We start from the raw sequence: 144,179 nt of genomic DNA on the forward strand, positions 1-144,179 counted from the left end.
ATTATAATATATATTTTATGATTCAACATATAATCTCTTAAAATTTAGGGTGTAATATTTATGTTTAAGTAGCTACGAAATTATGTAACAGTTAAAAAATTGTAGCTATTATAATTGCATGATAGCTCAGATATAGTAGTTATAATTTCATAGCTAGTACGATGTGAATGTTAAATTTTAAACTTTGAGTAACCATAATTTTTAACTCAAATTGAATCATATAACACACAATATATCAAGTCAAAGTTTGTTCAAAGATCTACAACTAATTACTAGATGGAACTCGTACGGGCTCGTTTTTAGATTAAAAAATGTCGTTTAAATCCTTATCGCTCATTAAGATCTATCGGCTACTAGGATAACTTGGGAAGTACTCACAGTGAACGATCCATCGACCCAATGTTCTTAGGTCAGTCGCTCATTAAGAGAAATTTATCTGTTAATTTGTCAAAGTTAAGACTCGATCCTTAGATATATCAGAAGCTAAGAAGGTGTCCTGTTGTTGCACCATTGTCCTAGGGCCAAGTTTTAATTGTTGGAGCAAAATGTGATATCGTTCACCCTAAGCGGCTTAGTATCACTGACCCCACGGTAAGATATAGACAAGTAAATCTCGAGGGCATTTTGCCCTAACACAGCGAGCCTTTGCATGCGAAAGGTCAAACACCTAACGAGGTATTTTATATCCATTTGAAATTGACCCCGAGACTTGAGTAAACTTCTTGTTAGAGCAAAATGTGATATCAGTCACTCCAAGTCGCTTTGTATCGCCGGTTCAAGATAAGATATATGCAAGTAAATCATGGGGGCATTTTGCACTCCCACAGTAACCTTTTGTATGCACCATCTAACGATGTATTTTGCATCTATTTGAAATTGACTCTAAGACTTGAGCAACATCTATGCCAGGCCCAGAAGCCCAAGACTTGAGCAACATCTATGCAAGGCCCAGAAGCTTAGTATCCTATGGTTGTGCTCCTCATTTGGAAGAAAAATCTCTACAAATGAGCCGTAGTTGGAGATCGAATTATGGATACGTAGGTGATAACTTAGCACCTTTCCACTGCACCATAGTCCTGGGACAATAATTCATTAATCAAGCTAGCAAAAAGCGACTACGGTTCGTCCCTGCGTGTCCGCCATCCCGTGATAATACATTAATCAAGGTGGCAAAAGGCGAATACGCTCGCCCCCAGCACTCCCGCCAATCCGTCCGCCAACACGGAAGAGGTAAATCACGGGCGACTACTAGTCTTTGGAATAGTGACTAACACATAAGGGATGCATTTACCTCGGTTTTGTCAAGATTCGAACCCCATATCTCATAGTGACAACACCTCATACGTTATCCATTAGACCCATCCGAGGGGACGATAATGTAAAAATGGGCTAAAAGAATTATCACTTGAAAATTCATTTAAAATCAGTCAAATTTTAGAAAACATGATAAAGATCTTGTTTATACGTGTCCTTAAGGAAAATAATTTGCAATTTTTATACACCAACCACTAAACTTTATCCCATAAAGTTTATCCCACTATATTCTGTTGTCCCCGGGTAGCTTCTGGAGTATGCAAACTGATCGTCGAGGCTAGTGTTCGACACTATCTCCGTAAACGATATTGCTCCGCTACGGTGCTTAACGGATTGTTACAATTCGTTCCCAAGATACAACGACGACGAACGTCTCGGAATCGTAGCACTCCGACTTCCGAGACCAGCGAACCTTTTAGTAGACTTCTTGGACTCTTGAATGCACAAGATGAGATGAATGCTTGAGGAAGAGAAGAGAGGATTGAGTGAGTATTCCATCATCTGGAGGGTTCTATTTATACTGAAAGAAGAGGTTGAGTGTCCTTTGGGTGAGTGGATGTGTTCCTTGAGCTGGATCGATTTAGATCATCTATTCTGAAGGGTTGTAAACCTTCACCAAGCCCACTTCAATCTCATCTATCAGATCTGAGGAGTTGTGACCCTCAGATCCCGCCTATTGTCATCAGCCATCGGATCTGGATCCATTGATTCGATGCTTCAGATCAAGTCTCATCCCAGGCCGTCAGATCGTTATTCTTTGCGATCCAACGCTCTAGATCGCATCACACCTATTTGATCAACGTTGATCAACGGTAGCCATCCATTCCCTAAGTCAACTGTCCAGTCATCTCCCTTTGCACACGAGGATGCCGCATAGGTACTGCCACGTCAGGTACGAGCCTGACACGTCACCCGAGTGCCACGTAGGCACTGCAATGTCACCTGGAGCATAAATTTAAGCTCCTCAATGCTCCTCGCGACGATGCGTACGTGCAAAGTGCGCCTACAAAGCGCCCATTGCGCACGTGGCAGGCTCACAGGTGCGAGCACCTGCTCGCCCTGGGCTAAGGGGTCACCTGTCCTTTTATTTTTGTGTTAACTCCATTAACACATCTTCATTAATAAGTAGAGAATACACATCGAAAATTTTCGATGTGGAACTATTCTCCCATGCACTTTATTAATGAATAATAAATGTTATTTTGGGCTGACTTTAAACATTAATTTCTCATTCACCCTTAATCGGTTTTGAGCAAATTAATAATGTAAATCTATCTACGCGAATCGTAGATTTCAATTTTGAAGTCAATTACGACTTTCAACAATTGATGGCTTCCTTCCTCTAAATCGTTTTGGTCCATTTAAGACCCCAATATCCAACATATTTTTATACAACTTATTATTCTATTTCGTTGAGTAAAAATCAGATGATAGGCAAAGTTCTTTATTGTAATTTTTAAAAGTTTTCAAATTTAAATTCCATCGATTTTGATTGTATTTTTAAATTTAATTTTAGGATGGTATGATGTTTTTGGTAATAGTTGGAATTGAATTTTAATAAAATCGATCTAAAATAATCACTGGGGGCGGCGTCTGGGTAAGAGAGAGTAAACTGTAATCTAGGAGAGACGAACATAAATAGATGTATTTCTTAATTATTTTTTTTATGGATAAATAGATTTAAGCCATTTACAAATGGGTGCCGCTGTGTAAAAGTTGGCCTCCCTGAACTGCCTTCGATGACAACAGTGACACGATATTACGATTCAGAACAGTGAATCCATCCTAAATCGTGTAAGAATAATTTTTTAATGGAATCGAAGTAGGATTATTTAGATAGGTCGAACTGTAGCAGGAACAAAATCAGATAGGATCTATTGATAACTTTTAATTTAAGTTGAACTATAAAATTTATAATATATTAAATCGAACTATAAAATTTATAACATATTAAATTGAAGTTTATTTAAAAATCTATAGTTTATTAAATAAAACTTATAACAATCTAATTTCAGACTCATGAAATATGTTTGAATTTTATTCGAAAGCTCAGAAAATTTTTAATCTTTTTTATATTATATTTTAGAGTATTTTATAATTTAAGTTTTTTTTTAATCTTTTACCGAGTTAGATTAAGATTCTGAAACTAATTAAATATCTATTTAATTATTTTTAATATGATATTAATATATTAAATTGAAATCGGTTTAAAGATCTACAATTAATTATTAAATATTAATTATTGAATGAAACTTGTAAGTGTCCAATTTCATATTAAAAAATATTGTTTAAAATTTTTCTAGAGATTTGGAAAATTTTTAATCTTTATTTTATGTTTTTTTTAAATTATTTTTCAATTTAAGTTATTTTTTGTCAACTAAATCTGATTCCTTATAGAATCAAGGGCAGTATCGTAAACTCAGAGCGAGATCGGCTAAGGAATCATCCAACACTGTCCTGCCCTAGTTCTGGTTATAGTGGAGACCGACGAGGAAATCATTAACTCACTCGCGTCTAGACATGGCGACTTCGGAGAAGGAGGCCGCTCTGGCTGCTGTTCCGACCGATGCTCCCACGATGTGAGTCTCTCTTCTCTTCTCTTCTCTCAACTCCTTCTGCAAATCTTTTTAGCGATTATTTATTTTCGTTTACATGTTATTCATAAGCATCTTGTTTGTAGATAATAGATATTTTGTCCGTATTTGACAGATTTGAGACCTGATTCTCCTTCCTTGAATGATTCTTCCGTCCCCTTGGGAGAATGTATTTTTGGACATTCTTTCCGCTATTTGTGATAGTTCTGTCTTTTAGTGTAATTAATCGTGCCTTTTTTACCTGGATCAGAACAGGGATTCTGGCTGTTTTATAAAAAATTGACAGTCTTTTCTGTTATCGTGCTGGCGATTCGCTTGAAGAATAGGACGGACCTGGCTTACTACTCTGATAATGTCCCTTTTCCTCTTTATCTGAGAGTCATCTATAGTATGATACGTAGAGATTTGTCTTTAAATGTTCTTTCCCTGAAAGCCAAGTATGACTAGTTGCTGGAGAGCATGACTAATGGGTAGATACTAAAGGCTTTGACTTATATCATCAAAGGAGTTACAAAAATCATTTTTCATTCCCCATATTCTTTGTTTTCTGTCTAGTTCAATTTCTCTTGGAAGAGCGAAAATAAACTTGAATTAGAGTTTTCTCATTTTGTTTATGTTGATGCATCTTCCCCTAGGTGATTGGGATTGATCATAGATGTTGATGCTTGGACAAAGAGTTTAAATTAGGATTATCTTTGTATTTGGTGTGTGTACTTGAGTCACGTAAGACTCGGAGAAATACACTTGGAGATAACTTGGTGCAGCCAAAGTTGGTCGATCATAGGTTTTGATGCTTGGACAAAGTGTTTAAGTTAGGATTATCTTTGAATTTTATATGAGTATTTGAGTCACGTAGGTCTTGGAGAAATACACATGGAGGCGACCTGGTGCGGCCAAGGTCGATGGATACCTGATGGCTCAAAGTTTGTGGAGATTGAAGAAGGATGGTGTAGGACATTCAAGGAACCACAAGATAGGTGCATTAGAGTGCAATTGTGTTTGTGAGGCGAACTACATAGGCAGAGTATGAAGGATGACACATAGAGAGAGTCAAGGGCTTGGGGGTGCATATGAGGGACTAGAAGTCTAACAAGGGATGGCGTTGTGGTGAAGAAATTGCATATCCGAACTTTTGTGAGTTGAGTGTGGAAAGACTTGTACTCAAAGGGAGAGAAAGGGAGTGGGTAGTTCTCAATCTAGGAGGACTCAACCATCATTAGGATGATCATAGTCGATGATACAATCGATTGAATGAGTTCTTTAGTCGGCTGAAGTGTTTTTTCAGTTGAATGAGAAAACGTTAAAGGCTTAAAGCCCAAAAGGCAGATCAGGGCAAACTAAAAAAGTTTCGCTGATGAATACATCTCAAATTTTATTATCTTCTTTTCAAACATCAAAATATGCTAATCTTGCTTATTTTTATTTTATTATTGTTATTATTTTTTGTAGCGGACAAGCATTAATGAGCTTTTTTATCAAGCTAATTTTCTAGCATTGTTCATAAAAGCTATCTTTTATGCTTAGCTCCTTTCACTCATATTGAAGACCTTTATGAAGTGGAATGCTTTTGAGGACCTTCTCGAGGAGCAATACGATGGTCTAAATCAGATGCAAGATGTGCACAAGGGTTGGTCCACTATGGAACCATAGGATAGTGAGACTGGGGTAGAAGTCTATTACAGTATACATGCACACATTAGACAGTGGAAGGGAAGAACCTTTCATAGTTTCAATTTTTATTGGCTCTAACTTTGGGCAAAAAATGCTGAGGAATATGATTGTGAATTAGTCAAAGCAATTTTGCATGATCCTAACATCTGATTTTAAAAAATGTCTTTGAGATCGGCTGGAAAAGCCTAAAACTGACAAATGTCTGGCCATCTCAATCTTTAACTACCATAGTTGAAAGAGATTACAAATTAATCATTGGCCTGAAAGATGTGACCATAGTTGAAAGAGCTCCCTAGCCTATTAGCCAAGTCTCAAGTAGAAGAATAAACAGCTAAAAATCCTCATATGGCTTCGATCAATAGAACTGCTAAGGGTTTGGTCCGTAACAATGCTAAATCAGTTTCTCCTTTGAAAATTCTCAACTCTTCTATATATGAGATCCTCACATCCTTTTTGTGATTTAGAGAGGTATCGTGCTCCCTTTTCCCCTATATTGTGATTGAGAAGACAATGAGGATTTTCATTTCCTATGAATGATTCGTTACTCTTAGCATTAATTATAATCAGATTAATATTTATCATTAATTATATAACAGCAAAGTAACAGTTATCTTATTATTTATGACTTTATATGAATTGTAGGATTATTACTGATATATCATAATATTACATAGTATGACTAATAATTTTTATCATTATGAATTCCATAATTAATTAAAATTTTTATGTATGCTTTTTTGTATCACTTATCTGTCCAATTTATCAACCAAATTTATTTTATTTTATTTTTTTTTCAAAATAATTTGCTGTTACCAATGTTTTTTAAATGCCCAATGTCCATTATAATACCTACTTTGACAACTATGGTCAACGGTCCAACAATATCTGAGGAATGCTACATGATGAAAATTTATCAATCTAAGACTGTAACTTTGGTACGTCTTTGAAATCAGACACACTGAGTTTCATGCCAGTATAACTTAAAAAGGTTGACTGCATTTGGTCCTTGAGACTGGACACACCAGTATAGTGTAAAAGGTTGACTACATTGTGCGCTTTCATACATCTATGCCAACTATGTCGTAATACAGGTGTCTTTTGGGATTTTTTTTGCTTGTGGAATGTAAATTTTGTTCTCTTTATGTGTTCTTACACAAAAAGATAGTCTGCGTTGATTGAAGCGCTGAATGAAATTATGGACACCACTTTACAGTAGGGAAAATTACACTGGGAAAATTTGAGTCTATATCATCAGTCTGTTAAAAAACAAGTAGTAGGGTTGGACCCATTAGAATCTTCCTGTCCCTCAATTTATATTCCATTTCACTATAGGCTTAATGTAGGGTCCTGAAAGCACACTTTATGATGTCAAAATTTTGGTACAACGAACTATCTGCAAACACGTGGATAAGAAAAAGCAGATCTTGAGCTTTAACTACCACTAAAGAACTTAAGGCTTAATTGCTACTGGTTAATCATAATCTTTGTCTTTACTATTATTATTTTTTATATTGAGTGAAAGTTCCATACTTAGAACTACCCCAGATTCTTTAGTCTTCCAGCCTCATCCCATTCTTTAGGCCATCATATTTGCTAATATGGTACAGATAAGTATGCTTTAATGTAATAGTGATCCTGTCTCAAGCTGGTTACAAATCTTGTTTCATCTGGATCACTGTGTAAAGGAGAAATAGTTTTGTTTCCAAACATGGTTGATTTCTGTCTCGGTTTTGAAGTATTTGTATGACCCATTTGGATGACAAATGTTAATGAACAATTATGAGTTTCAATGCCATTCTGATCATGGGGATTTAAGACAATCATTCATATTGTGGTAGTTGATTGATTTTTAATCAAATTCAATGTTGAATTTGTTATTTCAGATTTGACAAAATCATAAAGAGAGAGATTCCTTCAACTGTGGTTTATGAGGATGACAAGGTAAAATATATTTCAACCTGCACTTTGTGTGTGTATGTATGCCAATGTTTGTGTTCTTAAATGTGTCAACAGTTCGATAGTTTCTTTGCTTTTGATTTTCATCTTGTGCTGGACCAAACAGAATAGTGCTTGGTTCATTTATCTCTGGAAGTTAATTTCTTAAACTATATCTCTAATTCCACCAAAATCATCTTTCTATATGCATGGAATTTTTGCTGATGAACCCATGCACTTGGTTGGTTGGTTCTATCCAAACTAATTCTGCAGTCTTATTATTTGGTATTGGTTTTTGTCTGATTCCATTCTAGTACTGAGAATATGTACTGGCGGTGATACCTATTGCTGGAACTAGTTGATATTTGGCAATGACTAATTTTAACTTGCAATTGTATTAGGAGACTCATTAACGACTACTATGACTACTAATGAACATTTATCTGTAGTTGGTAGGCATGCTATTGATGGTTTGTGGTTTGAATCTTAGGCACTTGCATTCAGAGACATCACTCCACAAGCTCCCACTCATATCTTGATCATTCCAAAAGTTAAAGATGGGTTGACTGGGCTATCAAAGGTACAAAATGCCTTCCTTTGTATTTGTCTTTTTGGATTAAAAGAACAATCATTTGTCACTTCATTTGGGAATATTTCTTACTGATAATGAATAGCTACTCAAAGCAACACGTCAACAATGTGTGGTTGTAAATACTTGTAACATTTTGGTCATCAAACATATATATCTAGCATGTTAATTAAACGGTTTAACACCCATCTATGACCATACAAGTTGATTTGTTCGGCACCATGAGATCTATCTTGTTATTTCTTTATCGATGTTAACAAAATAAAAGAGCAAAATTTGCCACCTATGTTTGTTTGAGTCTAAATTCAATGAGAACATATTACTCATCCAAAGTTTATAGAGCTGGTGGATGAATTGGAGAAACTTTTGGGTCTTATGTGATCAGCTTCTGCCCCTTCATATAAGTGTAAAAGATTATAACATTAGGATGCAATTCATCATACTTTGTTATGAATTAGAGTTGAGAAACTAAGAAACAGCACATATAACATTAATGTACTATATAGGCGAGATGGTTGAGATGGATGTGTAAGATCACTTAAAAAATGGAAATGAAGTTGTTGTAATTCCAACTAATGAAGAAAAAAAATATATTAAGATGATATGAAATATTTGAAGATTAATAAATTTAAAGTTGTGGTTAAGATCCATTGATTATGAGGTTTCGGATAATGAAGATGTAACGAAATTAAATGTAATGTAAGGGATCTGTATGTATTAGTGATTTAGTCTTGAGTAAAAGTTGGATAAGATACATGTACTCATCTTGTCACTCACGCTTTTGCAATTATCAGTCTAATCTCTTTAATAAGTGTGTTTTATTTTATGATGACTAAACATTAATTATGCTCCAAAATAATGTCAAAAAAGGCTGAGGAGAGGCACATAGAGATACTTGGCCACCTCCTATACATTGCCAAAGTTGTTGCAAAACAGGAAGGACTTGAAGAGGGCTTTAGGATTGTCATCAACGATGGTCCCAATGGATGTATGCATCATTTCCAGAATCACGTTTGACTGAGATTCTTGTTTTTGCACTCATCGTAGCTGACTCCGTTTTGGTATTCTCTTTTAGGTCAATCGGTGTATCATTTGCACATTCATCTTCTTGGTGGAAGACAGATGAACTGGCCTCCTGGCTAAAGGACGTTCACCTTCATTTGTTTTGTATTGGAACACAAGTCTTTGCGCATATTTTCATAAATTGCACTGTAGGCAAGCCCTCCAGAGACTTGCTTTGCTGCTTCTGCAGAAGTAAAAACTTGGACCAACTTTTTCCATGTGACTGATTGGATTTAAACTTTATGTTGTATTCGGTTTCTTTTCGAGTGGTAAGTTATGACCGAATCTTTAAACCTGAACGTAGTTCAGGATTGGTTTATATTCTCTTGTGCGGTTTCTAGTCATTTTCACAATTGTTGTTTGGGAGAATAGTTAGTGCCAATGGAAGATGCAAGAAATCTTGTGGTTGGTTTGCATTCATCAACAATGGATTAAACTGGCAGGTCTGCTCTCGTAAATGAATTGGATGCACATATGAATAGGTAAAAATTGACTCGATCGGTAGAATGTTTAGTTAGTCTTTTGCTAAGTCTATCTTTAGTTATTTTTTAACAGGGTCTTTTTGTCGACATATCCTCTTGAACTATAGTAAATATGGAAGATGTAACATGATGAACAACTGAGAATGTTGATTCTTAGGATGAGTTTTCATATGTATTTTTTCGATTTGTTTTGGTAGTCGGTAAAAAATTTTCATGGGACTGAATCGGTCATTCTAAGTTCGATGTTATTTAATTTGGTTAATTATTTTTATAACATGATGAACAAAATGTGTCAATTAGGCATAATAATTGAAAATAAATCTAATAGCATTGTCTTATATATATTTTTTAATCATTAGGGTTTTTAAAATTATACTAAATTAAGAAGTGCAAACATATTTAATATATCACATTGTATTGTTTTCATGCTTTACTACACCAAGTATTTTAAAAACAAGCATTCAATTTTTCTACCAAGTCATTAAAAAATTAACACATGGCATATTTATTTCATACAATTTCAAAAATAATTCAAGATAGTCACTTAGCATGAAATTAACCTAATGTGCATATCAATTAGAGGTTAACAACTCTTCCTCAATGATTGACATCCCTAATCAATCTTAGAAGGATAAAACTGATCTGTTTAGATCCAGATTATTTAGGATTTTTTATTAGATGGTGAATCCATCTATTGCCTTTTTTTTTTTATTATCCATTTGTTTTCTCAAATTTACATTTTCCATCTCTAATCCTTTCATGCTCTGGTTACTCTACAGGGCGCATGAGGAAGGAATATATGATGAAAAATTATTTAGGAGGAAGAGACGAGAAGAAATATTTTCCTTTACATATTTATTTTGATAAAGTAAGTGGATATATGCAATATAATTTTATAAATAAAAAAGGTATATGTATTATTTTTTGAGTATATGCATCATTTTTTTTTTATACATCATTTTGTGAATGAAAATGATACACGTGCCATTTTTTTTCATTTGTAGTTTTCTGTCAGATTTTGAGATGATCAATTTTAGCTCTAAAACTATCTATTAATGAATTATGTTTCTCTTCCATCTGAAAATTTTAATGAAGTAAACGACGAAAACTTTTTCACTGCGAAAACTTTTCCTTACTTTTGCTTTCCGCTCTCCCAAGTAAACTGACCCTCAAGGAAAATTTTGAGAAGACACCCTACCACTGTACCATAATCTAGAGGCTAGACCAAAATCAATTTTTTTTGCAAAATATCATACGCTAACCCCTAGCTCCCCCATATGATTGACCCTACAATTATCTATAGAGAGGTAAATCAGAAAATTGAATAAGCCATTACGTGGAAAGGCATTTTCCGTCAGCCTCATCTGAAATCAATCTTTATCCATTTGATCATTTCTACAAGTCTACCATCCAGTTTAGCTATACCATACTCTGGGGCTATATTAAAATCAAACTTGCCCTTAGAGGTGGAGGTGGATGTTGATAGTGTTGGTGCAGCGGGGCCGACAAGAGGGGGGTGAATTACTTGCAAAACAAGGTATACCCTCAAGACTTTCAACTTAAAAAAATAGCAATAATAATAAAAGAAATAACAAGAAATAAAAGGGAGACTAGAATTTAACTTGGTTACAACCCAGGGAGTTGTTAATCCAAAGCGATGGGAAAACGCACTAGAAAAGTCTCCTTCTCTGAAGGCGGAGAAGTCTTTTACACAATGAGAGAGCACAGAAGTTGCTAGGATGTTGTTACAGAGTTGAATCTTTATTTCCTAGCTCCAGAGCCTTTATATAGCTCCTGAAAAGTCTATATCGAGTGTTGAAGGCGCCTCCAAAGGGGTTCAAGGCGCCTCCAATGGTTTAACCGGATAAAACTCTATCCGATTGCAAACAACCACTTTGGCTGGGTCTGAGGTGCCTCCAATGCACTTAAAGGCGCCTCAGACTGGGTCTGAGGCGCCTTCAATGTGATGGAGGCGCCTCCAACCCTGCAGGCAGCATAGGCGCCTTCAGCACTTAGTTGAAGGCGCCTCCAGCTAACTTTCCAGCTCCTTTTGACTTTATTTTAGCTTCCGATGCTTCGATAGCTTGGGTGATTACGACCAACCGGAATATGGCTCACCCGAACCAATTCCCGGCTTTTTCCTTGAGCATGCTTCCGTCCTGGCTTCTCGTCCCCGAACGTCGCGCATGTTCTTCTCATCCACCGGCGTATTCTTCCGCAGCTCTTTCGTCCTTCGGACGCACCGAGCTTGTCAGCTCCCTTCCCGTGTCGTCCTTCTCGCTTGCTGCGTCTTCCGCTCGACTTCCTGCGCTCCTAAGCTCCTGCACACTTAGACACAGGGATCAAATAATAAACAGGACATAACATGACTTGGTTGATCACATCAAAACAACCACGGGTTCAACAATCTCCCCTTTTTTGATGTGCATCAACCCAAGTTCAAGTTAGGGTAAAACAGACAAGTCGTAATTTTGAAGAAATTACTAAACTAACATTTATAAGCATAAATTTGCAATTAAAAAAATTACAACATAAAGTTTAGCTTATAATACCAATTTTTGAAACGATATCATTTTACAAAAATGAGAATATCATTTTTCAAAACTTTAAAATAGAATTTGAAAATATTTCTAACTCCCCTGAAACTTGTTTTTATCTCTTCCCCTTTGATCACAGTAAAAATTAGGCTAAAACATGTTTAAAATTCTAAGTCTTTTGAAACAGTTTCTAGGTTGATTGAAAACATATTTTAAAAGATTTCTTTAAAAAGAAATTCTAACTTTAGGCACCCTTTTTTTTTTGTTAAGTTTTCTAAGTAAAAAGTATTAAAATATAACCCATTTTCATAATAATTTGTAAAAAAATATTTTTAAGTCAAAATTATCTTTAAGAATTTTTTAAGAAAAGAAATTTTAAGGATTTTCTAAGTGCGGCATTTTCAAAATGATTTCTCAGCAAAAAATATTTTAAAAAAAAATTTAGACTTTGATTCATGTTCAAAATAATTTCTGAGTAAAAATAATTTAAAGTAGAAAATTTCTAAGTTTAACAAAGAAACTCTTTTAAGAATTTTCTAAGTTTAAAAAATATAATATATTTTTTTAATGAATGTCCAAAAAGAACTTCTTGGTTATTGGACCAACAACCACTTCCTTAGACAAAGCCTCATAAAGAAATTTTAATGTTTAATTTGTAGGATCGAAAAGAATTTAGATATCCCCATAATTGCATGATATTATCCACTTTGAGCCTAAGCCCTCATGGTTTTGCTCTTGGACTCTACCCAAAAAGCCTCATGCTAATGGAGATGTCTTTTCTCTTATAAACTCATGATCTTTTCCATGTGTTTTCAATGTGGTACTATGTTTGCAACCTTGCAATGTGTTTTCAATGTGGGACTGGACTATGTTTGCAACCTTGCAATGTGTTTTCAATGTGGGACTATGTTTGCAACCTTGCAACCCCAACAATCCCCCCCTCAAACAAAGGACCACAGGCTTCCCACGTCTGATCCTCGACCCACCAAGTGCTCAATCAGATCATAGCTCTTGTGCACAGTCGGCGGTTAAACCTTCTGCTAGTCCAGGCTTTGATACCAATTGTAGGATCGAAAATAATTTAGATATCTCCACAATTGCATGATATTGTCAATTTTGGGCCTAAGCCTTCATGATTCTGCTCTAGGGCTCTACCCAAAAGGCCTCATGCTAATAGAAATGTCTTTTCTATTATAAACCCATGATCTTTTCCATCTGTTTTCAATGTGGGATTATGTTTGCAACCTTGCAACCCTAACATAATTTTCTCGCTGAAAGCTTTTAAAATTTTTATTTAAAAATTTAGTCTAGAAAAGATTTTAGAACCCAGTAAAGGTTTCTTCATACTGGATTAATTAAGAGCTTAGGGGGTACATAGTTTCTAGGAACTTTTCTAAGTTGTCCCTGATGCTTTCTAATATATCAATTTAATTTTACATAAACTCTAAGTTTTGATTTTGGAAATTTAATTAAGCATGAATGATTATTTTTTAATTTCTCATTTTCTAATTTTAAAATATCATACATTTCTAGTGGACATGCTTTTGCTAATTTTAATTTTAATTCAACATTTTCTTTTTCTAATTTCGCTAGATCTTTTGTAAGCACTTTGATAAATTCAAAAAACTGAGTAGGGGGTGAGATTATGTACCTTACTTACCTCACTTGATGATGCTCCCCCTTTGTCATAACTTTCTTCTTCTAATGATCCTCCCCCTTCTTCTATGCTAATCTCCGAGCTGGTTTCTTCAAAAAGGTGGTTGACCATCAGTACTACTCTCGAGAAGGCTTCGACTTCAGATTTCAAGGATGAAGATTCATCCCATGTAGCATTCAAACTCTTACGTTTAGAGGGCGTCAGTCTTCGAGACTTTTTCTTGTCCTTTTTCTTTAATTCGGGGCAGTCATCCTTGATGTGACCTTCCTCGTTGCAGTTGTAGTATCGGACCGTCCTTTTGTTGCGTTGATTCTTCCTTGACTGCGATCGAAATTTATTAGTTTTAAGAAATTTATTGAAACGTCTTACCAGTAGCGCCGCTTCGGTTTCGTCGATCGATGCTTCAGAATCGGGATCGTCCTTTTCGGCTTATTGGGTAATGTTGAGGTTCGACTTCTCTACTTGTTTAGGCTCTGCGGGTCGAAACTTGTGAAGTTCGAAAGTAAAAAATAAACTTTCTAAACTACTTACCTCAAAGTCCTTAGAGATGTAGTAAGCATCTACTAAGGACACCCACTCTGGAGTTCTAGGGAAGACGTTGAGTGCATACCGGATAGAGTCTCGGTTCGTTACCGATTCACCGAGATTTGTCAGTTGCGTTATCAGCTCCTTAATTCTTGCTTGGAGTTGCGCTACCTTCTCGCCGGTGTTCATCCGGAGGTTCGACAGCTGAGTCCGGAGGATGTCCCGCCTTGCTAACTTCACTTCTGAGGTGCCTTCATGAAGCTCTAAGAATTTGTCCCAGAGATCTTTAGTGGGGTCGTAGCTTCCGATCCTACTTACCTCCTGGGTGGCAGAACGCTGAGCAAGTGAGGCCTTTCCGTTGGCCACGAAATCATCTTGCTCTTTCTTCGTCCAGTTGTATTCTTTTTTGTCTTTTGTCGCTGCATATACATATTTCATTATTAAAAGTATATCAAATTCAGTTTTAAAGAATACCTCCATTCGGCGTTTCCACGTAGCGAAATCTCCATCAAACTTTGGAGGATGAATGTTCGCTCCGGCCATCGTCTTGATATTTATGCTTCAGTTGGCGGTTAGTCCTTCTGAGGCGGTCGGGCTCTGATACCACTTGTTGGTGCAGCGGAGCCGGCAAGAGGGGTGAATTGCCTGCAAAACAAGGTATACCCTCCTCAAGACTTTCAACTCAAAAAGATAGCAACAATAATAAAAGAAATAACAAGAAATAAAAGGGAGACTAGAATTTAACTTGGTTACAACCCAGGGGGTTGTTAATCCAAGGCGATGAGAAAGTGCACTAGAAAAGTCTTCTTCTCTGAAGGCGGAGAAACCTTTTACACAATGAGAGAGCACAGAAGTTGATAGGAAGTTGTTACAGAGTTGAATCTTTATTTCCTAGCTATAGGGGCTTTTATATAGCTCTTGGAAAGTCTATCTCGAGTGTTGAAGGCACCTCCAAAGGGGTTCAAGGCGCCTCCAATGGTTTGACCGGATAAAACTCTATCCGATTGCAAACGACCACTTTAGCTGGGTCTGAGGTGCCTCCAATGCACTTAAAAGCCCCTCAGACTGGGTCTGAGGTGCCTTCAATGTGATGGAGGCGCCTCCAACCCTGCAGGCAGCATAGGCGCCTTCAGCTAACTTTCCAGCTCCTTTTGACTTCATTTTAGCTTCCGATGTTTCGATAGCTTGGGTGATTGTGGCCATCCGGAATAAGGCTCACCTGAACTCAATTCCCGACTTTTTCTTCGAGCAGACTTCTGTCCCGGCTTCTCGTCCCTCGAACGCCGCGCATGTTCTTCTCGTCCACCGGTGTACTCTTCCGCATCTCTTTCGTCCTTCGGACGCACCGAACCCGTCAGCTCCCTTCTCGTGCCGTCCTTCTCGCTAGCTGCGTCTTCCGCTCAGCTTCTTGCGTTCCTAAGTTCCTTCACACTTAGATACAGGGATCAAATAACAAACAAGACCTAACCTAACTTGGTTGATTACATCAAAACAACCACGGGGTTCAACAGATAGAACTTCATTATAGGTTGAGTGCTAAATGAGTTCCCTATCCGTTGTTCTTGTTCTTTCACGGATGCTTAAGAGTATCTCATGACACCTTCGATCTCTCGTATCCTTCTTCATTACAATGACGACACTGAATCATTCTCCTCTTGCCATGATTTCTTCATAAATCTAGACTTAGGGCCCCAGGGTGTAGTGCAGATGGTGGGCGTATGGTATATCTGACGTAATGGTCAGGGGTCGATTCTCAAGAACTGACGACATGGAGTTTACCTTGCCATGCGCTTATGGCCTGTGTACCTACATAAATCTCCCTCCATATCCGTAAGGTCAGCACTAGAGAGCCACTAAGGTAGCGAATCTACCTTTCATAAATCTAGACTTAGATTCAGTATATTATTGAGATTTTTTTTTTAATGGATAGTTGATCTGACAATATTAGTTATCAAGATGAATTCCTATATGTATTTTCTTAATTTATTCTGACAGACCATAAAAAAATTTTCAGATCGAATCAATCAATCTTCCCTTACATGACTAATAATTTTTTTTAATCTTTCTTTTATAAAAACTACATTGACCTTTCTGTAGGTTCGATATAGATGTGGACTCTGCTGACGAAGATGAGGATGCAGATTGTGCAGGGATCCTTTCTTCCTTTTTCCCTTATTTGCTACAAAAGTGAGTGTCTGTGAAATTGCATTCAATGCGATATGGAGCATATATTTATTTGAGATTAAATCTCTGATGGATGTTAGTTCATTAATGAGCTTTCCAGATATCGAGGGTATCCAGACCTCTGTTCTTTCACTTCCTATATTTTAAATATATTTAGCTGTTATGATCCCATTAATCCGGGATGTCATCATTCGGACTCATGAAAATTTTCCGCTGACTATTAATTAGGGTAAATTGGAAAATGTAGATAGCCATGATTGACAATCCCGCGTCATAAATTTTTAAAACTCCATAAGTATATTGTTCTCTCGGTGCAATTTGAATCTTTGTTGATTAGGAAACCCGACCCATCTATTCTGATCATACTGTAGCTTCGTGGGCAACCCATTTCCCTATTGTTGTTTAGTGCATAAGTAGCTTTCAATTTTATTGATTTCTTATGTTGGAAGAACATTCAATAGAAGATTTTCCTAATGTTGAATCCTTGTAAGTCAGTATTACAGATGGAATGAGTGGGTTGGTCGAACAAGCGAATTGATCAATTTGGGTGGGTCTAACATGCTTAGTGATTTTGTCTAAAATCGGTGAAGACGGTGAGCTGAGGACGTAACTCTACTATTGACTTGGTGAAGACTCCACTCTAGCATTGGTCCTTCGACATTCAAGTCAATGGTCAATTCAGGAGAAGAAAATAGTAGCAGTCAATTATAGCAAAGAGCATGTGCAAATAATAAACATTGCATACCTTTGTTTGTAGATGGAGACCCCTTTTATAGTGTCATTATTGTGTTATATACGCATCTCAAAGCATTAATACGTTTTCCAAAACTTTCCTAAGAAAGGACATGTCATTAAATGCTCCTGACACCTTTCTTTAAACAAGTGCGCAAATTTCTATAATTGGACATGTAGGAAGCTTCTAAAGGATGATTTATCGACGGGATATTTTTATCTTTTTCAACACAAACTTCCAAAAGAGTACGATATGATAGGTATCTAAGTCCCACTGTAGGCTGATCGACCTTAAAAATGCAGTTGACAACTCATTCTTCACTCGGCCCTTCATTTTGTCAAGGAGGCACAATGTGTCCAATCGACCCTTAAGTTCGATCGACTAGGATGATGGGCCGGATAAATTAGTACTTAGTTTTAAATCTCATCTGCAATTTGTGAAGGACGATCGTTCTGGAGGTTTAGTCGACACTTCACGCCCGACCAGTGATACGAGGTCCGCTCAGCCGACATAGTCTGGTCAACGATTCTAGGTCCGTATGATCCTGTGACGTTGACCACTTGACTTTGACTTCCACGTCAACTGATTCTTTCCACTTTGATCCATTTTTTGGGGACCAATTTTATCACGGTATCGCCTAGCATACCGGGCAAATTACAAATGTGCTAGTCGGGCCAAGAGAGCTAAGTAGGCTAATTGGATAGGTTACATTGATTTGGCTAATTGTATGGGTTGGGTTGGTTATTGAGTTGAGCAAGTTGGGCGTCTCGATCAAACTAATCAACTCAAAATGCATCAAGCAAACTTGTTAGATTAGGTGTGCTAGCTTGAAGAAAGTTGCTGTCCGTTTTGCACGGACAAAAAAAAAATGATCTACAAATAAATTCTTAAATTTCTCTATCCATTATTAGGTAAATAAAAGGAAAAAAATCATCTTTTTTTTTAATGAAATAAATAAAGGAAACATTTTCAATGTGAAGATCATTTTTACGGTTTCTATTTCCGCCCTCCAAAATAAACAGGGAAGTATTTTGTCATTTAAAGCTAAGGATCACCATTGCATTAAGTCTTGTCATTTGAATTGAATGAGAAGCTTCTTTATTTACAATCGCCATTGTATTTACCAACAAACTAAGTGTTCATACGAAACATATATGATACTTAACAAGATTCAGCAAGTTTATAGATCTACTAGATCTTTAAGGCTTTAAGCTATATATATATATATATATATATAAGCCATGAACAATATATAATTAAGTCGTAATTTCCTTTCTTCTCTTAAGGATTTACAGGCTCAAAATTTAGTTCATGGAATTGTCCTCCTTGTCCCATTTACAGGACGAGAAGGAAGAGAAGGAGAAGGAGGAGAAAGAGGAGGACCTCGGGCTGGAACTGTCCGACGACGAAGAAGCGGGCCGCCGGAACCTCCTCAAGATGAGCAGCACCAACGCGTGCACGAGGCGGGCAGACCTGGAGGAGTACTCGGCCGCGGTCTCTCTCTTCCCCAAGGCAGCGCCGTAGTAGGATGGCGGCGGCGTCAGCGGAGGGACGGGGCTGCTGGCGGCGGCCCGGTCGTTTTTGGGCGTCCCCGGCCGTAACTCCCACTCGAAAGGCACAGCGCCGGCGACAGTCCCGTAGTACAACTCCCTGAAAGAAGCGCTCGAGTAGAGCAGCTCCGATTTCAAATTACTCTCCTCGTCCATTAATTTCCCCAAGAGCTAGCTAGCAGGATAAAAAAAAGAAAAGAAAAGAAAAGGAAGAAGCCCGACGGACGGGATGAAGCGACGGCACACGACAGCCGGAATATATAACGACAATACGGCAGAACGAATGATTGAGAGAGATGGCTTTCGAGGGAAGATTGGGATATTATATGTATATAAAACTTGTCGTGAAACACACTGCGATTCTTAATTGCTGCAGCGCTTAGGTAGCTGCTCGATAGATTCGTTCAGGTTTCAAGTATGGTCAATAGTTTAGGCAGAAAGGTGGTCGTTGCATAAATATAGATGGCGACGCGTGAGTGTTTTATTAATTGTTTTTTCTGCTCGTGGAGTGGAGGGAAGTGATGGAGCTAAAACACTCGAGAAGAACATTTCGGCGTGCGATTGACATAACGGAAAATGTCGTTCGATGCGTGTCTTGTTGCCGCGACTCATACGGCACTACACCAACGCATGGTGCTAACAGCACCTCCTATGTTATTGATAGTTTCGGTTTTCTAATTTATTTATTTTTAATTGTACGAGACAGTCGTGGGATTTCACATTTATTTTTTTATTTTTGGATTTTACCCAACTTCTTAATTTGTGATGACAGAAACATAAAAGTAAAGGAGCTCATAAAAATCTCCGTGATGCCCTAAGTGTGATGACAAGTGTGCACTATTGAGGTATGATTCAAATTTTGATGGGTGTAAATATTATTTTGGATTATTTCATGCTTCTTATCTAATAAGATCGTTCAGTTAAGGCTGAATAAGTTCTCATTATTTCGAGGTCATCTTGGAGAAGCCGTAAGATAACGACTTCATCTTTTTACCGCCGGTAAGTGTGATGACAAGCCTCGTAAAAAAAAAAGTAAATGTGATGACAAGTCTCGAGCTATGATTATAGTGCAACGTTAAAGTGCTTTCACAATTAATTAAACATCCACGAGTCAATTTCTAACTATGGCACATTGAGATATCTTCTTCATTTGATTTTCCTGCTCCTAAAAATCTTAAAACTTCATCTAGAAGTTGTTTCCAGATTAAAATTTAGGGTTTTTGTTTGTTTCGAGCTGGTTCTGATTCATTTCTTGCTGATAGAAGTTTGAAATGCAATGATTTCAACTTATCAATGGGATTGGAGTTGTTCTTGTTATATATACGATGGTTTAGGCCGGTCTCCATGATGGTGTCTTGAACGTGATATCCGGATTTGGCCCAACTGCTGGGGCAGCCATTGCTAGTCACATGGATGTTGATAAGGTAACATAGATTCATTGTTTTTTCTTGGATTTGTGGGATTTAAGAACCAATGGATTCTGTATCTTATGATGACAGTTATTGTATGCCGATTCTGAGTCTTATGTTTCTGATAACTTCCTAAATCGAATAGCTTGCTTTCACTGGATCTACTGATACCGGAAAGATTGACCTCGAATTGTCTGCAAAGAGCAATCTAAAGCCAGTGACGCTAGAGCTTGGAGGAAAATCTCCTATGATTATAATGGACGATGCTGATATTGATAGGGCTGTCGCACTGCACATGTAGTCTGAAGAACTACTGCAGGTAAAAGCACCGGGTAACTCCCAAGAACCCTGCTTGGCTGTAAATATTATTAGGAGGTTGACGACGATCTGTCCATGTATTCTGTGATCGCAGAAAAACATGAAGAACGAGTTGGTTTTTAATTAAATTTTTTTTTTTGTGCATTTGCATCTTGGGAGTTAAAAAAGGAAAAAACTCGCCCACCGTGGGGCTCGAACCCACGACCACAAGGTTAAGAGCCTTGCGCTCTACCAACTGAGCTAGACGGGCTTGTTCTTATGTTTTGTTGATTGTGTTAAAGTAGAAAAACAAGAAGAACAAGTTGATTTTTAATTTTTTTTTTTTTTTTTCATTTGGGAGTTAAAAAGTAAAAACGCTCATGCGCTCTACCAACTGAGCTAGACGGGCTTGTTGTTATACTTTGTTGATATCCTTAAACAAAACATAAATTCTGTCCATGTATTCTGGGATCGCAGAAAAACATGAAGAACGAGTTGGTTTTTAATTTATTTTTTTTTTGCATTTGGGAGTAAAAAAGTAAAAACGCCCACCGTGGGGCTCGAACCCACGACCACAAGGTTAAGAGCCTTGCGCTCTACCAACTGAGCTAGACGGGCTTATTATTATATTTTGTTGATTTCCTTAAACAAAACATAAATTCTGTCCATGTATTCTAGGATCGCAGAAAAACATGAAGAACGAGTTGGTTTTTAATTTTTTTTTTTTTTTTTTTTTTTGTGCATTTGCATCTTGGGAGTTAAAAAAGGAAAAAATTCGCCCACCGTGGGGCTCGAACCCACGACCACAAGGTTAAGAGCCTTGCGCTCTACCAACTGAGCTAGACGGGCTTGTTGTTATGTTTTGTTGATTGTGTTAAAGTAGAAAAACAAGAAGAACGAGTTGGTTTTTTTTTTTTTTTTGCATTTGGGAGTTAAAAAAGGAAAAAATTCGCCCACCGTGGGGCTCGAACCCACGACCACAAGGTTAAGAGCCTTGCGCTCTACCAACTGAGCTAGACGGACTTGTTATTATATTTTGTTGATTGTGTTAAACTAGAAAAACAGGAAGAACGAGTTGGTTTTTAATTTTTTTTTTTTGCATTTGGGAGTTAAAAATTAAAAACGCCCACCGTGGGGCTCGAACCCGCTCTACCAACTGAGCTAGATGGGCTTATTAGTATGTTTTGTTGATTTCCTTAAACATTGTAATTTTAGGTAGATAAATATTTAAAATTCCATTTTTTTATTAAAATAATATTAAGACAAAATTAATTAATCTATAACTTGTTAATTTTGTTTGCACTACGCACATGCTTATTTGTAAACAAATTAATTTTTATAAATTATTAAAACTTATTATACTTTAAATTTCAAGGAATGGAGCATTGGAAAAAGGAGAGAAATGAGAAAAGGAGAGCGCTCAATGGTTTTCAACCTTGGTGATGGAAAAGGCAATGCAATAACTTAGAAGAGACAGAAAAATCGTTCAATGCAATTCAAGATAGAACAAGATCTTAGCGCAAGCTCTTTTGGTGTGCAAGGAAAAAGATTGATACAAGATGAGTGATATAGGGTACAAGAGTGATGGACGTGTGGCTTTAGATACAACTATAGAGAGAAAGGATGGGAGACTTAAAATATAAATATAATATGCAAAATACTAGATACTTTTCTGAAATGGATAGGAGTGCCATGGGCCTTCTGAATACAATGAACAATCAATTTGAGTAGCAGCAGTAAAGGGAAAACATGGAGTTAGGATGGTAAATAAATCAAGCATTCGTGAATAAATTTGATATTCAATTTGATAAGAATTTGTTTATGTTCATTCAATATACATAAGATTAATTAAACAAACTTGAAGAATTCGTTAAGCTAAACAAACAAGCTTGAATATATGTGTTCAGCTCGTTAATGTTCATGAACAATGTTCACGAACCATATTCATTAATAAAACTCTTTTTAATATGCTAAATAAATAATAAAATAAAATAAAATAAATTTAAATTATCAAGCTTAATAATCAATCAAACAACTAAAAATTTCAAACAATCAAACAAGCTTGAACTGAGAGCTTAATAACATCTAAACGAACCAAACTCGAACTAAGCTCAAGCCAAACTTGAATTGAGAGTTTGATAACATCTAAATGAATCAAGCTCAAGCCAAACTTCAAACAAGCTCAAGCTCATAAAAAATAAACCAAGCTGAGCTTGAACACTAATTTCAAAAGCTTGGTTCATTTTAAACTCGGCTCGATTGGGCTTGGTTTGGTTACCTTATCAAATAAGCTTGAACATCACAAAATTCGACTTAACTTGACTTGTTTACCGTCCTACATGGAGTTGCTCTTGATTGCCAAATATATTATCTTCACCCTCATCATAGACAATGAATGATCACACCAAAACATTCAGTATAATGAATGATCACACCAGAGCTCATAAAAATCCCCTTAATGCCCTAAGTGTGATGGCAAGTTTGCACTAGTGAGGTAGGGGTAAATTTCACCCTGCCTGTACAGGCACTGCCTCAACCTCTCATATTGGGATGATGGGACCCACACTTAAGTAGTGGGTCCCATCATCTTATTGTGAGAGATTGGGGCAGTACTTGTATAGGTAGGATCGAATTAACCTGAGGTAGGATTTAATTTTTGATGGGTGTAAATATTATTTTGAATTATCTCATGCTTTTTGTCTAATAAGGTCGTTCGATAAGACTGAATAAGTCCTCATTATTTCAAGGTCGCCTTGGAGGAACCGTTCAGATTATAACTTCACCTTTTTGCCACCAGTAAAGGTGATGACAAACCAAGTAAAAAAAAGTAAGTGTGATGATAACCCCGCGAGTTATGATTATGGTGCAACGCTAAAGTGCTTTCACAATTAATTAAACATCCACGAGTCAATTTCTAACCGTGACGTATTGCGGAATTAATTACCTTATGTGAAAAGGCAATCAAAGGACCTTGACTATAGAATGCTAAATTATTCATATTTCTGGATTTATTTTGATGATGAATAAATTTTTTTTATCAGACTGAATTAATTACTTTAAGAATTAATCGGCTCAAAAATAGAGACACCGACAAAATAAAAAAACAAAATGATGATGACAAAATTGAGTGTCAACTTTTTTTTTTTTAATTTATGATAGTAATAAGGGCATCTAGAATAGAAATTTTTTTTTAATTCCTTTATTTTCTCTTCCCGTCTCCTAATACTAAGTTCAAAATTTCAAACCTAGATTTTTAGGACATCTTAAATAATTAGAGTTCTATAAAAACCTTTTTTTATGATTTCAATGTGGTAATTATACCATATTAACATTCTAAAACCTTATTGAAACGTCTCTAATAATTAGATCTCTAAATAATTTTTATGCAGTTTAATTCATAACATATAATTATACGGCTACATGCATATTATATCAATTTCAAAACAAAAAAATAGTTTTAAAATTTTGCTATTGCTCTTGAACTATAAACTTTAAAGCTTACACTCACAATTATTAAAACTTTTTTATTTCACAAATCTTTTTAAAAATTTTACATTGGAGATGCTTTTTGGATAATTTAAGTGTCCGCCTTGATGTCAACTAATTTTGGAGCTCGGTGACCTTTCCCTTGATTCGCCCATCGGTTAAATTCGAAAGCAAAAGTTGATCCACAGCTAATAGTAATTTTTTTATATTTTTTATTTTATTATAGAAAAATATCTTGTAATATACTCTAGCTGAGATTCAAACGGTTACTCAATACTTTTGCTCTTGCACCAAGCACATAGTGGTGTAAATACATTTGTGGGGGCAATAGTAAAAAATTTATGATATCTTGATAAATATGTGGATGAATACATTGAGAACGACCTATGACTTACTATGTGAATCTATTTGGTACATTATCTAATATAATGTCTGTAGGGGTTTTACATTCAACTATTTTTTAGATTTGAGATTACTATTATTATATCGTGAGAGGACTATCAAACTTTGATGCCTATTGATTGGTTTTTTTAAAAAGGGTTGCATGCACATGTATAATTTATTCTATACAAATAAGGGAGTGATGAATATAAGCTTATCAATCTTGATTCGAGGGAGATTGCATCACAAGACTAATTTGATGATCTAGTCACTACTTTGATTAATCCTTTACATAGTAGAATTCAATTAACGATAGTTCTTCCGTTGATATTCCTTCTAGATCATGATTAAACTGTCGCCACGGGTGCTCAGATGGAGGAGGGTGACAGATTTATTATAATGGAGCGAGGGCAATTCTCAACAGATATATATATCCTTGGAGAAAAAATTTCTCTTAACCCTTAATCATTTGGCGGTCAGTTATAAGCTGCTCTTGGGATTTACTTTTTTTTTTCACATAATTTGAGAATGGATTGTGAGGCGGCATGAGCGTAGTCATTTTTTGTTATAATAGATCACGACTAAATCAAATAACACTTGTATGTGTCTTAATATAATATACAATATTCTACGTCTTAGGAAAATATCATGATATAAGATGATAAAAGATCGTATTTTTTAGTTGATATCAGATATTCAGTTTTTTGAACCGACTATTCTTGGGATGACTTGTCTAATTCTATAAAAGTTTTCCATCGATATCAGGGTAAATTAGAAAACACTAATTCAAAAATCGCTAATAGAGATCCATCCAGACAGCTAACATTCTTAGACTCATTTATCACTAGAGAGAAAATCTCCTATAGTGTGTCATAGCTGAGATTCAAACTTGAGACGGGATCATCTATCCCATAATCTCCCTATCCCCCTGTCCCATTAGTTCAATGACCAAAAAAAATGTTATTTTAAATTGAAAAAACAAAACCCCTATTTAGGGTTTAGAATTTAAAGTTTAAGGTTTAAGTTATACGGAGCTAGAGTGATGATAGGAAAATCGTTTAAACGCCGTAAACCCTAAACCCTAAATCCTAAATTCTAAACCCTAAATCCTAAATGAGACTTTTATTTTTTAATTCAAAGCGATATTTTTCTTCTGTCGTTGAACTAATGGGACAGGGGGACAGGAAGATTAATTATGAGACGGATGATCCCATCTCTTCAAACTTTACATCCCTTAATTATCTATTGAAGTGCCTAACTATTGTACCATTGCACCATTACCTCGGGGGCTAATAAAAAATTCTAGTGCACAATAACAATGTTGCAAGAAAGAATTTGAGGTGAAATCATCGTTGTTAGAATTGTGGGTAGGTTTGATGACTTATTAGAGGTCAACCAAGTCTTGTATATCAAAATCAATGTGAAAAAAAAAACAAAAGAGTTTAATCACAAAGGTACACTACTAATATATCAGGATGTATATATAGTAGCAAAATAGTGTCAATGGGACTTTTGAAGACCGCAAGACAAGGAGCACGTCTGAGATGGCCATGTAGCAGCTTTGGAGCAATGATCTGACACGACTAAATTGAGAGCTTAATGACTTAAAAGTTTGTAGAGATTAATTGAAGAATATTGAATGGGATAGATCGAGAGATTGTAAGACATGGAGCATGCATCGAAGTAGCAAGGACAATAACGGATGAAGGTGTACTCCAAAGGTAGAGAGGTGAAGCATGTGGAGGGTTGCCAGTTGATTGGTGATTGGAAAATCCAATACGTACACTAAATGGATTCAGGTTATACAGGTTAACTAGTCGACTAATGTAGAATCTAGCTAGTTGATTGATGGTTGAGTTGACTAATGAAATATGTATAAATTAATTGATAAAACCCAATTATGAAGTTGTGATAAACGTGGTTTACTAATGTGAAATCAAGTCTATTGGTAGTTTGTGTTACTTAAATATATGACAACAATAACTAAATTTTATCTCACTAAATGAGATAGACTATATAGATTCTTTTACGTTATTGAATTCTATCCTCAACTATATCATCATGATCTATATTTCAATAATAGGTCTTTGGGTCAATTCCCCGTAGGTATAAAATGTCTCGTTATATGTCTGACCTTCCCTAGGCAAAGGGTTGTTGTGATAGGGCAAAATACCTCCTACTATGTACTTGCCTCTATCTTGCCTTGAGACTGACAATAGTAGATTGTTTGGGGTGAATGATATCACCTTTTGCTCTAATATATAGTTAAATGAATTTTATCTTATTTTATCGTTACTAATCAAGTATTTTTTTTGTTTTTCTCATCCTCATTTGATATGCGTATTTGTCATAGTTTCACATCATCCAATTGAAGCATTATTTACCGTCTAAGTATATATTTGTATCATCTTAAATGTGTATCTAATACTCTAATTTCTTATTTTGTCCATCCTTAAATGTCTACATATCCACCTTAACATCCTTATCTCTACAGCTTTCATCTTTTACTCATGTGCTCGAGTCATAACCCAATATTGAGCGACATCTAATTTAACAGGTCTAACCATCGATCATTTTATTGAACTTCCTTTTATATTTAGAGGTACTTTAAGATGACATAAAATATCTAACGTTTTTTTTTCATTTTAACCATCCTACTTATATTTTATATATGTAAATGAATCCCTTCATCATTTTAGAAAAATGATTATAAATAATTAAAACATAATTAAGTAGCAGATGGATAGTTAAGCTCGACTCCCTACTAATTTACCTGCTCATGATGTTCCTAGATGGACTTTGAGGTTGATGAAATAGTTTTATTTCCTCCTTAAAAAAGATCAGCATCCAAAAATATTTAATACAGTAGGTAGCAACAAAAACATATAATATATGCTCACATGCTCTCTGTCAAATTCATAAAATATTACTGAATTTTTCAATTTGATCATTCAAAAATCCAAATTGGAACTTCTTCTTGAGTTCATAAATCCTTTAACTGAAACTTAATGGCGTTCTGGCAATACTGAAAAGGTTGGGAAGCTATGCAATTCAAAAGGAATATATAGTTTCCTAATATTTTAGTCAAAGGCAGGCAAACAAGCCTAATGGCCATGCTCAGACGTCTCCCACCCAACCGAAGCTAACTGGAAGGCAAGGAATTGAAGTGTATGTGCATGTGATTATATATATTTACATGTCAAGCTTTAGAGGAGATCACACATACTTACTATTGCTTGAATCTTCATTCGATCGAGCCACCACCTCTTTTCTTCCTTTCATGGGGAAGTTCTTCTACGCCGGGGAAGCAAACGATGACGATGGTCGAATGGAATTGATGCAAGCTCTTGTCGTGTTTGTCTTTGTGTATTTAGCGATGTTTCTATGGATGCCTAAACATACTGACAGTGTTGTCGATAAGGCATACATTTAGTTTGGCTCGGAGGTTTTGATATTGTCAAGGGAGATATATATTGACACAATAATCTGATTATCTATGATCATTAAGAAAATTTATAGTTTTAACTAGCTTGGTCCTTGATTATATTCTATTTGTTCTTAGAATTCAGATGAGTTGACAAAATATAACCTCAGTTGGAAGACATGAGTACTTGAACCTTGATGCTCGAGTAAAAGAAGGGTTATCGCTTAAAAATCATTACTCATAGCTTAGGGTCCTAAGAGGCTCAGGAAGTCTTATATCGAGTGTCTAACTTCCAAGTTCGATCGAATTGTATTTTTGATAAGTTGATCAAAATGGCAAGTTACAAGAGACACAGCTTCAGGTATAAGGTCGGTTCACAAGACCTAGCTAAGAAAATTCCTAAAGTCAAACCTTCTTAAGGTTGATCAGTCATAGGACTAACTAATGGTTATTAAACTAGCAAAACCTTATGGTTGAGGGTGGGTCAACCTAAGATTTTTATGAGTTGAACAAAGATGGTGGTTTTTGGATAGCATGCAAGTTTGATCAACCAAAAACTTTTATAAGTCGACCATGACTTAGATGTGAGTGTACCATGATCCTATTTCCTTGAGTTGAATTAAATATCTTTTGAATATCCGCTAAATATCTTTTTTACTTTATTTTTTGGCCTTTTATCATCTGAATTTTTTTTTCTTTTATGATTTCTTCTATTAATTTCTGATTATGATTACGTTATCAATAAGATCTTACATTTAATTTTTTATAATAAAAAATTTATCCAATTCATAGATTGAATATGATAATTCAGGAATAATCTTATTATTATTATTATCTTTTTGAATCTTTTACCTTTTCATTTAGTTCATATATTTTTATATTTTTAATTCAAATAAATAAATAAATTGAATTTGTTTTTCAAATTTATTCATTATTAGAATTGATTTTTTTATAACCTTTTTGAAACTTTTTTTTAGAGGTAGAAAATAATTCTTTTTCATGAATACTTTTTTTAAAGTTATTTAAGTTAAAAAAAAATAGGGTTCGGGCAAAGATTTTTCTTGGGTAGAACGATAAATCTATGAACATTGATCATTTGGATGAGTCCTAATTTACTCTGATGGCTAGTAAAAAATATTTATAGAATCAGACTGATCACCTCTAGTATTAATCGATTTGCAGAATTATATATTTAAATTACTAAAAACATTTAAAAAAAATTAGAGGCTAGAGGGAGGATGATTAGTCAATTAATTAACTTCTACAAAAGTTTAGTGCATGATGACAAAGAAATAGCAAAACACAAATAAAAAAGGCAATGCGGACAAAGTGAGTTTATACCTGGTTCGAAATTACAAATCTTAGTTCTAAATTCAATATCATCGAGATTCAATTTTCAAATTGCTTTTTTTTACTCTTTCGAGATTGAGATGAGTTTGTTTCTATTTGAATTGAAAGCGAGAAGTTAAAAATAATTACACTTTAAGAATTGAGGGACAATAATAATAGAGAATTAGATGCAAAAACTTAAAATGAAGTAATCTATTTATAGACATTGAAAAAAAAAAATCAATTAATCATAATCATTAATTTAAACTTACATCGATTGGTCGTTAAAAAAATCTTTTATGGATTAGATCCGTCATTTCCAGAATTAACCAAGATACTTATATATATTTAAATTTAAACCATGATGTTCCACAAAATTACAAATTTGTTTGTTTTCGTCTGTTAAAAAATAATAAAACAAGGTGTGTCTCCTGCTAGATACAACTGGTTTTTGGTTTGATATTCAGTCTGGTACATCGTTGACGCCATAACAAAGACATGATCCACATCCACATGCAATCGAAGGTCTCATCCAAGCGCCTTCACAGACAAATTAGTCGAAAACACGCAGAAGAGCAGAAGAAGGGAGAGAGGTGGTCATGGAAAGCAACGTTAGGGAAGCTCTGCTGCCGGGCACTTCGCAGCCATGCCTTCTCCCTCCCTCCGCCTCACTCATCCGCCGCATGTACATGGGCCATTTTCTTGCTAGATGGGGAGCAAGGTAACATCCCCTCCCCTCCTATTCCTCTCATCTCAAAAGGTCATTGACATTCTCTTAGACTGATAATGGATTTGGCACCGACTCAAAAAGAGTTCTTTTTATGGAAAAAGATTATTGTTGTAGGAGAGACCTCTCATGGTGTGCCACCTTTCTTTAAATGATGCAGAGTTTTTGAATCATGGTTTTATCCCTTGTAATTTTTATTGCGTGTTGACCTTAGAACTTGTGACCTTAGTAGCACAAAATAGCCGCAAGTTGATTTGTGACAGAAATTTAAGATGAAATGGACTTTTTTTTATTAGGTTTCCATAAAAGTCGTAGCATGTGTTTATAACTCCAAATTGTTTAAAGTCTTAAGACGCAAGTTGATTTCTAAATCTGCTTGCATCACGGAGATCATGGAAAGATAACTAACAGGCTAAGATTTAACTGGATAGGGATATCTCAACAACAACAGATTGAAGCTATGGGGTAAAATGATGATTCAAAAACTACGGAGGCATTTCAAAAAAAGTAGTACTCTCTCTCTATATAGCTTATACATAACAAAAGTGCAGTGTCAAAATCTAGATCTTAACAGTCACCTACTTAGGAAGATTAGAGGAGATAAGATGGCAAAAAAGGTATCATTGGGATTAGTCTGTCGTTGCTTTGATGTAGCAAATATTGCTTTAGCAACTGCCCTTCTTTTACCTTCAGCCTGTTTTCTCAATTCACACGAAAATTTTGCAATCCATGGATCAAAGGGGCTTCCCAAGTATACTACTTATAAAATTAGGCATAAAGGTTTTTGTAAAAGAAAATGGGAAACAATTCCCTATTCTAGGTAACACATTTATAATAAATTTGAGATATAAAAAATTACAGAAACACTCCTATTGGACAACTAAATAGAAAATAATAACTAAGACATGTACCCTTGTCAACACTTCCCTTTAAGATAGTGCATGTACATATATAGCTGTCATACTCATCTTGTATACAAAGGAATAAAATAATCTGCTGAATATGTATAGTTGATTTTTGGGTTGTAATCATCTCTATTGTTTTCTTTGATAAAGAATTAATCAATTTCACTATGCTTGGTATGATCATTTTGGATAGGATTATGAGCGATGCTAATAGCTGTTTTATTATCACAATGTAACAACACAAACTCCTTTTGGAGAAGATGAACATCTTGCATAAACTTTTTAAGCCATAGAAGTTCATAGACTCCTTGTGCCATAGCTCTGTATTCTACTTTAGCAGTTGATGTAGCAACCACATCTTTTACTTTGCTTTTCCAAGTTACTAGAATTTTGCTAATGAAGGCACAATATCCGGAAGTAGATCTTCTATCATTAGGAGACCTTTCCCAATCAACATCAGCATATGCTTCTTTTCCCAAATGATCATTGTTTGAGAAGTGCAATAGTTTCCCAGGACTAGATTTGAGATATCATAGAATCTGAAAAACATGTGAAGACATGATTTGTAAAGTTTTTCATAATTGTTTGTTTAGCTTTTTTAGAAAAATCTATATAGAAAAGTCTTTTAAATTTTTTATGGCTTTTATTAGAAAAATCTATTATTTTATGAAAATAAATTTTGTTATTAATCTATAAAAAGGGATAAAAGAGGTTAGGATCTTGCGTATTATACAAGTTTGGAGCTAATATAATTTTCAATGGTATCCGAGTGTTAGGCTTTTTGGTTTCCTTCTTCCATCCCTTCATCCGTTTTAGGTTTCTATTTTTCTCTTTTTAAAAAAATATTAAATATTTCTCAAATATCCTTCATAACTAGATTTTTCTCTATAGTTGATTTTTTTATTCCTTTTATTCTTTGTTACTCGACCTTTATTATCGAAATTTTCCCTATTACTTGCCCTTCATTGCTGATTTTTTCTTTGCCAATTTTTTTTTTTAATTTTTTTATTCTCTGTTATTCAGCTTTTATTATCAATTTTTTCCTAATCAGTCTCATAGTTGGATTTCTTTTTCCCTATTTCTCACCAATCTTTTTTGTAACTTTTCTTACTTATAAAAAAGTCAGAAGTTGCAGAAACAATTGCTACAACACTATCATAGGAGATTGTTTGATCTTAACATTCTGGAAAATTGTAACATATGCATGCTGCTTATAAATTAATTGGGAAAAACTATCTCAAGTGGTCCCAACTTGTTTGTACTGTGTTGAAACAAATTTTGGGGGAGGTGCAGTCCAACCTGACCTAGCTCGGTCCGACTTGTACAACATGCTCCAATTTTGACTGCTTGGCTTGAATTGCACATAAGTGAGCAAATGTTAGGAAAGCCAAAGTGATCCGACAAAGCCTCTCTGATACTTAAGTTAATAAGGTGTTGAGTTATAGAGAATAGGAACAAGAGAGAGAAAACCCCTTACCAAAAATTGAGACATCCTCCCTTACCAACGTACTGTTGAATTTTATGTATTTAATTCAAACTATTTTTCATGTTTTGGTAATGCATATGTGTATGCATTTAGTCCCACATTGCTAAGCCAAGAAGGTTGAAAGAGCTTATATATGGAGTCCTTCCATCCTTGCTTAGCAATGTTAAGGGGGTCTACACGCATGCGCGGGCCGAGTCCAAATCAAGTGGTTTCGGGGGGTTCGAGCCGGAAATCCATAAATCGGGCGCGACGCACTCGATCATCGCGCGCAGGGGGGGTGCAAATCCCCAGCTCGTGGGTCTTGGAGTGCACCTACAAACGACGCGAGTAGTTGTCGGATCTTGGGAGGATTTTGCCAGAGAGTCTTGCACCGTGACCGGCAATAATTTCTCTAAAGACAGTCGGCACGCCAACGCTTCAATCGGAGATACATTTTCTCGACCTCTCTTTTATTTACCTGTTTACTGCATGCTTGCTGTTTTGGTGCAATTTATTACTGTGTTAGTGCTCTCTATATACAACAATTTTAGAGAATTTATTGCAAGCATCAGTAGACATGATAAATGATAGGGTAACGAGGTCTGATGAGGCTAGTGCTAGACCCGAAAGATTTTTCGGGCAAAACTTCAGACGTTGGCAACAACGGATGAAATTTTGGCTTACTACACTAGGACTATTCTCCGTTATAGAAACAGATCCTCCTTCACCTGATGAAGAGGAACCTGCCTATAGTGCTGCCTTACAGAGGTTTAAGCAAAGGGATTACCTCTGCCATGGGAGGATCCTGTCTGCCCTCTCAGACGCACTATTTGATGTATACTGCTCAACATCTTCGGCTAAAGAGCTGTGGAAATCTTTGGATAAAAAATACAACTCCGAAGATTCTGGTTTAGAAAAGTATACTGCGGCAAAATTCCTAAACTTCAAAATGGTAGAAGGCAAATCTGTGGTTGAGCAGACACATGAATTCCAAGTTCAAATTCATGGTCTTGCTGAAGGAGATATGCCATTACCTGAAAAATTTCAGGTCTTATCTATCATCGAAAAATTGCCTCCGAGTTGGGAAGATTTTGGCATGACTCTTAAACATAGGAGAGGTAAAATCTCTCTAGAAGATTTGATGATTGCCTTAAATATCGAAGAAGAACATCGGAAGCAACATAAAGATGATGATAAAAGAATGCCTATGGATTTTATTCCAAAGGCAAACGTAGTAGTCTCATCTGACAAGAAAAAATTCAAAAATCAGAAAATGAAGAACAAGATGAAACCCAAACCAAAGATTCAAAAGAAAAATGGAACCAAGCCGTGCTGGGCATGTGGACAAGTTGGACATTATGCCAAATTCTGCCCTAAGAAGAAAAACCAGAGCAATATGTCTAACACCAAGGCACAAGCAAATGTCGTGACTGCTAGTGACGACACCAGCAATAGGTTTGTTACCTTCAAACCCGAACTAAATTTGATCTATCAACCCAATGAATGGTTAGTTGATACAGGTGCTAATGTGCACTGTTGTGCTAATCGCTCTGCCTTCCTTACTTATTAGGTAATTGAAGGCACTTCTGTGGCCATGGGGAACCATTCTGCAACCAAGGTGTTTGAGATAGGACAAGTTGACCTGAGGTTCACCTCTGGAAAAGTCCTGTCACTGCATGAGGTGCATCATGTTCCAGCGGTCCGTCGGAATTTGATTAGCGGGTCAAAGTTAGTCCGCGCTGGTTATGAGTTGAACTTTAAATGTAATAAAGTTGTAATATTACATTTAAGAACCTTTATTGGAAAAGGTTACCTTAATGAAGGTTTATTTAAACTCAATGTAGAAAATGCTACCTTAAATAAATCTACTGATATTGGTTGTTCATAAAATATTGAGTCTTATGATATATGACATGACAGATTAGGACATGTCAATTTTAATACTGTAAAAAGAATGATGAATCTAGACATGATTCTTAAGCATGCTATAAATTATAAGAAAAAATGTGAAGTTTGTATGCAATATAAACAACCCCGTAAATCCTTCAAATCAGTTGATAGAAATTCTGATATTTTAGAATTGATTCATATTGACTGTTGTGAGTTTAACGGTGTAATAACGAGAGACCATAAACGGTATTTCATCGATGATCACTCTCGTTATTGTTATGTTTATTTGCTGAAAACTAAGGATGAAGCTTTAGATAAATTTATGATTTTTAAATCTGAAGCTGAGAATCAAACAAATAAATCTGTTAAGAGGTTAAGGTCTGATAAGGGTGGAGAGTTTACCTCGAACCTGTTTCAAAAATTTTGTCAAGATGCAGGTATAATTCACGAGGTAACTGCTCCATATAGTCCTCAATCCAACGGTATAGCAGAACGAAAAAATCGAACCCTTGAAGATATGATTAATTCCATGTTAGGCAGTTCTGGGTTACCCAACTTCATGTGGGGGGAGGCTCTATACACTGCATGCCATGTGTTAAATAGAGTTCCCATGAGGTCAAGGGATAAAAACCCATATGAGCTTTGGAAAGGCCGGAGGACAAGTTTGAAATACCTTAAAGTGTGGGGTGCCTTGCAAAGGTACTAGTACCTGAACACAGAAGGAAAAAACTTGGTCCAAAGACCGTTGATGGTATCTTCTTGGGTTATGCTCAAAATAGTATTGCATATAGGTTTCTGATTATTAAATCAGAAATTTCTGGAATAGATGCAAATACTATTGTAGAACTTCGCGATGCTACATTTTTTGAGGATATATGTTCAAAGCAAAACCTAAAATCTCGTGTTATAGGAATCCCACGAGTTAGGCCTTTATATAGAAAAGAAGATATACACCAAAAGACACAAATACCCTTTTACTTATTCTAACACTCCCCCTCAAGCTTGAGAATATAGATCATATACACCAAGCTTGTTACATATGTAGCCAATCCAGGGACCTCTAAGTGATTTAGTGAATATATCTGCTAGCTGATCATTTGAGTTGACAAAACTAGTAGATATTTCTCCAGATATGACTTTCTCTCTGAAGTGACAGTCAACTTCAATATGCTTTGTTCTCTCATGGAAGACTGGATTTGAGGCAATATGCATAGCGGCTTGGTTGTCACATATGAGTGACATTTGTGTAACCTCTCTAAACCTTAGTTCCTGAAACAACTGTTTTAACCATACAAGTTCTTGACTAGCAATAGCCATAGCTCGATATTCTGCCTCTACACTGGATCTTGCCACAACATTCTGTTTTTTGCTTTTCCAAGAAATAAGGTTACCTCCAACAAATAAACAAAATCCAGAAGTGGACCTTCTATCATAGGGAGATCCTGTCCAATCTGCATCAGAATACCCTACGACTTGAGTATGTCCTTTGTCTTCATATAAAAGACCCTTTCCTGGTGCACCCCTGATATATCGAACAATGCGAGTCACTGCATCCCAATGTTCTTTGCATGGAGAGCTAAGAAACTGACTTACTACACTCACTGCAAATGAGATATCCGGACGAGTGACAGTAAGGTAGCTTAGTTTCCCTACCAATCACCTGTACCGTTCAGGATCTGAAAGAGGCTCCCCCTGATTTGGTAGGAGCTCGACATTAGGATCCATGGGATTGTCGACTGTCTTTGAGTTTAACATTCCTGTTTCTTCCAGAATATCCATTGCATACTTCCTTTGGGATATAATGATCCCATCTTTAGACTGTGTCACTTCTATCCCTAGAAAATATTTGAGTTTGCCGAGATCCTTTGTCTGGAAATGTTTGAAAAGATGTTGTTTTACTTGTGAAATCCCAAGATGATCATTACCTGTGATGGCAATATCATCAACATAAACCACTACATAGATGCAACCAGTAGATGAGTGGTGATAAAAAACAGAATGATCAGCCTCGCTTCGAGTTATGCCAAACTGTTGAATTATGGTACTAAATCTACTGAACCATGCTCTGGGTGACTGCTTGAGACCATATAAAGATTTCCGCAAGCGACATACAAGACCGACTCCCCCTGAGCAACAAAACACGGAGGTTGCTCCATGTAGACTTCCTCGAGCAGGTCACCATGTAAGAATGCATTTTTGATGTCCAACTGATGAAGGGGCCAATGGCGAATCGCAGCAATAGACAGAAAAAGACGCACAGAAGACATCTTAGGAACAGGAGAATAGGTGTCGCCATAATCCAATCCAAATACCTGAGTATAGCCTTTAGCGACAAGACGAGCCTTAAGCCGATCAACCGTGCCGTCTACACCAACTTTCACCGTAAACACCCATCGACAACCAACCACTGACTTCCCAGGAGGTAGAGGAACGAGGTCCCAAGTTCCATTGCTCTGTAGGGCACTCATTTCATCAAGCATAGCCTGTTTCCATCCTGGATGAGCAAAGGCATCACCTGCAGTCTTTGGAACAGAAACAGACGACAAGGAAGACAGACAATAATAATAGGATGGGGAAAGACGATGATAGCTTAAAGAAACATAGTGAGGAGAAGGATTACGAGTGGAACGCATACCCTTTTGAAGTGCAATAGGAACATCAGAGTCAGGAGATGGGACCGGAGGAAACGATGAAGGACTTGGCTCCAAAGATGTGCCCACGGTAGTGTCAGTGTTGGTCGGCGGCAAAGCAGAACGAGGACGACGCTGATAAACCTGCAAAGGAGGGGACGAGACTGGAGATGATAGAGGCGCCTCTGGAGGACAAAAGATAGTTACTGGTGCAGGTGGAGAGGGAGAAACCTCGGCCAAGCGGAAGGACCAAAAAAAGAAACCGACTCAAAGAATGTGACATCAGCAGAGATGAAGTATCGACGAAGAGTAGGGGAATAACACTTGTACCCTTTCTGAGACCGTAGGTACCCAAGGAAGACACACTTATGAGACCGAGGAGATAGTTTGTCAATGCCGGGATCAAGAGCATGAGCAAAACAAATAGAACCAAAGACCCGAGGTGGTAGAGGATGAAGGGACTGATGTGTATAAAGTACCTGATGAGGTATTTTACCCTGGAGAGTGGATGAAGGCATGCGATTGATGAGATAACACGCAGTAAGTACGGCATCACCCCAAAATTGATGAGGGACATGAGAATGGAGAAGAAGAGTCCGAGTAATCTCAAGGAGATGACGATTCTTGCGTTATGCAATCCCATTCTGTTGAGGGGTATGAGGGCAAGACGTGCGATGCAACACACCATGAAAACCTAGGGCACAGGAATTCGGCGCGGGGAAGAGAAAAAGAAATTAGGGTTTTGGCTATGATACCATGTTCAAAGCAAAACCTAAAATCTCGTGTTATAGGAACCCCACGAGTTAGGCCTTTATATAGAAAAGAAGATATACACCAAAAGACACAAATACCCTTTTACTTATTCTAACAATATATTTCCTATGAAGACGAGAACACCTCAGTCTATATTTAGTATTCCTACTAGAGATAAGTCTGCTTCTGTAGAGGCTCCATTATCCGTAGAAGGTACACCTTCCTCAAGTCACTCTAGACTAGATGAATCTAGTGAGCATACAGAACTAAGAAGGAGCAAGAGGCAACGTGTGTCTACGGATTTAGGCCAAGACTTTATCACCTATAATATAGAAGGTGACCCTGTGACATATAGAGATGCTATGGCTTCTCCTGAAGCTAAGCACTGGAAAGAGGCTATTAAAAGTGAAATGGACTCTATTATCTCTAATGCCACTTGGGAGTTGGTAGATTTACCTCCTGGGTGTACCACTATAGGATGTAAATAGGTGTTTAAGAAAAAACTACACCTGATGGGTCAAGAGATAAATCAAGTCCGCTTAGTTGCTAAGGGATTCAAAAAAGAAGGGATCGACTATTTTGACACTTATTCTCTTGTTACTACAATCCGAGTGTTAATAGCATTGGCATCCATATATCATCTTGAGGTCCATCAAATGGATGTCAAAACGACATTCCTAAATGGAGATCTTGAAGAATAGATATATATGGATCAGCCTGAGGGACATGTAGTTTCTGGAAATGAGAATAAAGTCTGTACGTTAGTCAAATCTTTTTATGGTTTGAAGCAAGCCCCAAAGCAGTGACATGAAAAATTTGATAGTGCTATGCTATCGTTTGACTTTGAAATGAATGATTCTGATAAATGTGTGTATGCTAAAATGAAAGGTGATAATTGTATTATCTTATGTTTATATGTAGATGATATTCTACTTTTTTGTTCTAACCTTTCTATTATTAATGAGACTAAGGCCCTCTTAAGTGGTAAGTTTGATATGAAGGATATGGGTTGTGCTGACATGATTTTAGGGCTGAAGTTGACTCGTTCAACTGATGGAATAGTAATTTCTCAGTCACTCTATGTTGAGAGAGTATTAGAGAAATATGGCTATAGCCAAGTTAAATCTGTCGTCACATCCTATGATCTTTCAAAAACTCTCCACAAGAATAAGAGTGGTATGGCAGTGTCTCAATTAAGATACTCATAAATAATAGGTAATCTAATGTATTTAGCAAATTGTTCTAGAGCTGATATTTCTTTTGCTATAACGAAAGTGAGCAGGTTTACCAGCTGTCCGGACAGAACGCATTGGGATGCATTAGACAGAGTACTCAGATACCTAAAAGGCACTATATCCTTGGACTTGTGGTATGGGAGATTCACTGCAGTCCTGGAGGGATATAGTGATGCTAGTTGGATAGCTGACACTGCTGAGTGTAAAGGCGTTACTGGTTATGTCTTTACACTTGGAGGCGGTGCAGTTGCTTGGAGGTCTGTTAAACAGACGATTATAACCCGTTCTACATCTGAGGCAGAATTGTGTGCTTTGGATACCATAGTAACTGAAGCTGATTGGCTTAAGGGTCTTCTTTATGAAATTCCCTTGATGATGAAGCCAATATCTTCTATTTCAGTACAATAATCAAACAACAATAGCTCAGATTAGAAGCTCCAAGTATAACCAGAAACAGAAGAGACATGTACGAATAAGATTAAAGTTTATTCGTGAGTTAGTGTCTCTTGGAGTGGTGTCATTGGACTTTGTAAGTTCAAAAGACAATATTGCTGATCCACTCACTAAAGGACTTGATTCTGAAAAAATCAAGAGATCCAGTAAGGGAATGAGACTGAGGTCTATCCTGGTTTCACCTATAGCGGCAACCGAATCTATCTGATTGGAGATCCCAAGAAGTAGGTTCAATGTGGTATAAACAAGCTATAAGGGTGAACCGTAAGCATCAAATTGATTGAGATGTAATCTCATAGTCTCTTCCCTGGATAGATGCTTGACTGCTAGTAAGGATGAGCTTAGGAGCTCTTAATGAGTTCAAGGTCTTAATGACAGGATGCTCGCAATACATCCTTGGAGAACTCACCTATGTAAGTGTAACTGTGTGGCCGCAGTGTGGGGGGTCTAGGCAACTCTCCTTAGCACTTATGAAACAAGATTCGGTGGCATGACCGTAATGCACCAACCCAGAAGGATTCAATCGTCGCCCGTGATGAGTTGTTACCAATTGATTTTCACATATAAAAGGTTTAAGTTCAAGACTGAGTTCACTTCAAACCTATGTAAATAAAATTGGTGTACTTAGGTGAAAATTCAAACCGGAAGGTATTTTCACTAAAAGCTCATTGCAACCAAGCCTCAGGACAAGTCTTTGTTTTCAACCAAAATAATTTGAATTAGTGGGGGATTGTTGAATTTTATGTATTTAATTCAAACTATTTTTCATGTTTTGGTAATGCATATGTGTATGCATTTAGTCCACATTGCTAAGCCAAGAAGGTTGAAAGAGCTTATATATGGAGTCCTTCCATCCTTGCTTAGCAATGTTAAGGGGGCCTACACGCATGCGCGGGCCGAGCCCAAATCAAGTGGTTTCGGGGGGTTCGAGCCGGAAATCCATAAATCGGGCGCGACGCACGTGATCATCACGCGCAAGGGGGGTGCAAATCCCCAGCTCGTGGGCCTCGCGCTTGCAGGCGGCCTGGTTTGTTTTTGCCAGTCTCTGGTTTGGTCTGGTTCTTGGTTCTGGCTCGAGCGTGAGGAAGTGCACTTGGGTTTGGTCCGCGCGTGAGGAAGCGGCGCACCTGCCCGCGCGTAAAGAAGCAGCGCATCTATCTCGCGCGTGAGGAAGCGACGCACCCGCGCGTCAGGAAGCGGAAGCGACGCACGTTTTGCTTCGTGCACTGCTTCAGAGTGTATAAATACACTGCTTCTGTTCCTGGTTCAACACACACCGAAGCAGTCTGCTTTCTCTCCTTCCCTCTCTCTGTCTTCTTCCTTACCGAGAGTTTGTCCTGAGGCTTGGTTTTTAGCGATCTGAGGTTGAGTCCGAGTGCGCCGTTCGTCTTGGAGTGCACCTACGGACGACGCGAGTGGTTGTCGGATCTTGGGAGTATTTTTCCGGAGAGCCTTGCACCGTGGCCGGCAATAAATTCTCTAAAGACAGTCGGCACGCCGACGCTTCAACCGGAGATACATTTTCTCGACCTCTCTTTTATTTACCTGTTTACTGCATGCTTGCTGTTTTGGTACAATTTATTACTGTGTTAGTGCTCTCTATATACAACACGTACCTTGATCTTTATAGGTGTAGGTTCAAATGACATACATAGATCATGGTAACACCCTCGAAGTAGGGGTAGTTTAGCCGTTTCAACCGTTAATCTCATTAATCATAACCACCTCCATTAATGTTAATGATTGATCATTACTGGCCATTATCTCGACAAATGGTGTGAACGCAGGTGACATTTGCAGGTGGCCACTAATTGCACAGGACGAGAAGCTTAAAGTGCTCAGAGTAAGGAGCTCATGGAGCTCGGAGTACATCAGATGGGAGAGCTCAAAGAGTTCGAAGTAGGGAGGTCAGACTAGGCAACTTAGAGAGTTTAAAAAGACTTAGCTTGAGAGGTTGGCCTACAAATGCAAATGTGGTGACCCATCTCGGGAGATCAACTTATAAATGTTGATGTACCAATCCAGCTCTCGAAGTTGGCCCTTTGGGTCGAGGTCTTTGAACATATGATGCTAGCATGGAGAAGCCACATAGGCATAGCTTGCTAATTGAGGGTGAGGTTATTACTAGGGGTATCACTAGTCCCCATCAAGTCAAGTCAAGTCGGGGCAGCTTAGGTGTACGAAACTCAATTAGAGTGCTCAAGTCAGCAAGATGTCAATGTCGGTCCCTAATAGTTGAGTGGAATTGAAAACCAAGGACAAGGTGTTCAGAGACTTTAATGTAGTAGAGCTGGACTATAAAACATAACTGGCGTAGAAGCATCCTCAGGACCACGACTAAGATGGAAAGCAAGGCGGAGCTATTGGTGCATTACGAGGGCTTTAATGAGTCTCTTTCTTGAGGCCTTTGTGCTTAAGTAGATTTTGTAATGTGTAATATGTTATCTTTGAATAAGAAATTATCATTAAAATGGTTGTGCTAATTTAACATAACCTAGTTCAGAGTGGTCAATCCTAAAGCCATGGGGCTAAGGGAGGAGTTTGATCCCGAGTACAAGAGAAATATCCATAAATCAGCCCTAGAATCACTGAAGCTAAAGGGGAAAGCTTGATATCGTGACTTGGGTGGACCTTTGAGGTCTAGAGAGAATAAGAAAAGCTAATCCTATGACCTGGTGAACCTTTGAGGTTGGGGAGATAATGAAGCTTGATCCCACCACCTAGTTGAGATCGAGGAGAGAATATAGCTCGATCCCATGACTTGGCAACCTCTAAGGTTGGGGAGAGAATATAAGAAAGTTGATCCCGCAACCTGGGTGAACTTGTGATCGGAGAGTTAACAAAACTCCATCCCGAGCTTTTGAGGCTCCTCAGGATGAGTTTTCTAGTGAACATCATCTCAATGTCTTGATTCAATTTAATCTTATTTCCTCAAACGACACCAAAATGATGCAGAAATCTATTGATGTTGAAGTGGATGTTGAGACAGATGCCAATCTGACTTAGCAGTATGAATAATGCGGTGGAGGCGTGAGCCGACTTGCACGATGAGGTCTGCCGCCAAGGTAGATGCTGAGGGAAGGCATAGTTTGACCTAACCCAACTCGATCGGACTTGTACAACGTGCTCCAACTCAAGCTGCTTGACCCAACTTGTGCACAAGTGAGCAAATGCCAAGGGAGTTAGAGTGATCCATCAAAATCACTTTGATACTTAAGTTAGGTGTATTGAATGATAGAGAATAGTAACAAGAGAGGAAGGTCCCTTGGTAGAAATCCACACATCCTCCCCTAGCATACCAACATACCTTGGTATTTATAGGTGTAGGTATCATAGAAACCTACGGAGATCATGGTAACGTCATTAGGAAAGTAGGGATAGGTTAGTTGCTCCAACCATTAATTCTATTAATCATAACCGCTTTTATTAATGTTAATGGCTCGACCATTATTGGCCATTATCTCTGTAAGTAGTGAATGTGGACCACATTTGTTGGTGGCTAGTAACTAGTTGAGTGGGGGAACTGGAAGTGCTTGGAGTAGGGAGCTTGGGGGGTCAACCTATAAATGCACATGTGCCTACCCAGCTCGAGAGGTCAACCTATAGATGTTGATGTACCAACCCAACTTGAGAGGTTAGCCCCTTAGGTTAGGATTTTGGAACATGTGATACTAGCATGGAGAACCCACGTAGACATAGCTTTCCGAATAACTTGGGGTGAGGTTATTACCAATGGTATAATTGGCCATTGATCAAAATAGCAGTGTGAGTGGTTAAGCTCTTCCGTTCATATCATCCAATGAGGGAGGAAATCATGAAGCTTGAGTCATAGTAGGATGTTTTCCCAATTCACCTTATCGTTAGCATTTTTAAAGTCTAATCTAATTCTCACAACATCTTGCTTTTGTGCCATGCATACATTTAGAGCTTCATCAGCACTCATCTATGACACCTTTCTTTTGTTTAAATGCAAATTAAAACTTCCTAATAAACTTTATCATAACCTCTTGTAATCTACTTGCTAGCACCCTTATAAGTAATTTGATGAAGATATTTTCTAGTGATATTAGGCTGGATGCCCCTTCTTAGGTATCATCACTATATATGCATAATTCAATCTACTAGTGTCAAGTATCCCCTTATAGAATTGGTTAAACATAGAAAAGATCTATTGTTGTATCCCCTCATAAAATTGGTTGAACATGGCAAAAACCTCTTGTTTGATGATATCCCTGCAATTGATTATGAATCCTGTGCTCCTTCCATCTGGACCAGGTGATTTTAGTCATCCAAAGCTCGCACATTCAAACTCTATTTATGAGAAAGGGGAGGCTAGAGCTACTAATGTTGGTTTTCCGCGTTACTATGTTAGATGCCAACTTCATACTAGTGTCATGTTGCGTTTCCGATAGGTGCTTGAGAAAGGTTGTGAACTTGTTCAAAATTTTCTTCAGATTTGTGACTAATGTGTTTCCCAGTTCTATATGCTTCATCTTCAATTTGGATTTTCTGATAGTAGCAATTTTGTGAAAATAAGCAATGCTTTCATCCCCCTCCTTTATCCATTTGATTTTTTTAATCTGAATCCAGTGTGTGGCTTCATCTCTGAGAAGAACCTCCAAATTTGCTTTCATGTTCCTGAGTTCAGAAAACATTCCATCTTTCTTTATTAAAATTTTGATAGAGTAACTCTTTTATTTTTTGTCCTAATTTATGCTTTGAAAATGTATGTTGTGGCAGTTGCTTGATAAAATTGATACTTCAGGTGCCAAACTGGAGTCTTGTTTTCTTAAGTTGAATTGTTGAACACTTTCTCAATTTTTTTTTAAAACTTTTCCTGAAAATTCCTTCCTCTGTTGCCTCAGTTACATGTTTACCAAAAGATGGTATTATTAACTTGCCAAATGGTTGCAGAATGTGGGAATTCTCAGTTAGTCTGTACATGATAAACATTTGGCCAGACTCCTTGCTCTTCACTGCTCTGTATGGTGTTGTTGAATCTGCCTCCACTGCATTGTTTGGTCCCATAGTTGGTACATTAGTAGACAAATTGACTTACTTACAGGTAACTTTTTATCTAGCTCTTTAATTTTGTAGCAACATTATAGCAAGGAATCTTCTGTACTGCATACTCATTCGACAGGTTCTACGGCTTTGGTTATTGACTCAAAATTTGTCATTCATGGTTGCTGGAGTCTCAGTGACGGTGCTACTGTCCTACTATGGCTTGATGTTGACAGCATTTGTTCAATTCATTCTATTAGTTGTTCTCATCAACATTTCTGGGGCAGTTGGAAAATTGTCTACTCTTGCAGGGACAATATTAATCGAGAGGGAATGGTAAGTGTCAGTTACATTACTGACAGCCAATTTGAACTGTAAGCTTATGTAATAACTCTTGTGATGATCATTTGCATCTTGATGGCAATTATTATTTCTTGATTGTTTTCTATAAAAAAAAATGCAGTATCTTCTTCCAACTTCTTTTTGAGTCTATAATCTACAATGTTGGATATATAGTTTAGTCCTACAAAAGGTATTTCTCCTTGTTATGCTATGGAAAGTTAATTTTATGCGTCAATTGGGTTGAAACAAAAAGATAACAAAGGATGGAATTTATCATAGAAAAATGTGAAAGTACTGTCAGACTGTTAAATGCAGAGTAATATAATCCATGCTAGATTCGTAATAGCTGATATATGCACTATCTGAATTTGGGAAAAATGACGAATAGATGCTTTAAAAATAAAAGATCTATAATGACTCGTCTCAATTTTGAGGTGCATCAGTGTTCTACTAATTTGTTGCATAGCTGCCAGAGTATGTTTCACTATTCTTCTCTGTCATTTTCCTTCTAGTTTTTGCTATTTTCTTCATGAACTTCATTATTTGAGGTATCATCAATAAGATTTTAGTTATTACATATTTACATCACCATGTCAATGTTGGCACTTACAAGAAGAATAGTGGCCTAAGGAAGATGGTAGAAGGAGAATCTTTTGTTGCAAGGCCATTTTGCATACTAAGATTATATACCATGACATATATTTATTTATACACAATAATGGAAAATTATAGGACACTTAACAAATTATAACAAATTTCCTAGAAAATTATGCTAATGATTGAGATCTCTAATGTACCATAAATTGAAGAGTTGAATGCATAGTTGCATACAACTAAAGATTACAATTTAACATTTTAATTTCCAATGCATCTTTTCATTTCCAATACTCAATTTGTAATATTTAGTCCAGTCTTTAACTTTTCTATATATTCAAGAGTCACAACTTTAGTTAGAAAAATATGCAACTTGATCATCTATACTTTTGGTCTTCACTAGTATTCCCTTTTTCCCACCATATCCCAAATAAAATGATGATGAATCTATCTCAATACAGTTTGATCTTGCATGGAAATAACATTCTTGGTCAGTACAATTGTTGATGTGTTGTCACACTGAATGATTTGATTGAGCTTAAGTTTGTTGCAAATCCACCTTCTTAACCAAACTTCACATGCTGCTTTAGTATTGTAAAGTGTTATACTCCAAGAAATCACCATTGAATCGTGACAGGAAATACAATTGCTTTTTATGTTATTAACTAAACTAGCTCAATTTTTATTAGTAAAGTCATGTGAGCTTAGTGCCAATTTTTTAAAGATATTTGTCGCCATGTGTTTTTCTTCCTAGGAGATATCTTAGGATGCGTTTTGTAGCAACAAAATGAATTTGCTTGGCTTCTGCATAAATCTTAAATTAACACATACAATATGAACTACAACCGACCCCACCTAGTGGGAAAAGGCTTGGTTGTTGTTGTTGTTGTTGTTGTAACACATACAATATGAACAATGTGAGGCCTTGTGTTGGTTGTAGATCTTTACATCAGTTTTTAGAGTTCCATTATTTTCATTTATTTTCATAAAAGTTGAAACATGATTGCATTTATCCAGTTGGAACTTTTAAAACATCTCTTGGACGTGATTCGTGATACCAAGCCGTGTCGGTTGGCACAAAATTTACCATTCTGCCTACCGGTCGACATTGGCACAAGCACAGGCGGAACTGTGAGGTAGCAACGGTCTCGTGGAGGCCTTCGCGAGGTCGTGAGGCTGCCACGACCTGGCAGAGGCAATGTGCTAGCCGCAGGCAAGCTATCGATTATTTTTCCTTTCTTCTTACTTCTTCTTTCCCCTTTTAGAGTTTATTTGGTTAAGGGTTATTTTCATTAAAGATTTAGGGATTTAGGGTCGTTAATTTCTTTGTCTCTTTATTATTATTATTATTATTATTATTATTATTATTTTACAATTAATTTCTTTTCCTTTCTCTCCGATAATTTCTCTCTCTTTCTTCCATTTCTTTTTCTCCTTCCATTTTAAGGATGAAGATGGTGGGTAATTATTAGGAAAAATATCTATAACAATCAAATATTAATAAAAAAAAATTAAATACATATATTTTTATATTTTAAAAATACTCGCGACATGATATGGTACAAAAACCTTATCGTTCCGGTCATAAACCAAAACTCTTGCATGACTCGAAATTTTAAACCTTGCTCTTAGATATATTTCTCTTAATATAGTTCTCCTTTGGCCTCCTTTACTTGTATTTTGAGGAAGTATTTCATCTATCCGAAATCAATTCTTTCAGATTTCCTTGTCATGCTTTGCTTGAACTCTTAAACAACTTGAATTCTTATGCCTATGCAAATAAGGTCATCAACATAGAGACAAACAACAAGGAAGTTAGTGGCATCAAGTAGTTTCACATTAATAGATGAATTTACTTAGACTTCTTTGAAACCATATAAGCTAAAGTATCAAGTCAATCATGTTGTTTGTTCCATGTGAGACCACCTCATGGTTGCGATCTGTACTACGAACCTATTGGAAAAATTAGGCTGTCTCTCATGAGAAGGGAGGAAAGAAAGTTCCTTTTCACCTGATTTGAGCGGATGAAAAAAATATCTAAAAATGATCTGCGGATGGATTCTTAAATCCCATCTTAAATCTATCCATCCATTAGGTAAAAAGAAGAAAGAAAAATAATTCATCTTTTCTTACGAAATAAATAGAGGAAAGTTTTCTACCGCTACTATTTTCATTTCCGCCCACCCATATATATATATATATTATAAACTTAAAATTCGAAGGAGAATTTAAAGTTGTAATATAAAATTGTACTTGCATGGTATTTTTAACCTCTTAATAAGATTAAATTATGCACATTTCTAAGCAAATTTGTGTTTTCTTTCTAATTTTCCTTGCCTCCAGTTTTGTAAGCAAAGATTACCTTTTAAGATTATAGTTGATTTTAGTTATCATTTAGAGTTGCACAGAGATCTAACCTAGTGATTCCCGATTTGATTTTATTTCCTTGTACCTTTTTTTGTTTTGTTCACATGTCATCGCATTATACGTGTTCATTATATATATATATATATAGAGAGAGAGAGAGAGAGAGAGAGGGGGGGGGGGGGGGTATGCTGCACACCTTCGTATGATCAACCCCGTGCATGCCTGAGGGCAGCTACCCACGTGGCAGTATTGACCGACGCTTGTCACGAGGGCAGCTGCCCTCAGTCGTGCATGGGGGCGCGCACACGGGGTGCAGTGTAACACCCTGGTCTCTCTCTCTCTCTCTCTCTCTCTCTCTCTATATATATATATATATATATATATATATATATATATATATATATTCGGAAACAACAAAGCAGGGTAAGGCTGTGTACAATAGACTCTTCCTCGGGACCCACATTGGCGGGAGCTTTGTGCATCGGGATGCCCTTATAGTTTGTTGAACTTCTTGATTGTCTTGAGTTAGTAATAAGTTTGCATGACTTTTGGATCCCTATTTTCACATCGTCACCAAGCGGGGTACCTCTCCTAGTAAGTGGACAATGCACTATGAGGATGTGATACTGTAACATTCCAAAAGTTTTGAGGCATGAAGATAGTTTACTTTTGACTACATTAATAGTAGAAATGCCCATAAGTGAAGTTGGGTGCTCTATTTGAAGTGCTAGAGAACATGGAAGTTGAACTCATTGTCATGTCTCCTGTACTAGATTCGTTGACACTTACAAGAAGAATAGTAGGGAAATAGAAATTTTCATTGCATTGCAATTTTTATTACCAAGATTACTTGCCATGACGCCTATTTATACATAATAACTGAAAATTCTAGAGCATTTAATAAATTGCCTAAGAAGATATGCATATGGTTGTGATCTCAATGTAGCATAATTTAAGGGTTTGCACGCACCTAAATATTACAAATTAGCTTTTTATTTTCAATGCATCTTTTCATTTCCCAGTAGTTAAGGCAATTCAAGGGTGTTGTGCTTCTATTATACTCACAATAACTGCAACTTTATTAGTCATGAAATTGAAACTACAGACTAGTTTTGGTTAAGCGATCTAGCTTCTTTTCCTTTTTTTTTTTTCATTTATTCATCAAGTTCATAGGATTAATGTTATGGCTTTAGGAGTTGTTATAATGTATATTAAATATATCGATTAATATACTTTGAATATATATTACTAATGATATAAAATTGCATAGAACTCAATGGAGATATGAGATTTAGGAAGTGATGGGAAAAATATGGCTTAATGATGATTTTGATGCCGATGAGCACAATAGAATATGATTAGTAGTATCTTATAACTCTTTTCAATCTTCTCTAAATTCAGGGTGGTTGTAATTTCTACTGGTCTACCTCCAGAGGAATTGACAAAAATGAACTCAGTTATTAGAAGAATTGATCTGTGCTGCAAACTACTTGCCCCTGTTTTCAGTGGCTTCATCATTAGTTTCATCTCACTTCGAGCATCAGCAATTGTCTTGGCTCTATGGAATACTATCTCAGTTTGGATACAGTATTGGCTTCTAACATCTGTATATAATGGTATTCCTGCTCTTGGTGACAGAAGCCAGAGGAGAAACAAGACAGTAGCTCCAACTGATTTTATAGCTATCTCATCAGTTGATGAGAATGAATGTTGCATTTCATCTGAAGGAATGAATGCGGTAACCGAAGTACAGCGTCATAATATTTCATGTGTCGACAGACTCTCAGCAATTCCTTGCTTTGATGGTTGGGTTACATATTTCAGGCAGGAAGTGGTTCTCCCAGGAATTTCTCTGGCTTTATTGTACTTCACAGTCCTAAGGTGAGTAATATCTATCCCAGCATTTTAAATTTAACTCCTAGTCCTTATTGCTGAACAATCCTTGTGACGTATTAGTAGAACTAATTGGATCTTAACATGCTATGCTGTAATTCATGAGTTACCAAGAAAAATTTGAAAAATGCAGTGTTATCTACTTCTCTGCCAAAACTTAGCTCCATATTAGCATTGAAGAGCAATATCATGGATGCATCCTTATAGCTGCATTCAACTTAATTATATTTTAGTTTAATTTGAAAAGTTAATGTGTCATAATTGTAATTGATTTAAATATATATGTAGTTGTTCCACCATGATAAAAGCAAAGATTTAAAGTATCTTTGTGTTGAAATATGGATCCACATATGGAATGCTTCTCTGCCAACGTTTTCACCACCCAAAGGCCTCACTCATGATAATATCTATCACTGCATCATTACCGCATAATAGCAACACCGAAAAATACACAATACTCTAATAATAAAAAAACCAAAAAAATTATTAAATAAGTCAAATATATTGACATAATGATTGAATCATTCTCAGAATGTACCTATATTTACCAATATGGTGAACTCATGTTGGTAAAAAGAAAATACGCAAAAGAAACTGCATAAAGAACAAAATTTGTGCAATAAGAAAATAAGAGGGCACTAATGAATTCATCTCCAATATAGTAGTTGAGTATTATTAGGATGTGCCTAAAATAGAAAACCAACCTTAAAGATTGATTCTAGTCTACAAATCTAGCAATCAAAGGAAAAGTGAGAAGTGAGCATATAAGTGCAAAGTGGAGTAAGAGGAGATGCACATGCAAAAATATTCAGTAGGAATGTATTTTATGTTCTTTTAGCATTGCACAATCATTAATCCGTTCTCGTCATTTCTCTTTAATTCCTTTTAAGTGGTTTCATCATTTTCTCATGTTTTCTCTTTTGTACCTGCAATGCATCCAATACCAAGTGCATCTCGCATAGAGAAGGTGAACAACCCCCAATCCACCCAATAAGGAATGCATCTCATATAGGATGGTAGAAAACTAGATAACCCACAAAAGGACCAAAGGAATCTTTTCTAGTTCATATAGAATGGTAAAATAAGGCTGACTTTATAGTAGAACTAATTCATTGGTTTTTCTAATTCAGTATAAGTAGTCATATAACTCTTTCAAAGCACAGAGCTGAGACTTATAGTATAAGTAGTCCATAAATGTTGTATCAGTTTGGTATAAATAGGTTTGTATTTCTGTTCTTGGTTTTTAAGGTGGTACAAGTTGTCAAGTTCCTTTAAGGTACTATCATAAGTTTCCATCATCTATCAAGTCTACTAATAGAATTTATCACTACTAGCAAAAGTACACAAGCATAGAGCAATAGCAATAACAATTAGGAGCATCATAAAAGAACAAGGAAATAAAAAGTAATAAAGTCAAGGATAATGAAATATTAAATAAATTTTCATTTTCTTTTAATAACCGCAACATATTTATCTTTAATCTTTCGTTTTTTACGCTTTTTGAAAGTGAGTGTCATGCTAAGTGTCAACGCATGGTGTTGTTTAGCAACAATTAGGAGGAACTGGAGGGGAAAGAAGAATGAGGAGCTCCTGATGTGTTGAGAGCTTTTGTACACGAAGAACAAAAAGAAGGAAGAGGAGGAGGGTTCTCCATGTTCAGAGACCTGGCTACAAGAGAAGAAAAATAAGGAGGGGGGAGGAGAAAGAAGGTTAGGACTCTGTTTTAGCTCCTATTCTATACATTTTGCATGGTGAGACTTTCCATTGAGTAGCATATGCCATGGATACTTCTTGTCCGTATGATAGATTATAATGGCCTGTCTTAAGTTTGTTTGGATGAATATTTTAATTGTATTTATTTTGTCTTCCTGATGGCTCGTGATCTAGTTCTTCCTTCCATCAAAGCCTACTTCAATTTTTTTTCTTGATCTACCTTTCATAGTCAACTCTTGCTTCATCTCCTACCTTGCTTCCAACTTCTCAGTTCCAAAGTTAACTTAATCAAACACTACTAAATTGACTTTGAAGGGGACACTATTAGTATAAAGCTTCAAGACAACCCATTCAAAGCAAATGATCAATATTCCTATTTTATATCACATTTTAGAATAGATCAAGTCTTAGTAGTTGTTTTTCTGTGTTAGTTGTTTAACAGATCAGTTAAAAAAATCTATATATACACCATCTACTCTGAAATTGACACATTGTATTCCCTCTAAAAATAACAAATCTATGTTTGTTGCTTTAGACTCCCTATTTCAAGAAGAGTAGGAGTTTATACTATTGGCTACTCATTGCTGTTAACCCCTGAAGAGGGCTCACTTATTTGTAGCCCATATCTAGATAGGAATGGATTCACCCATCTCATTGTCCAGACGTACTTAAATGTAAAAAAGATGAAAGTCACATAATCTAAAATGGTGATGAAAGATTCAACTGAATTTGCATGCTAGTCTAATCATGTGCGAAAGTGACCTTTACCTATAACGAATTAAAGTTAAGTATATTATTTTTAGTCCCAAAAGCTTGCACATGCCACTAAAGTAGGAAGTTTCCTAGTAGATGTGCAAATGAGCCAAGCAGAGCTTAATTGGGTTCAACCTTGTTTATTTTCTTATCAAACTTGTTCAACCTTTTTGGTAAAAATCTTATTGAGTTCAAGTTTTTTATAACTTAGGTGAAACGGTTATCTGATAATAAAACTTATGTTATTTCTTTATTTTTAACATATTTTGAATAATTTAAGATTGTAAAATTTTATAAATCACTATATTCTTATGCATTTGAATAAAAAAACTAGAATTAAATTTTACACAAGTTAATAAATAAGTTTATTTATATATAAATTGTTTATGAACTTTGTTTATGAAGGTTAACAAACTAAACTAGTTGTTCAAATTTGTTTGTTTCATATAATCTTTTACTATTAAACGAACATAAATAAGATTTATCGAACCAAACACCTATTTTGTTCATGAACATCCAGTTCATTTACAACACTAGTTCAAGTGGATAGAGCTCATCATGACTATTTTTGGAGTAGCCCAACCTAAGCCTAGCTTAATCAATTCTACCATTCCACATTCAAGCAAAAAGACCTTTTAGGTCTTGTTTTGCTCCTATATCTTTTCAAAGGGAAAATGATTTCTAAAAGTAGTTTCAGGAATCCACAAGAAAATACTTTGGTTTTCTTTATTATTTCTAAATCTAAATAGAGTTCACAGTGGTGGAGTTGAGAGAAGCATACAAAAAGTATTCTAGTTGTAAGATATCTAATGAAATTGTCGAGATCTCATTCATTGAAAAACATAGAAAGTGTTGCATCGATACGCACGTGAGGGGGGGGGGGGGGGGGAATCACATGGTTTTCAAAAACTTATTTTATCATTTTAAAAACACGAGTACGCGCAGCGGAAAGTACTTACGAATTTGAAAATAAGGAACACAAGAAAACACGGTTAGTTTACTTGGTTCAGAGCCTTCGACGATTCCTACTCCAAGACCCAGGTCCCGCGGATCTATCGATGGGTAATCCACTAAAAGCGTCTTCCGGTACCTCCGGAAGAGGGAATCGAATACAAAAAAGATCAGAGAAGTGTAACATACTACACTTTCCGTTTGCAGAATTTAAGGATCAAAGTGAGAGCTCTCGTGTGTCAATGTTGTTCTGCCGGCTGCGATTGAAAGTTCTCTGAGCAGTCGTCGGGCGCAGTAGCTTTGCAGCAGAGTCGCAGTATGAGCCTGGAGCAGTCGGAATTTCAAATGGTTGCGCAGTAGCTCGTATAGTAGGTTGTGTTTGATGCTTGGTTGAGACTGACTTATATAGGCCATGGAAGGCGCCTTCCATAGGCGTGGAAGGCACCTCCAATGGGATAAATCCTATCTCGAACAGCGCGCTCCTTATCTGCGACGACGTCCAAATTTCATCCTGCGGAAGGTGCCTTCCATGAATAATGCAAAGGCGCCTTCGGGTACTGTTCATCCGAAGGCTTTTTTGCTCTTTTTATCCTGCAAGTTGTGTTAGTCCAAATCTAAAGCATTTAACTTGCAAAACAAAGTTAGCACAGTCATAATAAGTAGTAATTAGTTCCTGTCCTCCCAGAACCAGGAACTAGTCAAGGTTTCAGTTTAGGGTTCCCAAATAGACCTTAACTGGACCGACGCCTACTGTCCCTTCAACCGGGGCGCGTCCTCACTAAGTCACTCTCCTTCAGTGACTTACCTTTACTTACCCCGGTCCGCAGACCTAACATATCCAGTTAGTTCGTCAACTTATCTAGACTTCTCGCCAGATATCCGGTCAGCCCGTCGACCTATCTGGACTTCTTGCCAGATATCCGATTAGTTTGTCGACCTATCTAGACTTTCCGCCCCCGTCGACCTATCTGGACTTCTCGCCAGATATCCGGTCGGCCCGTTGACCTATCTGGACTTCATCAAACTGTTAACTCCTGCACACTGGGTGAAATGGTTAGACAACAAAATACCTAATTTAATTCACTTGTTATTCATTAAAACTTGAGTTAGACCGTTAGTACAAACTGCACCAACAGAAAATAGCATGAGTGTCTTTTAGAGAAGAAATTTTTGAAGAAAGAGAAGAAATTCTTAAAAGAAAAAAATCATTAAGAAATTCCTTAACAAAAGAGTTAGAAGTATTATTACAAGATCAATACGAAGAAGATGATCATGAGAAACCAGTAAGATAACATCAAGAAGTGTGTACAAAAAAAGTGAACGAGTGATGGTTTAGACTACAATACAGGAATCCCAAGATTAACAATGACAAACCAGATGAGTTGGCTTTGATACGTACTAGTAGCTGGTTTCTCTCTACGTCATAGAACTCCAACCATGACTCTTCAATATAACATAGGGTGTCTCCACCACATTACTTACTAGTAACTGGTTTCTCTCCGCCTCATAGAACTCCAACCATGACTCTTCAATATAACATAGGGTGTCTCCACCACATTATGTACTAGTAACTGGTTTCTCTCTGCCTCATATAACTCCAACCATGACTCTTCAATATAATATAGGGTGTCCCCACCACATTCTTCGAAGCGCCCCGCTTGCATGAAATATCTAGACGACTGTTAAGGACACAAAGAAATACTTAATTGTCTTAACCTTTACTTGGATTATATTCTTATAATTCATACATTGATAGATTAGACTGCAATGCCTTCTCTTATATCATGCTAGTGTTATTGCCTTTCCATTTAATTCATTAGCTTAAGCTTTCGTAGTAACCGTGAGACTGTTTCTGCGTGCTTGCTTGCTCTACACATGATATGGATTGTGATATGCCATCACTTCTCTCCAGCAAAATTTTATCTCTTCATTCTAATGTTGGAAGGGAATCCAACATGTTGAATGAATGGAAAGCTCTTTTAAATTCTGCTGGGTTGGATATTTGGGAAAACTATGGGTTTCTCATCTCATTTTTCTTCTTATTGTCATGTATAATTACATGTGTATCCTATTTCTATTGCCATTGTTCGACCCCAGCATGAAAGTGAAGATAACTCTTGCATTGCCTTACCCTTCTCAGCTTTGGAACATTAATGACTGCTACCTTGGAGTGGCAAGGCATACCTGCCTACGTGATTGGTATAGCGCGTGGTGTTAGTGCTATAATTGGAATAGCAGCAACTGTAGTGTACCCAATTGTTCATTCACATATTTCGACAATCAGGACTGGCCTGTGGTCCATTTGGACTCAGGTTTGTGTGTTAATTCATCATCCTATTCTGTTCCCTTGAATTTTCTTTGTTGAATTGTTTGTATTTTAATCTCACTAATAGCAAACTGATGCTTTGGTTGTCTTCTCTAGTGGTGCTTCCTGCTGGTTTGTGTCGCATCTGTTTGGATTGGTAACAGCATAACTTCAGCATGGATGCTGATGGGAGGAGTTGCGGCATCACGCCTTGGACTCTGGATGTTCGATTTATCTGTCGTGCAACAAATGCAGGTAGAGTTGATTTCAGATAGTTCTAATATTAGTATGTCGTCTGCCATCAGTTGCCAAGACTGTTATTCGCAATATTTGATACTTAGGCTCTTCATCCAACTCCTCTATACCCCTCTTGCACATTAACACTTTGAGTAAATACTTAAGATTTATATCGGTCACCCATAGAATTTTTTTAGAAATAGTCGTGTTGAATATTCATGCCTGTGTCCGAATAACATAATTCATAATTAGGAAAATTCTGAATACCGAAAATCCTTTTCCTCAAAGCTTGAGTTTTGGGAATAAATGTTAGTTGATCAACTTTAGTATGGGATTAGAGCAGAGGTTTAAGGCACCTGAACAGACTCACTAAAGCATCATTAGGGATGATAAACCAGCATCATTTTGTAGCGGTGCCATCAAAGGCCGGACTAACCAGAATCAGAATCAGTTCGAGTGAATCTGATGGTGAAGAAGTAATAGTAGATGCATCAATTCTATTTTTGGCATGTTCATTGGTGACCAATGCCCAAATGGAATCTGAAGAGCTGGAGTTTACCTCTCTTGGTGCTTGAGTTTCCTTGCAAATTTTGGAATTTTGATATCAACTTTTCGATGCTCGTCTTACAACAGGATTGTGTTCCTGAATCTGATCGATGCATCGTTGGCGGTGTCCAAAACTCGTTGCAATCTATGCTAGATTTGCTGACATATGTGATGGGCACAATAATTTCAGATCCCAGGGTAAACATCTTTTTTATTTCTTTCACCAAAATACCTTATTAGAAGACAGATTTCCTCAACTTTCCCGCGTATTCTTTTGATTCGGTTTAACAGGATTTTGGTCAGTTGGTGCTCCTGTCGTTCTTCCTAGTGTCATCAGCCGCCGTGCTATATACGGTCCATGTTTATCATGTCCGGAAGCATCTTTTCCACTTCGACAAACTGTTCGGAAAGTTCCATTGAGGGTAGTTATGCTAGTTGATGGAACCAGATCAAAAACATGGAAGATCTAAGAAATTGAGGCATGTCGATGTTGAAATCTCCAGTAGGCATTAGAAATCCTACATGCTTATTTAGATATCAATATATTTACATGTGTGTGATCATTTGATGTTGCCATTCAGCTAAATTGTAGCAAGTATTATTGTATTGTGAAATTGGTATTCTCAAGATCACTGTATACTTTAGGATTGTTTTATATTTCTCTTAATCTATCAAAAAATAATACTTCTATCCATTTCTATTAATATTCAATTATCATTTGGATAATAGAATCTACATTGTAATCAAAACCATCTACTTTTAAATAGTGTATTTATTTTCTAGTATTGTTGTGTATTATCCTTGAGGAGTTTTAGTGCAATAGTAAAATTATTCTTCTTCAGGACTCGCATTGGTGGTAGCACCGGGCTGTCTTTTATTATTGTTGTTGACACGTATGCTTTAATTGCCGAAACATCTAACTTAAACTATCTGTAAATATTAAAAAAAAGAACATCGTTAGTTCTTACTTTGAAATTAAGGTTTTAATTATTGGTAAATGATTAACTTATCAATTTATATTTGATATTCTTCTTGAGCATGAGTATACTCAAGTTTAGGTGATAGATTTAATTGATAAGTATAGAGACATTTTGGGCCTTAGAACTTAAAGATGATTATGATATACCAATTGTGCATTTGAATTTATTTTATGTAGAGCGATTGTATATATAATTAAAACTAGTCTATAAGAAGAGGTGATACAAAATCTTCCACGAAAAATATTCTCAATAGTATTTACTCAACATTCTCATGTCCAATGCAACCAAGGAGTTTATTCTCATCAATTGAAAATCTTTGATGGCAAAAGATAAAACTGTCATTTTAACGATCCTCCAAAATTATCCTACAATGGAATATCTCATCCTTATCTTAGAAGTCCTCTTTATCCTTTCCCTTCGAGTAGAAGTGTACCTCATCTTTGGTGAAAAAGGATGATTTCATAATTTTGTTTGAGAGGCCATCTTTGAATCACATTAAAACATTATTGTCTTTGTTTACATTTATTTAGCTGTTATGATAGTAAAATCTCACATACATATTAAACTAATACTTAGATTAATTTATAATTGTATAAGACAATTTTTAATTGTCTATTCTCTTTCTCCTCTAATGATCTTTTGATCCAATAACTCCCCTAGTGATTTTTACCATTTGGCAACTACTAAAATATTTAAAGTAGGTGTCTTATTTTTCTATTCATATTATTAAGAAATTAAATCCATAAGATTTATTTAAAAATGAAAGGTGAAAAAATATAGGACAAAAATAAAAAATGTTCTCCTTTGTATTTGGAATCATCATAATCATACCTCTTTTATTTATTATTAGAACTATATTCTATCCCATGTCGGTATATATATTTTTTTAAACTACCCTTACTTTTGATGTTATTGTAGTAGTTATGATTTAACAGGGACGGAGCTACCCAGGAGCTGTCCTGGGCTATAGCCCATCCCTGCTTAAGTACAACATCAAGAGAAATCGATTCCCTCACATAAAGAGGTTAGTGTTTCTTCTCCTTTAGCTCATGGCAAGCAACCAACAGTGAAGAGAGGAACGAGAGAAGCCTCAGTCAGCGTCAACAATATTCACCAGTGGTGGATATAGCTGATGTGTTCATCCAGAAAAAAAGGAAGAGAAGAATTAGAGCTGACTACTGTGAATTGGGAGAAAAATAAAAGAAACTAAATGAAAGAAGAGAAGGATACTATTGTTGCTCTTGCTAAACAAAATGACAATTGAAACCAGTTACTTGGGTTAAAGGAAACTTGGAAGAAACTTGTTGTTGAGCTGTTAGCCGGCCGGTCGGAAGATGACTGTACTTTTGTGGTTGAGAAACAACTGTTCGAGGAGGAAATAACATATAGGGTTGTTACTGTTGAGAAGAGGAGAGCTGGAGAGGGAAAGGATGCAGTTTGATGACTGGAAGAAGGAAAAAAATAAGGTTGTTACTATCGTCGAAGAAGAACAGAGAAGAAAAATAGAGCAGGGGAAAGAAAAGAAAAGAAAGTAACAAAAAAATAAGTTAAAAAAAAAGAAAGGTAACAAAACATAAGTCTGAGGCGGTGAGAGAGAAGAGTAAAAAAATATTTGGTAAAAATAGTTAAGTTATTTTAAATCACCGAATCAATCTATATATGCAGTTCCATTATAATTTTAATCAAATAAAATAAAAAAAAACTCCGATTTAAATAATATAATTTTTATCTCCACCTACCTAATAGATTTAGATTTTAATCGTAGCATTCTCACTTCACGTTGGACAATGAAATTCTCTTCTATAACGAGATGATAACATAATCGGGCGAAATAAATTCGAACCTTTCAATAAAATTCTTAGCCTACTCAATTAACTCAGGATCAATCGAGTACATTTCTAAATCCTGGATCCGTCTTGATTGATTATGAACTTATAATTGCCACACAAGATAACATTTATTGTGACAAGATAATATTTATTTGTGACAAAAGGTGAATACGTTCGCCCCTAACGTCCCCGTCAACTCGTCCTAGAGCCAACAAGGAGGAGGTAAATCACGGACGACTACTGACCTTTGGAATAATGACTAGCACACAAGGAAAGTATTTACCTCGACTTTATCGAGATTTGAACCCCAGACCTTATTATGACAATACCTCATTGTGACTAGCACAAGATAACATTTATAATTCATTAAATGTTACACAATTATAACAGTTATGATTTATAATTGTTACACCATACAAAATTAGTATTTTATCGTTTCAATACTTAATAACACTATAATATATCAATTATATAACTATTACAATGAGTACTTTACTCAACATTGGTTAACGTTGGTTGACGTTATATATAATAGCTACAAATCATAGTTGATATTTTATTTTATCAACACCAGTTAACATTGTGCTATATAAGCTACCATCTCATAATTATTATAAATTTACAATTGTACTAGTTTTAAAATTATAAAAATTATAATTGTATAATTACAAGATCATAGTTATTATAATTGTATCGCATTTATGATTTCATAGTTACTATAATAACGTAACAAAATAAAGATAATTTCATCATAAGATGCTATTTTGATAATAAACAAGAGGAGTGTCCTTTGCTCTCATGGGTTAGCGTAGATGATTCATACAGTGATGTTACCGCGGATAAGCTTGGGTCGATTCCTAATGAATGTGAAAGCCATACCAATTACCTCACATCTCCATACACTATTATTATTGGGAGAAATTTTTCATAATTTATTTATCTATGTCATTTGAGATGCATAAAGAGGAGTGCCCTTTCAATAATATATATATATATATATTTTTAACTTTTGCCCAAAAAAAAATCTATACCAATCAGGGGAAAAAAAAGAGAAACGTTGGTGAATTTTCTAACTTTTTATTTTGATAAAAAGGTGGCTCGTTCTAGATTTCCCATATTTAAAATGAATTTGAACTTTTTTCAAATATTAATCATAATCCTAATGATAATAAATTATAAGAGTGCAGCGTGAGGAAACCCCTTCTCTTCTCGTTCTTGCTCCGATCCTGATTCTCGCCTTTTCCCCTTTCTCTGCGAACGATCGGCCTTCGCTCCTCTCTCTCCTGTCGTGCTCTGTAGAAAATGGAATCTTCTCTGGCAAACCGCCTCCCCGAAGCTGATTCCTTGCCCGACGGCTTCGTTGAGGTTTCCGCTGACCTCTCTCCCTCTCCGCTGCCGCCGCCTTCCGACTACAAAGAGGCCTTCGTCGATCTCCAGCCATCGGTCGAACAGCTCGTGGACCCGTATCCCCCGCCCTCCGGATCAGGGGCGGAAACCCTTCCTCCGGATCCTCTGGGGAATGGTTCAGAGAGGTACGTCACATCTGCGGACCTTTTGACGAAAGGAGATTGTCCCGATTCATCTGGGCGTGGTGAAATTTTGGAGTCGAAACCCGGTGATGAGGCATCCGAGTCAAGTATACCGAAGGATGAGGTTTTGTTAGGTACTGCAACTGAGGGAAACAGCCAAAGAGACAGCAAGAGTTCGGAAACAGGTGACAAATCTCCCCTTTTCCGTGGTGTTATTTAGTATATGGAGTTTTGTTTCTACTAGTGATACCTTCCTAGTGATTTTTTTTTTAAAAAAAAATCCTAAAAATATAATAGGTTGACCACGTCGAGAGTAAATCATGCTGATTTATCTTTTTTTAACACTTATTCTCCTATGTTATTAATTTTTTTCTTTTCGTTTTTTAATTTTTTCTCGTGTGCTTATGCTTCTACCAATCCTACTGATCCAATATGACTGATATCCACGTTATAGATCATCCGATACCAGTACATTCATCTTCATGTTTTTTACCAGTTTTATGATTTTTAAGAAATTCACTTAATTCTTTCTTAAATATACAATCGGGTAGTGTAATTATTGGTCTATGCATGTTAGATTTTGATGAGGTTCTTGCTATTCGTTCAAACTTCTTTCCTTTTGTCATTTTAGCAAGTAACGCATAAATTTTGAAGTTTCTAGGGTTTGCATTCTAGTCTTTTGGTCTATTCTTTTTGTCCTCTATGTCTCTATACTGGAGTGTTTTGATTTCAAGGTCTTTACACTTAGGTAGCTATATATCTTACAATGGCGGTGTTAGTGCCTCTTGTCATTTTAGGATGTAGTATTTGACAAGTAATACTGGTTATACAGAGTTGATAAATTTTATGGTAGATGGTTTGGGACTTGATGTTGTTTTTTAAAAATTAATTAAATGTTAAAAATAAACTTAGCCAAGACATTTAATTTGAGAAGTTTTGATCGTTTCAGGTTGACAAGACAAGTATAGAGAAGATGCATTGCTATCTCAATTTATTATCATATTTTTCCACCATGTCTTAGTCAAGTCCCTTACTCTGCTACATTTTTTGTATGAAATCTGGTGTGATGCATCCCTCTTCTTTGTTTTGTAAAAAACTACCAGGCTCTTGCATTGGATCTTGTTCATTGATCCCACTCCCTATTTCTTTCTTTTTTTCTAATTGATGATTTGTCTTACTATAGTATCAAAAAGAACCTTACTAATGGGTGATCTAGGACCAATGTGGAATTGGGTCCACATTCATAGGTTTGCGAGTAGATACATCCTCCTTGGAACAACAAGAAGACTAGAAAGTGGTACAACATACTTTGCTTTGTTGCAGAGAAACAACGTTGGGCTTTAGGAAAGGAACTACAAAACTATTAGAAAGCACACAATCTCCATAGGGCTAAAGCATGTAGGAGTGGAAGGATATGAGCATGTGGTGGTCTTTCCATGTGAGGGAGGAAAAAGGGGTTTGAGAGGAGCAGTGTTCTAAATTTTGGGTGAGGCGGCCTCCTAGGTGTTACCAAAAATAATTTAATTAATTCAAACAATTCCCAACTGAAGTGTGATATTTCGAATAAACTTTCATAAACCCTAATTAAATTATTCCAATTAAATATAATAAAAATATATTTAAAAACTAATAAATTTTACTAATTGATATTATGAAAATTCTAATAAATCAGATTTATATTCTGATTTTTTATTATTTATTATTTTACTGTTTAATCGATATTCTGATTTTTTACTATTTTTAATATATATTATTTAAATTAATAATTAATTAAATGAATAAATAATTAATTTATATAATTATGATGTATCAATTTTAATTCGAGTTACTGATAGATTAGTTTTATGTAAAGAAAATTATATTTAATTGTTTTTTGTAATAATATTAAGTTCAATAATTGAGAAGAAGAAGAGGAGGATCATAATGATGATATTGAATTTGTGTCCGATGAAATACAAGTTGTTGAAAATTATGGAGAAGAAGAAGTAGAATAAATATGCGATATTTTATTAGTTGTGTAATTTTGAACTCATTTAAAATTTGATGTTATTGTGTTTGAGTTATAGTATATGATTTATTATGTAATTTATGTTGATACATGGATCCACCAAGTGACGCCTAGACGCCTAGTTCCCGTCTAGGCGGCCTAGGCACTAGGCGCTGGTCTGGCACCCGATTAGCATCTAGCGAATTTTAGAACCTTGGAGAGGAGTCATGATGTAGAGGGATTAAAGAGCATAAGATATTGGTAAATTAGTTACAATTTTTTAAAAGCAGTTTTAATAATTTTTTTATTTTAACATTTAAGTTCTTTTTATTTATTTATTATAATTTTCAAATGTTTATTATTATTATTATTTGTAGCCCCATGGAAGCATTACAAGGGATTGAAGAGAGATAAAATGTGATGGAGGAAAAATAAAAGGCTGTGAACGGAGTCACAATGCAAAGGACTTAAATTTTTTTTAAAAATATTACTAAATTTGCTATAAATTTTTTGAAACATATTTAATATTTCAGTTTTTTCTTCAAATTTTGTTTTAAGTTATTTATAATTTTCAATGATTTTTATTATTGTATTTGTAGCCCTAAGAGCGTACAACAATGGACAGTCATGCCCCATTTGGAGCATTGCCATGTTTGTATGAGCCATTGAGATTTCTAGGTGGTGTGAAAATGTGAGTTCGGGCGATAGGCTGGTGGAGAATTGGGCGGATAACAAAATGTTTTGGGCTAATGTGGAGAGGTGAAGGAGATCTGATGTTTAGGTGGATTTGTGTGCACGCCAACATCGACAAAGTAGTATATAGTTGGCGGTGGAGGTGGCATATATGAGAACTAGGTTGAACTCTAATGCCATTTGATGCAATATGAGACAGGTATTTGCCTTATTCAATCTCACTAGAGAGTAGAGGAAATGTGAATGTAAATTGTGTCATTGGTTGAAGGAAGAAAATAATGGGATTAGACATTTTTCTAGGTTCGACAATAATGTAGTATCATAATGCTCAAACAAAATAAGCCAGATGTATAAAAAATGTTAAAAGTAAAAGAATGAATTTAAATATATTGACAGAACTGAAACATAGTAAAACCATACTTTTGACATTGTACCGATTTTTTTTTATTGGACAATTATTTCATTAGCATTAAAGAAAGTTTTTTTTGAACCTACTTCCACTATTGCCTTTTTACAAATGTTAAGAAATAACTGCTTTAAGAATTTGTAAATGAGTGTCTAAGAGAGAGATTCTCATACTGTATATTAATGATATTTTTTCGCATGTATGTTTGAATTTTCTTATCATTTCTATTGCCTAACCATGGATGCTAGCTATACAAAGAATATGCCCATCTCTTGTGTTACTTTTTCTCAATGCAAGTAATCCTAGCTATACAAAGAAGATAACTTGACTCTACTTTTCACTTGGATTTTACAGAAACAAAGGGCATGATGGAATTGCATCCAACAAATCTAAAGGTAAAATGCATACCAGGATATGCTGATTGCTTAAAATTTATATAATTTGTAGAGTTTTTAAATTTCTTGAAAAATTACATTAACAATATTATCGACATGCATTTAGAGTTCAGGAGGCTTAGATCTCATAGATATTTATGTTGTTCAGGTAGTATTTGCCTTTTCCTTTCTTCAGTCACAGGCATTGAGTTTGTGAATCTCTCACTGTCAGTGCCTAATAGTTGAGTTCGTTTTTGTTATAATGGATTTTTTATATTCTAGTCCTATTAAAATGAGGTTAGTTTGGTTTGCTTCCTTTTATATTTCACCTTTCAACTGCTTCTTTAATTAGGATTAGACGATTTTCTTTGATTTAGTGTTGATACATTGATATGATTTAGCTTTGAGTGGTTGACAGTTGTTTCTATGAAAAATGGATTTTGATGAACATTGCATTAATATGGATATGATCTATCTTTAAATGGATTACAAATTGCTTGTTACCATCATCCAACCAAAGAGATTGTTGTTTTACAAACAATTGTGCCAACCAATTTGTTTAAAGTTTAAACTATGTAGTTCCATGAGGAGTACAGTACATGTCCTAATTACTTACGTTTGATCTCCCTTTAAGTCTTCCTTGTTTACTCTAGTTTGCACAACTGGATAGTTAATAGCTTGATAGTTTTGTATGCCAGTTACTTCACTAGACTCGAGAAAGGAGGGTGTTTCTCAAGGTATTATATCCACTTCTTTTGTCACAATATGTGGATTTTACCATTTACTATATATATATATATATATATGCATTTGCAAAGCATCTAAACAAACTCTACAAGATCCATTGATGTGGAATTTGGGCTTGGTTGCATGTTGTGATTTTCACTTCTCTAATTGTTTGGATAAATCTTAGTCTTGAATTGCATTTTTTCCATACAAAGATGCACGTGCAGGAAAGAGTCTTTATTGGCAATACATGTTTCGAACTCATCCAAATGAGGACTAGTTTGACAACAGATTATATGACGTCTAACCTGAATTTCTGATCATTTCATGGATCTAGCTTGGCATGAGCCACAGTATGAGGGCTTGAGTTATATTTACTCTTGTCCATTCTTAGCTTAATTCTGAAATCATGTTAAAAAATTTCACCCAACTACCAACTAAAGTGAACATCCAATAAATTCATCTTTCTTACATAAGAAAAATATTGCAAAATAATTGTTAAATTTAAATACAATAATAATATAATGCAGTAAAATGGAAAATTTATTCATAGTGAAAGAACAAGATTGTGAGCACCATACAAGTGAATCCAAGTTTGGGTTTGAGCTTTTATCCGTCTCAAAGGTTGGCTTCAAACGATAATTCAGTCTTAAGTTATTGTCCAAACTTTTGAATGTGATAAGATACTCAGGACATAACCATCATGTATATGTGCAACAATTAGGTTCTTTCACCCTTGGGCTACGGTGCAGTGTCAAGGCGCCCATGCAGTCTTCCAAGCACTCATGGTTCGATTCTTAGCTACAGCGTACTGGAGGGTATTTTTCTCCGGTGGGATGACAAACTTGGATGTTGGCTGCAGGGCCACCTACTATGAGCACTTCTGGATTTACTTGATGGTCGGTGGGAAACTTCCATGAGGTCGGGCTGGTCATCTTAGGATTAGTCGGCTCGAAGGGCTAGCTATTTGGTGCTAGCTAAAAAAAACAATTGGGTTTCCTTCGACGCACAAATTTTGTAGTCATCATACTCGATGGTCCTTTGCTATATAACTAATTATAGTTAACCAAGTGAGAAAAATTTTAATATTAAAGAAACAATTATCAAATTCAGCCCAACCCAACCTGTTATGATGGTATTAATTCAAAACTACCAATGCCTTCTGGCCAATCATAATTGATCCTATCAACTGTTCGATCCTTTTTTTTTTGCAGTTGAAATTAGAAAAAAAGTTTATAAAATTATTCAGCTTTAGTGTTCAATATCACAGGATTTGGCATGTTGCTAGGATAAATCAATGAGCCTTGGTCAGCTATCCCATGGGATTGTGTGCTTTGATAAGTGATTGCAAAAGAGAAGAGAAAACCTATCTATATATTTATTGAAAACTTCGAACAATAGTTGGGGGTCTCCTTTATTGGCCAGATTGCCTAACACTGTCTTATAGAAATTGTAAAACTAAAAATAAATAAACATCTTTATATGTTTAAAATTTTAACCTGATTTAGTTTATTAGACTTTTCATTTTCTAAAAATAAAAAGACTTAACTTTCATTTATTGTTTGGTTATTTACCCACTCTATGACATACAAAGGCTTTTCAGGTTCATAGTTATCATATTTCTATCCTGTTAATGTTGTATGACTCTAAAAGAAAGAGTTGAGTTGAACTGCTATAAATATAAGTTTACTATGACTCTTAACATAATACAATTGAAAAAAGAAAAAGAGGGATTGGCTTGGGTTAGCCTAGGTATTGGGCTATGCTTCCCCATGTGTCATCTACTTTATATATCATCTATCAAAGAGTAAAATAGGTTATGATTCATTCTTCGTATGCACAACCAGACAAATAGTTGAGGTGTATTTTACCTGAAATTAAATGTCCCCTAGTAGGCGTAAATAACATTTTTTTCCTAATTCATGATAGGTTAATTAGCTGTTTTGTAGACAACATGCTACCATAGAAGAACTTGTATTTAAGTGAATCTTGCTTATTCATGTTTGTTGGTTTAGATTTTGTAAGTTGCTTGGGGTCATGCTAGGATAAAATGTGTCAATCTAATACTAGACTTGATGCTTAATATATATATTTTCTCTATTATACTATTTTTTTTAATGTAAAAGTTAATAATTGGCTCACTTTTGTTGTATCCTGCATTATGCGTGTGATGTTGAAAAATTTAATGAAGTATAAACAACATTATAATATAATGGATAATTAAAATTTTTAAACAAATCTTAAATTATTTCATCTTTGCATAGCAAGTAGCAAATAAGAAATATATTGATAATTAAGATGGATGATAATGATAATAATTAGAAAAACGGGAACTTAAAATGAAATTTATACAATTGAAATATTTTTTCAAATATAATATAAGTAGAATGGTTGAAATGGAGAAGGACATCAGGTGCACTTTCTAATTGTAAGATATCTCTAAAGTTTATAGGGAAGTTTTACAAAATGACGATTAGACATGTATGTTATATAGATTAGAATGTTGGACTATGAAGCTGCATATGAGTAAAAGATGAGAATCGCAGAGATGAGGATGCCAAGGTGGATGTGCGGACATATGAAGATGAGCATGATAAAAAATGAAAATATTAGAGAGAAAGTCGATGTTGCAGCTATCGAGGAAAAACTCTAAGAGACGTGTTTAAGATGGTATGGACATGTATTTAAGCACCAATAAATGTTCCAGTTTGGCCAAACAAGACTTAGATAGCAATTATAAAATAGTGTAAAATTTATTTAAATATAAATGATAATATAGTAGGGGATCGAACCCAATGACCTAGGAGGATCTAAACAACGAGCATTACTTAGTGGGATATAAGTTTGATTTTTGTCATAAATATAAAAAGGGCAGCCCGGTGCACGAAGCTCCCTCTATGCAGGGTCCCGGGGAAGGATCCGTTGTACATAGCCTTACCCTGTTTTTTGCAAGAGGTTGTTTCCAAGATTCGAACCCTGACCTTTTGGTCACAAAGCAATAACTTTACCATTGTACCAAGGCTCCCCTTCTGTTGTCATAAATATCAATTTTTAAAGTGTCTAATTGAACGTGAATATATATTCTATTATCTATATGTAGTCAATCTTATTGGGACCAAGATCTTATGTAGGAATGACAACCAAATATTGGGTCAGATCATAATCTCATGAGATCCTTAGCCCAATTTAGGTCCTACTTGGGATCTGGATTGTTTGAGTCAATTTATATCATAAGATTCTGATATCAGTATCTCAATCTTGACTACCATGGGCGAGATTGTTAAACTTAGCTTTGTAGCTACTTTTTACACTCTTTTTTTTGTTTCCCGGCTAGGAAATATGCTCTAACATGTATGAATAAGCTTAAATGAATATGTTGTTGATATTCCTACCAAGTTATCAAGAAAAATATATTGATAATTAGTACTTGTTTGTATATTTATTAGATGGCTAAATGTATGATGGAGTTTGGGCAAAATCTGCAGATATTTCTTGCTTTCAAACAATATTCTACTAAATATTTAAATTCCTTTATAATTTTTTAACATTTCTTTTATATAATTTAGATGTACCAATGCTGCTTTATGGTTTTTGGTAATTTTGTTTCAACTTCTTAAACATTTTTTCTCTTAGCACTTCCTCTGGTCTAATTACCATCTTATGTTCGGTGGTCTTTCAGGAAAGCAGTGAAACAAAACGTAAAATTGTAAAGCGGAACGCAAAGTCAGATAAAGAGCTGCTTGAATTTACTTTGAAGTACCAAAAAGTGGTAGCAGAGAGAGATGCAGGTGAGTTGCTGAACAAATTTATATAAACTTTAGTATGGCTGTCCACAATTCTAAAACCTTGAAATTATTACTCAACCTTCCACTTCCATTCTAAACTCATGACTGTCTTTGGCTGTATCTTAGTTACATCAGTTTGTTTAATAGCTAAATCAGTAAATTCCCATTTTAATGAATCAACTGCGCATGATGGAATTGTAATCTCTTTATGTTACATTTCAACTGAGAATAGTAATGGACTAATTTATTTTATACACATTCTCTTTAGTATATCTTTGAAATCCAAATGCATAAAGCTGTCATTCAGTTCCCATCTGAAATCTTTTAATTGAGTTTGATGGTTAAATTCTACTTCACATAAGTGTATTGCAAATTTCAATTCATATGTTCTATGCATTGATGAGATTTCACTTTGTGCTTAATTATTCAATATATATATATATATATATATATATATATATATATATAGACTTCTTAAGTGTCAGATGGATCATCTTTGGATTGTATAAGGACAAAAATTGGACATGAAAACATTGGAAAACATAATTTTGGTAGAAATATAGATCATGAATTTCTATGTTAGACACTTCCAAACAACTTACATTATAATGGTTCGTGTTGTCAACATAGGTTTTCTTCCAGGTCCATGTGGCTAAAAACTGGGTGTCCACATATGTAATTCAAACCAAAATGATCTAATAAAAAATTGGGTTTGGTTTGGTCTAGGACTAAATTGGTTCACTGGCATAATAAAATTTTGTTTTGCTTGATTGTAAACAAGACAAAATCAGAAAGCTGATATATTCACTTTTACATAATAAAATATAACATTTGTCATTAAATTTTTACATAAGTAACCCATATTTCATAAGGTTCACGCGAAAACATTACAATATGGTAATTTAATCTAGTGTACTATAACCTTTTAAACAAATTTTAATTCATAAAATGTTAGAATTGATTAATAAACTTTACAAATCATGATGTTTTAAATGCAAATTTGCTTCAAACTTGACTAAATTGAAGCAATCTGTTGGCTCAGATTCAATTTGGTCTACATATTAATTTGGTTCGATCTAGTTTCTAACATTCAACCTAAAAAGAAATTTCATTTTATTCAATGTTGTTTGGTTTGGTTTGGTTCTCTTTGAATTAAATGGACACCTCCAGATAAAAGATTTAAGTCCTCCGTTGCACAAAATTGAAGTTAGTAAGCTTGTTCATTCTTCTTTTAAAAATACATCCTCATGTTTGTCCAGAAACAATGGAAAACGAGGAGCAAACTCCATTGGTACTTTTAAAGTGTTGGCAAAGTAGCTTAGGTATCACCTTAGTCAAGTCGAAGATCCTCATAAATCTTCCTGTAGCAATATTACTTAGATTTATTCCAAATGCGGATTATTTTCCATATCACTACCTTTGCAAGTCTGTTATGGTTTGAAACCTAGCTGCCCAACACAAAGCATAACCTACAGGTGTGAAGGCTAAGCTTCTTTCATATTGTATGCTAGATCTAGTTGTTTTTCCACTTTATTGACGCAATAGAAGAAAATTTACTATATGATGTTCCTGCCTGTGTAACAAATGCCTGGGTAAACAAATCAGTGATAACACGAGATTGATCATCCAGCTAAAATTTGGCACTGTCATTTTCTCACGGGGAAAATCTTCAGCATGATTTTATTGCTACTGCAAAGCTAGATTGATTGAAATGTTAGTCAATGTTCAATATTGACTTTTGTCATCCTACATTGTCTTAAGCATGCCTGATGTCTGATTGTTTACTTTTCTGATAACTTTATGCTATCATTGCCTCCAAGGTTTAAACAATTGAAGCAAACAAAGATGTTGATCCAAATCTGATATCCTCCATCCAGTACATGTGTACATTGCAAGGTTTCCATGTCAGAGTTTACGGTTTCAGTTTCAGTACCATATCATACCATGCCAATACAGTTTCGTTATTTTCGTAAATATAAAATATATAATTAAAAAATATTTTTATTAATATTTGATTGCTATAGATGCTTTTCCTAATAAGTCGTCTCCATCTTCATCCTAAAGTAACGGCCAAATTGTTGCAGCTTACAGCAAGAGCGAATGCACATTGACAAAATAAGTTTAAAAGGTTCCTGCTTCTTCCAGGGCAAATTACAGACATTAATGAACAGATATACTTAAAGCTGTTGGCTTCTTCAAACACCCGCAGGACTTCCATCTTTGCGAGGATCACTGACGGCGATGAGCATCCCATGGATGATGTTGTTTTTAATTCTTCGATGCAAACTCATGAACGGTTCCTGAATGTTATGAACGACAAATTGGGTAACAGCACCGTTGGCAAAGCCATGCATGGCATGACCCCTTCCCTCTAGGAACAGTTTCGCATCCTCTGCCAACTCAAAGCGCTCGCCATCGCTTGCGGTGAAGTTCTCATAGAGCACTTCATTTGGGATGAGCTGCAATGTACATGTCATGCTGAATTCGATTAGGTCAACTAATAAACAATATAACTTGCCCATTCCATTGACAGCTATAAAACCAAGGGGTACTTGAAAATGCAGGGGAATTTAAGGCTCCAAATCAAAAAAATTCTATCTAGAAAAAGAATTTCAATTCAAGTGGTTCAATCTTGATCGGGCTGATGATATCTGGGTGACAATTGGGTTCAAGACAAAATGTCCTTCGATTAAATCAGTTGATCTACTCTATAGAAACAAGTTGCAGATATCTTGTATGCTACCCAACATCCGATCACCTTTCTGTTATGTGTTTATAGTGCATTTTTCAGATTAGAAGCTCAAGGGAATTGAAATGCTTGAGGTATCACCTTGTGGAAGAGCCTTGGATGCTGAACAGCTTTTAGGGGATCCATCTCCAGAATGAAGTGGTTCAAGAAGACCTGGAGTACGGCTGGAATAATATTTAATCCACCACTTGCCCCGGCGACTCCTGCAAGTTGATTGTCCTGGACAACAAAACAGATAGAAGTTCATGCTTATCTTATTACTGACGGCATTCACAGGCATAAAATAATCCTAAAACAGTATTTTAAGTTATATCAGGATACTGCCACACTATGCTACAAAGCAAACAAGATGCTTTGTTTTATAACATTACAGATTTGTAGGAGGGATTCATATTCTCTTTTCACAATATAAAGAGAGAGCAAGAGAGGCATTCAGATCTCACAATATTCGGTTACAACATAATTGGTTTCAAGGACAACACATCTCATCACATGTTTAGAGATTCAATTACAATTGGAGACGAGAGCAAAATGGAAAGGGGAGGGGAACCATAGGATTGAAAAGTGCAATTTTCTGATGAATAAAAAAGATAAATATATGGTGTGGAAATGAAGAGAGTTTATATGCCCTCCTTTAAAATTGAATTTTCCAATCTAGATAAAACCAAAACCTTTCAGCTTCTAACCCCTCAACTTGAAAATCCTAGAAAGTTTGATATTCATGTAGAAAACAAAACCAAGTTCAAAATGACAACCTACAACCTTACCTTAAGGACAATAATAGGTGTCATAGAAGAGAGTGGTCTCTTTCCAGGCTCTATAAAGTTTGTCGGTGCTGGTGGAAGATGATCAGGAGTTACTTCTGTTGGTATACAGAAGTCATCCATCTCATTGTTTAGCACAACCCCTGTGGATGGTGACAAAACCTTTGCTCCAAAGAACCAATTGACTGTGCTCGTCAGGGAAACTGCATTTCGATCAGCATCCACTACACACAAGTGGCTTGTCCCATGATCTCTTAATTGGCTCCATCTAAGAAGATATACAAAAATTAAGCCCATTAGTTTGATTAACTAAATAAATTGGCATCAAAATCTAAGTTTTTTTTAATATAGAAGGGCCAACTTGGAATCTAGCTCCATTTAACTTGTAGAATTCATAAATTCAACTTTCCAAGGTTCTATTAGGTGTAAAAATTTTAGCTTCTCCAATTGAATGTTTTGAAACTGAACAAAAAATTGACTGATCCACATTTGATGATATGTAGAGATACATAAAACTAAAAGTGTAACAAAGTTTTGAGAATACCTACTCAAATCAGAGTGACTTCAGTTACCAAAACAAAATATATTATATTATCATCATCAAGTATTTTAGGAATTTGCCACATTAAATATTATTTATCCGAGATTATATCAATAGTAATATTTAAACCAATTTAGTCACTTTTATTATATTGCTCGGTACTTTCTTAAATCTCCCTCTAGTCTTACACCTTTCCCTTTTAATAGATTCTAAACTATTGAATCAATCAAAACACCTTCGAACTTGCTCATAGCAACTCGACTTTTTCCCCCTCATTTTATCATGTATCCTCTCCAATCTCCTAGAAGAGTAGGTTTAGTCGTGTAGAGTCAATATCTTCGGCAGAAAATTCACGCATGTTGCTGCAGTAGCGAACTCTGCAATATGACATAAGAAAGAGCAGTAGTCGGTCGCACAATGGCGGGGCCTTCTCTACTTAACTAACAATTGAGTATACTCGTTCCACTCTTGCACAGTCTGATAGCCCTTATCCATGTTTGATTGGGAAGACCAGGCATCTGATCTTCTTATCTTGCCTCTTCTTATAACTCTATATCGAATAAGACGCTAAGCATACAATCAGACACTACTCAGACTCTGCCCATACTAAGACACTACTTAGACTCAGACTCTATCCATACTTTGCTTGGGTGATGCTTCGGTCGTCTGGAGTTGAGTTCATCCGAACCCAACTCCGATCTTCTCCTCGAGTAGGTTTCGGCTTCTCGTCCCTCGGATATGCCACGAACGTCCTTCTTGCTTCACCGGTGTACTCTTCTCTAGCTTCTCATCCCTTGGATGCACTGAGCCCATCGACTCTCTTCCCATGTCATCCTTCTCGCTCGCTGCGTCTTCTGCTCGACTTCTTATGTTCCTAAGTTCCCGCGCATTCAGACACAAAGCATCAAATATATAGGGTCTAACTTAACTCGATTGATCAACATCAAAACCAGCCTGAGGTACTTACAATCTCTCCCTTTTTGATGCATATCAACCCGAGTTAAAGTTAGGGAAAACACACAAAAAATTGTATATAGAAAACAATAAAGAAAAATTTACAATCATAACAATAATGTTCTGCATTTAAGTCCTCCCCTTAATTTAAGGCTACTCTCCCCATTTAATCACATTAAAAATATGAAAAAAATAAAAAAAAAACTAGTAGAGGGAAGTTTTTTAAAAAAATCATAGGGTTTGTACACAGATGATCCAAGGTAATAAAATAATTTTTAAGAACCAAACATCAGATTTGACAAAAATAATTTTAAAATAATTTTTAATTTTTAAAAAATCTTGAAAATTTTTGTCAAAGTTAAACAGAATCAATCTGACCATAGAAAATATTTTCACAAGAAAACTATTTTTCTTATAGCCAAAATAAATATTCTTGCACATTAATAGTTATTTTTGAAATCAAATACTTAAAAAAAGATTTCATCGTCAAAATAATTTGCTGATTTTTCTAACTATATGAAATATAACAGATATCTACTGAAAAATTAAGTTGTCAAAAATCTATCTCCGAAAAATTTTAATTTAAAAAATTTATTTTTTGTTAAAAGATTCATAGAAAATTATTTAATAGTAGAAATTTTTCGAAATTTTTTCTACTAACATACAACATGTTTTTCCATCAATGAAAAAATTAAACAAAAAGGCTACGAAAACTAATTTTGCCAATAATATTTACTAATAAACAAGTTAATTTCTAGAAATTTAAATTATTTTATTTCTAGCAAAAAAGAAAAATTCTAATGAGTCAAAATATATTTTGAAATCCAAAACAAATTTTTACCTACTGAATTTATCAAGAATTTTTTTAGAATATTATTTCTCAAAATCTTTGCAATTTGGCCTTTACGGTTTCTTAAATACATTTAAACCAAAGTGGTCCACAATTGAAGTTGAACATGCAGAATTTTTTCTTAATTTCAATGTTTTCTCTTTGTTCATTTAATTTTGCATTTTCAACCTTAAGTTTATCAAAATCTTCTAGTAGGCATGCATAGTTTTTCTTTGCATTTATGTATTTGGTCCTAGTTTTAGAAGCATTTTTTTAGCATCATACATTTGGTCAGAGGATAAGAGTCATACCTTACTTACAGTGTAAAATTCATAGGTGGATGCTCCCCTTCATCGATGCTAGTCCAACATATTCTTCCGTCTCGGACTCGAATGACGACGATTCACTCCACGTCGCTTTGAGATTCTTGTGCTTCGACTTTCTTGACCCTTTATCCTTTTCTTTTCCTTTACTTTTTAATGTTGGGCAGTTGTACTCGATATGCCCTTCTTCATCGCAATTGCAGCACCTTACTTTTTTCTTCTTCCACAGTAGCTTTGTTACATGCTTCTTATCAAAGTTTTTAGATTTAAAGAACTTTGAAATTTTTTTACCATGAATGCTTCTTCGTTTTCGTCGAGGGGATGAATCTGAATCCTATTCGTTCTTAGCTTTGAATGATAGGTTCTGAGTCGATTTCTACTCTTTACTTAGACTTGCACATCTTGATTAGTATAATTCAAAGGTAGCAAATAATTTTTTCTAAATTACTTACCTCGAGATAATTAGAGATATAGTAGGAGTCTACTATTGATGTCCAGTCCCGAATCTTGGAAATGCATTAAATGCATATCGAAGGGAATCCCAATTTGACAAAGTTTCTCCAAGGTTGGTGAGTCTGGTGATTAGTTCCTTCAGCTTTACGTGCAGATGAGCTATCTTTTCTCCATTTTCCATCCGGAGGTTGGTTAGTTGATTTCAAAGTAAATACCGCCTTGCTAGTTTGGCCTCCAAGGTGCCTTCATGAAGTTCTAGAAAGTTCTCCCAGAGTTCTTTGACAGAGTCATAGGCGCCGATCCTGTTGACTTCTTAGGTCAGTAGTTCGCTCGATAGATGGAACCTGCCTTGTCGTTGGCCACAAAATTGGTTTGTTGTTTCTTGTTCCATTGATGTTCTTCTTTTTCTTCTTCGATCTCATTCATGGGTCTTTCAAAACCATATTTAATTGTTAAAAGTATATCGAATTAGTTTTGAAAAATACCTCTATTAGGCGCTTCCAAAGCGTGAATTCCCCTCAAACTTTGGTGGATGAATCTTTGATCCGGTCATCTTTTTGTTGCTTTAGTCGACGGTTAGTTCTTCTAAGGAGGTTGGGCTCTGATACCACTTGTTATGTTCAGGTGAACCAGCTAGAGGAGGAGGGGGTGAATAGACGACCCGCAAATAGATTAGACATTTCTCTTGCTAACTTACTTTTAGCAAGGATACACACATTAATTAACAAATAAATAACACATCAAAGAAAGTAAAAGACTAAGGATTTACTTGATTTACAACTGGGGAGGTTATTAATCCAAGACAATGAACGAATTTACTTGATTTACAACTGGGGAGGTTACTAATCCAAGGCAATGAATGGATTTACTTGATTTGCAACTAGGGAGGTTACTAATCCAAGGCAATGAACGCGCACTAAGAAAGCTCCTTCTTCCACAAAGGTCAGAGGAGTAGCCCCTTACAGCAGTTGGAAGCTCCAAACTAAATACAAAAATTAATATTATACAAACTTAGAGGACAAGGCTTCTATTTATAGCATTCTGGTTAAAATGATCGTTTGCCAGATTGGAGGCGCCTCAATGCCAACGCAGGCGCCTCAATTCCATCGGAGGCGCCTTGGTTCCAACAGAGGTGCCTCAGTTCGGCTGAAGTGTTATCCGCTTCGCCAACGTTCGGCTGACCTGGCGACATTAGAGGCGCCTTCGATTATCGGAGGCTAATCGAGTGTGTTGACGTGGATTCCAGCTCTTATCCTCGTCGTTGGGCTTTGGGGGTGCCTCAATTGATCTGAGGCGCCTTAGTTGATCTGAGGGGCCTTGGCTCCTATTTGTCCGAGGCACCTCCAATCAACTGAGGTGCCTCAAGTCTTCGAATAAGTAGGGCACCTCCGGTCCATAGGAGGTGCCTAGAAAGGTCAAGTACAGATTTGACCATTCACTCTTCCGCTCGCCTGGGTGATAGTTCAGCCGTTCGGAGTTTAGCTCACCCGAATCCAACTCTGACCTTCTTCTCTAGCAGGTTTTCTCCCGATTTCTCGTCCCTTGGATGCACCGTGCACGTCCTTCTCGCTCCACTGGTATACTCTTCTGCAGCTGCTCGTCCCTCGGATGCACCGAGCCCGTCGACTCCTTTCACGTATCATTCACCTCGCTCACTATGTTTTCCACTTGACTTCTTGTGTTCCAAAGTCTCTGCACACTCAAACATAAGATATCAAATACACAAAGCTTAACTTAACTCGGTTGATCAACATCAAAACTAGATCGGGATACTTACAATGATGTCTCCTTGCCAACCGCCACATAGCATGCCACCTCTCTTTCCCTCGCAGCCCACGGCTTCGCAGCCATTGCCAGCCGTCGTCGCCTTTCACTTCCCTTTCCCTAGCAGGCCATGGCTTCGCAGCCACTGCCCGCCGCCGTCGACCTCCGCTCCCCTCCTCTCATGGCGTTGTGCGTCGATTGCCCCTTCGGCTCATGTTGGCATCTCCTTCACCTTGCAGACAGCTTCGTCGCCACTGACTCAGCGATTTTTCCCCACTCTTAAGTCAGGAGGCTCAGTGATCTTTCCAATTCCTTAGTCAGAAGCAATTCAGCCTTACGATAAGCTTAGTCCAATCAGTTGGACTTGCCCACTTCGACTAGACTTGAGGAGGCTTGTGATGCGGTGAGTAGAAAGAATGCCACATAGGCAAGGGGTATGTTTGGGATTTCATTGAGCTGGCCCTTTTAGAGCTTGACTTCATTCGGGGTAAGAGGGGGGCCCCCTTTTTCTTCCTCTCAAGCACGCCATCACAATGACCACCTTTCCCCTTTCGCAATAGACATTGCCAGCCACGTCGCCGGCCACGATGTCTCCTTGTTCCTCGCCCATTGCATCGTAGAAGGCCACCTCCCTTTCCCTCGCAACCCACAGCGTCTCCTCTACCTCACCAATTGCCGCATAACAAGCCACCTCCCTTTCCCTTGCAACCCACGACTTCGCAGCCACCGCCAGCCACCGTTGCCTTCCGCCTCCCTTTCCCTCGCAGCCGACGGCTTCACGATCATCGCTGGTCGTCGACGACTTTCACCTCCCTTTCCCTCGCAGCCACCACTAGCCGTCATCGCCTTCCGCCTTCGCTTCCCCTCCTCTCACGTTGTCGTGCATCTATTGCCCTTCAGCTCAAGTTGGTTCATCTCCTTCACCTCACAAACAGCTTCGCTGCCACTGCCGATCGCTTCTTTTTGCCTCCACCAACCACTCCCTCTCCTCTTTGCACGTTCTACAGCTGGCACTGCTTTGTGCTCAGTTGTTGCGGCCACCGCCGCCGGATCAGACTCCACCGAATCTCCTCCTCTTAGCTCTCATTGAATGTGGTCACCCCCTTCGATGCAAATCCGACTGCTGTCATCGCCCCCAATCCAAATCCGGCCACTATCGCTACCCCCGACACAAATCCAATCGTCGGCTCCCGACTAGATCCCGCTGCCTCTGGGTCTCCCGAGCCACAACCGACTTTTGTGCCCGTTGTCGTCTTTGGTTTTCGAGCCTCCATCATCGATCAAGCCTCCGAGCCCTCGTCGTACACCCCTGGTATTCCCGCCTTCGTTATGCTCCGCTTTGGCCACTGATCAGGCCTTTGAGCTCTCGCTGTCATACGTTGATCTCAATCCAGTCAGTCCACCCGAATCAGGGGCCCAGCTCCCTGATCAAAAACTCCAGGGGCTTTGCTCCCTAATCAGATACTCCATGGGCTCAGCTCCCCAATCGGATACTCCATGGACCTAGTTCCCCGATCAAATACTCCGGGCCTTGATATCTAGATGTTCTAGCACGTGGACTAATGTGACTCATGTGGCAACAAGGGAGATAGCGTGATCCTACAAGATCTTCTACAGTACGAGATATGAGTGATATGACCTTCTAACATGGCAATGGGATATCCTCCTTACTAGGATACGACATCCTATATGTGCCACGGATATGACATCTCCCTCTTTCAAGTTATAAAAAGCCTCACCCCCGCAGATCAAGATTCACACGCGCATACAGAGATGCATACTACTTTACTACACTGTTCATCTTCTTCATTTCCATCATCGGGGATCTAACTTGAGCATCTAAGTGGACTAGCCAGGGTACGCCCAGTCGTCCTTCTAATGCTTTCTCTTGTCTTCTAGTAGCCTTGCAAGCACCGTTAAGCTTTCGGCTCCCTGTTCTTGGTTTTTTCTTGGGATACAACGATTCAGTCAGCCTAGAAGACAGCTCACCCTCTTCTTCCTCCTGGTTATAACAACTTGGTCGAAATCATGGCCAGCTCACCGGTATTCCAGCCTTCACCAATTTCAGACAGATCACCTGCTATGTTATATGACGCTAAATATTAGGCTATAACTTGAGCATATGAGCAGAAAATGAGAGTTGCAGAGATGAAGATGTTAGATGCACAAGATAAGAAATAAAAATATTAGAAAAAAAAAGTCGGAGTTACACCTATTGAGGGAAAACTCTGGAAGATGCGTTTAAGATACAGACATGTACTTAAACGACTAATAAATGCTTCAATTAAATAATGTGAAGTTGTGACAAATGTGCACATCAAACGAGGTAGGAGAGACCAAAAAAGACTTGATTAGTAATAATAAAATAAAATAAAATATATTTAAATATAAATGATGATATAGTAGGGGATAGAGCCCAATGGAGTATAATGATCCATATAGCCGACTCTATCTAGTGGGATAAAGCTTGGTTGCTATTGCATAATTCTTGGAGCTAACCGTCCTAGACATTTTCATTTAAACTTCCCTAGTGAATGCAAACAAAGCAGATGGAATTCAATAACAGATAATAGCTTTAAAATAGGACTCACCTAGCAAGATAGTAGGATGGCTCAAAGGTAGTATTGTCTACTATCTTTTGCTGAAGTTTCTGAGCAAACGATGGAGAAAGCATTTCGGAAACATACTCAGTGACATTAACAAAAGCAGGATCTCCAAGATTCATTCGTGCAGCAAACATGTGCTTCAATGCCTCAATGAAGCGATGGAGACCAAGCAAACCCTTCACACCTTCAAGTGACTTGTAGCTCCCTAAAATATTAAGAACCTAATTACCAGCAAAAAATAAAAGAATTAAGAAATTTAGATATACATTAAATAAGAAAGTTCCACTCTTGCACTACAAAGCCTTAAATGCTTCAAATAAAGGAGTTGATGCTGCCCATGCAATTCTTAGAAATAACCACCAAAGCCCCAGCATATATACACCAGCATTGAAGCAAGTAAAACATATTTGCAGAGAGCATAAATAATACTTCAATCATTTTTAACAAGATGATGATGAAACTAAATTATAAATTCAATGTAGATAGAAACAAAGACAAATTAAAGCATACCAGAGACATTCCCACAATTCCACTAGAAGGTGGGGGCATGCCCAGTATTGTATATCCCATAGCTTCCACCGCCATTGCCTTTGTAACCTTCACTTCATATTTCTCCAAATCATCCATGGTTGCGATTCCACCAGCACTTCTCACGTCCTTGATAAACTTTTCACCAATGCTTCCATTATAGAATGCATGAGCCCCCTCAGTGGCAATCACTTCCAATGTGTGGGCAAGTGCAGGATTGTAGCAGACGTCATTTGTCTGGAGTAATTTCCCATTAGGCGCAAGGACTTCCCGCAACCCAGGGTCTGCTAGTATTGCATCCCCACTTTTCTTGATTGCATTTGCTAGACAAGGCACCACAGCAAATCCATCTCTTGCAAGACTAATGGATGGTTGGAAGAGAGACTTCCATGGAAGTCTTCCGTACCTCAACCAGGCTGTGTGGAGGCCAGCAAGCTCTCCAGGGATTCCCATTGAGAGAGCTCCCTTAGACTTGGATGATGGATTAGCTTCATACATGTTCTGTTAGCAGAGTTAGCAATTTGTTAGCCCTGTCATTATGAGAAAACCAGAAAGGATTATGAGCTGAGTTATGAAACATCATGTGATTCGCCAGAGTATTGTACTCTTTGATGCCTTCTTTATGACATAAATTTTGAACAATATGCGATTGTTTGTCTTTAGCCAAAACCAGATGCTAACAAGACATACAAACTAGCAGCATGCAGACTGTAAGTTTGACTAGATTTTAGCCCCATTTTTGCCGATCACCATGTTTGAGAATGAACCAGGATGAAGCTCGGCTTAAGCATCAAGGAGGGGCATTGTGATTATGTGAAAACGAAAAAAAAAACAAAAACTTTGAAAAGAAATGGTAATGTACATTGTTTATGTTGATGAGGGTATGCCATGCACTATTTGGACTGCTACAGTTGCATGAACTTCAGATCGGAGATACAAGATAAGTACTGATTTGTTGAACTCGTTAGTAAAATAATTTCCGGCAATCTAATCAAGTTTGTTCGAGAGAGAAAAATAAATCAATAAAAAAGCTCAATCATTAGATCCCTTCAAAGCAAGCCTAGTTTCGACGGCAAGAACACCACAACTTATCGAAACTGAGACGAAGTTTAATTAAATTAAATCCCGAAGATAAATGGCAATTTACTTAGACCACGCACCTTGTCCAAATACCTAAATCATTATTGGTTTCTCAAAATACCTCTATCGTCTTTGCCTGTCCAACCGGCGACCGCTCCTACAAGCAGCTGAGTTGCCAGCTTGATCTCGATTTCGCAGCCGCCAATTCGATGGCCGCCGGTCGGACAGAGCAGAGGAAGACAGAAGGCGAAGGGTATTTTAGAAAATCTGTGTACGGATAGCCGACAGATTAAAAAAAAACTGCATCTTAGCCGTTAGAAGAGGCGATGCTTTCCTATCCGAATTATCTTAGCCGTTGGAAACCTACACGCTATCCGTTGGAATCTACCGTGTATGCCGAGGAAGGGGCCGTCTCCCGTGAATCGATGGCCTCGGCGTCGCCGGACGCCGCCGACCTGACCACGATGAAGGCTCCGCCGCCGATTCCGCTCGACATCGGATGAACCACCCCGAGGCACAGCGCCGCTGCGATGGCCGAGTCCACCGCGTGGCCTCCCACCCTCAGCGCGGCGGCGCCGATCTCCGAGCATCGCCAGTCGTCCGCCGCCACCACGCCCACCTCCGACTCGACCGCATCGGGCCCCCCTGCGCGAGCGCGACCCCACCTTGTCATCCCAATCCCCTTCTGCCCCTGCTCCGCCCAGCGCCCGCCGCTGGTGGAGCAGACGATGACGAAGAGGAGAACCGCCGAAGCTGCGCCGAGCAAGAAATGAAAATCGAGAAAGGTGGGGAACTAATAAGCGAGAAACACAAGGGCGAGCGAAGCAGTCACCGGCGGCGGGCCACCAGATGCGGCGCCTGGAGGGGGCGGCGGAGGCATCGGGGGAGTTCCGGAGGAGATAGGAACGGAGGGAGTGGCGATCTGGCGGAGTCATAGGACGACGGGGAGAGAAAAAGGGATCTGAGATAAACGGGGTAACCCTAGAGAAAGGCTTAAAGACGATTGGCAGGGTGCGGGATGAATGTACAAATAATCAGCGAAGTGCCCACAAGCTTGGAGCTTGGCTAGTTGGCCGTTGAGACCCGGCCCATATTTGGGACGTGGACGTTACGTGTCACGGAACGATTGGAAGAAGAGTTCGGCGAAAACAAGGAAGGGAAACAAAACAAAATTGGGAGAGGAGTTTAAGAAGTTTTCTTGTACGGTTCCTTCTTCTTCTCCTCGAAGACAGTTCCAACGCTCAGCAGATTGAAAGTCAATCAACAGCAAAAGAACAACAATTAACAGTTGAGATCCGGCCTAGATTTGGACTGGCGGACGTTAGGTGTTGCAATTTAATGCTTGACTATAAGTTAATCCTGGCTTATAATTTATCGCTTTTGATATAATCTGAAAAACGTAATAATCAGCTGTTGCTGGACACGCCGCCCGGTTCGAAAGGAAGAAAGTGATGGTTGAAAACAACGGAAAGGTTGGGGAAAAGTGAAAGGAAAGGTCAAAAAAAAAAAATTCAAAACAGAACAAAATTGAGAGAGGAAAAGTATTCTTGTACGGGTCCTTCTCCTTCTCCAAGATAGTCCTCGTCCAACACTCAACAGATTGAAAGATTGAAGGTCAATCAACAGTTAAGCGAAAAAAAAACAAGAAATTTATTAAATTATTCGCATAATTTCTTTTTTTTTAAAAAAAAAAAAAAAATCTAACTCATGCATTCACTTTTTTATATATATATATATATATATATATAAACACATGCATATTTATGTCTGTCATTTATTTCTGTTCTATATTTTAAAATTATGATTTTAAATTTTTAAAAAATATATAACAATTTTTCCCATCATTTATCTTCATTCTACAACTTTATGTGTGATAACAATTTTAAAAAGTCGGAGACTATTTTTAATACATTATAACAACTACTCAACAATACTAAAACAAAATTATTTTCAATATGAAATATTTTTTAAAATAAAAATATTTTTTAATAGTACACTTCTCTCAATATGAAATATAAATATTAATAAACAATAGAAAAATTACCAAGGGAGGATTTCCACGTTGTTTTCTATTTTCATTTCGTAAGAAAATAAAAAATACATTTGATTTGTATTTTTCATGTTGGTTTTCTAAACAAAAGGGAGAGTATTTTCTAAGAAAATAGAAAATACAAAAAAACATAATTTCCAAAAAACTTAAAAATATGATTTTCTAAAAATGAAAATGAAATAAACCAAATGCTCCCTAAATATTTCTAGAAGAAAATTTTTACTTTGAACAACGTTGTTGTTCACCTTAAGCACTTGGTCATGATAAAATCTGAATCAATTTTGTGCACTCACTCTCAATCAAAACAAAAACTTTAGCCATTGATCAGTCAATGACTACATGGTTAGTAAGACTAGAAATTTCTTTCAATCTACTATCAAGAGTCTAGTGAACTGTAACTCAATGCAATTGATTGGAGGTTGAATATATAGAAATGTTTTATTCTTTAAATCCTAGCATTACCCTCCAATCAACTAAGTTCATTTGCAATCTATTGAATCTACTCAGAGATCGTGACTTTACTTAGCTTATACCTTCATAAACTTATACAAAGCTCGGGATCAAAATTAGTTATCAACTGCAACTTAAAACTTTTTATTCATGGGCTCTCATGCAGATACCAACTACTTTAACAATGGATCAATGATGTTGACTAGAGGGGGTGGGGCTGAAAAGGCCTCTCAAATATAAAACATTCATGGATTATAGAAGAACTGCAACACATGATGCCTAACTTATTTACTGAGATCGAACAAGAGGCATCAAGGGCATCTCCCATTGATACACCCTTGATTGTCCATGTTGCAACTATGTGAGTCGTCATAAAACCTGAGATTCTTTAGGCGAGGGAAGGGAGAATGACATCGTTAGAGTTTCTTTAAAAGGTGGTTTTACATTTATATATTTAGGGGTTCATTGTTTTTTTGGTGCTACACCACCAAATCTTTTGTTAGAATAACCACCAAAAAAAAAAGTATAAGAAACCACAAGTTGTTTGATCATCCACATCCTCTCACAATTATTAAGAATCATTCTCTTCATCATTAATTTAACTACAACTTTCACTTCATTTTCAGACTTAATTATATATCACTTTCAGAAACAAAATCATCATCATTAGACTTCAACTACAAAGCCTGCACTATTTTATTCATGTAATCTTCTTAATTCTCAATCCTAAAAGCATGCAACTTTGCTTCCATGAATGGTTAGGTCTTCTCCTTTTTTTTCTTACTTTTCTGTGCAGAATCCAATAAATGGAGACAGTTGTTTGGTTTAGAAGGCAAGGTTTGAGGCATTTGTCTGTTCACATGCAAGCTCTTGTTTATTTGCATCAATAAAGAAAAGGCCATTAAAGTGCTTTGTTCAAAAGCATGAATTTGTTGACTGATCAGGTCCCTGAATTCAATAAGCTTGCTACATAAACTTGGAACACAATGTTTCATTCTCCTCTTTATTACTTTAGAAAAAAAATTCGACTAATGGTGAAGGAAAGGATGTGTCCCTAGTTTGTCTCTCAACTTTAGGTTGAAAGAAAGAATAAAAACCAAACAAACAAACGGTCAGAAGCCAATGCATCACTCGAAATTAATCTTTCAAACATGGTCTTTGCTTAATGTTCCCCGTGCAATTAGGGTTGAGCAATTTGTTCAAAATTGAACAGACCGAATTGATTAAATTGAAAAAAAAAATTGAACTAACAGAATGGATTGATCTTTCCAACAAAAATTGAATAAAACGAACTGATAAAACATCGATTAATTCAGTCAAAAATCAAGTTTACCAAATTGTGATGTTGATTTTCAACATCACTATAGTGTTTGTTTAAAAAAATCAGTACCAAATGGTGTAGCTCCAATTCGGTTTAATTATCAGTGTAACTGAATTAATAGTTTTAAAATTAAAATCGAATTGAATTATTCAAAATAATTGATATTTTTTAAAAAAATTAAAATAACTGAATCAAATTTTTAAATTCGATCGCTTAATTCAGTTTAAGTAAACTTTTATTCATCGATATGTGCAATGCAAATTTTGTTCTACCTAAAATCCCATTGATAGATACCTCTTTCTTAGTTCCAAGGAACAAAGAAAGCTACAGGAGAATGAGGGGAGTGGCAAGATAGTGAGGTATGCTCGCCACTTTTCAATATTGAGATCTCCTTTTGTTCTTTTGGTATTTTCCCCATTTTTCTCAAAATGCACCACCTAGATATTAGAATTACATCACGACAAATATACACTTAACATGATAAAGTTAAACTTTTTTTATTTAGCTTCTTGATCTATTGTTGTTGGACTATCATTACCACATTAAACGTCTTCCAAGGGACCACCTTTGAAGTAGAGTTCCCGCGGTAATTAAATCTATCGTTTTCACAGTCTAAATATTCTATTATATATTTTTCAATAACTCCTTTTCTTTTGCATAACATTGATTAGACCTTTAATTTCAATAGATTATGTTACCACTTATCATATATCATGCTACACTGATCATATCATACTCAATACAAAGATGTGTACACATAATTTTATGAAAACATGCTAGTAATAGTTAGTAAATGGTTCACGTCATTTTCGTATAAAAATGCATACCAATTGATCATGCTCTGAGAAACTCGAGGATGACTTCGTCGGTGTGCTGGGCAAGAGAGTTAACATGACTATAGTGATGCGTGGATAAGTAATAGTGGAGAGGAAGAAGAACAACAAAACACAAGGAGTAGACTTAGTATTTCCTAATTTTGGATCCTTTTTATCATCTTATCACTATCCTTTTATATATTTTTCCTAAACTTTCATTTTCCTTCTCATTTAATGAGGCTATATTTATTACAATGGAGCTAATGAATTGATGATTGGTACATTAATTTTACAAGATTTTTATTTTATTTTCCTCCAGCTCTTAATACAACCTCATTGATAAGAACATCCTAATTAAAGTAAATTCCTTTGACGGTTCATATTTCCCATGCATGTACTTACGATGAGAATTTAATATGGGTGACATTGAGAATTTATTAACGTTGGTAGCTTAAATGTTCGTTGAAGTGTTTCTCTCGAGTGGTAACTCAGTAGCTTACACACCTGACCAGTTATATACTTAAGTAGGGATGTTGTTTGACATGACCTATAAAGTGCACCCAAGCAGTATCCCAGAGGGTTGCCTAAGCAGTGACTATACCCGCTCAGGAAGGTTCAAGAACTGTGAGGGTCAGGCGAGTGAGTTCCCGTTCTCGATCGGCTTGATCGTCCCCCAAGCGGTACATCTTCCTTCACTAATTTTGACTTTAACTGACATACCACTTGCTATATTGACCCTTAGACGCCACGTGACACCTTCTACGAATAATAACATCACAAACCTCCTCCTCTAGTCCAGTCAAAAGAGGTGCCAAATTGACTGACTGGAGGTGTGACTAAGTAAAAAAGTTCTGAATGTTGTTGCCACGTGGAGGGAGAGAGAAGAAAAAATCTCTAGAATAATCTTCAGAAATTTGGTCATTTATGAGACGTGACACTCATTAATGATGCATGTCATGTCCGATGACACATACTATCATTGGACTAATAGCATAACGGGTCGTCTTGTATTGAGTTAACGTCATATCGCTTGTTACATCAAGTGATGTGATCGGCTACTACGCATGCCACTTGGTGATTGTGCTAGATCTGATTGTTCAAACTAAATCATGTCTTCCATACCACCTTACATCGAACGACTTTTACAGAGGACTCGAAAGTATATTAGGGTTTTTTATTTTTTTCCCTTCTTCCTCCAACACCCACCTTTGTCGTCTTTGTCTAAATTTCTGTCGCGGTCATCTTCTCTTCGCCTTCTGCCTTTTGCGTTCTGCTTGCCCTCCCTCTTGTGTAAGCCCTCCTTTCTATTTTCTCTTTTCTACTTGCCTCCAGGATTTAGATTCCTCCCATCCCCAGTGAATCTATAACTCCCATGGCATTTGCTTCTTGGTATAAAACCATTCACTTGACTGTAACTGAATAGCTTAGAAAAGAGCTTAGAATGGACTATGGGATTTCAAACAATTATACAATCTGAATACTCAAAAGAGATCAGGTACCTTCTATGCCTCCTTTTGATTTTACTAATTTTTTTCATAGGCAAATCGAAAGTAATCTCCGATTTCCTATCCCTGAGTTCTTCAGGGATATTTGCACTTATTTTGGGATTTTTCTACACCAACTAGCCTCAAATGCTATTAGGATCCTACGTGAGGTGGCTATAGTTTTTCGTCTGTATAATATTCCTCTTACCCCCACTTGTTTTTATTACTTCTTTCATCCTGAGAGGGTTGAGTTAGGAGTCTTTCACTTCATGTCCCAAAGGGGATGTAAGTTCTTGGAGGGCAACCCATCATCCCACAAAGGTTGGAGAAGTAAATTTTTTCTATTTGAAGCAATCGGTGCCCTTCACATTCCTGACCAATTGGATAGGAGAGCTTCCGGGCCCACCATCGGTTGAGAAGTACAAGAAGAAACCCGAGTATCTCTAAGCCTTAGAGATACTCATTGGTATGTGTTTCAAATGCACTGCTATTATGTAAAATGAAGGTCTTCTATATCGAGCCCGTCTAAGCCCCATCGCCACTGAGATGAAAAAGTCGCTCAGTAAGTCCTTCTTTACTCTTCTTCTTCTATGAGAGCTGACTTACCTTTCTTGCTCGTTGGTAGAAGACATTATGTTGGGCGCTTTAATGAAGAGGCTTCTGAAGGCAGATCGAGCAACCTTTTAGGCTTTGGCCACTCCCGAAGTTTCTTCAGATGACGCAAGAGTGGCTTCTACCAAGGTTGATCTGCCACCCCCGAGAGTCCTTAGGTACCAGGATAGAAATAAGCTCCTCTAGTCAAGTGATGCCGGTAACTAAAGGAGCATCTTGAGCAACCTCTACTGCCGCAACAGTTAAGCAGGTTAACGATCTTACCGCTGTTGAGGATATGTTCGACATTCCAATCGGGGAGGCGACTAATGACCCGGTCAGGGAAGAAGAACCTGAGCCACTGGTATCCTCTTTACGGCTAAGGAGGCGTAAACACCCCGAGCCACCTATACCAACCGATCCTTTATTGGAATGACCCGTCTCTCGCCCAAGAATGGGCGTCCTAACTATCGAGTCTCCCATGGTGCAATTAGTGGGTTCCCCCTCCGTATCTGAAACAACGCCGAGAATTCTGATGACCCCTACTGAAGGAGAATCGTCACCCAAATTAGACACTTCTGTGGGTTCTGCCTTCCCTTGGGTTCCTTCCAATCCCAGTTGATCGGAGGAGACTGCCCGTCAGGCCGACCTACTACAGCCGATAAAGTCGGGTGATTATGCTAAGTCGATGTATAGTTTAGATGTGCTTGAAGTCAGTCGACATACCAACGCATCTATCCTTAAGGTGCATTTTTTTTATGCCTGTTACCTCTACCTTACCACTCGCGAAATTATATTTACATAGGAATTTTTTATGCAACTATGGACGGAACATATGCACGCCCATAACTGAATCCCCGCTCTAGTGGAGCAGATCAAGCAACAACTACAATAGGTCACCGATCTGCAGGTGCACATATCGGAGGTTACTTGTGTAGCAGAAGAGGCTAAAACAGAAGCCGCTCAGGCTAAGGAAGAAAGCCTTCTACAAGCAAACTTGGTGGTTAGGTTGCGCAAAAAATTGGAACTCTCCGGGACACAAGTATCCTCCATCTAGACTGAGTTCAGAGCCATGCAAAGAGAGAAGTCTTCACAATCCCAAGTCCATTCTCTAGAAGTCATTCGGAATGAACTTTCCTCCTGAATCATTGCTCTAAGTCAACAAGTTGCGGATCTACAAGGCCAACTCACAAAGGACGAGGGAGAGGCTACCATGGTGCCACCCTTCGCAAGTAGACAACTGTCACTATCCAAAGTGAGATGAAGGCGGTAACATAATTTGAGGAAAATCAATCGGAACTAACTTCATATAGAGCTCAAGAGGAGGAGCGTCGAACAACTTTCAAGGCAAATTTCTTAAAGTTTGAAGAATATTCTGACCTGCTAGTCGCTCAGGTTTTGAAAAGGTTGAAGCGAGGTTTTTAAGGAGCTTCTCGACAGTTCACCCAAGCGGGGTTGATCCCCCCAGGCATTAACTTGGGTTTCTTAGATATAGAAAAAGTGTGGTATGAATTGCCTGATTCCGAGAAGACTTTATAAGATACATGTAGCCTCTTTGATCTTGTGCAGTCACTACCATCCACTGAGACTATTGGGATCTGTTGAACTTTTTATTTGTAAACTCTTTGTTTGTAAATATAGATTTCTGCCTTGCTGCCATCTATACCCTTGTGATTTTGTGTTGAATAACGCTTGATCAATGAATAGAACACCTAGAGCGATTCTGCGATGTAATTTGTATAACTTCGGTTAGCTTCCACTCGGGAAGGTTGAACCCTCTCTTTAAGGAGGATTACTTTAGTTAGCTTCAGCTCTGGAAGGTTGAACGCTCTCCTTAAGGAGGATGACTTTGGTTAGCTTCCACTCGGGAAGGTTGAACCCTCTTTTAAAAGAGGATGACTTTGGTTAGCTTTTGCTCAAGAATCGGGAAGGTTGAACCCTCTCTTTAAGAAGGATAACCCTGGTTAACTTTCGCTCTGGAAGGTTGAATCCTCTCTTTAAGGAGGATGACTTTAGTTAGTTTCCGTTCAAGAATCTAAAAGGTTGAATCCTCTCTTTAAGGATGATGACTTTGGTTAGATTTTATTCGAGAAGGTTGAACCCTCTCCTTAAGGAGAATGACTCTTGTTAGTTTCTACTCGGGAAAGTTGAACCCTCTCTATAAATAAGATGACTTTAGTTAACTTCCACTTCGGAATCGGGAAGGTTGAACCCTCTCTTTAAGGATGACTCTGATTAGCTTTCACTCTGGAAGGTTGAACCCTCTCCTAAGGACGATGACTTTGATTAGCTTCTATTTGAGAATTGGGAATGTTGAACCCTCTTTTTAAGAAAGATGACTTTGGTTAGCTTTTGCTCGAGAAGGTTAAATCCTCTCTTTAAGGAGGATGACTATGTTTTGCAACAAAACAAGCTAACTTTATTGGAAAACGGCAGTACATACATTACAAAAATAGTGAAGGATTAAAGCTTCATTGACTCATGTAGGGTCGTAAATGATTGGCACTCCAGGGTCAAGGTAATTGTTTCCCATTCAGTTCTTCCAAATAATACCTCCTTGTATTTAACTTGGTGATCACCCAATAAAGGCCTCCCCATTAAGCGTCAAGTTTGTTGGCATTCCCGATCGACTTGACTTTTCGTCATACCAGGTCTCCCACTTAAAATGAATGAGAAATTATCTTTTTGTCATACGGCTGCTTCATTCTTTGCTTGTATGCGATAAGCCGAGCGATAACTTTTTTTCTCACCTTTGTCGCCAAGTCGAGGTCCATGAGGTGATGTTCGGCATTTTCCTCCTCTTCATCATAATTTTGTTGTCGAACTAACTCTTCACCCATCTTGACCGGTACCACCACCTCCGCCCCATAAATAAAATGAAAGGGAGTTTCACCAGTGCTTTCTCTTGCAACTGTTCGATAAGCCCACAAGATACTAGGTAGTTCTTCAACCCAACTGCCCTTCACATGGTCTAGTTTGATCTTGAGACCTCGGATAATTTCCCAGTTGACAATTCTGCTTGTCCATTGCTATGAGGATAAGTTACAAGGGTAAAAGCTTATTGGGCACCAAGTCCCTTACACTAGTCTCGCAGTTTGCGTCTTTGAAATTGTTGACCGTTATCAGATACTATTTTGTGAGGAATTCCATATCAACAGATAATGCTTTGCCATAGGACTTTTATAACTGTGTCTTCTGTGGTTAGAGTAAGAGCTTCCGCTTCTACCCATTTGAAAAAATAGTTAACTATAACTAATAGAAATTTCTTCTGTTTCAGACCAATCGAGAAAGGACCTACTATGCACATTTCCCATTGATCAAACGGATATGACACAGTAGAGGTTTTGAGCTGTTTAGTAGGGTGATGTGATAGGGGTTGATGCTTCTGGCAGTGTTCACAAGAAGCTACGAATTTAGAGATGTCCACCAACAATGTAGGCCAATAGTGTCCAGTTAAAAACACCTTTCGAGCCATCGATCTTCCTCCTATATGATTTTCACAAATGCTTTCATGAATTTCCCTGATAACATAATCAGTGTCATCGGGTCCAAGGCATTTGAGTAAAGGACGAGCAAAGGCTCGGCGATATAATTTTTCCCTGATTAGGATAAACCGAGCAACTCTTCTTTTAAATAGCCGGGCTTTTTTTGAATCGGCCGGTAATATTTCGCTCTGGAGGATAGAAATCATAGAAATTCGCCAATCTTCCTCCCGCTCGGTATTGCCTATTTAAACTGCATCTAAAGTCTATAGGCTCGAGTAATCCAATGTCCAAGAGGCCAAGGCACTTGCCATCTTCACTAGTTCATCTACTTTCATATTTTCTGCTCGGGATATCTTTTGAAGGCTCACTTCTTGGAAGTTACTCTTCAACTACTCAAACGCCTCCACATATATTTTCAACCGTTTATTCCAAACTTCGAAAGCACCGCCCACCTGTTGTGCCATGAGTTGTGAGTCAGAATATATAATTACCTGAGTGGCTCCCGCTCTCCTTGCTGTCTGGAGACCAAACAGCAGAGCTTCATACTCAACCTCATTATTAGATGCTCAAAAGTTAAACCTAATCTCTAATTGTATAACTTCTCCCCGAGGTGAAATTATTATAACTCCTACTCCGCCAGCTAGTTTGAAGAACTATCCACATACACCGTCCAGGTCTCTTCATCATCTGGACTAGATACTTCCCCCATAAAGCCTGCCAGAGCTTGAGCATTGTCGTGCAAGGTTAATATTGAATGTCGTATTCTTTCAGCTCAGTTGTCCATTTAACAAGCCACCCAAAGATTTCAGGGTTAATAAGGACTCGACCGAGCTGGCTATTAGTGAGAACAATGATAGGATGAGCTAGAAAATATGGTGTTAATCCCTGAGCTGTTAAGACCAACCCCAATGCCAACTTCTCTAGTAGGGAATATCTTATTTCTGTATTTGTCAATAAATGACTATGAAAATATATGGGGCATTGAATGGTGCCTTCTGTTGGATTGTTACACATGTGAGAGAGGGTGAATCATGTGGTTTTAAAAACTTTTTTCTTTTCAATTTTATAAAGAAAAATATGTAGTGGAAAAACTAAGTATGAAGATAAAATAGAAAACTTGATCAATTACTTGGTTCAGAGCTTTCATCAACTCCTATTCCAAGACCCACGATCTCTCGGACTGTATCGATGGAAAAACTAAGTATGAAGATAATCTTTTTTCGAAATCACCAAAATAGGGAATTAAGTATAATAAAATCAAAAGGACAAGTGTAACAACTAATACTTTCCTTAATGCAGTAATTAAACAATTAACAATACTTTCGTTACCCAACACGTGAAGATTCTCGAATCGAGCTCGGTGCCAGATGTCTTATCTACACTAGTAGGGCATAGCAGCGTCGTAGCATAGCGAGAGGACGAAGTCAGAGCAGCCAAGAAATCAAAAGATCGCTTGCAAAAGTTGTGAATGAGTTGTGTCTTGAATGCTGCTCGAACAGGGCTTATATAGGATGTGGAAGGCATTTTTAGCCTCCTTCGAGGTGCCTCCACAAGTAAATTTTATGCCTCTATCTTTGATGATGATAAAATATGTAACTTTCAGTTTTTATCCTTTGGAAGACGCCTTCAAAGCTCTTCAAGGCGCCTTTTAGCAAGCTCAAGGTGCTTACAGAAGCATGTGAGTCGCCTCCAATATGCTGGTTTGACACAACAATCTTCCGGAGACTATATCTTCTGATTTAGAACTCAGAATCAATCTCTTTCAGTTGCCATGCATCCAGAATTAAAAGGTCTATGTTTGTCTCGACAACATAGAGTTAGAAAAATATATACATGAATAATTTATATTGATTTATGAGTTAGATCCTGTCTCACTAAGATCAAGATCTAGTCATAATCTCAGTTTAGGTTTTTCAAATGGTCCTAGACTGGACTGATGCCTACTTTCCCCTTAAATGGAATGCGTCCTTACTGAGTTACTTTCCTCCAGTAACTTATCTCCACTTATCAAATGTCAAATTACCTCTTTGACATCCAATTTGACCCACCAAGTCTTCCTGCCAGAATCATACATCCAAACTTCGTCAATCGAGAATCGAACATCCCAACATACTGTCAGAATTGCACATCTGGACTTCAATCCATTGAGAATCGAACACCCCCACCTCCTGCCAAAATCTCACATATGGACTTTGCCAATCAGGAATCACACATCCCGACTAGACTTCCTAGCTGGTGTCTGGTTCTCTTGACCCGTCAAGTTAGTCAATCATGCACACTTAGTAATAAGGTTAGATCAACAAAACATCTAACTTTAATCCACTTGCTATTCATCAAAACTTAAGTTTGATCATTGGTTCCAATTGCACCAACACCTTCCTCCCTAACAAGACTGAGCTGACTGCTAGCTCAATCGCAGATAAATATAGCAATAATATCTCTCCCGCCACTAGTTTAGATAATATAGGCAATCCAGCAAGATATTCCTTTAGCTCGTTGGAGGCTTGATCACATTTGACATTCCACTCAAATTTTGCAACCCTACGAAAGATTTTGAAAAAGGCAAGACATCGATCAGCCTTTCGGAAAATAAACCTTGATAGAGCAGTTATTTGGCCTAATAATCTTTGAGTCTCCTAAAGATTTTGAGGAGGAGCCATACACTGTAAAGATTCCACCTTGTTAGGATTAGCCTCGATCACTCGTTTAGTCACCATGTACCCCAGAGAGTGTTCACTCTTCACTCCGAAGATACAGTTTTTAGGATTTAACTTGAGTTCGTGCCTTCTCAAAGTATCGCAGGTTTCTTGGATGTCCATAATTAAGTCTTTGCCTTGGATAATTTTTATCAGTATGCCATCCAAATAGACTTCTAGATTCCTCCCCATCTGGTGTTTGAATATCTGATCCATCATCCTTTGATATGTGACTTTTGCATTCTTAAGACCAAATGACATCATGGTATAATAAAATGTTCCGTCAACAGTGACGAAACTCACCTTTTCTTGATCTTTAAGAGCTAATGGGACTTGATGATATCCCTGAAAGGCATCCAACATACATATATACTCGTATCCCAAGGTGGAATCCACCATTTGGCCTAGACGAGGAAGAGAATAATAATCCTTTGGGCACAATCGATTGAGGTCTTGAAAGTTAATACACACTCTCCACTTCCCGCTCGATTTTGGTACTAATATTACATTGACAAGCCATGAAGAAAATTGCACCTCATTTATGTATCCTGCCTCCAATACCTAGTCCACTTCTGCTTGGCTAATTTAATTTTGCTTGGCACTGAAGTGTCTTCTCTTTTGTTTCACTGACCGTGAATCTGGCAAGATATTCAACTTGTGCACCATTAGATAGGGGGAAACACTCTTGACCTCTTTTGGCGACCAGGTGAAGATGCCATAGTTCTCTCTCAGGCAGCCTAGCAATTGCTATTTCAATCTAGCTTGGTGGAGATTCTTGTGACGTCGTCTCCTCGGTCGAGATGAATGCAAATCTCTTCTAGCTCATCTTCCTTCGGTCGGTGTGACTTCTCCTCTCTATCCGGCAGGGGTAGAGAAAACTCCTAGACAATTTGTAGAGTTTCCATGGTTTTCTGAGGTTTTTTGTGACTCGAGATGAATCACATCCACATAACATTTTTGAGATGTCAGCTGGTCACCTTTTACCTCTCCTACCAAATCGTCGATCGAGAACTTGATTTTCTGATGATAAGTTGAAACTACTGCCTAGAAGGCATTCGGTGCTGATCTCCCTAGGATAATGTTGTATGAGGAAGTAATGTCCACCACCATAAACGATGTTCATTCATCTTGTTCTTTTCAAATCCCGGGAGGCGTCACCTAGCGATACGGAAAGAGAAATCATCTCGAGCGATCGTACATGATGTCCTATGAATCCAATCAATGGTGTGTTCAACGGTAGCAATTCTTTATCATCAATTTGTATATGATCCATAGCCTTCTTGAAAATGATATTCACGAAACTTCCTATATCAACAAATGCCCTTTTGACAGTATAATTTGCAATTAAAGCTTATATTACCATAGCATCTTCGTGCGGCGTCTTGATTCCCTCTAGATCTTTCGATCCAAAGTTGATAGAAGGGCTGACTCTCCGGTCGCAACTAGTTCTCATCGCATGGACCTCTAACCATCGAGCGTGAGTTTTTGTAGCTAGGTTTGAATCTCCATCCGCCGGTCCACCCGTGATGATCCCAATAAGACCCTTTGAAAGTTCTCGAGCTACTGCTTTTCCATTTTTTTGCCTCCTCCTTTCCTCTTTTCCTGAAGATGGGGAAAGCTCTCCCGATTAGTTCGGTGGATCCTGCTCTGGTTGGTCCTTCTGTACAGATCAGCTACCACCCGAGATAAGTTGAGTACCACTCCAGCTAGGTTGAGTAGACTAGGAGGAATTATACAGCTCCTTCCTTTGCCATGTCCGAGCGACAGCTCGTTTTTACCGATTCCTATGCGTGTAGCAGCCTTTAGTGGCATGGATCCGACACTAGTGATAAGTGCAGAAGCATACTTGCCTAGGAGGTTGTTGTGACCCCCAATTCGAAGCTAGAGGAGCTGTCTCCACATTCTGAACTTCTCCTTCGGCTCGATGATCCTTCGGTTTGTGCGAGTAAACCTCTTTAGTCTTCAACGGAGGAGGAGGCGCTTTCCGCTCAAGCTGAACATCATGGTGACTCGGCATACTAGGATCTTTTTTTCAAGTTAATTGAACTTCCTTCATGTTCACATACTTAACCGAGTGGGCAAGCAGTTCATCAAAATTGATGGGAGGCTTTCTTACAAGAGATCTGAAAAATCCCTCCCCCCCAAAAGGCCCTGCGAGAAGACATTCATCAGTATTTTAGATGTGGCTAATGGAACATCTTGCGTCGTTCTATTACATCTTTGAATATAATCCTTTAGTGCTTCCTTTGGCTTATGTTTTTAAGGCAAATAGGTTGATAGATGTATTGTGATACCTCCCACTACTTCTGCAGTGGTGTAAGAAAATAATCTTAAATTCCTCGAAGAATGAATCGAGTTCGCAGGAAGCAGGGAGAACGATATTTGTGCAGGTCCTGATAGTGTAGTTAGGAATAGTCTACACTTTATTCCTTCTAAGTGTTGATGTAGCATTGTCATATGTTCAAATTTGTAGATATGATCTTCAAAATAGGCTGAGCCATTATATTCCTACTAGTTGGTGGCCTATAATGGCGAGACAATGGATCTTCAAAAATCCCCGTACTGAACGAAGAAACCACCATAGTTCCTGCTTTGTTCTTTTGTAGAAACTATTGCCGAGCGGGGTCGCGAGGAGAAATATTCCCAGCAGACAATTTAGCCGACTGGGCCTGCTCAACATTCCCGACCAAAGGATGCCCCATGCCTCCAGTGTGCCTCACCGTGGGTTGAGATAGATGGGAATGTTCCAGCTGCCCAGCAGGCAAGACTCCATGGGAGGGATGGTGAACTGGCTCTTGCCATATTGTCGTCGGAGGTGGTTGCTCTTAACTTGCTTGCTATTGTCATACTTGTTTTACTTGATGTTGCTTTAAGGCATCTTTCACAACATTTGATATAATCTTTGCTAACTCCGTGTCAGAGTAATATTGTCAGCGCCTCCCATCACCCATGAGGCTCAGTTCAAGTGAATATAATTCCCACAGACGACGTCAATTTGATCTTACTTTGAGAAGCTCAAGAATGACTTCGTCGGTGTGCTAGCAAGAAGTTGACACGACTATAGCAATGTATGAATAAGTAATATTGGAGAGGAAAAAGAACAACAAAACACAAAGAGTAGACTCAGTATTCCTCAATTTTGGATCCCTTTTTATCTTCTTATTACTATCCTTTTATATATTTTTCCTGTACTTTCCATTTTCCTCCTCATTTAATGAGATTATATTTATTACAATGGAGTTAATGAACTGATGATTGATACATTAATTACACAAGATCTTCGTTTTTTCTTCCTCCAACTTTTAATGCAACCTCATTGATGAGAATATCCTAATTGAAGTAAATTCTTATGAGGGTTCCTATTTCCCATACATGTACCTATGATGAACATTTAATATGAGATGTTTGCCATGACCTATAAAGTGTACCCGAGTGGTATCTCGGAGGGTTGCCCAAGCAAGTGAGTTCTCGTTCTCGCTCGGGAAGGTTCAGGGACTGAGAGGGCCAAGTCAGTGAGTTCCCGTTCCTGATCGACTTGATCGTCCCCCGAGCGGTACATCTTCCTTCACCGACTTTGACTCTGACTGACATACCACTTGTTACATTGACCCTTAGACGCCATGTGACATCTTCTATGATCAATCACATCACCAATAATTCGTGTGCATGCAATCGTCTATTTCACAAGTCAAATAGCACAATTGCAAGTTTATCTATTAATGTTGCAAAGGATGATATATTTCGCACACATACCAACACCGCTTGTCCTTAGAGTTCCTGTCGATCCGCCCCTAAGTTAACATAGAAGAGGTAGAGGTAAATCATAGGTAACTACTAGTCATTAGTGTAGGTGGTCAAGGTATGAAGGAAAGTATACTTGGACATGCTAAGTTTCAACCTCAAAATCTTATATGATGATACCCCATGTTTTAACCATCACAGTATCTTGAGGGGACATAATGTTTCCTAATCATGTAGCAAAAGATGATTCGCTTGTCTCCAACGTCCCCGCCAATTCATCCCTAAGTCAACATAGAGGAGGTATAATGTTTCCTAATCATGATATAAGATCAAGTAAACAAAAAGCTACTGATGAGTTATATTAAAATCTTAGTTAAGGAATGTATGCCGATCTCTATTAAGTTAATTGAGGAACCAAATTTTGAATTTACTTCTAATTGCTATATAACATGAATGTTTTTTATTTGAATTTATTTTAGGAGCTAAGAAAAAATATTGAAAAGTAAAATATATATATATATATATATATATATATATATATATATATTTAAAATTTATGTTGCATAGTTTGACAAGTAAATATAAAATAAACTTATAATTTTAACTTTTGAACCTTTCATCCGGTTTGTGGTTTGTGTTGTGCATGAACAAATGTTATTTTTATCAGTGTTGATGGAAGCATGGTATTTTATTTTTATTTTATAAAGTATGATGACTAAAATAAAATATTTTAAATAGCAAGGAGGATAAAATAATACATAAATAAGCAAATTATAAAACATCTTGTGCCATTTGATACATTGTCAATTTGATAAAATAGTGATGCCACAAATTTCATTTTAGTTTAGTTGCATCATGCTCATTTGAAAGGGATATTCTGTTCTTCTCTTCCACCTAAAAATATCTTATGCCTCTTCTACAATGGCGTCAATAGGCCACCACGTCCATCTTAGTTTGTCAAGTGGGTGTGATCGACCTATCCGAAAAGAGCTAAGTTGTGGTCCATGTGTAGTTGATTGACTTGAGCAGCTAAACCTAATTCTTTTTTTTTTTTTAAAAAAAAGGAAAAAAAAATCATTAAAAAGATGTTTTTTTTTTCAAGTACATTATATTTCTTATATCAAAAATATTTATATTATAGCAATTAGTTACCAGCTACTATACAATTATTTTTATATCAATTTAGTCAAAAGTACTCAAATTTAATCAAAATTACTTTAACTTAGTCAAAAAAATAATTTTAAAACTATCATAATAGCTATTTAATAGTTACTACAATAATTTAGCAATTATTAAATAGCTATTATAATATTATAATAACTATTTAATAACTATTACACTAGTTCAACAATTATTAAATAATTACTATACTATTATAGTAGATGCAATTAAATAGTTATTATAATAATTTTAAAATGATTTTAATAAAATTAAAATAATTTTATCAAATTTAAATATTTTTAATTAAGTTGTTAAAAAAACTTATATATATATAGTTTTGACAATTATTTTTATATGAATTTAGTCAAAAGTACTCAAATTTAATCAAAATTACTTTAACTTAGTCAAAAAAAAAAAAAAAATAATAATAATAATAATAATAATTTTAAAACTATCATAATAGCTATTTAATAGTTACTACAATAATTTAGCAATTATTAAATAGCTATTATAATATTATAATAACTATTACACTAGTTCAACAATTATTAAATAATTACTATACTATTATAGTAGATAACTCTGGCCATGATGATCGGTCATGGCCGGTCCCAAGCCCGGATAAAGGAGGAGGGGGTTGCGTTAGGTTGCCAGCCAGCGTCAAACTATGGCAAATATTTCATGAATGAATCCATTAAACTATTATGCTAATGCTAGGTTGTTCCCCAGAAGGAACGCGTTGCAGGGTCCGACTGTAACGTCTCGGCAAGGACCGCTACATCTCGAGAACTCGGGTGTAGTGATAAATATGCAAGAGTTCGCGTTACAGGGTCCGACTGTAACGTCTCGGCAAGGACCACTACATCTCCATGAGAACTTGGGTGTAGTGTTAAATAGGCAAGAGTTCTCACACCATAGGTTAGATAAGAACAAATATGATAGGAAAACTAATAATCTAAGATTTGGAACATGGAACATAGGAACTCTCACTGGTAAATCAATGGAGGTAGTAGATATGATGATTAGGAGAAAAATTAATATTTTGTGTGTACAAGAGACAAAATGGACAGGTGAGAAGGCAAAGATGATAGAGAACTCGGGTTTTAAGTTATGGTACACTGGAAAGAGTAAAGCAAGAAATGGAGTGGGTATTATTGTAGATAGTTTGTTAAAGGATGAAGTTGTAGGAGTAGTTAGAAAAGGGGATAGAATTATATCCCTTAAGATATTAGTCGCGAAAGAAACTATGAACATAATTAGCGTATATGCACCACAAGTAGGATTAGATGAAGCTACCAAATCAAGGTTTTGGGAGGACTTAGATGAAATATTACAAAATATTTCACTAAATGAAAGGATTTTAATAGGAGGTGATCTAAATGGGCATATCGGAGTGAAAAATGAGGAATATGAGAGAGTACATGGGAGTTATGGGTTTGGAACGAGAAAAGAGGAAGGGAAAACTATATTAGATTTTGCGATAGCATATGACCTTATATTAGCTAATACGTTTTTTAAGAAAAGAGAAGAACACTTAGTCACATTCAAAAGTAGGAATAATAAATCGCAAATTGACTTTCTTATGGTTAGGAAGAAGGATAGAAAGATTTGTAAAGATTGCAAAGTCATCCCTGGAGAAAGCCTAACTACCCAACATAGGGTAGTAGTGTTGGATATACGCCTTAAACATAGTATCAGTAGAAATAAAATATATACAATTCTTAGAATTAAGTGGTGGAAGTTAAAGGATAGGAAGCAACATATATTTAAGGAGAAGTTAGAAGTACAAGAATTAGGTGAAATATATGATAACTCTAATACAACATGGGATAAGATGGTATCAAAGTTGAAAATAGTAGCTAAAAGTGTCCTCGGTGAGTCAAAGGGGCATGCACCGCTAAGTAAAGAATCTTGGTGGTGGAATGAGAAAGTACAAGAGAAAGTGACGGAAAAACGAATAGCCTATAAGGAATTATATATTTGTAAGAATGAGGAAAACTTAAAAAAATATACAATAGCCAAGAAAGAAGCTAAGAAAGTGGTGAGTGAAGCAAAAAATGAAACTTTTGAACGGTTATATAAAAAATTGGATACAAAAGAAGGGGAAAGAGACATTTATAGAATAACTAAAGTAAGAGAAAGAAAAACAAGAGATCTTAGCCAAATAAAATGTATTAAAGATGAATGTAATAGGGTATTAGTAAGCGATGGAGAAATAAAAGAGCGGTGGAAGAGGTATTTTCATCAACTTTTTAATGAAGGTTTAGGAGACCAACTTAACTTGGGTAATTTAATTAGGTCAAATGAGCATCGAAATTTTAATTTTTATCGTAGAATTCAAACTTCAGAAGTAAAACAAACTTTAAATGAGATGCACAATAGAAAAGTCGTTGGACCAGATGATATTCCGATAGAGGTATGGAAGTGCTTAGGGAAACAAGGTATTGAATGGCTTACAAAATTATTTAACATGATATTGAAAACGAAAAAAATGCCTGATCAATGGAGGATAAGTACTCTAGTTCCCTTATATAAGAATAAGGGAGACGTACAAAATTGTGCAAACTATAGGGGTATTAAACTAATGAGTCATACTATGAAACTTTGGGAAAAAGTAATAGAAAAAATATTAAGGAAGGAGACCACAGTGACAGAAAATCAATTTGGGTTCATGCCTGGAAGGTCGACAATAGAAGCTATACATCTTCTTAGACAATTAATTGAAAAATATCGGGAGCAAAAACAAGATCTACACATGGTATTCATTGACTTAGAAAAAGCGTATGATAGAGTCCCAAGAGAAATTATATGGCGAATTTTAGAAAAGAGATGTGTTAGCGTAACATATATTGAACTAATTAAGGATATGTATGAGGATGTAACGACCAGAGTAAAGACTTCAGGCGGAGTAACTGAAGCATTTCCAATAAAGATAGGGTTACATCAAGGATCAGCTCTAAGTCTCTATCTTTTTACACTAATTATGGACGAACTCACTGCGCACATTCAAGACACAGTACCGTGGTGTATGTTGTTTGCAGATGATATTATTTTGGTAGATGAGACACGTAAAGGAGTAAATGCTAAGCTAGAATCTTGGAGGGAAACACTAGAAGGGAAAGGTTTTAAGCTTAGTAGATTAAAGACATAATATATGGAATTTAAGTTTAGCAATATTAGGAGTAATGAAACAATTGTTAAGATAGGAGAGGACGAGTTGTCTGGAACCGAGCGATTTAAATATTTAGGATCATTTTTACAAAATGATGGAGGGATTGAGAGAGATGTCTTACATAGAATACAAGCAGGATGGGTGAAATGGAGGGGAGCGTCGAGTGTTTTATGTGACCGTAAAGTACCTCTTAAATTTAAAGGTAAGTTTTATAAAACCGCAGTTAGACCTGCTATGTTATATGGAGCTGAATGTTGGGCTATGACTCTAGCACATGAGCAGAAGATGAGAGTTGCAGAGATGAGGATGTTAAGGTGGATGTGTGGGCATACGAAGATGGACAAAATAAGAAATGAGAGAATTAGAGAGAAAGTCGGAGTTGCATCTATTGAGGAAAAACTCCGAGAGACACGTTTAAGATGGTACGGACATGTACTTAGACGACCAATAAATGCTCCAGTTAGGCGATGTGAAACTATGATAAACATGCATATCAAACGAGGAAGAGGAAGACCAAAAAAGACTTGGTTAGCAACAATAAAACAAGATAAAATTTATTTAAATATAGATGATGACATAATAGGAGATAGAGCTCAATGGCGTAAAAGGATTCATACAGCCGACCACACCTAGTGGGAAAATGCTTGGTTGTTGTTATTGTTGTACTATTATAGTAGATGCAATTAAATAGTTATTATAATAATTTTAAAATGATTTTAATAAAATTAAAATAATTTTATCAAATTTAAATATTTTTAATTAAGTTGTTAAAAAAACTTATATATATATATAGTTTTGAATTAAAAAAGAAAATAATTTATTTTAATATATTGTAGTAAAGTAGTTGCTATAATAAGGCAAGAATAAAAGTATAAAGCGGCATATATATTTGTAGTTTTGAATTAAAAAAGAAAATAATTTATTTTAATATATTGTAGTAAAGTAGTTGCTATAATAAGACAGGAATAAAAGTATAAAGCGGCTTTTATTTTTTTATTTAAAAAAGGTTTTTTTTTATGATTTAAATAATTATTTAATTTTTTTCCCGAATGAGATTACTTGAAATGACAGATTTGTGGTTTGGTTTAGGGAATCTACAACGCGGTAAGATGATTGTCGGTGAGTAGATCTGAAATGGCTTCTTGATTTTTTTTTAAATCGTGGGTGATAACGGTTCGTTCGTCCCAACCAAATTCTAGTCGGTGACTGAATAAATCAAAAGTACTACCAACCTTCGTAAGTTATTTATTATCTGGAGTTCTTTCGTTAAGATTATCATGTTACTCGAGGTATGATACAGGGGATGTGTCATTCTTATTTATGATCGGATTATGATTGTGATCTGACATAAATGATTACGATCCCTTCTTAAGTTTATTGTCCCCATCAGATTATAAATTTTACTCGGAGCGGGCGGCCGGAGGTCGCCCAGAGGACACCTTCGCTCGACGCCCAGTACAATGGCGGAGCCAGCCAGGATCAATTACCTGGGCTGATCTCAAGATGTGGGTCACAAACGTTGACATCGAGATTGTCAACGACGTCATTCTAAGCTAGCTGCTGACGGCGACATCGCCGCCCCGGGCTAGCCGCCGACGTCGACATCGCCACCCCAGGCTAATCCCTAATTTTTCTCATTTTTTCCCTTTCTTCCCTTGTAATTTTTGTTCTCACCGTTGTTGGCTACCCGGGCTGTAGCCAGGGTAGCCATGAACTTGGCTCCGTCCTTGGCCCAGTAACCTGACCACTTATCTACTACCGGAGGTCTCCGGATGGTCTCCGATCGTCCGCTCCGAACAAAAACTATAACCTGGTGAGGACGATGAACCCAGGAAGGGATCGCAATAATTTGCGACTGGATCACTACTACGATCCGACCGTAAATACGAGTGGCACATCCTATGGATTATAAAAAAGTGGTCCAGGAGATCTGTGCTCATGATACTCCTAGTTAATTATTTTTTTTATTATCTAAAATTTTAATAATTAAGTCTCAATTAATTTAATAAAGTATAAAATTAAATTATGTTAATTTTTTTTTCATATCTAAAATAATTTTAATTTATTAATAATTTTCAAAGACACATCAATAAAGGATTTACAGTTAAAAAATGATTAATTAGATCGGGAACATTGAGCATGGGGTGAATGTGATCGGTCTGGTCCCACGAAAGTTTCTCACCAACCATCAAGATAAATCGGGAAGCACTCTCAGCGAGCAGCGCAGGAACTCGACATCCTTTAGTTGTGTGCCCCATTTGAAGGAAAAATTCCTATAAATTCGTTATAACAGGGGGTGCCTCGGTGACAACCTAGATATCCTACCGCTGCACCATAACCCCGAGGGTCAGGATTTACAGTTCAAGACTTAGTAACAGTATATTATTGAGATTTTTTTTCATTAATCAATCAGAAATCTAGAGTTCGAGACTCAACTGCGACGTATTACTAACAATTTTTCTCATTAATCAATCAGAAATTTAGAGTTCGAAACTCAACTGTAATAGACGTATTATTGAGAATTTTCTTTATCAATAATTTTTTACATTTTTTTTTATTAACATTAAGTATGATATTAAATTAATTTTTTATAAAAAGGAGTCTATTACACTAACTTACTATTAGAAGAGTCGCTAGTTCAAAGAAAAAATCTCTTTTATACTCAAACTTAAATTTTTTTTAATTATCCATTAGAGTATTCACCTGTTTATCTATAATATCTCAAAAATTTAAGATAAATTATTTATTTTATTAAATTTAGATGATTAATTTTTTTAATGGTACATTTTAGTCCTAAAATTTTCAGGATCTTTATTTTTTTCCTTCTGTATTTTATTATTTATTATTTTTTCTCTCTCACACAGTATTATGTATTTTTTATTATCCGGTTCATTTTCTAAATAGCTGACGTAAAAATTATTTTTACTAAACGGAAGCTCATGTGATGCCGGAACCTACCTGCTTTGAACATTAAATGAAAGTCGAGTGGCCCATTTACTTTATTTAAGATTTGACCTTCACGGATTCAGTCCTCTCCGCCTCGCGCCCTCTCTCGTTTTCCTCCGCTCTCGCTCCGCTTCCGCCGTCGGAACTCAGAGAGAGGGGTGGGTAGGGCGACTGAGAGATGGGCCACGCGCTGAGCTGCGCTGGATCGACCCGCGACCGTGACTTCTTCGCTTCAGTCCGAGCAGGCCGCTTGGAGTCAGTGCGCACCGCCGTCCGACAAGATCCCTCCTTGCTCCTCCGCGAGATCTTCTTCGATCGCCTTTCCGCTCTCCACATCGCCGCCGCTAATGGTCATGTGCAGGTGCTCCGGAACATTCTTCTTTTTCGTGTAAGCTGTGTGTTTTGGGGGATCCTTCAAGGTGTTTGGAAAACTTACTTTGCAGATCTTGTCGATGATCCTGGAGAAGTCTTCCAATCCTGATATAGTTAATCGGCACAAACAGGTCCTGAGTTTTTTTTTAAAATATTTTTATTTAAAAAATAAAAGATACGGCCTTTTAGGGCGTTTCCAGTTTTTTGGACAACAATATATTATTTATACTAGATCTGTATGTAAATTTTAGACTCCACTGATGCTGGCTGCGATTCATGGGAAGATAGCTTGCGTGCAAAAGCTGCTTGAGGCTGGCGCAAATGTGAGTAATGATCGCATTTGTTGCCCCACTTTTTGGTTCATATGTTCGCTCTGATTTTTTTTTTTACTTGTAATGGAAGGATGACGATGTTTCAGTTCTTTGTGGTTAGATTCTGATGTTCGATTCGTTAAAGGGAAGAACTTGCCTACATCATGCTGCCTACTATGGCCATTCAAATTGTCTGGAAGCCATTCTCTCGGTAGCCCGATCCACTGCCGTTGCAGATTCTTGGTGACTTTTTCTCAAGAACCTCGATTCATTTTGATTGATGATCCTTGGTATTGTTTGGATTACTTAGCTTTGCAATCTTCTTTTTGGCAAACAATCTTTAGGGGATTTGCCCGATTTGTAAATGTTGGGGATGAAAGTGGGGCGACACCTCTACATCTTGCAGCATGGCGAAGACGGACCGAGTGTGTCCATGTACTCTTAGACAACGGGGCTCTTGTTTGCGCTTCCACTGGGGGATATGGGTATTTTGATTGATTTATATACTTGATCACTTGCCATTATCTTTGTGTGTGAATTTTGTGTTTTGAGCTCAAAATCCATTTTTCAGTCATCCTGGGAGAACACCTCTACATTTGGCTGCTCGTGGAGGAAGTTTGGATTGTGTTCGTGAGTTGCTTGCATGGGGCGCTGATCGGCTCCAGAGGGATTCATCTGGGTGGGGATATTTTATGTCTTCAAATTGTCAATACACTTGAAGAAATTTACAATTGGCAAATTTGGTGATTATGTTCCAAACAATCATGCATTGTCTGTTCTGGAATTTTTCAGGCAGCATTTAGCCTCTTTTATCTTAGCCGTCTTTCAAATTGAGATGAATTATAATGAATTAATTCTCATACATCAGGAAGTAAATTTAAGAAATTTCTTCTATCTTAATGTTCTAGCTATCTATCTAGCTACAAACTAATTCAAAATTTCTTTGTTAAAGCGTATCTTCCGTTATTAGTGGTATATGATTTTTGAGACAATTTTGCCTTTCTTTTACTGTTAGTCATATCCTGATCTGTTTACCACAGGCTAATACCATATTCTGTAGCTATAAAGCACAACCATGGAGCTTGTGCAGCTTTGTTAAATCCATCTGCAGCAGAACCTCTGGTTTGGCCTTCTCCATTGAAGTGCATCAACGAACTTGATCCAGATGCAAAGGCTCTTCTAGAAATAGCTCTAATGGAGGCTAACAAGGAAAGGGAGAAGATGATATTGAATGAAACAGAAGAATTGTTATCATCTCCTGCAAATGTGGAAGAAGCATTTGATGATGATGCTTCTGAGGTACTACACGTTTCCTTTATTATCTGTTTGAGGGGAGAAACCCTAATGATTTTCTACTTATAATACATATATTAATAATGAATTTTTGGCTAATAGATCTTATTAGCTTTGATTTTATGGCAGTTTGGCAGTTCATTCACTTGTTTAACATATCTATCTTCTTTGACAGTTATTAACAATAGCGTATTATTGACAAATACATGATTGTGATTAGGCGTAAAAATTGAGTTAATGCTAAACACGCCTTTATGAGGAATAAGTACCTCAACTTTGCTTACAAAGCAGATTGTGCACTAAATCCTTGATGAGCCTTGTGATTTGGACAAAGGTAATTGTATACTTGCGCACCAAGGCATGTTAACCTCAGCTGTCTCGGGCTGTTTATATGGATTTCATCCCTGCTTTGGGGTATATGCAAATACAACTAGTAATATTAAGATCTCTTAAATCACTAGTGTTGCTAGCTATAAATTCTATTAAAACAGTCATTAAAAGGTAGCTTGTTTTGCCCGCTTGATCTTTGATTGTCAATTTACTAGAACAAGTTTAGATGTTTGTTTTAGTAATTAGCAAGATAATTGATAACATAACTATATAAATTTACAAAAGCTAAATGACGGATACATATGTCGGAGACTGTTTATTTTATTCATTGTGGAGAATGATCTTGCAGGCAAGTGATACGGATCTGTGTTTCATCTGCTTCAGCCAAGTCTGCACCATTGAAGTTCAAGACTGTGGGCATCAGATGTGTGCTCGCTGCACGTTAGCTCTTTGCTGTCACAACAAACCCAACCCCACAACCTTGTGCACGCCCTCTCCAACATGCCCTTTCTGCCGCAGCAACATTGCTCGACTAGTGGTCGCGAAAACAAAGGCCATAGACAAGGAGGAGAAGGGCACTGACTATAAGCTGAGGAGATCCAAGAGGCTGGGGAATTTTAGTGGGGGAAGTAGTAGCTTCAAGGGCGTGGCCTTGTCTATGGGATCATTTGGTAGGATGGGTCGCTCGGGGCGCATAATGAGCAGTGAAGATATGGAGGATAAACCAATGTAAGTGTGTTTCAACAGTATCCTAGCTACCAGTTTTGGCACTCCAATAAAATCTTGCAGATGGAGTCCATTCCTTGTGTAGATTCTCACTCTGAAGCCATTAAATAAGCAGAGCGGAATGATGTTGCCCAGTCTATCAAGATCGAAGATTATGTTCTTTAAGAAAGATAAAGTTTGTATGTTCACATATCTAAATAGCTTCAGAACCATTTATCAGAATATATAGAGAGAGAGAGAGTGCCATTTCGCAAGCTCTCCTACAGCATGAAAGCTTTACAATGTGAATGGGCATTTCATTTACCAATTTCTTACTTATTCAAGCTTAGTATTCATCCAACGATCAACCACCATTCATAGACTTAAACTTCTTGTTAAAATTCTCTGAGAATTAGAATAACAACAGATTAATGCGGCCCAAAATGTTTCCAAATAAGTAAAGAAACACTACAATTTTAAGAAAAATATCAAATGTAATTTGTTTTTTGTATCAAAGCGGCAAACTCGTGACAAGTTGCAGACAGTAAAGAAACACAATACAGTTGCACCAAAGCCTCATTTGCATTCAATGATTGGTTGACAGTTGACCAATCAGCAGGGGTTCCCAACTCAACAAGGTGTTGTGGATGGGGATGGGAGCTGAGTCAACGCCTTGATTTTTATCGTTTAACTTATCACGTGGACTCCGTGGTTGACCAACAACGAAAGTCCCGTTCAACCCCTCCACCTCTAATCATGTCGTTGACCAAAATGATTTTTTGAAGATCCATTTGAACTAATGACGGTGATGGTCGAAGGAGTTGAATGGACAACCAGGGGCAAAAAGTCATATGTTGATATTGAACGTCCCATACGATCGATCTCTATCTGTAGACAGATAAATCACATATGATTTTACCTTTGAATAGTATTTTGCTGTCATAAATTGACTTCTAAATCTCTTTATGGTAAGACCTCAATGATCATATATCCATCCCATGAGGGCGAGTTGAATGGATAACTAGCCTGTAGAATAATGAGTGTTAATTGAGAAATAACATAAATATGGTTCTTGTTATAGGAGATCTTAGTGGTGATTTAGAAAAAGTAGAGATTATGTTTAAGGAGTCTAACAATGCAATTCTCAGGTTTACTATAAGAATTGTAGGGAGAAGCCACCTATCACTATAAAAAAAAATTATTTTAAAATTCAAAGCAGGTGAGACACCCTTATTTAATAAGCCTTACTAACTTGATTTTGTCTAGATTTCTAGTAATATAAATATTTAATCTCTCTAAAGTGGAGAAAAGAGATACATTATTAAAAGCTTAAATGTTGAAGTCTTTCGGTCTTTGTCTTACTCTTAGATTCTATTGACCACTAATTAACTAAAGCATAAGAGAATTACAAGGTTAACAATGATTTCTTTGTTCTCCAAAGTTGTCCGAGAGCTTATATATCTTTAGCATCATTGTTCACTCATTGGACACCTACGATTGACTAAGTTCAATCGATTGAAGCACCAAAATATAAACATTGGACTTCAATTACTATATATCTAGTCAATTGGAATAACCTTCCAATCAACTACTAATCTTTAATTGACTAACAACTCTCGAATACAAACATTCTATTGACTTAAATTTTGCATTCAATATAATTTACCGTCAACACTTGATCAGTCAACTAGTTATAAACCTTTATCCAATCAATGAAATGCTTGCCGTCAGTTACCGTAAGGTCTTGAATATGTGCTAGTTGGCAAACAAAACTTGGGGATGTCCCAAAGTTAATAGCTCAATTAGTGTAGGGGTGGAAAAAATATTAAAAATTTCAGTATACTGTATATATAATATTGATAGTTATCATTTATATTAAAGTTTTTGGTATATCGAAAAGTTCGATATGATATAATACTGTACTGAAATTTTCAGTATTGGTATTAGTATAATATTTATCATTTTTGATATTTCGGTATATACCGAAATATCCAATATAATTTTTTATAAATTATTTATTATTTTATTAGGCTTAAAAGTTGTATGGGACATACTACAATTGATATTAAAAAATAATAATAATCTCACTTACATTGAATTAAGATTAAATATAAATTATTTATTATCATTTAAAAGTTGCTTTGGAATATTAGCGAGATAAAGATTTTTCTTCTCCTTCATCATCTTCGTTGTCGAATTAGACAAAAAAATCAAGACACTCTTGACTCCTCCCCACCTTAAGCTCGTCAATGCCCCCTCCCTTTATGACCGACTCCCCTTTTTGATCTCTTTCTCCTTTCCTTTTTTCGAAAAGTCTATGGACTCAGTTCTCTTAAAACCCTAACCCAAAATCATCTTCTCATCTCCCTTCTTATTTCTCTTCACGATCCCTAACTTAAAGTCATATACACTACTCGATTTACTTGAAGTATTTCTTAAAGTATTTGTTGAAGTATTCATCATTTTTACAAAGTCAATTCTCAAATTTCAACAAGAAAGTCAAATGTTTGATTTCTCTTATCCAACTTTTTCCTCTCTTTTTTGGATTTAGTGTTGTATTTATTCATTATATTTTGGATCACAAATTCTCTATTTCCATATACAGCGAATCATATAAACATTACCTTTTCCCAAGATGAAATCTAATGTGCTACCCAGTTCATTCCAAACACCAAACGTAATAGAATTTGAAACACAGATATGTACAGGTCGAAAAGGATTAAGAAAATCTTTGAAATCAAAGCCTCCTATGGCTCCTAAGCAATCCAGGAGTATATTTTGGGAGCATTGTGAAAAAAAATAAGGAAGTTGTGTGATGAGAGCGAACAATAAATAGAGATATGTAAATATTATAAAGTTGAGATCTCAATAGACTATGGAAGTACTAGTGGCTTAAAAAATCACTTGATAAAGAGGTGTAAGTCAAGCCCGCTCTACAAAGCAAGTGAGAATAATGAAAGTCAAATTACATTGACAAATGAGACTATGGGACAAGGAAGTGCCTTGGTTCCTTATACTTTGAATCAGAAAAGATGTGAATTAAAATTGACAAGGTATGTGATAGTCAATGAAGTGCCTTTTAGGGTTGTCGAAGGGAAGAGATTTGTAGAGTTATTGCATGAATTACAATCGAGATTCAGGATTCCTAATCAAAAGAAAGTTGCAAGTATAGTTTATGATCTATGTAGGACTGTAAATACGCTACAGGGAGGGGGGATAATATTTTTTAAAAATCGAGAGCGAATTACGCAACGAAAGAAGAAAGAAAATCACACGTTAACACAAGTAGTTTTATTAAAGTGATTTTTAAAATATTTTAAAGAAAACTTTCAAAGAAGTTTTAAGAAAAAAAATAATTTTGAAATACAGTTTTAAAAACAGGCTTTTCAGATGATGCAAGTATTTTTAAAATATTTTTCAAGGCGATTTTTGATCTATATATTTTGAAAACTTTAAACAAAATACATTAAAAAACATTTTGAAAATATGATATTTTTAAAAACAGTTTTCAGATACCCTTCCCCTGAACCTGATATTTTTATTTAATAATTAAAGGAAAAATAGGTGAAATCGTAAGTATAATAAGATAAAAGAACTGAAACATCTAGTAACCATAGTGAGCATGAACTAATGAAATAGTTAACCTAATATGATAAAAGAAATATCTAAAGTGAACACTAAATAACATCAGTCAGATAAACTAGAAGCTGATTTACAGAGAAGATGAGGAAAAGGGGTCAGAGCCCAAGGATCGTATCAAGTCCATCAACTCAGTATGACGAGTCTGCCCCTCCTCTCGAAGACTGGAGAAGTCCTGTCAAAGGCTAGAGACCTCCTGTCGAAGACTCGTCATGAATCCCTCAAGTCTGATAACTCTGTTATCTAATGTACGAGGGATTAGAGGCGCAGGTAGCCCAAAAAGATTAGTGATGTACTCATCTATCTCTGCCTCCTCTCCTGGAGCTGGATCAAGCTGATCCTGGGCCGCGGGATCAGGCTGATCCTGGGTCGCGGGATCAGGCTGATCCTGGGTCGCGGGATCAGGCTGATCCTGGGTCGCGGGATCAGGCTGATCCTGGGTCGCAGGATCAGGCTGATCCTGGGCCACTGGATCAGGCTAGGGCTAGGCTGTCGGGTCAGATAGAGGCTGGGCTGCTGGGTCAGGTTGGTGTTGGGCCTCTCTCCTCTAGGATAGAACACACTCATCATCTATATGTACACAAGCTAAGGAGAAGTTCCTACCACCTACTATATCAAACTCATTTAGGGCTCTGACATCACCCATGGTGATATCAATACCCAATGAGGCTATGTATACGGTCAAAATATGACAATAGGGCATATGAACCCCCCGACTAGTAGTAATACTTGATGACTAGATGATGGTATGAAATATGTGCAAACTAATATCTGTAGGATCGAAAGCGCTAGAGGGAGGGTGAATAGCGCTTGTGGCTAATTCGTTCGTTTAGAGTAAAACACGCAGCGGAAAATAAAATACAAAACGCAAACACCAAGATTTTACTTGGTTTGGAGCCTGTGGTGACTCCTACTCCAAGGCTCGCACGTAAGAGTGTTTTCGATGGGCAATCACTAATCAATTCAAAATAGTACAAAAAGATTACAGTTGTAGTATAAGGAACTTTTAAATGAAAATGATATCGACAGCTCTGTATAAGAAAATCTTCTAGAAGAATCGTCGTCGAAGCTTTCGGGCATCGTGGAAGCATTTTTTGAGCAATTCAAAGAAGCGGAAGTTGTTCGTTGTGTCGTTCTGAAGCTTCTAGTCGAGGCTACTTTTATAGACTGTTCCGGGTGCCCGGAACCCCTCTGGGCGCCTGGACCACGTGGCTCGGCCACTCCGCGTGTGCCACATCAGCTTGCAGATAAATTTTGAGTTCCAGACGCCTAGACCGACTCCGGGTGCCCGAACCAACTTTCTCTAGCCCTTATTTTTGCAAAACAAAGTTAGTCCAGGCAAAAACAATATACATATAATATGAAATTATGACAGCCTCTGACTGTCCGGTTCTGATTTTGAGTTTGTTGAAACTCTAGGTCAAATTGACACCTACTATTCCCCCACCGGGGAACGCATCCTCGCTTACTACTTTCAGGAGAGTTTACCTATTGCCAGATTAGTCCTCCAGACCGACTGGACTTTCTGCCTAGGGTTACCACCTCCTAGGACGTACGGTTACCACCCCCTAGGGTTTTCCTCTGCCTAGGGTTACCACCCCCTAGAGTTTTCCTCTGTCTAGGGTTACCACCCCCTAGGGTTTTCCTCAGCCTAGGATTACCACCCCCTAGGATTTTCCACCTACCTAGAATCCACTAGGGTTTTTGCATAAGACAACTTAGGACTTTTCTACAAACTCAACAAACCTTTTAGATAACAAGACAACTTAACTTTGGACCATTTGACATAATCAAAACACAGGTTCTATCGTCGGATAATTCCCGCACCAACAATATCTATGTCTAATCTATAACATAAAGCATAAAGCAGAAATGAATGAAAAGGATGCATCATCGCTATGTCGCAAGTGGTCAAAGGTAAAATGCATGTCACTAATACCCTGTAAAGGGCATAGTCCTGGACTCTAAGGGTGACTGATTGAAATAGGGTCACAGTCGGTACACGTTGACCCCTCAAAAAATATGAATAGATCGTATCGAATGTGATATGTGAGTAGGGATCGCCAAATGATGGATCCCGAGGGGGGTAGCACTGGAAGGGGCATGCAGATGGTTGTAATTCTAAAAAGTCCCAGATAATAGTAGGAGATAACGTAACATCCGTACCGACATCCCTAGTGGTGTAGGTAAGATCATCAACTCTAACTAACTTGTTATACAATTCAACACACAGACTTATGTTGACTGAACTAGAGCAATAAACTAAATGCTGCAATATATAATAATTAATAACCTCTACGGCGGGATTGCATGATCGTATAAAAAAAATACCTATCTAGATATCTAGAAAGTAAAGGAACATATATAGTGGATGAAAATCTAGTCCTAAGTTCATCGGTGGGAAACCTAGGGTCCATACTAGCAATCGAGGGTCCAACACCAGGATGTGATCGTTTTCTAATTAACAAAAACATCCTAAAAATGAAATGCTAAAGGAAACAAAATAAACAAAATAAAATTTAGAATTAAAATATTATCGACACATTGTGAATATTTATAAAGGAACTGATGACTTCGGTTGATTCGCAGTGACGACTTAAGAACAAAAAAAAAATCCCTTTTTTTTTTTGCTGTAAAGCCCGATGAAGAGCCTTTGCAAAAGAGAAAGGGGAGAGGTGAAAGGAAAGGGGGCGCTCGTTGGCTCCCTTATATAGGCCGGTCCAAGCACCCGGAGCAGTGTTCGAGTGCCTGGACTGGGCAGCGGGGTGGGGTGCCCAGATCCCTCTTCCGAGCGCCCGAAGCCTTATACCAGGCGCACCCGCCCATGGTTTGTTCGTTTTTTTTTTTAAATTTAAGTTAAACATTTAATTAAATTGGTGAGAGATTAATTTAAGTAAAATATTAATTAAGTTAAAATTTAGATTATTTAAAAATTAATTAAGTTGTTGAAAAATTAATTTAAGTTTAAGTTAAGAGAGAAATTAATTTTAGTTGTTCAAAAATTAATTTGCAAAAAAATGATTGTTGAAAGATTGATTTAAGTTACAAGTTTATTTAAGTTAAGAAAGATGATGTGGTGATGATGAAGGGCCCCACCCTGCTATCACGGTGGAGGTCAAAAGAGGTCAAAGCCACGTAGATGACATTGGTGGTCGGGCGAAGCATGCCCCGACCGGGGAGAGGGCTCCGACCCGCCTTTGCTACTAAGAGAAGTCAAACAATCGACGGTCAAGGGAGACGATGTGTAGAAGCCGAGCTGAGGATTAATGTAATCTTGATCAGTTGATAGGTGACCGATTTAGTTTTGTTGGACCGATCAGTAGAGGACAATCATACCCTATTTTATGGAGATGCTGATCTTTGGGTTGTTTAAGCTTAGTTTGGTATCTAGAGCACATTTGAGTACATGTTTTGTACTGACGTGGAAAAAACTGAGTCGATCGTATATCATTGTTGATTTTGGTCAGTCTTTAGAGGATTGATTTATCCTATTCCGTGGGTACCTTAAATTTAGACTGTATGTATCTTGTAGGATAACTTAGAAGGTGGCGTAGGGTTTGTGTGGTAGATTGGATTTAAAATATGTTGATTATGCATATTTATGTGGTGTGTAGATATGATTGTTATGAGTTGAAGGAATTCTATGATGGATAGTTCATTTGCAGATAGTGTGGGTATTCCCATCTTGATGTGGTTATTGTAGGTTCCTTGTGGATTATAACTATTTAGTTAGCTGTACGTGTCTGATTGACATATTGGAGGTATCTTATTGATTTAAATCTGTGTAGTGGTATGTGCACATGGGTGTGAATGTCATGTTGGAAGTATCTTGTCGACTACATCGGTGTTGTGATATGTACATATGTGTTTGGTGTAGTATCTGAGGTATCTTGTTGATTATGTGTGATTTGTGAAAGCACCTGGGTTTTAGTATGCCTTGTTGGAAGTATTACGTTGATTATACTCTTGGCATATGTTTATATATGTCAAGTGAGTGTTGTTTGAGGGTATTGTTGATTTTACCTACGATGATATGTGCACACGGGTTCGGTATACATTGTTGGAGGCATCATGGTGAATTATACCTATGATGTGAGTATTTTTGGTGTGTACTAATTGAAGGATTATGTCGATCATACATATGTTGTGTGTGCACGTGTGTCAGATGTATGGTTGGTAGCATCATGATGATTCTACCTATGTTAAAAGTAGAATGTTAAATGTCTACATTATGATATTGGTTGTTTTACCCTGTCAACTAATTCTTCCATTAGTGGGTGACCGACCCACTAGGAGGATGATAGAGTTGACTATGGATTTGATTTGCTTACTGGGTAGTTATACCCTAGGCTACCCACAGTGATCTGTGGTAGAGCGATCTCGTGCAATCTCTAGTTAGATAGTTAGGTGCTTTGGGCACTTATGTATTGTTGTGGTAGAGCGTAGCTTCCACATGTTATGGATCGTTTGTGGTAGAGCGTAGCTTCCACATATTCTGGATTCCCACATATTTAGGGATTGTTTTGTAGTGGAGCGTTGCTCCTACATATTGCGGATTATTTGTAGCGGAGCATTGCTCCCATATTTATTGTGGATACATATTTTGGATTATTTGTGGTGGAGCGTTGCTCCCACATATGGAGAATTTCTTGTGGTAGAGCGTTGCTCCCACATATGTGGTGTTTCTTGTGATGGAGCATTGCTCTCGCACTAGAGGATCTATTCTTTGGTGATTATATATCGTTGGTGATCAGATCTGTTTATTGTTGAGGATCTTATGGTTAGGAATGTCTGTGATACAGATATTATGTGTCTTGGTTTTACCATTAGTGCTTGCGGTGCCTTAGATGTTATCATGGACTCGATGATTTAGGTATCCCTAGAATGTTTGGATCGGTTTCCATTGCCTTTGTTGACGATGTTGTGATCTATTTCGGATCCGCGGTGAGTCACGTACACCACCTTTGCTTAGATCTAGAGATGTTTCGACGAGAACATCTATATGTGATGATCAGTAGTGCTTATTTGAATTGTCTTATGTGATGATGATTAGGACACACGGTCACCAGCAGGAGTATACCGTGGTTCCACAGGAGATCGAGGTTGTTACCGTTGGGAGTAGACGGAGTCTATAGAAGAGGCTCGCAACTTCCTTTGTTTGGCTCGATATTTCCGGAGATACGTTGAGGGTTTCTCTCGGATAGCTATGCCACTGACACGCCTGACCAGGAAAGGCGTGAAGTTCACTTGGACTGGGGATTGCAAGACCAGCTTCCAGGAGCTGAAGCGGAGACTGGTGTCGGCTCCGATTGTTGGTTATACCTTCTGGAGATGACGGACTCGTGCTCTACACTGACACGTCTATTCAGGGTTTGAGCGATGTTCTGATGCAGCACGATAGAGTAGTCTCTTATGTTTCTCGTTGGTTGAAGGAGCATGAGAAGAACTACCCTGTACATGATCTGGAGCTAGTCGCCATTATTTTTTTGCCATGAAGATTAGGCGACATTATTTATATGGTATTACATTTAAGATTCTTAATGACCATAAGAGTCTCAAATATCTGTTTATTTAGCTCAAATATCAGTTTATTTAGAAGGAACTTAATCTCTGACAGACGAGATGGATGGAGTTCCTGAAGGATTATGATTGTACCATTAGTTATCACCCGGAGAGAGCTAATGTGGTTCTCATTGCATTTAGCAGGAAGTCCAGAGGGACTTTAGCTTGCCACCGTGCTGTGGTCACAAACTTGATTCAAGGTTTCTCCGATTTGGGCCTTGAGGGGTAAGGACAGACAGAGCAGGGTATTCTAGTTACCATGGTTGCTCAATCGTTGATCAGGACGAGGATACGAGAGCCCTAGGCTGCTGATCAGTATTTGCAGTTTATTTGCAGCCAGATAGCTTCCGGGTAGCAGACCGAGTTCACACGAGACGAGGAGGGTGTTATACACTTCCGAGGCAGATTATGCGTACTTCAGTCTCATCCGGTCTTATAGGAGTTACTTCCGGAGGTTCATCGCTCATGATTTGCTGTCCACCCAGGCGGTACTCGTGTGTACCAAGATTTGAGGTGTGTTTATTGGTGGAACGACGTGAAGGAAGACATCGCGGATTTTGTAGCTAGATGTTTTGTCGGTCAGCAAGTGAAGGCCGAGCATCAGAGATCTGCCGGCTTACTTCAGCAGATTTCTATTCCTGAGTGGAAATGAGAACACATTACTATGGACTTTGTGGTGGGTTTGCCGAGGACACGACGAGGTCATGACGCGATTTGGGTAATCGTTGATCGATTAACCAAATTCGCGCACTCGTTAGCGATCCGGAAGACTGATTTCCTTGATCGATTAGTAGATCTGTTTTACCGAGAGATCATCAGATCACGTGATGTTCCATTGACTATTATTTCGGATAGAGGCCCCGGTTCACGTCTCATTTCTGGCAGAGTCTACAGCAGCCTTTAGGCACTGAGCTCTGTTACAGTACAGTTTTCCATCCGCAGACAGATGGACAGTCAGAGCGGACCTTTCAGACTCTAGAGGATTTGCTGAGATCGTGTGTGTTGGATTTTGGAGGCAGTTGGGAGGACCATCTGCCATTTGTAGGGTTCGCCTACAACGACAGCTTTCTTTTGGCTATCCGGATGGCACCGTTTGAAGCATTGTAAGGTACGTCTTATAGGGCACCCACCCTCTGGGATGAGGTTGGGGAGACCCAGTTGATGGGACCTCATAGAGCTCAGCAGAACGAAGAGTTGGTCCGTATTATCAGACGGATGATGTTAGAGGCACTGGATCGCCAGAAGTGTTATGCTGATCGAAGATGCAGACCCCTAGCGTTCTCTATTGGCGACCATGTATTTCTGCGAATTTCACCCACAAAAGGAGCGAAGAGATTTGGCTTCAGAGGTAAGCTAGCTCCGCGATACATTGCACCTTTCCATATCTCGAAAAGGATTGGAGTGGTAGTTTACCGGTTGGCACCACCATCGTTCCTGGCAGGAGTTCATGACGTATTTCAGGTATCTATGCTGAGGAGATACATAGCAGACCCAGCTCATGTGTTGTCTGATATCTCAGTTCCTATTCATCCTGACGTCACTTATGAGGAGATTCCGGTACGGATTCTAGACCGGGAAGAGCGTCAGTTGTGAAACAAGACTATCCGGCTTGTTAAGGTCGGATGGTAGTATCTTTCGGACGAGGAGGCTGCTTGGGAGCTCGAGGATACTATCTGAGCTCGATATCCCCATCTTTTCACTTGAGGTATGTGATTTGTTTACCGTTAAGCATTTATGCTTTATATCTGTCGTTGGTACTTGCTGATGGTAGATAACGAAATTTGGGGACCAAATTTTTATTAGTTGGGGAGAATGTAAAATACCGGAAATAGGCGAATATTAATAAGGGAATTTCTGGAATTTTTAGAAATTTTTTGGGAATTTTTCGGAGATCATATGGACGAGTTTACGGGGATAAAATGGGGTCCCGAGAAAACCTGTTTATGTTACCCATTTAAGTAAGGAAAAGTTTATTTTCTTTTTCATTTCCCAATTCTTTTTCTTATTTTCCGTTTTTTTTCCCCCCGTATCCTCACCTTCACTCGCCCGACGCTTCTCCAGCGTGCCCTAGCCCCGCCGTCGCCGTGCCCTAGCTCCGCCGCCGGCCACAGCCCGAGCACCGCCGGCCACCAGATTCGACTCAGCACAGTGTCGGCGCCGTTGTGCCCTAGCCACATCACGCCGACGCCCTCTTCCTCTCGTCTTCTCAGCCGATTGGCGACGTCACGCCCTAGCCAAAGCCAACCGCCATGACCGATCACCGACGGCCAGCATCTCAGATACCTGCGCGCAGCCTTTCTGTGCCCTAGCCCTGGATCCGATTCCCTTCATTCTCCGGCCACGCGAGCACTAGGGGATGCAGATCCACCTCAAGCCACTGGATCACCTTCTTTCATCCCTTGTAATCGTTGTGGTCTCAAATTTATCACCGGCAGACATGGGCTTATCTTTGGCACTGCACGCCTTTCTGTTCTCTACACTGATGAGAATCGGAATAAGGCTAGGAAGTGAAGGCATGGAGGAAGGAATTGTAAACCTCTGTGGCCAGCTTGTACCACCATCCACCACTTGCGAATTTGGGATTAAACTGTTGTGGAGATGAGGAATCTGATCATTTTTCATACACTTAGGTGAGCATGTTGATGTTCAGTGATTTTCTTTAGATTCCTATTGAGGATGATCTATTCTGTACAGATTCTGCATAGGTTATTAGATTACATCTGAGTTGATCCAATTGGAAATTTTCATTTGGAACGAGGATTTGAATTGGTTATTAGGAGGATACATTGGTGGTAGATCCTTAAATTTTGTTTCGTATCTTGTTCTTGTAGGATTCATGCAGAATGTGGTTTAGTTATGTATAACATATGTAATTGATAAGTTACCTATGCGATGTAGGACAGTGATTGGGGGATTTGGTTTGGCTAATTAATTTATACGTAATTAGCTAAATATATATATATATCATGTTGTTACAGGATGTTGATTCGAGACGAGCATCTCGACCTTGGACTTGACTGGATTGAACCTACTATTTGAGGCGGGTACCTCTTGACTTATCTTTTATGATATTGTCATTGGATATGCATAGTGTTTTATAACTACAAGCAATGAACATGTTTGCCTTTGGTATATCACTGTTTGATATCCATAGCATGTTAGATTTGTCGCCTGTGAAGTATCCGTACTTATATCTTGTGATTTGTTACCGTGAGTATCTTGTTGCCATGAGTACTTAATTACCATGAGTATCTTAGTTTCTAAAATAAGTGACATACCATGTTTTACTGAGGTTAGGAGTAGGTTCTGGACTTTTGGTTTCAATCATGTGTATCGAGATTGTCTGATACTTAGGTTTTATGCCATGACTGGCTTGTGTACCTCTATTTGTATATCGTATATGATTCGTGTACCTAGACCTTGATTCTTGATATGTGCATATTGTTGGTACATATGTTATGGAAGGAGATATGTTTAGGATCTAGGTTGCTATACCATAGAGGACCTGTATGTCCTAGATCCGTGGATTGACCTACTGATACTGTGGTACCCATATTATGTATATATGGATTTTTCTATGCTGATCAGGATATTCCATACTTATTATGTTCAGGACATAGGTTTTTGATATTCTATCTGACCTGTGTACTATAGATTTTGGTATGTGACCATCGCTTTTACAGTACCCATTTTGTATATATGGATATGGTTATGTTGATCAGTTTTTGTTATGCATAGTGACATGCATCATGATTGCATGCTGTGCGATTGTCGGCTCCACTATGGTTGAGCCCATCGCCAGTTACATGTACTGCACACACCCCCACTCATGGTTTAGTGGTATATCAGGCAGGTGTGTGGCGGTTCTGCTGTTTGGCTCCGTTGGTCATATGACCCAGCGTGGTAGCCGGCAGTCAGTTCCGCTCTGTTTGGCTTCGCTGGCATTTAGTGTAGCAGCGTAGTAGCCGGCAGACGGTGGACTCTGTTTGGCTCCGTTGGTCAGGTGACTCAGCGTGGTAGCCGGCAGAGATACCTCCCCGTCATCGTGTACCGGGAGTTGAGAGCATTGAGCTCCCCCATTTATGATTTGGGGTCACAGGACAGGAGTACTCCGACAGCATCCCGTCCACTCGGTCACTCATCAGGAGCAGTGACGACAGAGTGCACGGTTGTCATAGCCCTACCCACTCGGTCTCGCCATTTGTGTGTGAGAGGACTGACTGGCGTCAGGGGTGACCAGGACGCATCATTAGCATCATATGCATTGATGTATTTATATTATTGTGATTGTGTTTGTTGCATTTGGTTGCTGCATTTTGGTTGGATGCATACCTTTGACCTGCATACAGGATTATTGACACTTTCGGTTTGACGACCCTTTTGTCTGGATAGGAGTTCCTGGTGAGTACAGCTTCCTCAGTTACCTTTCAGTTTTGCATATTCCCTATATATATGATTAGGAAGTTATATTCCATGTTTGTTGCTGTTAGATATATCTTACTACTCATGTCCATTGGTATTCGCTGAGTTGTTGAACTCACCCCGTTGACACTATCTTTTTCAGGTACCAGGTTATTTATGGTGTCGCTTGGAGCATCCTGTCTGCTGGTCCCCACGTCACATCAGAAGACTTATCGGTTTCACGTATGTTTTGTTTGTTTTATGTATCAGTTTGTTTAGCTCTGTACTCTGGTTTTATTTTTGGAGTGTTGACGTTGTTATGTGGTATTTTGTATTTATGTTATTGGTTGTGTAAGTCTAGCCGGCTAGCAGTTTTGTGTTTTGGTTTTGGTACAGCCGAGTGGGCTGCTTTATTTTTAACTGCGTGGTTGTGTCAGCCAGAGGCTGAATTTGATATTAACTACGTGGTGTTTGTTTTCTTTTATTATTATTATTCCAGCCGCATGTGGCTGAGGTATATAGTGCTTGTAGAAAAGTTTCAGATTGTCCGCCGTACAGGGGAGATGCTGCCAAAATTTCTTCGGACAGAGACTCCTCCGGGGCGTGACAGAGCGGCTACCCTGCTCGGATAGACAACATAGCTTAATGTGTGCATAATTCAAGTTCGGCCAAGCGGCTACCCCGCTCGGCCCGGTAACAGCTTCTGCAATAACAAAGTAGACTTTCGGTCGAGCAGACATACAACCGTCGCCTTCGCTAAGAAGAGAAGTCAAACAAACGACACTCAAGGGAGACGATGTGCAAAAGCCGAGCCGAGCGGCTACCTCGCTCGGACAGACAACATAGCTTAATGTGTATAGAATTCAACTTCGACCGAGCGACTACCCCGCTCGGCCTGGAAACAACTTCGGTAATAACAAAGTGGACCTTCGGTCGAGCAGACATACACTGAGGAACAGCGAGGTTCTGGCCGACCAGACGGGGCACAAGGGCGACGGAATTCTGACTAAGCTGTCAACCCACTCGGCCTAGCAGTACACTCCTCATGATATCCTTTTGGGAGTTGGTGCTGCCGACACCAGGCGTTAGTCGATCGGCAAGCGCTGCAACCTGCAACATCGGCAGCCGGTAGACGAGTGGGGCCGGAAGACCGAGGGAAGCAAATCTCCATATGGGGGCAGAACAAAAGGTCGACCGACACACAGGGGGAAGCGCCACTCGTGCCGATCCCCTTTCATAGTGCTTTGTTCCAAACCCCCTCGGATATAGTCTAGGCGAATCAAGAGCGAGGATCGTCTTCGGATGATGCTCCCGTTCGGGACACACGAAAGGGCAAGGCACCCCGAAGCAACGCGTCGCCCGAACGGATCAACCGACAATTCTCAGAGGAGATCTTATAAGACCCTCTGCCCAGACATTATACCCCATTGGTGATCGGGACATACAACGGATCGACCGATCCAGATGATCATCTGGATCAGTTCGATAACGAAGCCACACTGCATCAGTATATGAACGGGTGAAGTGCCGAGTTTTCCTCACTAGCCTCTCCGGATCGGCGCAGCGCTGGTTTAGAAGACTGCCGGATGGCTCAATATGAAGCTTCAAAGACTTTTGAGCCGTGTTCCAGCACCCTTTCGCCAACAGTCGGCGTTATCAGAAGACGAGTGTTAGCCTCTTTGCCCTAAAGCAAGGGTCCAAGGAGGTGCTCCGTGTGTACATACAGCGTTTCAACCAAGTAGCCATGGACATCCCCTCGGTCTCGTCCGAGACAATGATGAACGCCTTCATGCAGGGGCTCCCCGAGGGAGATTTTTTCCGATCGCTCATCAGGAAGCTGCCGAGGGACTTCGACCACATACTTTAATAAGGCCAACGAATATATAAACATGGAAGAAGCCCAAGCGGTCAGAAGGAAAGTGGCACCGACCAAACCCTCGGCGCCAATTGAGCGCTGACCATCAAGCAGCCATCAGCAGCCCAAGGGGCTAAGGGCCGAAGGAGTGCTGCCACACCAAGAGACCAGGGCACATGTTGTACAACATGTGGCGTCCGATCGACCTAAGGCATCAAAACGTAAAGTATGGACGCTGATGTTTTGCTCTTTCCACCAATCGACGACCCATAACACGCGCGATTGTCGTGGTCTAACACCAATCGTTAGCCGACCGGCTCCACGTGGGTACCGCCACCGATTTCATTCTCTCGATCGGCGATAAAGACATAGATCTGCTGAGCAGCGAGAGGACAACAGAAGGGCACCTGAGCGACACCACCAGCATTAATGGAGGGATAACACTGACCCCTCCTGAGTCCCCACCGAGCGAAATAGATCATTCGCTCGAGAGGAAGAAAATAGGAACAATGCATCCCGAGGAGAGATAGGCATGATCGCCGGAGGGCCGACCAACGGCAACTCCAATAGAGTCAGAAAATCATACGCCCAGTGGCTGGAGATTCACGCAGTGGGATGCACAGGGAGAAGGCTGAAGGGCCCGAGATCAGCTTCGGCCCCAGCAACTTGGAGGGAGTGGAGATCCCTCATGATGATGCACTGATCATCCAGGCTGTAGTCACTAATTACACTATTGATCAAACTTTTGTTGATACTGGGAGTTCGGTGAATATCATCTTCAAGAAGGCGTTTGATCAATTATAAATTGATCGGAGCGAGTTAATGCCCATGACGACCCCTCTCTACGGCTTCACGGGTAATGAAGTATTGTTGCTCGGACAGGCCCGACTGACCATCTCGCTCGGAGAGGAGCCACTGAGGAGAACCAAGACCACCATCTTCATCGTAGTGGACGCGCCATCGACCTACAATGTCATCCTGGGTCGACCGGCCCTCAACGAGTTCCGGGTGGTAGTATCTACTTATTGTCAAAAAAATTAAGTTCTCGGTAGACGACTGGATGGGCGAAGTCAAGGGCGATCAGCTGGCTGCTCGACGATGTTACGTCGAGATGGTCAAGTCCGAGGTGAGAACCGCTCGGAAGACTCCGCGACTAGAGGTGAACATGATCACTGAAAAACCCCCTACCTTGGTGTACAAAGAAAAGGAGGAGGTTCATATCCACCCCAGCCAGGCGGAAGCAACAACCTTTATTGACGCCAACCTGGAGGTGGAGAAGAAGACAGAGTTGGTCTCCTGCCTTAAACAAAATTACGATGTGTTCGTCTGGTCGACACACAAGCTTCCTGGCATCTCCCCAAGCGTGGCTGAACATGAGCTTCATGTCCGACCGGATGCTTGGCCGGTGAAGCAAAGAAAGAGGGACTTCAGCGCGGAGCAAAATGTGATCATTCGGGCGGAGATAGAGAAGCTGCTGGAGGCCGACCATATTAGGGAAGTTCAATTCCCGAGCCAGCTAGCCAATGTTGTGTTAGTCTCCAAGTTGGACAATAAATAGCGGATCTGCATCGACTTCCGCGATCTGAACAAGGTCTGCCCAAAGGACTTCTATCCGCTGCCCAGGATAGACCAAATGGTGGACTCAACGGCGGGTTACAAGCTGATCTGCATGCTCGACATGTATCAAGGGTACCACCAAGTATCGCTCGCCCGAGAAGACCAGGAGAAGGTCAGCTTCATTACGGCTGACAGAAAATACTGCTACAACATCATGCTGTTCGGACTCAAAAATACCGGAGCCACCTACCAGAGGCTGATGAACAAGGTGTTCTTACGATAAATTGGCCGTAATATGGAGGTATATGTCGACGATATATTAATTAAATCCCTCCGAGCTGCTGACCTATGTGCAGATATCAACAAGACTTGCCAGACACTGAGGACTTATGGGATATAACTGAACCCCGGCAAGTGTCTATTCTGCGCGAAGAGTGGCTGCTTCCTGGGTTACATCGTCACTGAGTGGGTCATTGAAGCCAATCCGAGCAAGGTAAAAACTTTGCAAGATATGTCGCCGCCTCGGAACTTGAAGGAAGCTCAACGGCTAACCGGTCGGATAACGACGCTGTCCAGATTCATATCCAAGTCATCCGACCGGAGCTTGTCGTTCTTCAAAGTGCTTCACCGCGCCACAAAATTCTAGTGGGATGCCGAGTACGATCAGGAATTGGAAGAGCTCAAGGAATATCTAAATTCCTTACCTGTACTGGCCAAGCCAATTGTTGGTGAGCCGCTCTGGATCTATTTGTCATCCAACGAGCATGCGGTCGGATCGACTCTAGTTAGGCAGAACGACCAAGAGGAGTAGCATGTATATTTTTTAAGTCATATATTGAAGGATGCAGAGTCTCGCTACCGGTCTCGAAAAACTAGCGTATGCTTTGATTCTCGCTGCTTGGAGACTTCATTCGTACTTCCTAGCGCACACAATCATTGTGCTAACTAATAGTGCCATGGGACGAGTCCTTCTCAACCCCGAAGCATCAGAAAGGCTAATCAAATAGACGATCGAGCTGAGCAAATTCGACATCTATTATCAACCCCGAGCGACAATCAAGGCTCAGGTCTTGGCTGATTTCATCACAGAAGTACAGAATATTAAGCTGGAGGCAACATGGAAGATATACGTTGATGGCTAGTCTACTCGGCAAGGTAGCAGAATCAACATATTGCTTATTTCACCTCGGGAGTATCGGATGCAGCTCTCTGTTTGGCTGCACTACCGAGCCACTAATAACAAAGTGGAGTATGAGGCACTGACAGCCAACCTACAGGTATCTCAGCATGGGGAGCAATTAAAGTCCTCATCCACTCGGACTCCCAGCTTGCCACTCAGCAACTATCCGGAACATTCAAAATAAGCAATGTCCGACTCAGGCTCTATGCGGAGGCCTTTAAGAAGCTGAAGACCAACTTTCAAGAGGTCATCATACAAAAGATCCCCCGATCGAAGAACCAGGCGACGAATGAGTTGGCAAAATTAACTAGTTCGTTGTCCCCGATCGTCATAGGACAACCGATCGAACAAGTCTTGCTCGTGATGCACATCAACTAGATGGATGGAATAACCTTCCCGAACTACTAAAGACGGTCCTAATAGAGTTCTTGCGGTCTAGAGCTACACCTACCGATCCGGAAGAAGCCCACTTGTTGAAGAAGAGGGTTGGGTGATTCACCTTGATTGGGAACCAGCTTTACAAGAGAGTTATCTCCATACCCCTCCTCAAGTGTGTCGGATCGGAAGACGTCGAGTATATTCTACGGAAGGTGCACCAAGGCTCTTGCGGAGGTCATCCGGGCGGTCGTGCATTAGCCCGAAAGATACTCCTGACCGGATATTTTTGGTCGACTCTCCAAGAGGATGTCACTCGAACGGTGGCCACATGCTTGTCCTACCATAAGTATTACAACCTGCCGCACCGACCAACCGAAGAAATAAAAGCGTCTATAGTATCTGGCTCGTTTGACTAATGGGGCATGGATATCGTTGGGTCATTCCCCATGGCGATCAATCAACGGAAATTTTTACTCATCGCGGTGGACTATTTCTCGAAGTGGGTGGAAGCCGAGCCACTTGCAAGAATAATCGAGTAGATGGTCATCAAATTTTTTTAGCAGAACATCATTTGCTGGTTCGACATTCCATGCCGACTCGTATCTAATAATGGAAGATAGTTTTCTGGTCAGAGGCTCAGAGAGTGGTGCGGGGGCTATAGCATCCAACAAGCCTTCACCTCTGTGGCATACCCCCAGGGCAACGGGCAAGCCGAAGTCACCAATCAGGAGATCCTCAAAGTTTTACGCGCTCGACTCAACCACGTTGGAGGCAGCTGGGTCGACGAACTCCCCAGTGTATTATGGGCCCTCCACATGACCCCAAAGGTGGTGACCGACGTGACCCCCTTCCATTTGGTATACGGCGGAGAGGCAGTCGTCCCTGTAGAGGTCGGAGTAGAATCCGATCAGGTGCAGTACTATGACGAGGGAAACGCCGAACAGAGACTCATGAAGCTCGACTTGGTGGATGAAACGCGGGCAAAAGCAGCAGTTCGGCTAACGACGTACCGACAACGGATGAAACAAAACTACAACCGATGGGTGATCCCGAGGTCCTTCTAGGTCGGCGATCTCATCTGGAAGAAAGTGAAGCCGGTCGACGACGTCACCAAGCTCGAGACCCTATGGGCAAGACCTTTCAAGGTCGTGTAGAAGCTCCGTTCAAGCGCTTATTATCTGGAGGATGAAGAAGGAAGGCAGCTCGAGAGGCCATGGAACATGAACCATCTTCAACCCTACAGGGCTAGAAGAGAGGTGCACGAGTGAATACTTTGTAATTTTTGTATGTCTTCAGAACACAGGACAAGATATGAATAAAAAGCGAAGGCCTCTTAAAATGTGTCTCCCTCAACTGTCGAGCGGCGACCTTAAACACGAGTTTGCATAAACGATCAAGCAACGACCTTAAATGCGTGTTTCCATCAACGGTCGAACGACAACCTTAAACTCTTATCTCCACCAACGGTCGAGCGACGGCCTTAAACCCGAGTTTACATAAACGGTCGAGCGTGCGACCTTAAATGCGTATCTCCATCAACGGTCGAGCGGCGACCTTAAACTCTTGTCTCCACCAACGGTTGAGTGACGACCTTAAACCCAAGTTTACATAAACGGTCCAATGACGACCTTAAACGCGTGTCTCCATCAATGGTCGGGCGGTGACCTTAAACTCTTGTCTCCACCAATGGTCGAGCGACGATCTTAAACCTGAGTTTACATAAATGGCCAAGTGGCGACCTTAAACACGTGTCTCCATCAACGGTCGAGCGGCGACCTTAAACTCTTGTCTCCACCAACAGTTGAGTGGCGACCTTAAACCCGAGTTTACATAAACAGTCGAGCGACGACCTTAAACGCGTGTCTCCATCAACGGTCGAGCGGCGACCTTAAGCTCTTATCTCCACCAACGGTCGAGCGGCGACCTTAAACCCGAGTTTACATCAACGGTCGAGTGGTGACCTTAAACCCCATTGTTCGCCTAATCTTCCTCAACGGTTGAGTGACGACCATAAACCCTTGGCTCAATGAGACGGCAAGAGTCGGCTACTCAAAAGCCTAAGCCTTCCAAATATTGTGACCATTCGACACTATTCTTCAAGACATCCCTGGGACCAATCAGAGGTTCATAGAATCATGACGGCACTAAATACAAAAGGGATCGATCGGTTGGATAGACTAATTATGGATGATTGGAGTCACGAGGCCACGAGTTTGTGCAATGCTCAAAGAAAAGGGGAGTCGAAAAAACATTCAAGGAGATAAAATTTGTCCGAACGAATGAGTATTCATTAAGACTTTAAAAATTTTATAGAAATTTTACAGACTCTCGGCCTCACTCAAGGTAGTCCAAGACGTCGTCAGGCAGCGCTGTAGTGAGTTTATCCCGATTGATGATGTTGCTGGTCAGAATTGCTGGCAGGTAGCCACCCTCTTTGAGCTGGTCGATCGTCCCATCGATGGCCAGATCGAAGAGGCGCAGAGCCTGATCGGCGACCTTCTCGTTGAAAACATCTGAGCGGAGGTAATTCTTCTTCATAGTCTCGAAACAGCTAGGCTCGGCTTCTTGGTAGGTCTTCAAGGCCACTCGGGAGGCCTCCAACTCATCCTTGGCGGTGGCCAGCGCAGTATCCTTAGAGGCGAGTTAGCGTGAAGGGTCATTTCTTCGGCCGACCGGCTATTCCGCTCAGCGACCAGGAAGTCCTCAACTTCCTTGAGTTTTTGGGTGAGAGCCCAGGCCTCCTTATTCTTCAGCTCGAGGTCTTCGATGGTTTGATTCTTCCGCGTGTTTGCTGATTCGATTTTATTGTCGAAGGTGGCGTCCTGCTTATTGAGTCGAGCCAGAAGAGTGGCTTGCCCGGAGCTCTGTTCTCGTTCGGCCTCGAGCAGTTTGTTGCTCTTTGCTAGATCGACTCGAAGTTTGGCTACCTCAGTGTTTGTTTGTTCTTGAGCGACGGAGGATTGGCCGCTCGACGCCTTCATTTTCTTCACTTCCTCCTCCAAAAATACGAGCCTTTGGCACATGGTCAGACTCTCCACCCAGTACTATAAATAAAATGAATATAAGCACCGATCGGAAGTAAACTACGCAAATGCAAAACTTACCCCAGTAGACATCTGGGCGTGGATGTCCGCAAGTGCCCCCGGAGGCATCACCGTCGCATGGGCCCAGGCATCTTCCCATATTTTGGCAAGTGACCCTTGGATGATAATCTAGTGTTCGGTAGCTCAGGACTTAGCGCTGGATTCACGCCACTCCTCGGTCGACAGATGTAGAATCACTGTAATGTGACGTTGGCCGCTCGGGGCTGACTGTGCAGAAGTGGCCCGCTCGGACGACCATGATGAAGAGGTTGGCCGGATGCCCGACTTCTTGGTCTTCGATTTTGGTGGCAGGAAGGCCACCGACGGCGTGCAGACCGTCCCCTGAGGCAGACCAAATAGAGAGGGCGTCCGATCTGACGACTTAGGGGTAGTGGACTCTTGGACAGCAGCAGGGGTGAATGTTTCCACCCGTTCAGCGGACCACACCCCAGAAGTGACGAAGTGCGATAAAGACTCCCCTCGGCGCCTCTTGCGCTTGATCAGTGGCTCGGTTGAGGAGGCTGAGCCCGAAGCCACCTCAACTTCAACGACCGACTGCTGTTCAGAAGGTTGTGAGCCATCAGTCACCCCACCACTGGCCAAAATGGGAGCCGCTTTGCTCTCATCCTGCGGCTCCTCTTGTGAGTTGACCGACTGTTGGTCGTGGCTCCCCAGTTCTTCCACAACGGCCGCATTGATGGCGGCATCCACGAGCTTCGCCTTGCCGGCCAGATGTGTGTGCAGCATGACTTCGACTGCATGAAAGAAAAAAAATCAGTTAGAATCAAAGAAAGGAGTAAAGTAGTCACATACCTAGGCTGAACGGAAGTCGGGTGCGGATCAGACTTAAACCGAAGATATACAGTACACCCTCCAGTAGCAACTTGTGGATGTCGTATTTTTGACCGGCCAACATTGAGGATGCGTTGAGGTAGTCTGATTGGCTCTTGTACTTCTTTAATGGAGGCTGAGTCGCCACGTCGAGTTGCCAGTTTGTTGGGAAGTATGGCCCTCGGGAAAGTGCACAAAAAAGAAGTACTCCTTCTAGTGTTTGTTAGAAGTCGGCATTTTATCAAAGAAAACCAAGCCCACTCGGGCTTGGAAAAGTAAAGTCCCCAGCTCGAAAGATTTGGGATAATAAAAGTAATAAAAGAGTAGGGGAGTGACTGGAATGTCATGCAGGCGAAAAAGAGCCACCACCCCGGATAGCAGTCGAAAGGAGTTTGGCACCAATTGATGAAGGGAGACTCAAAAATTTTTACACACGGAAGAAAAGAAGGAGTGGATGGGAAACTGTTGACCGACAGTAAAATGGTTCCTAAAGAAGTAAATACAGCCGAACAGTGGAGAATTCGACCGATCGGAAGGAGAGGGAAGGATGACTTCATATTCGAGAGGAAGATCAAAAGTGGCTTTTAGACTCTCAGCGTCGCCGATGTCAAACCGAGACTTGGTAGAAGTGTACCAGAGCCTCGGGATGCCGGCGAGAGGCTGCGATGAACTTGCCATTGAAAAACAAGGAAGAAAGAGAAGGAATAAAGTGGCGGAATGGTCGCTGGAACACAGAGACGCCGAAAAACTTGAGAACGAGGAAGAACAGACGCCAAAAGACATAAAAACAAGGGGAGATGGGGAGAAAGCTTATTGGAAAGGTCGCCGGAGGAGCGAAAAAGAAGGATGTCGCCAGAGCACAGGAGCGTCGTCGAAGAATTCGGTTCAAGTGCGCAAATGCGGCGACACATACGGGCTTATAAGCCTAGGGGTCGGCAGATCTAGGTTACGGAAACTCAGGCCAAGATCTCACCGTTAAATTTGAATCGTCAAATGTCACATCACAACAGATATCCGCCTGTCACATCCGACGTGCGGTGGCAAAGAGCAGGACACGTGACTCATTGCCAAGGGTCGACATTTAATGAGGGCATGGGGGCGTGCTCATCCTTAATGCAAAGAGATTTGTTGGATTTCCCAGAAATCTGGGTGACGTAAGCCTCACTCATGCTCGCCCAGGAAAAGATTTCACAAGTACAAACCTTCGACATGCGGATCGGATTGAGGGAGCATACCTACGACCGAATGACAAGCGTCAATAGGCCGATTGGCAAGAAGCGTGCGCCCCCCAATCAGAAGCCAAGTTGATGTCGAAGGTCGATTGAGAGGAAATCTGCTCAGACAATTGTCTAGTCAGTCGAACTTACAACCTCCTTTGACTAGACTTGAGGGGAAGGCTTGTGACGTGGTGATGATGAAGGGCCCCACCCCACTACCACAGTGGAGGTCAAAGTCAAGGCCGTCAACGCGTAGATGACATCGGCCGGTCGGGCGAAGCATGCCCCGACCGGGGAGAGGGCTCCGACCCGCCGTCGCCTTCGCTACGAAGAGAAGGCAAACAACCAACGCTCAAGGGAGACGATGCGCAGAAGTTGAGCATAGCGGCTACTCCGCTCGGATAGACAACATAGCTTAATGTGTGAAGAATTCAACTTCGGCCGAGCGGCTACCCCGCTCAGCCCGGTAACAACTTTGGCAATAAAAAGTGGACCTTCGGTCGAGCAGACATACAACCATCGCCTTCACTACGAAGAGAAGTCAAACAACCGACGCTCAAGGGAGACGATGTGCAGAAGCTGAGCCGAGCGGTTACTCCGGTTGGACAGACAACATAGCTTAATGTGTGCAGAATTCAACTTCGGCCGAGCGACTACCCGCTCGGCCTAGAACAAAGTGGACCTTCAGTAAAGTAGACATACACTGAGGAACAACGAGGTTCTGGCCGATTAGACGGGGCACCAGAGCGGTGGAATTCTGACCGGGTGGTCAACCCGCTCGGCCAAACAGTACACTCCTGATGATATCCAATGATATCCTTTTGGGAGTTAGTGCCACCGACACCGGGCATAGACTGCCAAAAGATCGTACGGCGGAAGCTTCCATTGTCACTTCAGAGATATGCTTGGCCCGTTAAGGTACTGTGTCAGGGACACTTTACTGACAAATTTTTTCAGGGAAAGCTTTGAGAAGCGTGCTTGCCTTGGGAAGCATGCACGCGTGCTACCGGAGCTCTATATAAAGGGGGGCCCAAGCATCGGCGGAGGTACGCAATACATACGATATTCACTGTTTGTGTTACAATCTTCTTATTGCTCTGTCTTATTGTTCATCGTCGGTGACTGACTTGAGCGTCGGAGGGCCAACGCCGGGATCCCTTCCCTGGCTCGGCACTGACGTAGTTTGTGTTGTAGGTCCGAGCGGAGTCCACAGGAGGTCAATGTGAGCGACACATCCCTTGCTTACCGTTTCTTCGACTTTTGAACAAGATCAAAAGATATTAAGTTTAAAAAAAAATTAAGTTAATTAAATAAGTTGTTTTAAAGAAATTAAGTTAGACAAATTAGTTTAAATTAAGAATTTAAGATTAATTGTAAGTTAAGAACTTAATTTTAGTTAAGAGGTTAACTGAAAAAATTAAATTAATTTTAATTTATTAAATTAAGAAATTAATTTAAGTTAAGAATCAATTTATGGTAAGGATTAATTAAATTATTTAATAATTAATTTAATTAGTTAGATTGTGTACTTAATTAATTTAAGTTAAGAGTTAATTTTTCGTAAAGATCAAATTGTTTAAAAAGTAATTAGATTAATTAGATTGTTTAATAATTAAGTTAAAAGAAATTTAGTTGTTTTAAAAATTAATTGTTGAAAGATCAAGTAATAAGTAGAATTAATTTAAATTTAAAAATTTTAAAAAATAATTTATGTTAAAAAAATAATTAAGGAAATATTTAATTAAAAAAACTTAGTTTAAAAGTACTCATCTAAAATTGGTTCTTAAATGTCTAACTTTTAGTTACTAAATAATTACCAGAAGATAACAGTGTTCACCTGGTTAGTTAAGTTAAGTATTAATATCCAGTTAAAGTTCGCTGAAAATAAAAGGACTGCTTAACTTGATTAATGTATTGTTGTATTTTTTGTCTAGACTTTTGTTAATGTACTGATATGAGCATCTAAAGTCCAGACAAGATGCATACACATCTCACGCCATTCTATGTTTTTGAATACACAATCAAGGTAAACCTAGTGTGTTTGTGAAATGCTCGATTCCTAGATCTATAGGAACATACTTTCTATAGGTTTGATCTAAACTAAAGCCAAAATAATTTTTGCAACACTAAGAGAAAAAGGGAAATGTTTAGAAAAGTAAATAGTTTTTCCTAGAATTTGAAAAAAAAAATAACCGAATATCTATCGTCCCCCTTAATCTAAGATCTTAGTTTTCAAAATTAGTATGATTATTGAATTTCAGACTAATTAATTAGAATTAATCATAATTTTACTTTAATTTAAACTTATTCATCTCACCAGTCTAAATTTTCAGACAAAAGGGATCCTATGATTTTGTAAAATGAGTTACGTTGTATTTCAGAGTTTGGTTTACTTATGTTAGATTTAAGTTTAGTTTTGGGTTCAATAAATAGATATTCTTTTGATAAACTTCTAAGTTGTGGTGAGTCACCTGGACATCATTAGAGTAACCACGCCTTTAAAATTTTCTAAATAGTCCTATCCACTGGACTTAATAATAAAATTTTGGTCTAACCAAATAGAATTGGTAAGGGGTAGCTTCAATTAGTTCCAGTAATTCAAATGCACCAGGTCGAAGTCATATCTTTCTAAACATACATAGACATAGTTTCCTTAACCTACTATATCCAAAATTTCTCTAGTGCTATTTTTTAAGTTAAACTTTTGTCTCTTTCTAATTTAATCCTAATTACCCTGCTAAGTAAACTATTATTTGGAGGTGTTAGTTAATTTGGAGTCTCCTCCTGAATTATTGAACTTTTAAGTTTAGGTTTTAGATTTATGTCGATTATTTTTGTAGTTATAATAAACTTGATTGTAATTTAAATTAGCCTTGTAATTGTTTGATTTAAGTTTATTCTTTCAATTTGAATTTAGGTAATGAATTTTATGTTTAGGTATATAGAATTGATTGAATTCGACTTGCGTGGTTAGACACGCTTTTGGAACCTAGGCTTTGGTTAGTTTCTTGTTTTGACTTATTAGAGAGATAAATGTTTTATTTGTCGAACTTGATTTATATCCAAGCCCGGACTTATTATATATGAATTTTTGTGTTGTAAGAATTAGGTCAAATTTTTTGATCTTGTGGTAAAGGTTTCTAATAATTCTTTGAGTTTGTTAATTTCACATTTTAAGCTTGTATTTTCCTCCTCAAGTTTTATTTCTTGATTTGTATTTTATTTTCAATTTGTTTCTTGAGTTATTGATTTTCCTCAAGAAGTGTTTTAGTTTTTTTTTTTCATAATTTATTAATTTTTTATTCAAGAATGCAATTATTCTAAAAAATTTAGAGGTTAAGATAGAAGATACCTCGTTTGAACATTTGGAAACTAGTATGGACTCGTGGCTTGATTCGTACTCAAACTCGTCATCTTATTTTATTTCGCTTTCTGATTTCGGTCCGGATGCTATCAGCTCGAGATAGTTGTGATACTTCTGGTCTTCGACGTCCGATTCTTCTGAGGATAATTCGTCCCACGTCGCCTTGAGTGCCTTCTTTCTTCTAATTGTTTTGGGTTTGTCGTCTTTGATTTTTGGACACTCGTGCTTGTAGTGTCCTTTCTTGTTGCACCCGTAGCATGTGACTTTTGCCTTTGCGTCATTTGATTTGATCACCTTTTGTTAGTCCCTTTTTGTGAAGTTGTTCTTCCTTCTCGTGAACATTTTTCTAACCATGTTCATGAGTTGTTCTTCTTCATCTTCCAAGTCAAATTTAGATTTTAGCTCTGGTTTGTTCTTGTGTTTGGCTTCTTTTGAGGGACTTGTAAAAAGTGCAATACCTTTCTAGACCTGCTTTGAGTTAGTCTATTCATGGAGTTCAAGTTTACAAAATAACTCATCTAGTTTTAATTTACTTAAGTTCCTCGAAACTTTATAGGCATCTACTATAGATGCCCACAATGCATTTCGAGGAAAAGAATTTAAGGCGTACCTAATTACATCTTTATTCTCTAGTTGGTGTCCGATTAGGTGGAGCTCATTCAGAATGTCTTTGATTCTTGCATGTAGATAAGTAGCCATTTCTCCATTCTGTATTTTAATATTGAATAAGTTATTTAACAATAAATCATGCTTCGCTACATTTTCATCACTTGCGCCTTCATGCAGTTCCATCAATTTATCCCATAGCTCCTTAGCATTCTCGAATGGGTCGACACAGTTGAGTTTGTTGGTGCGGGTAGCACTAACGGTCTAACCCAGGTTTTGATGAATGACAAATAGGTTAAGTTAGTTGTGTTGTTGTCTGACACTTTGATCGAGTGTGCAGGAGAAGTCCAGACAGGTCGACGGGCTGACCAGATGTCTGGCACGAAGTCCAGCTAGGTCGACGGGCTGACCGGATAGCTGGCGAGAAGTCCAAGCGGGTCGACGGGCTGACCGGACGCTTGGCGAGAAGTCCAGCTAGGTCGACGAGCTGACCGGATAGCTGGCGAGAAGTCCAAGCGGGTCGACGGGCTGACCGGCAGGCGAAGTCCAGACGGTCGACGGGCTGACCGGACGTCTGGCGGTAAGTAAGGTAAGTCACCGGAGGGAAGTGATCACGAGGACGGGAAGGGAACATTAGGCGTCGATCCGGCTTAGATCCATTTCGGATATCTAAGTCGATATCGTGACTAGATTCCGGTCTCGAAAGGACGGAATCTAAGTCATACTCTTGATGCTAATTTTATTACTTAGCGTATCGTAAAATGTGCTAACAAATCTGCAGGTTTATTTGCCTGACTAACATTTTGCGGTGAGGAACAAGGTGGCCGGAATGGCTCCGGCGCCGGAGTTCGCTGGAAGGGATCCAGCGCCCGAGGCAAATTATCCCAGGACGACGTTGACACTTGGAGCATGCTGGTTGGGAGTGTTGCGTCACATTCCAGGCGCCGGAAGGGAGCGCCCGGAGCAGATATAAAAGAAGCCCAGGCAGGAGCTTCAATATATCGGTCTTGAGAACTCCGAGTCCAATCACTCTGCTCTGCGCTCCAACGACGTTCACAAAGCTCCGACGACTCACTCCGGCTCTCTTTTTAATTCATTGTTTGTCGGTTAGCTTTGTTTTCTTTCTTTTCATTAGCAATATTTGTACGTAAATTGTAATTATCCGAATTGCTAGTGAATTGCCCAACGAAAGTACTCAAGGAGTACGGGCCTTCGAGTAGGAGTCGTCACAGGCTCCGAACGAAGTAAAAATCAACAGTGTTCATCTCTTTACTTCTTTACTTTTCCGCTGCGTCTTAACTCGAGATTTTCGAATCGATATTCACCCCCCCCTCTATCGAATCTAACGGTCTTACAAGTGGTATCAGAGCCGGTACCGCTCTGATTTGGTGCAACTACCAATCAGACAGGGGGTGAAATCATTTTTTTTTAACAATTCAAAACTGATATTATTATCTTTTTGGAATTTTTTTTCATTTAAAATCTTAATTGGTACAACACCAACTTAGAGTTTCTATTTCTCCCGCACTGCTAATCCAAGACGAAGTCTTGGGATTTTGTTTTCCAGTTAATTTAGTGTGTGCAGGATAAGATGTCTCAACAAGAAGGCTTCAGCACAGTACGTCCTCCCCTATTCAACGGGGATGACTTTTCGTACTGGAAGAGGAGAATGGAGGTCTACATGAAGACAGACTACGACCAATGGATGAGCGTCACAAGGGCTTACAAAATTCCAGTAGACAACTCCGGGAACATAGTAGACCCCGCAGACTGGACCCATGATGTAAAGAAACAGGCATAAATTGAAAACAAAGCCATCAATACTCTACATTAACTAACAGAAGAACTGAACCGGGTCGACCGCATCAAAACGCTAAGGAGCTTTGGGATAAACCGATCGAGCACGAAGGAACAACCGACGCAAAGGTAACAAAAGAGATTTTTTGTTAAATAAAATTTTTAATATAAAAATGCAGGAAGGAGAAACGGCAAGTCACCCACGCGAGGGTCAAAGATATCCTCAACGGTCTCCACGCGATAGGCCACCAAATGGAGAACCGAGACTTAATCAGGTACGCGTTAAATGCTTTTCCGCGAAACAATTTGTGGGCATCAATCGTAGATGCCTACAAAATTTCAAAAAATTTATCTAAATTAAAATTGGATGAACTCTTTTGTGAATTAGAACTTCATGAGCAAACTAACGCCGGTCGAGAAAGGTGTAGCTTTATTTGCAGGTTCCTCTAAAGAAAAGAAGAACAAGCCCGAATCGAAGAAGATTCCGATCAAGACTCTGAGTAAGGAAAATGTTCACCAGGAAAAAGAGAAGCTTCAGCAAACAGGATCTTCAGAAGATCAGTTCGCCAGCCGACTCAAGAAATGTCACATGTTTCGGATGTAACAAAAAGGGGCACTACAAGAACGAATGCCCAAGATTGAAACTTGACAAACCAAAGTCAACAAAGAAGAAAGCCCTCAAAGCAACATGGGACGATTCCTCCTCAGACGAATCGGAGGGAGAAAGGCAAAAGCACCAAAGTCACCTTGCGCTGATGGCTCACGAAGCTGAAACGGAAGACGAATCAGAGGAATCGGAAGACGGGTCCGAACCCGAATCGAGCCACGAGTCCGCACTCGTTTCCGAAGGTTCCGAAGAGGTATACCTAAACTTAAATCGTAAATTCTTTAGAATTATCTCGTGTTTAAATAAAAAATTAGTTAAATTGGAAAATAAAAATAAATCGCTTCTTGAGGAAAATCAAAACCTCAAGGAACAATTAAAAAATTCAAATCCAACTCAAGATCGAACACTTGAGGAGGAGAATTTATCATTAAAAAATGAAATTAATAAGTTAAAAGAATTGTTGGAAAAATTCACAACAAGATCTAAAAATTTAGATTTAATTCTAAATAACCAAAAGACATGCTATAATAAAACCGAACTTGGATATAAGTCAAACTCAAACAAAACCTTTAAATCATTATTAACCCAACACAAAGCAACTAAACAAGCTTGGGTCCCGAAAGCATGCTTAACCACGCAAGTAGGACTTAATCAATTCTATATACCTAAAGATAAAATACATTATATAAACTTGAATAAATCAGATCAAAAACTAAAATATAAATCTAAATTAAAATCAAAATTCAAAACTCAACAAAATTTAGATTATCACCAAGTTGATTATAACTATAAAAGAATTGACACAAACCCAAAATCTAAATTAATGGCCAATAATTCAGGGGGAGGCTCCAGAATAGTTGGCACCTCCAAAACTAACCTACCCGACAGGGTAACCCAAAACAAACTAACCCGGCAGGGTAATTAGGATTAGTTAAAGAGAGACCAAGTTTAACTTGACTCATGGTACTGGTGAAGTTTTTGGATGATAGTACGTTAGGGAAGCTTGGGCATCGCATGTCTAGAAAGATATGGCTTCGATCTGGTGCATTTGGCCAAGTGGAACTGACCGAAGCTACCCTTAAACGAATCCTAACCAGTTAGACCAAGATTTAGTACTAAGTTCCGTGGGTAGGACTATTCGGAAAACTTCGAAAGGTTGGTTACTTCTAATGATGTCCATGTGACTCACCAAGCTTAGAAATTTATCCGAAGAATGCCTATTTGTGGAAACCAAAACTAAATCTGAATCTAACACACGTTAAACCAAAACTCCATAATTAAAAATCTAATTTCATCTCACAAAATCATAGGATTCCCTGATTGATAATATAGATCGGGTGAGATGAATAAGGCTTAAAAATTAATTTCAAAATTTTAATTTTAAACTTAAAAATTATTTTCAAAATTTTAACTTAAAAATTAATTTCAAAATTTTAAAACTTAAATTAATTTTAAAACTTAAATTAATTTCAAATTTTAATTTTAAATTAATCTCAAAATTTAATTTTTAAAACTTAAATTTTAAACTTAAAATCAATTTCAAAATTTTAATTTTAAAACTTAAATTAATTTCAAAATTTTAATTCTAAAACTTAAATTAATTTCAAAATTTTAATTTCAAAAACTTAAATCAATTTCAAAATTTTAATCTTAAAACTTAAATTTCAAAATTTTAATTTTAAGACTTAAATTAATTTTAATTTAAAAAAAAAAAAAAAATCAAAAACCAGGGGCGGGCGCCCCTGGTATTCTCGTCGGGGGCGCCCGGAGTCCCCTATAAATAAGGGGCAGCAGGCGCCCCCAACCTCTGCCCCACTCATTCTCACTTTTGCCAAGGTTCACTTTGAACCTCAGTGCGAAAGTACTCTAAATCAAAATTTTCTTGCGGTGAAGACGTTGTTGCGATTCAACCGAGGTCGTCAAATCTATATTTTTTTTCGATGGCTCCTCGGTAAAACATTCTTCCCCTCTCTAAAATTTTTTTTGTCTTCTAAATTTTTTTAATATTCTTTATATACAGTAGGAAACGAACAAATACTGGTGCTGGACCCTCCAATGCTAGTACAGACCCTAGGTTTCCCACAGACGAACTTAGGATTAAATTTGAGTCCACCATTTATAAGGCCATTAGGACTACCTGCATAGATAGAGCGTTCTTCCTTAGGTCATGTCCCTCTGCTTTAGAGGTTATAGGCCACTATAATTTAAGGAACCTTGTCGAATGTACCAGTCCAATAAACATAAGTCTATGTGCCGAATTTTGCAATAACCTAGTACAAGTAGACGATTTCACCTACACCACTAGGGCAGCAGGCACTGATATCGTATTTTCCCCTAGGACTATCCGAGAGTTTTTAGAGTTGCGTCCATCTACTTGCTCCTTTTTGTGCTATCCTCCGAGGGATCTACCGTTCGACGATCCCTACTCACATATTACTCTCGATACGATGTATTCGTATTTTTTTGAGGGAGAGAGAGATCCCACTGTGACACAGTTTAGGTCAGTAGAACTTAGAGTCCAGGACTACGCTCTTTATAGGGTTGTAGTTCTTTGCATTTTACCACTGACGACTCGGGACATCGCTGTAATGCGCCCATTCCATTCATTCTTACTTTATGCCCTGATTCATAGGTTAGAAATTGACATTAGCCTACATATCTTCTCCACCATCATTTACTCAGCCGGATTCATGACTGACAGTCGAGTCCATATGCCATTTGGTCACATTCTGATAGCCTATATGTCCTCGTTGCACATTGATGTCACTAGAGGAGACGTTGCCCATATGACCGAGTTCGATGTTATATCCTCTCGGAACTTTTCCCTAGCCGGCATCCAGGTAGATAGAGATGACGGGACTATGACTAGCCCGATCCAGACGCACAGATGGACGAGTTCATGCTCGCACTATTTCCGGAGGAAGCTGCACCGGCTCCACCACCACCCCCAGCTTGAGCACCACGACACGCTCCCCGCACCCTAGCCGACCGTATGACCGGACTAGAGAGAGCCATGGCGAGTCTCCAGCAGGAGAACTCCGATTTTCATCGGGACATACGGCGAGAGGTTGCCGAGTTACGAGCTGCCGGGGACACCCGCCACACTGAGCTGATGGCACTTCTTCGATCCTTGGGATCTGGACCACCCCCTTCATCATCTCAGTAGCTTTAGTGATGACCTACTTCTGTAGCTACAATATTTGTAAAATATTTTGGATTTATCTAGTGGCATTTCAAACTTACATTGAATATGTTCTATCTTAATAGACTAGGATCTTTCAAAATACTTTCAAAAATGATTTTATCAACTTATAGGCTAAACGTGATTGTTTTCAAACTTTCCATTTTTAGACTTTCAAAAACAGTTTTGGCCTTAGACTAGTTTTGAATCCTTAGAAAGCATGTACCCATAGGTTTAGTTCTTGAGCATCTCACCAACATCTTAGGTTTACCTTGCTTGTGTTTGATAAACATAGAAAGGGGTGAGATGCATAGGCCAACTGTCTGGACTTAAGATGCTTATTTCAGTGCATCAGCATAAGTCTGGACATTAAATACAATTCAGATATTAATCAGATTAAAGTTCATCAGTCAAGTCAAACACTGACTGATCATAATTAACTTAATCTGACTAACCAAGTGAAAGCTACTATCTTCTGATAGTTAGTTAGTACCAAATTGGTTAGACAGCTGGTAAGAGTTAAGTATCAAATTCAGGGGGAGAAATAAAACTACTTTAGTTTTCCAAATTGAATTTTAAACTTAATTTTGAAAATCAAAATTTAAAAACAACTTGTTTAAAATTGTGAAATGTTTTTTCACAAACTTTTTATCCTTTTTACCTAGTCTTTGAAAACTGAACTTTTCAAGTATTTTAAACCATGGTTTTGAATCTAGTACGTTTAAACTTTGAATATTTGATTTTGGAAAACAAATTTTATCAAAACATTCTAAAAAGTAAAGATTTAAATTTAATTTAACTTTACTTTGAAAATGTTCCTGCATCTAGTTCTTAAAATTTGATTTTACTTAGTTTTGACAATTTGATTTGAAGGTTAAATTTTACAAAAATTATTTTACAAACTAAGCTTCTCAAAATCATTTTCCTTGATTTTGAAAATTGAATCTTTTACAAACTTAGTGTTGAAAAATAAATTTCAATTAGTTTTGAAAAGTAGATTTTTCAAACTTAGTTTTGAAATTTTTGGTTTTGAAAACTTATGTTTGAAAGTTGAAACTTGTTTTGAAAATTTAAAATTTAGACCTTATACACTTATGTTTGAAAATTAAACTTAAAAGTTTTCAAATCTTTATACTCCCCCCAGTCAACTTGATCTTTTCTTGGATTTAAAAATTGTACTTTTGTCCTTGAATCATGAACCAAACTCAGTTATTTTTCAAGATTAAGTGTTATTGTTTTAAGTAACTCTACACTATGATTGTTTACCCTTGTTTTTTTTTATGAATGCCAAAGGGGGAGAAGGGTTAGGTGGTTAAGTTAGCTAAACCAATTTGAAAACACAAACTAACTTTAAAATCACACAAATGCATGTTGTTTCGTACATATGCTTTCACTAACTTAACCAGGTTGTCATTCCATCAAAAAGGGGGAGATTGTTGGTGCGGGTAGCACTAACGGTCTAACCCAGGTTTTGATGAATGACAAATAGGTTAATTAGTTGTGTTGTTGTCTGACACTTTGATCGAGTGTGCAGGAGAAGTCCAGACAGGTCGACGGGCTGACCAGATGTCTGGCACGAAGTCCAGCTAGGTCGACGGGCTGACCGGATAGCTGGCGAGAAGTCCAAGCGGGTCGACGGGCTGACCGGACGCTTGGCGAGAAGTCCAGCTAGGTCGACGAGCTGACCGGATAGCTGGCGAGAAGTCCAAGCGGGTCGACGGGCTGACCGGACGCTTAGGCAAGGACGGGTCGACGGGCCGACCGGACGTCTGGCAGGTAAGGTAAGTCACCGGAGGGAGTGACTGCGAGGATGCGTTCCGGAAGGGAACATTAGGCGTCGATCCGCTTAGATCCATTTCGGATATCTAAGTCGATATCGTGACTAGATTCCGGAAAGACGGAATCTAAGTCATACTCTTGATGCTAATTTTATTACTTAGCGTATCTATAAAAATGTGCTAACAAACTGTGCTGCAGGGTTTATTTGCCTCGGACTAACATGGCTCCGGGCGCCCGGAAGTCCGGGCGCCTGGAAGGGATCCAGGCGCCCGGAGGCAAATTTTATCCCCAGGACGACGTTGACACTTGGAGCATGCTGGTTGGGAGTGTTACGTCACATTCCAGGCGCCCGGAAGGGATCCAGGCGCCCGGAGCAGCATATAAAAGAAGCCCCAGGCAGGAGCTTCAATATATCAGTCTTCTGAGAACTCTGAGTCCAATCACTCTGCTGCTCTGCGCTCCAACGACGTTCACAAAGCTCCGACGACTCACTCCGGCTCTCTTTTTAATTCATTGTTTGTCGGTTAGCTTTGTTTTCTTTCTTTTCATTAGCAATATTTGTACGTAAATTGTAATTATCCGAATTGCTAGTGAATTGCCCAACGAAAGTACTCAAGGAGTACGGGCCTTCGAGTAGGAGTCGTCACAGGCTCCGAACGAAGTAAAAATCAACAGTGTTCATCTCTTTACTTCTTTACTTTTCCGCTGCGTCTTAACTCGAGATTTTCGAATCGATATTCACCCCCCCTCTATCGAATCTAACGGTCTTACAGAGTTCTTCCTAGGTAAGCCCACATTGGATAGTGTTTGTTGTCTTCGAGTCAATTTGGGCCTTTTTCTTGTCTTCCGGAGTCCATCTTTTCTCGGTCAATCAATAATTTTGTTGCTTTGTCCACCGACACCCGGTATCCTCGTCGGATGGTGAACCATTGATCGATGTTAATCTTCAAGTACATCTTCATCTGCTTCTTCCAGTACAAGAAGTTGTCCCCATTAAAGAGAGGAGATGAACAGTGTTGTATCCCTCGTTTTGGGTCATTTAAGGAGCCTTGCGCACAAAGAGACAGAGAAAAGAAGTCCCAAGACTAGGTATTAGATTAGTAGTGTGGGAGAAACTAAAAATATTAAAACTCGATTAGTGTTACACCAATTCAAAGTAGTTTGTAACGGAAAAATTTATCCAAAGATGTAATTATACCAGTTGGATTTTATCGAGAAAACTTAAAAATCGAAAGACAAATCTTAAAAAAAAGATTAAAATGAAGGCGCTGGAATTCCGTTCTGTTTAAATTTCCTTGTACAAAAATTGTACAAATACAGAACTTTTCTTAGCAATCTGCATGTTCGATCAGACATATGTTTGATCAATCAAGTAAGTTCTTGATGGATCAAAGCAC

At 38.3% G+C, this 144,179-nt stretch overlaps 6 protein-coding genes and 4 non-coding genes across 11 annotated transcripts; 4 read left to right on the top strand and 6 right to left on the bottom strand.

The window, feature by feature from the left end:
• Positions 1–3,727: 3,727 nt before the first annotated feature.
• On the top strand, positions 3,728–9,484 carry LOC121976859 (14 kDa zinc-binding protein). The gene is made up of 5 exons (XM_042529246.1): positions 3,728–3,893; positions 7,463–7,520; positions 8,005–8,094; positions 8,974–9,091; positions 9,179–9,484. The coding sequence occupies exons 1-5, from the start codon at positions 3,835–3,837 to the stop codon at positions 9,244–9,246; spliced, it is 393 nt and encodes a 130-aa protein (XP_042385180.1). The 5' UTR covers positions 3,728–3,834; the 3' UTR covers positions 9,247–9,484.
• An 8,875-nt stretch (positions 9,485–18,359) lies between these two features.
• LOC121977998 lies at positions 18,360–19,079 on the bottom strand. Its single transcript, XM_042530395.1, has one exon. The coding sequence runs from the start codon at positions 18,987–18,989 to the stop codon at positions 18,588–18,590; it is 402 nt and encodes a 133-aa protein (XP_042386329.1). The 5' UTR covers positions 18,990–19,079; the 3' UTR covers positions 18,360–18,587.
• Positions 19,080–20,737: 1,658 nt separating this feature from the next.
• Positions 20,738–20,810, bottom strand: TRNAK-CUU. Its single transcript has one exon. It is a non-coding gene; the product is annotated as a tRNA-Lys (tRNA).
• A 274-nt stretch (positions 20,811–21,084) lies between these two features.
• TRNAK-CUU lies at positions 21,085–21,157 on the bottom strand. Its single transcript has one exon. It is a non-coding gene; the product is annotated as a tRNA-Lys (tRNA).
• A 158-nt stretch (positions 21,158–21,315) lies between these two features.
• Positions 21,316–21,388, bottom strand: TRNAK-CUU. Its single transcript has one exon. It is a non-coding gene; the product is annotated as a tRNA-Lys (tRNA).
• Positions 21,389–21,489: 101 nt separating this feature from the next.
• TRNAK-CUU lies at positions 21,490–21,562 on the bottom strand. Its single transcript has one exon. It is a non-coding gene; the product is annotated as a tRNA-Lys (tRNA).
• An 8,057-nt stretch (positions 21,563–29,619) lies between these two features.
• On the top strand, positions 29,620–56,616 carry LOC121976860 (solute carrier family 40 member 1-like). The gene is made up of 8 exons (XM_042529247.1): positions 29,620–29,880; positions 44,132–44,282; positions 44,361–44,557; positions 48,926–49,405; positions 54,975–55,146; positions 55,257–55,394; positions 56,010–56,120; positions 56,214–56,616. The coding sequence occupies exons 1-8, from the start codon at positions 29,759–29,761 to the stop codon at positions 56,340–56,342; spliced, it is 1,500 nt and encodes a 499-aa protein (XP_042385181.1). The 5' UTR covers positions 29,620–29,758; the 3' UTR covers positions 56,343–56,616.
• Positions 56,617–59,904: 3,288 nt separating this feature from the next.
• LOC121976861 lies at positions 59,905–70,080 on the top strand. Of its 2 annotated transcripts, none has more exons than XM_042529248.1 (4): positions 59,905–60,445; positions 63,701–63,741; positions 68,126–68,234; positions 69,491–69,977. In XM_042529248.1, exons 1-4 carry the CDS (start codon positions 60,034–60,036, stop codon positions 69,670–69,672), a joined length of 744 nt encoding a protein of 247 aa, XP_042385182.1. In that variant the 5' UTR covers positions 59,905–60,033; the 3' UTR covers positions 69,673–69,977. The 2 variants fall into 2 exon arrangements, with proteins under 2 accessions (XP_042385182.1, XP_042385183.1); XM_042529249.1 differs by lacking the exon at positions 69,491–69,977 and adding an exon at positions 70,052–70,080 and having other exon boundaries at positions 59,908–60,445.
• Positions 70,081–70,303: 223 nt separating this feature from the next.
• Positions 70,304–81,852, bottom strand: LOC121976862 (glutathione hydrolase 3-like). Its single transcript, XM_042529250.1, has 7 exons — positions 81,655–81,852; positions 81,211–81,575; positions 79,725–80,243; positions 79,200–79,435; positions 71,748–72,012; positions 71,062–71,199; positions 70,304–70,690 (listed from the first exon to the last, which is right to left on the bottom strand). The coding sequence occupies exons 1-7, from the start codon at positions 81,755–81,757 to the stop codon at positions 70,427–70,429; spliced, it is 1,890 nt and encodes a 629-aa protein (XP_042385184.1). The 5' UTR covers positions 81,758–81,852; the 3' UTR covers positions 70,304–70,426.
• Positions 81,853–104,786: 22,934 nt separating this feature from the next.
• LOC121976863 (E3 ubiquitin-protein ligase XB3-like) lies at positions 104,787–108,054 on the top strand. The gene is made up of 8 exons (XM_042529251.1): positions 104,787–105,095; positions 105,178–105,237; positions 105,358–105,429; positions 105,539–105,660; positions 105,762–105,902; positions 105,989–106,096; positions 106,458–106,716; positions 107,390–108,054. The coding sequence occupies exons 1-8, from the start codon at positions 104,913–104,915 to the stop codon at positions 107,771–107,773; spliced, it is 1,329 nt and encodes a 442-aa protein (XP_042385185.1). The 5' UTR covers positions 104,787–104,912; the 3' UTR covers positions 107,774–108,054.
• Positions 108,055–144,179: the final 36,125 nt, after the last annotated feature.

The sequence above is a fragment of the Zingiber officinale genome, chromosome 4B (assembly GCF_018446385.1).
Source record: "Zingiber officinale cultivar Zhangliang chromosome 4B, Zo_v1.1, whole genome shotgun sequence".
In the NCBI taxonomy this organism is placed as follows: domain Eukaryota; kingdom Viridiplantae; phylum Streptophyta; class Magnoliopsida; order Zingiberales; family Zingiberaceae; genus Zingiber; species Zingiber officinale.

Excerpts from the sequence above, each read along its gene's own strand:
- LOC121976859 (XM_042529246.1), top strand. The coding sequence starts at position 3,835 with ATGGCGACTTCGGAGAAGGAGGCCGCTCTGGCTGCTGTTCCGACCGAT. Across the intron at positions 3,894-7,462 it reads CCGACCGATGCTCCCACGAT|ATTTGACAAAATCATAAAGA; the intron begins GTGAGTCTCTCT and ends TTGTTATTTCAG. Across the intron at positions 8,095-8,973 it reads GGTTGACTGGGCTATCAAAG|GCTGAGGAGAGGCACATAGA; the intron begins GTACAAAATGCC and ends ATGTCAAAAAAG.
- LOC121977998 (XM_042530395.1), bottom strand. The coding sequence starts at position 18,989 with ATGGACGAGGAGAGTAATTTGAAATCGGAGCTGCTCTACTCGAGCGCT.
- LOC121976860 (XM_042529247.1), top strand. The coding sequence starts at position 29,759 with ATGGAAAGCAACGTTAGGGAAGCTCTGCTGCCGGGCACTTCGCAGCCA. Across the intron at positions 44,283-44,360 it reads ACAAATTGACTTACTTACAG|GTTCTACGGCTTTGGTTATT; the intron begins GTAACTTTTTAT and ends CTCATTCGACAG. Across the intron at positions 44,558-48,925 it reads ATATTAATCGAGAGGGAATG|GGTGGTTGTAATTTCTACTG; the intron begins GTAAGTGTCAGT and ends CTCTAAATTCAG.
- LOC121976861 (XM_042529248.1), top strand. The coding sequence starts at position 60,034 with ATGGAATCTTCTCTGGCAAACCGCCTCCCCGAAGCTGATTCCTTGCCC. Across the intron at positions 63,742-68,125 it reads TGCATCCAACAAATCTAAAG|GAAAGCAGTGAAACAAAACG; the intron begins GTAAAATGCATA and ends GTGGTCTTTCAG. Across the intron at positions 68,235-69,490 it reads GGTAGCAGAGAGAGATGCAG|AAACAATGGAAAACGAGGAG; the intron begins GTGAGTTGCTGA and ends ATGTTTGTCCAG.
- LOC121976862 (XM_042529250.1), bottom strand. The coding sequence starts at position 81,757 with ATGACTCCGCCAGATCGCCACTCCCTCCGTTCCTATCTCCTCCGGAAC. Across the intron at positions 80,244-81,210 it reads CCCCTTCCTCGGCATACACG|AACATGTATGAAGCTAATCC; the intron begins GTAGATTCCAAC and ends CTCTGCTAACAG. Across the intron at positions 79,436-79,724 it reads GAATTGTGGGAATGTCTCTG|GTTCTTAATATTTTAGGGAG; the intron begins GTATGCTTTAAT and ends GCTGGTAATTAG.
- LOC121976863 (XM_042529251.1), top strand. The coding sequence starts at position 104,913 with ATGGGCCACGCGCTGAGCTGCGCTGGATCGACCCGCGACCGTGACTTC. Across the intron at positions 105,096-105,177 it reads CCGCTAATGGTCATGTGCAG|ATCTTGTCGATGATCCTGGA; the intron begins GTGCTCCGGAAC and ends CTTACTTTGCAG. Across the intron at positions 105,661-105,761 it reads ACTGCCGTTGCAGATTCTTG|GGGATTTGCCCGATTTGTAA; the intron begins GTGACTTTTTCT and ends AACAATCTTTAG.